The sequence below is a fragment of the Phyllostomus discolor genome, chromosome 1 (genome assembly GCF_004126475.2).
Source record: "Phyllostomus discolor isolate MPI-MPIP mPhyDis1 chromosome 1, mPhyDis1.pri.v3, whole genome shotgun sequence".
NCBI classification, from domain to species: domain Eukaryota; kingdom Metazoa; phylum Chordata; class Mammalia; order Chiroptera; family Phyllostomidae; genus Phyllostomus; species Phyllostomus discolor.
The window spans coordinates 100,876,010-101,020,188 of record NC_040903.2 but is presented as its reverse complement, the minus strand read 5'-3'; the positions used below and the strand labels follow the sequence as shown (position 1 = coordinate 101,020,188).

Below are 144,179 nucleotides of genomic sequence, written 5' to 3'. Positions count from 1 at the left end.
TCACACCGCCTCCTACTTTTATTTTCCCCTTTTTAGGTTTTTATTCTCTGAGTCCACTGTTCAGGAAACACGATGGCGACTGAATTACTCATTCAAACTTAAGGCCTGTGGCATTCTGTTAGTCACCTTTTCTATGGAATTGTAAATTTTGACAAGAACCTTTTCTTTCTCTAATTGCTCTCTTTAATAGCAGCCTTTCCTTATTTCATGGACATAGCAGGCCTTTTGAATCTATAAACATGATCATGTAATAAAAAAATTACCTTCTATTTCCCGAATTATCTGTCTCTTTTGGGTCAGTGGTTTTGTTATTTTTTGGCCTTTTTCCTTAGTTTTTTTCTCAAACATCTGGTGGACACCGATTATCCGTGTATATTTTTATTGTAGATAATAAGCATTGTTTTCTCTAAATGGGAGGATTGATTGAATATTGACACCATATACCAGAGCACCTAGACTGAAAGTTTTCCGTTGAGTGTGCGTGAACAGGTGGACAGGCTGGGACCCCTTTTCCTCAGACTTTACACTAGCGGAGCACCTTCTTTATTGAGCATAGCTGCCTTAATTTTATTTCCCTCAGTGTGAATTGTAGAGATATTAAGCATAAGTTTCTACTCTGTTCTCTAACAGCAGTATTCACAATAGAAAATGTAGTTCTTGATTTTCTTTAACCTTTGGCTTTATCCTGAGGGCAGACAAAACTTCCTAACTTTTTGTTTGTAGGGTAGAGAGCAAGGAGGACTAATTTCCATGGTTACTGTCCTACTGTCCACTTAGGACATTTGGGCCCACTTATTTCAAGCTTGAAACCTCTCAGGGTCTTCTTGTAGGAATGGCATCTCTTCTTTACCCTTTCGTGCACATTATCAAATATAACTTACTCTACTTTGGTTTGTAGTTCAGTATGTTTCCACCTACTTTCTACCTTTCTGAAATTGGTTTAAGTCTCTCAATCACTGGCGGTGTTTTATTCTCTCACTTGCTGTGGATGTTGTTAACCTTTATATATCTATCTATCCAGTGGGATTTGGGGAGGGCAGAAATAAACATCTGTGCTCTCTGAAAGTCACTAATGCTTTTTGATAGATGCCAGTAGAACAATGTAAAATTGCTTGGCAGTTATTCTTCATTTTTATAATGCTGGGAACTCTAGGTGAAGCAGGTTATATCTAAAACTAGTGACGGCTTACTGGCTTAGAAGAAAAGGCCAAAGTTAAGCAAATAAGTATGTATTGAGTAACTGGTGCATTATATTGCAAGGTGTTCTGGAAGAGGCAAAATAAATTTATTATCAAGAATTTTCCTGTTCTTTAATAATTTGGGTAAATCCAGAAAGTGATGGTTTTGCAGTTGGTTTTTGTAATTTGACTAGAAAGTTGCAAATGCCTATTTTCTAGAAGAAAAAATGATAGTACGTAAAGATATAGTGAATGCTTCCGAATTTTCCATCAGGATCTATCAGCAATATGTGGAGAATGGTGTTTATTTTATTCCTGTGAACACATGAATACATGTGTGAGCCAAAAATGAGATTGAGATAGTATAGCATAATTTTAAGATACTGGAATTTGGACCCAGCTTGCCTGGGATTGGATCCTGATTCTGCTATCAGTTTTGCAACCTTGATAAACTTAATTAACCTCTCTGGGCCTTAGTGATCTTATTTCTAAAATAAGGACAGTAGTACCTAATGTTAGAGTTGTGAGGATCAAAGGAGCTAATTTTAATGTAACATAAGAACAGTGTCTTGCACATAGCATGTACTACACACATTTAGTCATCAGTATCATTGTACATTTGCTTTATCTCAAAGCAAAAACCAGTTCCTAAAACCGTCAAACTTGAGGAAATGCAATACTGATTTGTACCACATCAGCATTGCATTTCCTCAAGTTTGACGGTTTTAGGAACTGGTTTTTGCTTTGTAATATGAACTTTATCAGCTACTAAATTCCCATTGGCATGATCAAATATGTTTATTTGTGCCGATTCAGTAATCCAATAAAGGAACGTAGGCTGTATATGTGTGTATTATATGTATTCTTGTTCTGATCCCTTTCAGTGTATCACATTTAAGCAGCAGATAAAAACAGCAGATATAACAACTTCTTAATGTGGTAAGATACATATTTTTTGAATTTTGCTCTTTTTTTGGTAAAATTAATTTTTTTTGAAAAGTAAACTATCAGGTGTGTAAGTTTATCTTGTCAGAGTGGGTAGCAGATTTGTGGAATTTCACATGCTTATTGCTAAACTACACGGAACAGAGGCTCATTCTTAAAAAAACATTTTTGGTACTTGGTTAGGATAGAGTGGAACAAGATCAGTGTTTCCTGTTGGGCATATTCATAATACCCTTGACTTTTTTCTTACCCAATTCCTAAACCATGAAAAATAACTCTAATTTTAAAATAGAATTCAGTTAGAGACTGAGTCTCCATATTTAAAATTTTGCTTTTCTGAACGTACATACCTGAAATCTATTTGCACATATACATTGCATTTATGTTCATTTTTATTGAGTATGGGTTTAGAATGCATGATGAAGAACTTATTTTGAGTGTTCATTATTTTAATTTCCAAAGCTAGGGCAACTTAGGCAAGCAAAAATCATCATAATGTGAAAACAGTGACTCTACTACTTTTAATAAAATTAGTCACATGTCATATACCATTCTCCTACCTTATACTTTGAAGAGCCCCTCTGTGGTTATTAACTTTTTTTTTTAATCTGTCAGGCTTTTCCTGATTATTGGGTGTTTGATAATACCTTACAGATGTAAATTGAGTGCCAAATGAAATAGTGGTTGTTTCAAAGTCTTTAAGTAGGATGAGAGGGAACAGCTTGAATTCCACATAAAGGTATTGAAAAACAAGAATAGGAAAGAATTAAGCCAGTTAAGAATTAGAAAAGACAGTTTGGCAGTTTCTCATAAGACTTACCATAATGATCCAGCAGTCTCCCTCTTTGGTATTTACCCAAAGAACTGAAAACTTAATGTCCACACAGAAATCTGCACACTGATGTTTATACCTGCTTTATTCATAGTTGCTAGAACTTGGAAGCAACCAAGATGTTCTTCAGTATATGTGTGGATAAATAAACTGGTATACCTGGAATATTGTTCAGCTCTAAAAAAAGAGGTATTAAGGCATGAAAAGACATGGAGGAAGCTTAGGTGCATATTACTAAATGAAAGTAACCAATCTGTAAAGGCTACATACTTATGATATCAACCATATGACATTCTGGAAAAGGCAGAATAAAGGCAATAAAAATATTCCTGGCTTCCAGGGGTTGGGAGGGCAGATCGGAATGAACTGGTGGAGCTCAGAGAATTTTTTAGGGCAGTGAAACTATGTATGATACTCTAATTAATGGCTGATACATACCCGATGTATAACACCCAGAGTAAATCTTAATGTTTACTATGGACTGTGCATGATAATGATGTGTTAATGTAGGTACATCTATTGAAACAAACATACCCCTCTGGTAGGGCATGTTGATAGTGGAGGAGGTGCTGTGTGTATTAGGGTAGGTGTTAGGGGTATATAGGAACTCTGTACTTTCCATTCAATTTGGCTGTGAACTTATATCTGTTCTAAAAAAATAGTCTTATATCTGCTCTAAAAAATAAAATCTATTTTAAAAAAAAGTACAGGTGAACCTTGGCTGCTTTTTTCAATTCACAGAGACAGGCACATGGAAAATAATAAACTATTGCTGTTGTTAAAAAAAAAGTTGACAAGGCCAAGAAAGGATAGTGTTTCAAGAATGAATGATTTGAGTGTCAAAAGATTAAGAGAGGTCTTGGAAAGATTTTGATGAAGACTTCTAATATTTTTGCCCAAATCATCCCCTATGATCTGTGAAGGGAAAAAGAAAAGTGAAGGTAGCTGGATTATGCACTTAATACAACTTTGTTGAAAACAAAATAATATTTGAGTAATTCTTTGTTCTAAGACAGTATGTGTGTGTGCATGTGTATAGTTGGTTATAACCTAGCTTATTTAACTAGTGTAACATTTATTTTTGTAATTTTAAATGTCATTTTATAAAGATTAGTTCTTTAACATTACAGACTCCTTTCCACTAATTAAAATGGAATTTTGGTCTTTACTTCACATGGCTTTTTTCTGTTACTTTGGGGGAAGGACCTCCTGTATCTATGATTTGCCAGGTATTATTATGCCAGACATAGCATATTATGTTATGTTGAACTACAATCGATACACTCCCTGTTCTGTTTGCTTAAAATCAGATGGTACCCTAATAAATGTAAAATCACAATTGTGGTAATTCCATGAAAAGTATAATAGAGCTCTGATAGCATATAGCACTTATGGGGGCACTTATTTCTCCTAGGGAGTTAGGGAGGAAGACTATCCTGAGAAAGTGAACTTTGAACTGATATGAAGGATGAGTGTAGGTGAGCTAGGTGGAGGAGGAAGTAAATAGGATGTAGGCAAAAAGAAAAGCATGTGGCTTCCCATGTTGGGAGGGAACATGGGAGTTTTTATGCACAGACAGGTTATTATGGCAAAACTACAAAGTGGTAAGAAGTATGATAGGGAGTTCTTATAGGTCAGGTTAAGAATTTTGATATTTTTTAAAGGAAATTTCTTCATGCAAATACAATTACATAAATTGACCAAATATATAAATATGATCATTCATACCTCCTTTTATTTGGTGTATGTAAGCATTTTTCTTTTTTTGCTTGCTTCCTTCTCTTCTTTTATCTGTTTCTTATCCCTTCTTCCAACCCTTTTCTCTCTCCTCCCTTTTTCTGCCATACCCCTTTCCCACCTCACTTTTGGCTTCCCTCTTCCCACTTTCTTTTCCCTCAACTTCCTTTTTCCACCTCCTTGCCTTTCTCCTCCCACTTTCTTTTCCCTCCCCCTTCTCCTTTTCCTTCTCATTCCCTTTTTCCTCACCTCTTCCCTTTTTCTTCTCTCATCTGCACTATATTCTCTAATCCATGTTTAGAACCTGATGATATAGATCGTTCTGAATTTTCCTCATGCTCATATAATAAATAGTATAGACATTTGTAGTAGGCTGAACAATGGCCTACTTTTTAGATGCCCACATTTTAATTCCTGAAACCTGTGCATATATTGCTGTACATGGCAAAAGACACTTGACAGATGTGATTATGATTAAGGATTTTGAGAAGAGGAAGGTATCCTGGATTTTTTAGGTCAGCCCAATTTAATCACAAGTCCTTAAAAATGGAGAAATGTTCCTAGCTATGGTCAGAGAGGGCTGTAACTACTGAAAAAGGGTGAGAGAAATTTGGTTGTTGCTGGCTTTGAGGATGAAGGCAGAGGAACATGAGGCACAGAATGGGGGTGGCCTCCAAAAGCTTCGAAAGGCATAGAAATGAATTCTCTAGAACCTTGGAAAGAATGCTGTCCCGTCAATATGGCATGTTGGTTTTAACCCAGTGGGACCTGTATCTGACTCCTAACCTACAGAATTATGGTAAATTTGTATTGCATTTTTATTGAGGTATAATGGACATTTATATTACTTTTAGGTATACAGCATGATTCAATATTTGTATATATTGCAAAATGATCATCACAAGTCTAGTTAACATCTGTCACCAAAGAGTTACAGAATTTTTTTTCTTGTGATAGGAACTTTTGAGAGTTACTCTATTCGCAACTTTCAAATATGCAATACAGTATTATTCACTATGGTGGCCAAGCTGTACATTATATCCCCAGGACTTACTTTATAGCTGAAAGTTTATACCTTATGACTCCTTTTACTCATTTTGCAGCCCCCCCACCCCCACCTTCAGTCTCACCTCTGGCAACTACCAATCTGTTCTCTATATGAGCTTGGGGTTTTTTCTTTGTTTTTTTTTTTTTTTTTTTTTAGATTTCACATATAAGTCAGATCACATAGTTTTTATCCTTCTCTGTCTGACTTATTTTAGCATAATGCCCTTAAAGTTTATCCATGTTATGGCAAATGGCAAGATTTCATTTTTGATGGCTGAATCATATTCCGTTGTGTATGGAATATTTTCTTTTTGCATTTATCCATTGATAGATACTTAGGTTGTTTCTATATCTTGGCTATTGTAAATAACACTGCAGGGAACATGGGATTGGGTATACCTTTTCAAATCAGTGTAAATACCTAGACATGAAATTGCTGGATCATATGGTAGTTCTATTTTCAATTTTTTGAGGAACCTCCATAGTGTTTTCCATAGCTTCTGCTCCAATTTACATTTCCACTAACAATATACAAGGATTCCCTTTTCTCCATATCCTTGCCAACACTTGTTATTTCTTGTGTTTTGATAACAGCCATTCTGACAGGTGTGAGGTGATACCTTTCTTCATTTTGATTTGCATTTCTCTAATTGGTGATGTTGAGTATCTTTCATGTATGTGTTGTCCATCTGTAGGTCTTCTTTGGAAAAATGTCATGAAATTTTCCTTGTATGTTTTCTTCTAGGAGTTATATTTTCAGGTCTCATGTTTGGATTTTTGATCCATTTTGAGTTAATGTTTGTATATGCTGTCAAGTAAGGGTCTGTCTTCAACCATTTGCTTGTGGATACCTAACTTTCTCAGCACCCTTTGTTGAGAAGACTGTCTTTCCCCATTGAATGATACTGGCATCACTGTCGAAAAGCATATGACCATATATGTTAAAATTTGTGCCTGGGCTTTCTGTTCTATTCCATTGGTCCATATATCTGTCTGTATTCTGGTACTACAATGTTCTCATTCCTGTAGCTTTGTAGTAAGTTTTAAATCAAGAATTGAGAGACCTCCAACTTTGTTTTCCTTTTTCAAGATTGTTTGAGCTATTTAGGGTCCCTTGTTCCTGATCTTAGAGGAAAAGCACAGTCTTTCATCATCAGACCAAAAAGCTGTGGACTTTTTGTATATGAGCCTTTATTATATTGAGATAGTTTCCTTTTTTTCTTAGGTTGTTGAATGTGCTTATCATGAAAAGGTGTTGAAATTTGATCAAGACTTTCTGCATCAATTCAGATGATCATTTTTTTCTTCATTCTGTTTAAGTGGTGTATTAAACTGATTGTTTTTTGTATGTTAAACTACCTTTGCACTCCAGGAATAAATCCCATTTAGTCATGGTATATAATACTTTTAATATAATGTTGAATTCACTTTGGTACTACTTTGCTGAGGATTTTTGCAGTTGATATGCATCTGGGGATATTAGACTGTAATATTCTGGTTGTGTCTCTGTCTAGTTTTGATATCAAGTTAATAATGCTGGCTGCACAGAAAGAACTTGGAAATACTTCCTCCTCTTCATTATGCAGAAAAGTTTGAGGAATGTTGATTCTCCTTTAAACATTTAATAGAATTTCCCAGTGAAACCATGTGGTCCTAAGCTTTTCTTTGTTGGAAGGAAATAAATAAGGTTTTTGTATCATTTTAAAAAATTATTTATAGAACCTTACTCAAATTTCACCACTTGTCCTGAAATTTTATTTTCCTTTATGGTTCAGGAACTGATCCAGGATCACTGATTGCATTTAGTGATATTTTCATATCTCTTTAGTCTTCATTTATATGTAAGAGCTCATCTAACTTCATCTTTCATGACCTTGCTAATTTAGAGTGAAGATTTTTATTCTATAAGATGTCCTTTACCTGGGTATGTTCTGTAGTTTCTTATGTCTAGACTCCAGTCAAATACTCTTGTAAGGAATATGTCAGAAGTGATCACCGTGTACTTCTCAATGTGTGGTATCAGGAGGCACATGATGTTGACTTCATTGTCCCATCAAGTTGCTGTTTGTCCCATTGACTGTTTGTCTCAAGAGGGGCAAGTTGGTGTTGAGAGAGCAGGGGCAGGGAACGGTCATCAGTTTGCCCTGTTCTAGGAATTCCCTTTTCTACTTTAGACGTCCTAATTTAGGGTCATTGGGAATTTTAGTCTTTATTTTAAGAGTAATGGAAAAGAGGAGACATGAAAAATTTTGTTAATGCTGTGAGATAAGGGTTAAGGCTCAGGGTTGTTTTTCTGTCTGTTACCTAATTATTTCAGATTTATGCATCTTAATTTACTCTAAAGTTTGTATATTTATCACAGCCTGATTTTACATTACTTCATATACAATATAAGACCCTTATAACAGTATATTTCTATTTTCCAGTTATTCTTCCTTTGTGCTATTTTTTCCATACATTTTACACATGTATGTTAGACTATAGAAATGTATTCCTTCATGCAGACTTAAACAGTCTTTTACATTTGTTTTTGTGGTTGAATTTTTATAACAAACTTTCCTTCCCCAGCTTTTGTGCTAATCAAAGTTAAACTACTGTTCTTTTTTCTCCAATAAAATAAATTCATTGTAGGTTCCAATTAATAAGATTTAGCAATATTTTCCAAATTTTCGTATTTGAAAATAATCTTTCACAGATGTTGGGCCTATATGTTAATATGCATCAAATTTGAATTTTCTGAATTTTAAGTCTTTGAAATGGAAAAGTATGTTTTTAGTTCTTGAATTAGGTTTTTTACTCTTTTCTTTTTTGGTACTTATTTAAATATCCTTTTTCATTTGCCTCCCAGAAACTCATTTTCATCTTGTGGATTTCATCTCAATTCCAACATCATGTCTGCTTCTAATGGTGCCAAAGGGAATTCCCACAACAAGGCTAGGACATCGCCTTACCCAGGTTCAAAAGTTCAACGCAGCCAGGTTCCTAATGAGAAAGTAGGCTGGCTTGTTGAGTGGCAAGACTATAATCCTGTGGAATACACTGCACTCTCTGTCTTGGCTGGACCTAGGTGGGCAGATCCTCAGATCAGGTGAGCAAATTAGCTGCCATTAGTTGGGTGTAAGACTTTTACAGAAAATAATGGTAAATTATTTGTAAATTATTATTTTGACACTTGAAATATTTTTATCTAGTGCTTGATTGTGTTGTAACTTAGTTTCCATATTTGCTTAAACTCTTGCCAAAGCTAGACAGTCCATGTTTTTTTTATTCTTTTTGGGGTTTTAGGGTGATTGTTCCAAATGGGTATATTTATTTTGCTATGGAGTTTCTTGTTTTTTTGAAATGACAAATGGTATCTGTCTGGGTTATCAATGGAACATCTTTTGTGGTAGTTTTCCAACATTGCTGGACTTGTATTTGAAGCACTGAAAATATTTTTTAGAAATATTTTTCAAATTACTAAGAACAGGGTGATGAAAAATTAGACCAGTGTGAAAAAATAGAAAAGGGATTGATAAAAGAGAGAAAGAGGAAAACAAAAATATCAAGCAAAAAATGCTTTGACTAAAGTCATTAAAGTGCTACATTGATTTGCACTTTATATTTATATTCCTTTTAAATACAGTGTACTACCCATGAGCTAGGCACTGTACTAAATGTTTTATAAACATTATTTTTTTTTTAAAGGAACAACAGGATATTTTCTTTTTTTTTTTAATTTTTTTTTTCAGATTTTATTTATTTATATTTAGAGAGGGAAGGGAAGGAGAAAGAGAGAGAGAGAAACATCAATGTGCAGTTGCTGGGGGCCATGGCCTGCAACCTAGGCATGTGCCCTGACTGGGAATCGAACCTGTGATACCTGGTTCACAGCCCGCGCTCAATCCACTGAGCTACGCCAGCCAGGGCTATAAACATTATTTTATTATAAGTATTCTGAAAGGCAAACAGGGTTGTTATTTCTACTTTATAGAAAAACAAAACACAAAAAATGGAAGCACTGTAAGTTTGTGCTTTGCATATGGTCACAGAGCTAGTAGATGGTATAACTTGGAGGAACTCATTCTCGCTCCAGAATTTATGATCTTAAATACTCTGCTTTTAAACTGCCTAGTTTTAGAACCATTGTGCAAGTTTCATTTAACTGGATAAATTTACTGTAAATCATATTCCTTTTAAGGCATTATTTAGTCAAAAATTTCACTAGTTGGGTAATTCCAGTATTAGTTCATTAGGTTATTGAACTTTACCATGGACTTATTCCTGTCACTTGCTTTTGACTTACAGTGTCCTTATTTTCTCTAAAGATGTATTTATAACTTAGTGATAGTACTTGGATTATTAATTAATCATGAAGTTAAACTGTGGAGAAATTATTAACTTTAAATGTTCCATTTCCCCCATTTTAGAGGATGTACATATTTATCTAAATATAAATATACATTATACACAATTAAAATCAATGACATTGGCAGGGGTGCTATATAGAGTAAATAGAGGAAGATTAAATATATTTTCTTATTTTTCATTCAATTTTTTAACATTTAAATATGTATCACCATCTAAATCAAGCTTTATTACAACATTAATGCTTTAATTATAGTTATGTTTGTGCTTTTTTATTTTAATGGTGAATTTCTGGATTCCCAAGAGCATTGTAATTCTGGTTTTATGATTTCATAACTTTAATCATTTAATTCTTTTTATTTTTGTGTTAGATGGAAGATTGGTTAGAAGTCTTAAGGGAATGTGTAGATTGTTCAAATTGGAAATTATTCCCAAAACAGAGCACAGATATTTCTATGGTTAATTTCTGGAGTTAAGGCAAGAAAAAAGTGAAACTTATGTCAGAATTATCCATGACCTATCCAGTGCTATATAGCTCTTTATTCACTGACAGTGCAGTTATATCAGTGATTTCATAGTGGTGAGGAAAGTAGTTTATTTATATATTTTAAAAATATTTTTATTGAGGTCTGACAAATACAGAAAAGTGTATATTTCTTAAGTGTGCAGCTATAGTCGAGTAAAATTTTATGTTTTTATAGCTCTGTAACTAATACCCAGATTAAGATCTAGAACATTTTTAGCAAATTATATCTATTTTAATTTACCTTATATTTATTATGAAGTTTGTGGGTTGAATTCACTGTTTTGTGGGTTTACTTTGATAAAAATTATAATCACTATACATTTGAAGAAATTAAAATTACTTTGAGATAGTAGAAACATCAAGATATCAGAAGGAATCTTACTTTTGGGGCCCAAAAATAAGAACTGATGATTGACATAATTTGTCTGCAGACAATTCCTTCTTGCTAATAATAATATAAACTTTTTGTAGTATGTGGGAGGAAGTTCAGTTCTTCTGCCTTTATTTCTTTCTGGAGGGGTTGCGTACCTATCTTTAGCATGTTTTGGTTAACAGACTTTTTTCTCAAACTGTTTTGAAGGAGTGAGATGGATGTGTAAATTAAAACTAAGCCTTAAAATGTTTAGTTTAAGGGGTACAACAGATTGACTGACATTATTAGTTGGTAGTATTGGACCATTATTTCTTATTTTTTATTGGTGTTCTCATTTCAGTGAAAGCACCTTTTCTCCCAAGTTTAATGAAAAAGATGGGCATGTTGAGAGAAAGAGCCAGAATGGCCTGTATGAGATTGAAAATGGAAGACCTAGGTAGGTACTGGGAGTGGAACATCCTATAATAATGGGTCTTCAAAAGGTAGAAAATATAATTAACACTTACTGAGTACTTGTATGTGCCAGACATTGTACAAAAGTATTTATATATGTGATGTAATTAATTAATCACAATAACTGGATGGATATTTCTAGTTCCATTTATAAAGAGAGAGGATGTAAGCAATTTGCATATATTTCATAAGTGGCAGAGGCAGGATTTGAATGCATCTTTTGGTAACCTCACCTTGAAGGTAGAAACACAATTGTTTAAGTTTACAGAGAAAGGAATGAAAATTGTATGTTAAGTATTTATTTATTAAAAGTGATAATTCTTTTAATAAGAATTATCCGAACATAAAAGCAAAACTAAAAATAACTCAGTGATATAATACCAAGAATCTTCTATACTTTTAAAAATGATTTTTCTATATAACTCCAAAAATTTCCACTTTCCTTAAGAAGATGTAAAAGTTTGGAAGAAATGTAAAAATTAGCATGCTCCAAATAAAACATAGGAAGGCCCACAGATTTGTAACCATGGTTCTTATCTTGTAAAAATATTGCACTTTATTTTCTTAGTTCCTCTGGGACAAGGAAATTGATACTACTCATCTCACTGTGATCTGGTCATTTAGTTTTGCTAAATTCTTTCTTTGTTGATAACTTATTTACCTGTCTATGTTATTGGATCTTTTTAAGTCAGACTGTCCTTGTACTTGACTTATTTCTTAGGTTCTTTTATTGGTAAAATATATTAAAAGATATGTACGAATATAAAAGAATAGGCAGCAAAGGCAAGATAACATATTGCTTTATTCCAGAGTCTTAGGGTGATAGAAACCAACTCTAGCTTGCCTAAAGCAAAAAATGAAGTTTATCTGTACTCTGAGGCTCTGGGGTCATCTCAAGGAGCCCAAAGCAGAAATTTAGCTAACTTTAGGAACGGGTGAAATTGGAAAATCATCAGGACTCTCTCTCTCATCTCTGCTTTTCTTTATATGTTGCCTTCATTTCTCCTCTGCAAACAACTGTCTCTGCTTCTGAGGTTACAGGATAGTCTGTATGTCTTTTTCAAAACCTCTCGTTTACAAGTTACAGGTGTAGACATCTCAGAAACAAACATTCCGTTTTTAAAATTTATTATTATTATTATTTTATACCCCTCACCCGAGGATATGTGGATTGATTTTTAGAGAGAAAGGATGGGGTGGGTAGAGGGTTGGGCAGAGAGAGAGATAGAGAGAGAGAGAGAGAGAGAGAAGGAGGGAGGGAGGGAGGGAAGGAGGGAGGAGAGGGGAGAGAGAGAGAGAGAGAGAGATGAAAGAGAAACATTAGTCAGTTGCCTCCTGTGTGTGCTCTGACTGGGGATTGAGTCTGTAGCCTAGGCATGTGCCCTGACTGGGAATTAAACCAGCAGCCTTTGGGTGTGTGGGATGATGCTCCAACCAACTGAGCCACCCAGCCAGGGGTGACATTCTGTCTCTTAATATTGACTTTGATTGTTTGTGTTCAGGGGTAAATTGTTACATGGAATAAAACAGTTACTGGCCACCCTGCCCCTCCTGTGAATTTCAAAAGTAGAATTATTGTCACCTGGCCAGTTATCTTGTTTTGTCTTTCTGTTTTTACCAGAAGTCTTGCTGAACTATTTCTCTCTTTTTTTTAAAATTGAATTTACTGAGGGGACATTGGCTAATAAAGTTATATAGGTTTCAGGTATACAGTTCCATAGTGCTGAAATATTTCTAAGTCTAGTACAAAACAATATAAAAATTCATTTAACTTTAATAACAGTCATATAGAAGACCAGAATAAAAAACGTCTGAAATAAAAATTTTGGCAAATTATTTACTTTTACCTACTGGGAGGACAAAAGATATAATGTTAAATAGGTAAGGCTGCAGATTGGGGCATTTTACTGACACATAATGAGGAAAGTTGAACATTTAACAAGATACTGATGGAAAGAAAAACATTCAGGTATGACTCTTGTTTACCTGCCAGACTTTTTAATATTGGATTATGGCATTAGATTAAATAGCAAGTAGACATTTTCATATAAAATTGTTTTCTTTAAAAAGTGAATACTTGAAATACTTGAAATTTTACTACTACCTCATTATATGCTACAAAATATATATTACTGATAATAAAAATTCAGAACCCCCTGATGAAAAATGGACTGGAAAATATTTTTTTAACAAAAAATATTTTGATGGGGAGGGTTGTAGGAGAATGGAGTAGAAAGAGAGGGTGATGAGAAAGTGAAGAGAAGTGTGAGAGTCTGGAATAAATCATAGCTGTTGTAGAGATGGATGATTAGGTGCAGAGCATCTTAATCTTCAAAATTTAGGAGTCCAGTAAGGCTTTAGTTTGTATTTAGGAGTACATGCAAAAACAAACAAATTCTTATATTGTAGAACAGCTTTGGAAATGAGATCCTGCTCCTAGATCAAGCCCAGAACTTAAGACACAAAAGAAAAGTTAAATAACAACAGAAGGAAAGACGTGCTTTCAGTGCTAGATATATGATAGTGCTACTGGGTTTAGGTGGAGATACTCATTTCTTTTATTAACATTACTACCTTTTATTCAGCCATATCAAGTTGCATTAGAAAAGATGAACCCATTCAGTTGATTTTTTTTTCCCCCAGAAATCCTGCAGGACGGACAGGATTAGTTGGCCGAGGGCTTTTGGGGCGATGGGGCCCAAATCATGCTGCAGATCCCATCATAACTAGGTAAGAACTAAGAAACCATTTCAGTAGCAGAGAGCTAAGTGATTGGAAAAATACAGATTATAACCATGTGTTTACATATATAAATATAGCTATAAGTATATGTACCTATGTATTATGTGTTTATACATATATATGTTTATGTGTTTGTATATACACATGTATTTATATATACATATAGAGACATCTATGTATACCTATGTATACACACAAAATCTATATGTTGAAAGGACTTTATGTGAAATTATAATGATGGGGTATGTGTGAAGTTGCAGTTTTTGTTGTATGTAGTAGTTGCCAGTAAATGTTTGTGAGTGGACAGAGCCATCATTCACCTTCTTATCCCTTCTCCCATCCAGTTAGTGTAAATATTCTGTTTCTTTGATTTAAGTAAAATAGTGTAGTAATTAAGAGTGCAGATTCTGGAACCAGATTGCCTGGATTCAAATCTTGGTTTACACAACTTATTCACTCTGCAATCTTGGGCAAGTTTCACTTCTCTGTGCCTCATTTTCCACATCTGTAAAATAAAAACAGTAATACAGTTACTAAACAGGGTTATTTTGAGGCTTAAATGGGTAAGTACTTTAAAGCACTTAATACAGTACCAGGTACATAGTAAATGCTATATAAATTGTCTTTAAAAAATGAAAGTTGCCTTGGCTGGTATGGCTTAGTGGATTGAGCTCTGGCCTGTGAACCAAAGGGTTGCTGGTTCGATTCCCAGTCAGGGCACATACCTGGGTCACAGGCCAGATCTCCAGTAGAGGGTGTGCAAGAGGCAACCACATACTGATGTTTCTCTCCCTCTTTTCTTCCCTTCCCCTCTGTTTAAAAATAAATAAATAAAATCTTTTAAAAACAAAAAAAAAATGAAAGTAAAACTTGTCCTCTTTCCATTCTCACTGTGGCTGCCTTTCGCTCTGTCCCTCATCATCTTGTATCTGGGTTGTGGCAGCAGTCTTCCAGCTCGCCTTCTTACCTCCAGTCTTCCTTCCCTCCAAAACAACCTACATACCTTTGTCAAAGGGAGTGAGCTTTATAAAATGCAAATTGCTTGTGGCTTTACCCAGCTTAAAGATATTTTCTGGCTTCCTTTCCTAATTTCTTCCGCCTCTTCCCTCATCTTTCCCTCACTGATGCTCATACTGCCAGATTTCACATACACATTCGATTTTTAACCATATTTTATTTTCTGTTTTCATTCAGTGAAAGACACTGTAAACAAATAATTTTTTAAAAGAGCAACAAACTAGGAACTCTGTATGTTGAACACATCATTTTATGTTACAACTTTGACCCTCATGATTTTTTCCATCTGGAATCCTTAAAAACAGATGTCTTTTCTTTTTAATTATGATTTTGTTGATTATGCTATTACAGTTTTCCCAATTTTTTCTCCTTTGCTCTCCTCCACCCAGCACCCCCTATTTCTTCAGGTAATCCCCACACCTTTGTTTATGTCCACAGGTCATGCGTGTAGGTTCTATGGCTACTCCATTTCCTATACTGTACTATACATCCCCATGGCTATTCTGTTACTACCAATTTGTACTTCTTAGTCCTCTCAACTCTTCACCCATCCCCCCACACCTGACAACCATCCCCCTCATATCTGGCAACCATCAAAATGCTCTTGGTATCCATGATTCTGTCTTTGATAGATATGTATTTTTTGCCATTTTATTGTTCATACTTTTGATCTTCTTTTTCTTAAGTCCATTTAACATTTCATATAATAATGGTTTGGTGATGATGAACTCCTTAGCTTTTTCTTGTCTGGGAAGCACTTTATCTGCCCTTTGATTCTAAATGATAGCTTTGCTGGGTAGGGCAATCCACTTTTCATGACTTGGAATATTTCTTGCCGCTCCCTTCTAGCCTGCAAAGTTTCTTTTGGGAAATCAGCTGACAGTCTCATGGGAACTCCCCTTTAGGTAACTAATGTCTTTTCTCTTGCTCCTTTTAAGATTCTCTCTTTATCTTTAACCTTTGACATTTTATTTTATTTTATTTTTCTGTAGGAAAGTATTTTTTTTATTGTTCAATTACAGTTGTCCCCATTTTCCCCCCATTACTGTCCCCCAGTCTACCCACCCCCACTTCCCACATTCAGTTCTCCCCCCATACTATTATCTTTGTTCATGGGTCCTTTATACATGTTCCTTGATGACCCTTCCCCTTTTTTTGTAGGAAAGTTTTAAATTATAGACTCAATTACTTTGGTAGGCATATAGGACTATTGAGATTTCCCATCTCATGTCAGTTTTGGTAAGTTTTTAGAAAACTTGCCCGTATCATTTTATTGAAATATCTAATTATAGGCTTAACTAATTTCTAATACCTGCTCATTAAATTTTTAATGTCTGTAGGTTCTAACATTATGTTCCCTTTTCAGTCTTACTATTGGTAATTTGTTTTCTTGAATAGGCAACCTTTTCAAAAAATAACCTCAGGTATTATACAGCTTTTTTCATTGATTCACGTTCCTTTATTTTCTCTGTTTATTTGGATTTGATTCATTGTTCTTTATTCTAGTTTCTTATTTTTTTAAATTATTTTATTGTTGTTCAATTATAGTTGTCTACATTTACCCCCCCACCACTATCCTCCCACCCCAGCCAAACCCACCTCCCCCCTTGCTTCCACCCCCCCTTGATTTTATCCATGTGTCCTTTATAGTTGTTCCTGAAAACCCCTTCCTTCCATTATCTCCTCCCACCTCCCCTCTGGTTACTGTCAGATTAAAAAGTTTCTGCATGGCTATAGAAAACAGCATTAAAATGAAAAGAGAACCAACTGTATGGGAAAACATATTTGCCAGTGATAACTCAGACAAGGGTTTGATCTCCAAAATGTATAGAGAACTCACACGACTCCACTCCAGGAAGACAAAAAACCCAATTAAAAAATGGGCAAAAGTCCTGGCTGGAGTAGCTCAGTGGCTTGAGCGCAGGCTGCGAACCAAAGTGTCGCAGGTTTGATTCCCAGTCAGGGTACATGCCTGGGTTGCAGGCCACAACCCCCAGCAACCGCACATTGATGTTTCTCTCTCTCTCTCTTTCTCCCTCCCTTCCCTCTCTAAAAATAAATAAATAAATCTTAAAAAAAGATTTATTAAAAAAATGGGCAAAAGACTTGAACAGATACCTCTCCAAGCAGGACATACGGAGGGCCCAGAGACATGAAAAGTTGCACAGCATCACTAGCCATCAGAGAGATGCAAATTAAAACCACAATGAGATACCACTTTACACTGGTCAGAATGGCCATCATAAACAAACCAACAAGCCAACAAGTGTTGGAGAGGATGTGGAGAAAAGGGAACCCTAGCTAGTGCACTGTTGGTGGGAATGCAGACTGGTACAGCCACTATGGAAAACAGTATGGAATTTCCTTAGAAAACTAAAAATGGAAGTGCCTTTTGACCTGGCAGTTCCGCTGCTGGGATTATATCCTAAGAACCCTGAAACACTAATTCATAAGAACCTACGCACCCCAATGTTCATAGCAGCATAATTTACAATAGCCAAGAGCTAGCACTAACCTAAGTGCCCATCAGTAAATGAGTGAATCAAACTATGATACATTTATATGATGGAATATTGTGCATATTACGCAGCAGGAAGAAAGAAGGTTTGATGGTGTCTCCAATATGGCACCCACTTGCTGGCTGTTTGTGGGAGAGTTCAGAAAAGGAACAGTGGTCTCCTCCTGCCTTTCTGTCTGGGAGAAAGCTATACTTCAGCTCTTGATTTAATTCCAGGTGCTTAAGTTCCTCCCTGTTTGCCCCTGGTACCTTTCAAGCTGATATCCTGCTGCTGGAGCTCAGAGGTAGTGAGTCTGATTAAGTCCGTGTGTGGGGTCTTTGAGTGAAACTGCTTGGGACTCCAGAAGTTTCTTCTGCTGACTTAATCCCCTCTGGTTTTTGCAGGCCGAAGTTCTGTGGACTTATCTTCCTGGCACTGGAACCCTGGGCTGGGGGGCCTGGTGTGGGGCTGGGACACCTCGCTCCCAAGATATCCCTTCCTAATTTTAATTCACCACACTTGGGTGTGGGACCAGCCCATTCAGTGTGACTACATCTGTGTCTCTCCTACCAGTCTGAATGGATGTGGTTTCTTTAATTCCATAGTTGTCGGACTTCCATTCAACTAGATTTCTGATGGTTCTGAATGATGGTTGTTCTATAGTTTAGTTGTAATTTTGATGTGGTTGTGTGAGGAGGTGAGCCGTGTTTGCCTACGACTCCATCTGACCTAAGTCCAGATGTTGTCTTCTTGTACCAATTATTCTTTCATTTCTAATTATTGTACTAAAAATCTGTCAGTGCAGCTTGTAATTATTCATTTACATGTCTAGCTCCATTGCTAGATTATAAGCTCTCCCAGGGGAGGAATTATAGGTTAGATATGGTAGTCAGCTGCTATATATAAAGAAACTTGGGAACTCATATCTAAAGTAATTTATTTTGAGTCTCCTGCAGATCAGTGATTAGATCATAGGCTTTCTTTTTTAGATTAGTATTGAAGTTTGAAAATCTTTACCTTTGCCTAAGAGAGTTATTAGAACAATACTTGAAATTTGATGGAGGGAGGTAAATGTGGTAGGAGTAGGGGAGATTTTTCAACATCTCTGGAAAAGAATATATGGTTAGAAGAAAATACATTTGGAAATTAACATCACCTTGATACTTTTTTAAAAAACCATTTGCAATTTAATTCAAAATTTAAAATTAAACTAAGGATAGAATGAGATATTTTTAATTGAAAGGGGGCATAAAAATTGAGAAATACTGCTTTTGAGAACCACTGTACCTGTATCATATAACCTGCTTTTTGATAACAAAAAGTGAACTGCTAAAAGCAAATATTACCAGATCTATTACACAGCCTTAATTCTTAAAAAGGATCAGTGGACTTAAAAACAAAACAAAAAACCTTTTGTGACCATTCTTTTAAATTCTGTTCTGCTTTTAAACTTCTTATTTGGTTTTATTTTAAAACTGTAAAAACTTTATATTTTGAATTTTCATTATGGGGACTACAATATCTTTTATGGAAAGTAGGCATATTTGTGAGACAAAACTTTTTTTTTTTGGTAAAAGAAGCTTATTTTAGGTAAATTTATATGTACCCTGTACCCTGTGATAAAAAAAAAGATACATCTTTATAACCTTGACTCAAGTTTGAGATAGAACCTTGGTCATTGTTCTAAGTTGGTTATGATCTTACATTACAGGTGGAAAAGGGATAAAAGTGGAAATAAAATCACCCACCCCATTTCTGGGAAAAACATCTTACAGTTTGTTGCAATCAAAAGGAAAGACTGTGGAGAATGGGCAATCCCAGGGGTGAGCATTAAAATTAAATCAAATTAATGTTTTGGGTTCTTTTTAGTTGCTTTATTTATCACAAGATTATTGTGTATGGGTCTTTTCTACTCCATTTATCCCCCTTTCCTTACCACTTCAATTTGTAATTCTTTTGTCTTTCATCACTGCAATGACATGCCACTATTGATAACTGTAGGATAATACAAGGCATTAGAATCTGAGTCTGAATGAATCTAAAACCCTTGGTAAAGAACATGGATTTTGGAGTTAGACTTAGGCCCATCTTTGGGTCTTTTCATTTGAACTGAGTGATAGGGAGTTCTGAACCTAATCTTTACAATAGAGATAATCATATCTGTCTCTTAGGATTACTAGAAATAGCATACAAAGCATCTGGTATAATGTAGGTACTCATTATGTTTGGTCCTGTCTCAGAAATTAGCCCCTACCCTAAGCCCAAGGTAATATTTTTATCATTTTTTTTGTTGAATTCTGATAACTTCAGACATGATAAAATAGATAACTTTTATTACTATTTCTTATAGTTTTTAAGATTCCATAATATTATCAGGAAGAGTGTACTTTTGTTAAATCATGTCAGTGGTTTAAGCCACATGTGTTTTAAGTGGCTTTTAAAAATATGTATGTGTGTAGTAGACGGTTTCATATTTAATGCCATATTGTGAAATGGAGGTAGTTTGATGAGAGGATGAATTTTTGTATACTACTATCTGCAAGAATGGTTTTTTCTTTGGTAGATAACAGTGGAATGAAATGAAAATCTCAGCTGACTGTGGTAAAGCCTAGGCTAATTATTATGAGCCAAGCAGTCAGACTTTTCATGCTGAATGTAAAATGCAATAATAACTTCATCATAGGATTTTATATTTTTATTGTCATTTGAAATTCTGATCATTCAGGGAACTCTTATCACTTGATATTTTGAGTCATTCATCTAATCAGTATATTTTGTCAACTAATAATTTAGATATTGAGGATACAATAGAGCAACATGAACAGACATCCCTGTTTCCTGGTGCCCACATTACAGATAATATAAATAAATAATTAGATGTTTAAAGGTGATAAGTATTAAAGAAGAAGACTAGGAAGTGTTCAAGAGTTTGCCATTTTAGACAGGGTTGGTTAGAGAAGGTCTCCCTGAGAAGGTAACATTTGAGTAAAGATGTGAAGTAGGTGAACAAGTGGATTTATGTAGCTATCTGGGGAAAAGCATCTTGGACAGAAGTCGTAGCAGGTTTAAAGGCCCTAAGCTGGGAGTATGTCTGGCTATTTTAGGAACATCAAGGAGGTCAGTGTGGCTGGAACAGAATGAACGATGGGGAAAGTGTCCACTTTCTGTATTCTTTCTTGCCTCCATGAGTTCCTTCCTTAGCTGGAAAGGAGTCTGATTGGTTCAGTTTACCATAGGGCTAACTGGACCAGTAACTGTGGTCATATCTGTGAGATACCTGAGAGGCTGCTTCTCAGAAATAAATGGTTTACAGAATATATGACAGAAGAATGGGGATCATGATTATGAAAAGAGAGAACAATAACTGTCCATTGCATCACTTGATAAATATTAGTTGAATGACTTAAAGCTTGTTACTTTTTTTTTTTTTTTTTAACAAAATGTGACTCTCAGGGGATGGTGGATCCCGGGGAGAAGATCAGTGCTACATTGAAAAGAGAATTTGGTGAGGAAGCTCTCAACTCCTTACAGAAATCCAGTGCTGAAAAGAGAAAATTAGAGGAACAGTTACACAAACTCTTCAGTCAGGAACATCTAGTGGTAAGAAATGATGGTTCTTACGAAGGATTTAGTTCTATACATTAGTAAGAATTACTTAAAGTTCACCTGGAAATCTGCTACATTATTCTCTCAATAAAGTGATATCGTTTATCTTTGTGATATATATTCATGAAAGCAACTTAAATTGTAAATCTTCAGTGTACATATATTTCTACTTCAAGTTTTATAACCTAACTTTAGGTCAATTATGTAATGTATTATAATACAGTTTTTTCCTCTTAGGTTTTTTTTTTGTTGTTTTTTTTTTTAGACAGGGTGTGAGCTATGTGATGCTGAGTTCACCCATCCTAAAGAAAACCTTTAAAAAGTTTTTTTTTGCATGAATTCAGCTCTTTGGGGAGAACATTTACATAAGTTATTCAGAGTTTCTCTGGTTTGTAACCATTTACATCTCATTTCTGTGTTGTCTACATACCTTTGTTAAGATTTTAAAATCGCCTTATAAGGTATATGTATTGATACACAAATAATAAGGAAAAAGACAGATTTTCTTTTCTTTTTTGTTGGCTTTTGTTTGGATTGCTTTCTTTTTTTTCATGTTTATATATTTCATTAAAAAACTTTGGGGGTTTATTTTTCCATTACCATTTATTCCCCTTATGTTCTCTTCCACCTCCACCCACCGCCCAGTCATCACACTGTTTTCATTGCTTTGTTTTCTTTCTGGAGTTAGGAGTTCTTAATTATTTATTTGTGTTATCCAGGTTTTTGGTTCACATTTGTGTTAGATGATTTGATCCAAATCTTTTCATGAATTAGCTTAAATATTAGTTTTTACTAACTTTGTTTATAGATCTCTTTTGTTTAACTACAAGAATCTATCTTGTATGTCTGACATGAGAGTCACAGAAATTATTAAAACAGAAGAATACTTAAATTATAAAGACTTCAAAAAACCACATGGCCCAAGTATTATTATTATTTATACTCCTTAAATGTACTTTTTTCAAATATAGAAATATTCAAACTAAGGAATGCATGTACAGTGTATTACATGACATGTAACCTAAAAGTTTCTAAAACCTATGAGGAAAATATGTCTAGAAGAGTCTACTTGTAGTCTTCAGTCTCCTTTTCATTGTGTAAGACTTATAGTGCAGTGTTTGAACACTCTTCGTCTTGATTCCCACTAAGCGGGACTTCTGCACACTTTCCAGCAGAGGACATAATCATTAAATGCAACCTCTTCTCACTATATAATGAATATTTGTGACCTGCAAGTACTATTATTAAATTCTGAAGTTAGAGTCTGAGGTGTTGAGGGTTTTGTGAATTTTAATGTTGTCTCAAAGGTTCTTGAGAATATTGTTCCCTGGGAAATTTAAAATAAGCATAAGGAATGCTATGTTAAAGATTTTATAGTATTTATATTTCTATTTTTATGATGGTAAAAACCACATAACATATAATTTACCATATTAACCATTTTAAATGTACAGTTAATTACATGCACATTTCTTTGGAACAAGATATTTACATTGCTGGTTCTAATGAAGATAACTTAATTCTGCTCTACCCATTCCTGTTTTACTATGTACATTTTTTCTGTCTGCCTCCTTTAAAAATAGATATATAAGGGATATGTTGATGATCCTCGAAACACTGATAATGCATGGATGGAGACAGAAGCCGTGAACTACCATGATGAAACTGGTAATTATGTTTATTTAACTGACTAGGTTAGAGAATCAATTTAAGTCAAGTAGCCTACTGGGACAAATTAAATCTGTACTACTTTAGCATCTTAAGCCAATCAACTACTGGTTATAGGACTATATTCATATGAAACCAAAATTATTGATATTAAAAGAATATATAGAAAAGAGCCTTAAAAGTGTAAGTTACAGTAACTACTTTTTTAAATCCATTGATAGCATATAAAATTAAGATTGAATTTATGTACTAAAATTTTGTCTTTAGGTTGTCAAATTGTATAGTATGAGTCCATTTCTGTAAAATAAAAACAGAAGCTCTTGAAGATTTGGGTAGAAGTGTGGCTAGAATAAAAGAAATGAAATTTATACCTGTCTTACTGTTTGAAATAATTTTAGAGCAAGTATGCACTACTAAAACACAAAACAATAACAAATAATCCAGATACTGAAAATTTTTTAAATGAATGCTTTTTCTTATCTATAGATTTAAAAATTTGGAGGGATTGGCAAAATAAAATCTGTTATTATAAAAAGAGAAGGGAAATCTATCTTAAAAATTATTATGATCTTTATACATTGAATGATCTCTTTAGGAATATTTTATTACTAAATTGGATGGCATTTTAAATATTTTATCATCTGCAGCATAATAAAATGAGGGTACCATTAAGAGAACTGAATGTTCTTCTCATGGCTCTTTTCTGAGCTGTGTAACTGTGCAAATAACTTGTTTTTTTGAACACAATTTTTTTTCCTTATAAAATTGGTTGTAACTAGAAGATCATTCACTTTTACTTTCTTTACTTTTGCTTTTTGAATTTGGGATTACTCCCAGCACCATTTCCATTATTGCTATACAACTACCCCTAACCAAAGTATTAGAAGAGTTCATTCTGGTATTGAGAACTTAGAAGAAATATTTCAGAGGGAGAAGTATGCAAATGTAACTTAGAGGCAGGCCTATATGACTTACGTACTGATAAATTTGTTAACTTTATTTTTAGAGTTAAAAACAATAATCCTTTAGAGGTTAATTATATAGTTTTAGTTGTTCAAATTACTGTCTTCACCCTTCTATTCTGTCTTTAAACTTCAAATGTTTCTGGCTTGAAAATTTCCAAATCTCGACTCTGAGTTTGATTTGGATACTTGCTTTGTCTCTTCAGGCTGTGCTTGCTTTTTTTTTTTTTTTTTTTTTTTGCCTTTTAGTATGCCTTTGTAGTGGTTTTGAAAACTTGACAGGATATATTCAGTAAACAGGTTAGGAACTGAAGCAAATAGGCCCTTTTTCTGAAGTTTTGTTTGAGTCAGGCTGTCCTTATTATTTGCTGTAGTTGTAGGTGTCAGAAACTAAAATTTCCTCCAGTGTTCTTTTTGTCTCCTCTGTTGTGTTTGGATATCCCTAAAGGCTTGTTAAATAAGGTCTGAGCTATGTTTTTCTTTCCATTGTATTCCCCTGTTGTTACACAGAAGCTCTGTTGATATGATGCAAGGTGTGGGGGAGAAGAATCAGCCTGTGCCCCTGAGCTATGACCTTCACAACTACTCCTCAGCTCTCCCTCTCTATCCTCACGCTCCTTAAGAAAGACAAAAAATCTGGTGTTGGGTTTTTCTCTACCTTCAGATTGGTTAGGCCATGGTAAATAGTTTTTCTTGAGAGTAGAATGCTTTGGGGGTATTCAAAATGATTACTTTGTTCTTCTCTGTGCTGGAAGCAAGTAGGGATTTTTCACCAGTATTTATCTTAAGGACCTGGTGGCATTTTGGGAGTTAAAACTCAAGAAAATGTGACCCCTGCTCCATTTCATGACTGGATCTCCAGGAGATTTTCTCTCTCAAGTTAGTCTAAAGATCAGTTTCCAGAAATTAATCAGTTACCTTTTAAGTGTTCTTACTACTTTGCTGGCTCCAATGGTGGGCTTCCATTCCTGGTAGCCCACCATTGTGGGCTTATATGTGATTGTATATTTCAATCTAACTTTCAGCTTCAGGTTTACTTTTTAATTCTGGTCTCCATTGATGGTTGGATATTGTAGTTGCAATGAGGCTACACAAAGAGCTGTCATTTTAGCTTTGGAATTTAGAAACTTGAGCTAAAATATTTGATATTTTTAAAGAAGTATCTTTATTATTTTATTATTATAAAGATAAAGGTAATATGAGTTTATAGTAAGTTATTTAAAAATGGATGATGTAAAGAGAAAAAACTTTTTTAAAAAACTAGTTATTTCATTTCCTAAAGATAAACAGTGTTGTGATTTTGCTTTTTCTTCCATACTTCTTATTCCTGTTTTTAAAATAAAAATGAGCTCACACTATATATTCTTTTCTGTTACTTGAATTGTGGTCATTATTTCTTCAAATGGGTTCTCCATCACTTGCTCACTCTCTTCTCCTGGTATTCCCATAATGCAGATGTTGTTACCCTTCATGTTGTCCAAAATGTTTCTTAAGCTCTCTTTGTTTTTTTTTAATTCTTTTTTCTTTTTGCTGCTTTGGGTGTTTTTTTCACCTTGTCTTCCAAATCACTGGTTTTATTGATCCTCTGTTTCATCTAACCTACTGTCTGTTCCTTCCAGTGTATTACTTTATTTCAGATACTGTATTGTTTATTTCTGACTGGTCCTTTTTTATAGTTTCTGTGTCTGTCTTCATGCTTTTAAGTATCCTTATAATCATTACTCTAAACTTTATATCTGATAAATTGCTTGTCTCCATTTCACCTAGTTCTTCGGGAGGATGTTCTTGTTCTTTAAGTCTCTTGTTCTTGTTAGGTCTATTTCTTTGTCTTCCTGTTTTGGCTGCTTTTTTGTATTTGTTTCTATGTATTAGGTAGATCTGCAAAACTCGGGTACAGACCTTTGTCAAATGCTGCTTGTGACTGGCCCTGGGCAACCTGTTTGGAGCTATCAGTGATCTGTGGCATGTGGCTCCCTCTGCTGGGCTTGTTTGTGTGCAGAAAGAACCAGGTTGCACACCAAGGCCAGCTTTTACTAGCAATGGGCCCAGGGAAGGTTCAACTAAAGTCTCAGAGCTCCAAGACATCTGCCTTAGTTGTTTAACTTAGTCAGAGATATAGCCTCAAGCTGTACTCAGCAGCCTAGCTTAAGCTCCAAAGGATGTGGCAGAGTAATTCCTGCCAGTGGGGCTACTACTTCCCCTCAGGCTGATGCCACTTGGAGCAAAGTGCTCCCCCTGAGAAAGGTGGCATGTGCAGTTTGGGGAATGACACTGCACAGGGATCCTGGTGGCTGTTGCTTCAGTTCTCTTCTCAGAGCCACCATCCCCAGATTCCCCTCATGTATCTCTGGTCCACTCCACCCTCCGTCTGCTGGGGCCAGGGTTAAGTGGCTGCAAACAGAATTTTGTGTATTAGCCCTTTAAGAGGTTCTCTGTGACCCTAGACATCTCTCCCTGGTAGACAGGTATCTTGCTCCTTTTCATAGCAGGATGTTATCTGGGTTCCTTTCCTGGCTCTGGTGCTATAGGCTGGGAAGCCCAGATTGGGGTTAAGACTGCACACTTCTTAGGGGAAACACCCCGCATATGTGGAAATACCTCTCTAGAACTTCAGTTGCTGCCCAGGGGAGCCCAGCCAGCCCTCTCACACCTCTTCTGCACTCCCTACCAGTCATGTTGTGGTGAAGTGGTTTCTTCTGTTTGTCCTTGGTTATTAGGCTTCTCTCCAGCTACTGTTCAGTTGGTTTTTCAGGATTATTTCTTTACAATGTAGTTGTGATTCCAGATTGGTCCCAGGAGAAGGTTAGTGTAGCTTCCACTTAACCTACCACCATCTTGGGTCCTTTTGGATTTCCACTTAAAAATACATGGATGCCCCTTGATTGGATTGAAAGCTGGCTACCAGACTGGCCTTGCAAGCACAGACTTCCAGAGCTTGGGTCAGCTGCCGATTTAGCATCCAGCAATGAAAGGTCATGGGGTTTCTGTCTGCCAGGGAGAGATGGAGCCCACTGGAGCCTCTTATATACATGTATACATGTATACATATGTACATACACATACGTGTGTGTATGTGTATTTTTTTTAGGGGCCAAAGAACAGGGTTTTCATTTGTAGCCACTCACCTGGGGCTTTGGTAATGGGAGGGTACTGTGAATTGGTATCACCTGAGTCTGGAGTGGAACGCATTGGAGAGAGATGTGGGTAGTATCTGCCTGGATCCCTCTGCTGGGGCATCTTCCAATATCACAAGCAGCCATTTTTTTGAGAAGAGCAAGCTCCTCCCATGAGAAAAAAATTACCCTACCCTGTGGGACACCACTCGCCCCATCTTCTAGAATCTGCTTACCCTGTCCTCTGGAATCTTGCTTGCTTCACCCTCTGGGTTTCTCTTCACCCCACCTTGCATCATTTTTCCCCCACCCTACATCTTAACCCCTGCTGAGGAGACAGCAACATAGAAAGACTCAAGGGTGTTAGAGATTAGCTTTAGGGCATGGCCATTCCATACATGTTCCTGGAAATCAGGCTGGTACTTCCTACTCATGGGAGAGCCAAAGAAATACCCTCCTGGTTTCCAGCAGACCTAAACTCTGGACTCTAGAGGCCTACCCGCTTTCCTACTAGGGGCCCAGCTCTGCTGTTTAGGGAAATAATCTGGGACAGAAACAAATGTATGGCTTGAGTGTGGGGGAATGTACCCACCATCTTCCTTGAAGTCCGAATGGCACATCCCCCCCTTCCCCCTTGGAAGATCTAGGAGTCAGTGACTAAGACTGACAGCCAGTGGGCAGTAAGAGGAAGGTGGAGGCAGATTCTGTGGTGCCTTGGGTTGTTTGCTGACCCTACCTTGGGCCCTTTGCTGATGAAAACCAGCCTTGCAGTGCAGCATGGCCCATCTAGTGTGCAGCCAGACCCCAAGGAGAGAACCATAAACTGGGAATCGTTTGTAGCTTTAAACAGGCTACTGAGAGCTAGACATGGAAAGCATCAGACATAGGCTTACACCAGCTTCAGACAATATAAGAGCTGTATTGAAACAGAGAGGCTAGCAGGCAGGCACTAAACTCTGCTGAGACAAATTCAACTTTGTTCTTTTTCATAGCATTATTATTATTATTATCCTTTTTTCTCTTCTTTATTTTTCTTTCATATCTCTTATTTATTTTCCTTTTCTTCCTCAATTTTTCCATCTGCTTCTTTTTCTTATTTTTATACTTTGCTCTTTTTTACTGTTTTCTTCTTTCTGTTCTTCACTCCTATTGTTTCTCTTCCTTCCCACATCTCATTATTTTTCTTTACTTCGGTCTTCTTGTATTTTTTGTTCTCTTTTAATATTCTATTTCTCTTTCCCTTTTTACTATTCTTTGCTCTTTTATTGTTGATTTTGCTGTTGTTGTTGGGGTTTCTTTGCTTGTGTTTATTTTCTTCTGTCAGCACCTGTATAATAGCATACAAAGCATGGTTGGGGTTGAGGCTCTCAGTCACCAGCTGGAGGGGAGATTCCACCAATGAATGGGCCAAGAACAGTCAAGACCAAATTACAAGAGAGCCCACATAAACCTACACAAGAAACATTCCTAAAGCATTCAGCTGAGGAGATCAAGGAATCTGCACACTAGGTCTCATAGGACTCTACCACATAAAGCAACACCACAAAGACAGAGAGTCAGTGCAGATCTATCAAATACAAAGAAACAAACAAAAAGAGGCATCTTAAAAAGAGACAGCCTCCAAATGAAAGAAAAGGAGGAATCCCCAAAAAAGAGCTAAATGAAATTGAGGCAAGCAATCTATCAGACCTAGAGTTCAAAGTAATGGTTATAAGAATGCTCAAGGAACATGGTGAGAGCTACAAGGAACTTAATAATAATTACATCAGCATAAAAAAGGACATAGAAACCATGAATAAGAACCAGTTGGAAATGAAGATTGCAATATCTGAAGTGAAGAATACACTAGAAGGAATTAAAATCAGACTAGATAAATCCGAGGAATGAATCAGTGAATCAGAAGACAAGGTAGGAAAAAACACACGCAATCAGAGCAACAAAAAGAAAAAGGCTATGTAGTTTATTACCACTAAACCAGCATTGCAAAATATGTTAAAGGGACTGCTTTAAGAAAAAGAAGAAATAGAGAGGAGCATAGGTATAAAGGGGAAAAATGGCAATTAATGAAAATTTATCAATAATGACCTTAAATATAAATGCATAAACTGTTGCAATCAAAAGACATAGGGCACCTGAATGGATAAGAAAACATGGCCCATATATATGCTGTCTACAAGAGACCCATCTCAGAATAAAAGATTCATACAGGCTAAGGTGAAGGGATGGGAAAAGATACTCCATGCAAATGGAAACAAAAAAAGTTGGGTGGCAAAACTGATATCCCACAAAATAGACTTCAAAAGAAAGACCGTAGTAAGAGACAAAGAAGGTCACTGCAGATGTCCCAACTATAGATGTAGTGACCTTCTTGGTCTCTTATTTTGGCCCTATAGGTCAAACAAGAAGATATAACTCTGGTGAACAATATAGGAGCGCCTAAATACCACACACACACACACACACACACACACACTCTCTCTCTCTCGATAGACTTTAAGAGCAAGATGGACAGCAATACATTCAAAGTAGAGGATTTTAACACCCCACTGACACCAATAGATAGATCTTCCAGACAAAAAAAAATTAACAAGGAAACAGTGACCTTAAGTGACACCCTAGATCAGATAGATTTAATTAATATTTACAGAACATTTCTTCCCAAAGCAGCAGAAAACATTCTTCTCAAGTGCACATGGATCATTCTCAAAGACAAACCAAGTGTTAGGAAACAAATAAGTCTTAAATTCAAGAAAATTGAAATCATACCAAACATTTTGGGATCATAATGGTATGAAACTAGAAATCAACCTCAATAAAAATTCAAAAATATTCAAATACATGGAGATTAAATAGCATGCTACTAAATAATGAATGGGTTATCAGTGAGATCAAGGAAGAAATCAAGAAGTACCTGGCAACAAATAAAAATGAACACATAACAACTCAAAACCTGTGAGTCACAGTGAAAGCAGCCCTAAGAGGGAAGTTCATAGTGATACTGGCCTACCTCAAGAAGATAGAAAATTATCAATCTAATCCTACACCTAAAAGAAGTAGAAAAACAACAATAGGAAAAGCCCAGAATAAGAGGGAGGAAATAATCAAGATCAGAATGGAAATAAATAACCTAGGCAGTAAAAAATTCAATTCAAAATATCCAAGAGCTGGTTCTTTGAAAAGATAAACCAAATTGATGAACAGTTAACCAGACTAATCAAGAAAAAGAAGACTCAAAGAAATAAAATCAGAAATGATGGTGAAGTCACAACTGATAACACAGAAATACAAAGGAATGTAAGAAAATACTATGAACAACTTATATGCCAAAAAATTGGACAACCTGGATGAAGAGGAAAAATCCCTGGAAACATAGAGTCTTCCAAAACGGAGTCAGGAAGAATCAGAAAATCTGTGTAGACTGATAACAACTAATGAAATTGAAGCAGTAATAAACTCCCAGCAAACAAAAGCCCTGGACCAGATGGTTTCTCAGGTGAATTTTACCAGTCATTCAAAGAAGAATTAACACCTATCCTCAGACTATTTGAAAAAATTCAAGAGGAGGGAAGACTTTCGAACACTTTCTATTGTACGAGGCTAGTATTAGCCTAATTCCAAAACCGGGTAAAAACACAACAAAGAAAGAAAAGTACAGGTCAGTATCCCTGATTAACAGATGCTAAAATCCTCAACAAAATATTAGCAAACTGGATCCAACAATACATGAAAATGATCATACACAATGATCAAGTGGAATTTTTCCCAGGGATTGCAAGGTTGATACAGTGTTCACAAATCACTAAGTTTGATATATTACTTAAACAAAGTGAAAGATAAAAATCACACGATCATATTAATAGATGCAGAAAAAGCATTTGATAAAATCCAGCGTCCACTTATATGATAAAAAACTCTCAGCAGGGATTAGTGGTACCTCAGCAGGGATTAGTGATACCTCAACATAATAAAGGAAATATATGTAAAACCTACAGCTAGCATCTTTCTTATTCATTGGGCAAAAACTAAAATGTTTCCGTTAAGATTAGGAACAAGACAGGGATGACCACTTGCACCTCTCTTATGCAACATAGTATTGGAAATCCTAGCCAAAGCAGTCAGACAAGAAGAAATAAAGGCATCCAAATTGGAGAGGAGGAAGTAAACTGACATTATTTGCCATCAACATGACATTGTACATAGAAAACTCAGTAGTCTACATCAAAAGACTACTAGACATAATAAATGAATCTGGCAAGGTAGCAGGGTACAAAATACCCCCCAATTGATGGCATTTTTATATACCAATAATGAACTATCAGAAAGAGAAACTAAAAACAATCCATTTTACTATTGCAACAAAAAGATAAGGTACCTAGGAATAAATTTAACCAAGAATGTAAAAGACCTATACTCAGGAAATTATAGGACACTGAAGAAAGAGATTGAGAAAGATACAAATAAGTGAATATATATAATATGTGTTCATGGATTGGAAGAACTAACATCATTAAAATGTCCATACTCAATCTATAGATTCAGTGCAATTCCTATTAAAATACCAATGGCATATTTCACAGATCTAAAACAAATATTCCAGAAATTTACATAGAACCAAAAAGACCCTGAATAGCTTCAGCAATCTTAAGAAAGAAGAACAAAATTGGAGGGATCATAGTACTTGATATTAAACTATAAGGCCATAATAATCAGAACAGACTGGTACTGGCATAAAAACAGAAACATAGATCAATGGAACAGAACAGAGATCCCAGAAATAAACCCATGCCTTTATGATCAATTAGTATTTGACAGAGGAGACAAGAGCATACAATGGACTAAAGATAGTCTCTTCAATAAATGCTGTTGTGAAAACTGGACCAGGACATCCAAAAAAATGAACTTGACCAACATATACCATACACCAGCAAAAACTCAAAATGGATGAAAGACAAATACAAGTTGTGATACCATAAAAATCCTAGAGGAAAGCATAAGCAGTAAAATTTCAGATAGCTCTCATAGCAATATTTTTCCTGATACATCTCCTAAGGAAAGGGAAATAAAGGAAAAAATAAATGGGACTACATCAAATTAAAAAGCTTCTGCACAGCTAAAGAAACCATCATCAGAATGAAAAGGCAACGAACTGTGTGGCAATGATATATTGGACAAGGGTTTAATCTCCAAAATATATAAAGAGCTCATATGACTCAACACCAGGAAGACAAATAATCCTATTAAAAATGAGCAAAGGACGTGAACAGATACTTCTCCAAGGATGACATACAGGTGGCTCATAGACATATGAAAAAAATGCTCAACATCACTAACCATCAGAGAGATGCAGATTAAAACCACAATGAGATAATTACCTCACACCTGTCTAAATGGCTATCATTAATAAATCAATAAATAATAAGTGCTGACAAGGTTGTAGACAAAAAGGAACCCTGGTTTACTGTTGATGGGAATGCATACTTGTGCAGCCACTGTGGAAAACAGTATGGAATTTCCTCAAAAATTAACAATGCAACTACCTTTTGACTCCACGATTCCACTTATGGGAATATATCCTAAAAATCCCAAAACACCAATTTCAAAGAACATATGCATTCTTATGTTTATAGCAGTATTATTTACAATAGCCAATATTTGGAAACAGCGTAAGTCCCCATCAGTAGAAGAATGGATAAAAAAAAAAAGCTGTGGTAACTTGACACAATGAAGTACTATGTAGCATTATAAAATGTAATTACATGGATGGAATTGGAAACTTATGCTAAGTGAAATAAGCCAGTTAGTGGAAAATAAATACCATATGATCTCACTTATAAGTGGAATCTAATCAAATAAAGTAACAAGCAAATTACAATCAGATACAGAAATATGGAACAGACTGACAGCTGTAAGATGGGAGGGCAGAAGATGGGGACTGGTTGAAAGAAGATGGAGGGATTAGTCAGAACACATATGAAGGACTATGGACATGGACAATGGTGTGGGGAATGCCTGTGGGGGTAGGGGGGTGGGCTTTGTGGTGGGGATCAAAGGGGGGAAATTGTGACATCTGTAATAGCATAAACAATAAAATATTTAAGAAAATAATAAAATATTTACAAAAAAACAAATAAAAAACATAAAAATGTAACTTTCCCTGTATTTGAGGTCCTCTTTCAAAAAATTAGAAATCTTTCCCTATCAATATATACAGATTGGCTTCATTTTTAATGATTATATGGGGGTCCATTGTGTAGCTGTCCCATCATTTAATCTGTGCTCTGTAGATGGAAAGTTTGTTTATGTCCATTTTCTTCTTTTTGGTTATAAATAATGTTGTCTTGAATACTTGAAAAGACTTGTCTTCTTATTTCCTTAGGATAATTCTTTGAAGTAGAAATGCTGGATGGCTTATTGTATCCTCAGTGCCTATCTGGTACACAAGAGATACTCCTATTTGTTGAATGAATGCTCACTAGAGAGAGTTTGCTTTTTAAAAGCACTCATTAAACATTGCCAGATTATCCTATAGAAATATGCCATTTACATTCCTAACACAGATTGAGAGCATTTATTTTTCCATAATTATAATTATATAAATAAGTACAGTACATGTATTCATTAATATAATTACAAATACTTTGTGATTTTTCATTTGGTGTCATACTTAGAAAAGTTCACTTATCCAACTCTAAAACAAGTCATCAGTAATTGTTTTTTTTATATTTAAATCTGTAATCTCTCTGGGATTTATTTTCATATAAGGTTTTATGCTTATTTACATGTGAAGCGTTTTTTTACAATAATATCCTTTCTTTCCAAAGAGAAATGCTTTCTCACTGGCGCCTCTACTTAAAATTTTGAAGCTTAGTTAAAATTTGGAGATTTGGAAGATTTGGATGATCCTAGTTTTTAATTAACTTGACCACCTAGGACAATGATTGTTCACTTATTTTTAGTAAGAATAGTTGAAGACAGTTATGTGGAAAAGAAATGAATAAATGAATTGCTTTTTCTTGGTTATGTTTTTTCCTTTGTTAACCAGGTGAGATCATGGATAACCTCACCCTCGAAGCTGGAGATGACGCTGGAAAAGTGAAGTGGGTGGACATCAGTGATAAACTGAAGCTCTATGCAAGTCACTCTCAGTTCATCAAACTAGTTGCAGAGAAGCGAGATGCACACTGGAGTGAGGACTCTGAAACTGACTGCCATGGGTTATAGCTCACAGCCTCCATGTAAGCCGAAGTTCAATGAAGGAGCACACACTGAGAAGAAGGCACTATCAACAGAACTGATATTGGCAAGGGGGCAGAGTTGATGACTTAGAAATAATTTTATTCACTTTTCAAACAATTTTCATTTAGGAAGTTTTACATCAGAATAAAATTAGGTAGATATGGTGAAATCCAACACGGTATTTTTGGCTTTCTAGTCAAAAGAAATATAAACGTATTTTGTATGTATTCTATTTTAAGCATGCCTTTAAACCAAATTTAAACAACTTTGATGCTCTTTGTTTTTTTGGTGGGGGGATTTAAGTTTGATTTCTTGAAAATCACTGAAATATATGTAGTCAGGAGATGCTGTGTTACACATAGGTGGTATCAATTCTGGTAGTTCTTTGTTCCTTGTTCAGTGCTAGTTCTCAGCATGAAACTTACTGTGATGCCATGATAGCAAAGGGACATGTTAGGTATACTGACTTATTTTTCAAAACCAAATTAACCCATTAGCTTCTATTGAAAGTTTGAAATTTTTTTCAGACTTTAAGTCATTTTTTTGAGTCATTGCTCAAATATAAAAAAAAATAATAACAACTACAATGGAAAAACAGGCCACGCCATTGGTACTCCAGGCCTTCCCTCACACATGAACAAGGGGCTGTGAAGGTAGAACATCAGGTGGCCCAGGTCCCAGGGGTTCCCTGGCACTGAATGATGTGTACCTTCTGTCTATATGCATGTTCGCACTCCACCTTAAATGTGGTTATCCTACACTGCCTCAGGTAGGGTGGGACTTCATATTCTTTTGAAAATAAGTTTCTGATCAGCCATAACTTCTGCTTTCCATCTGGTCCTTGTCTGTCAGTTCTTTTTGTTGTTGTTCCCCTTGCTTTTCTGTGGTCTAAAGGATGTTTCTGCCATATCAAGCTTCATTAGGAGAAGCACCACCATTGTGTAATCTGAGTTATGGTTTAATTATTCGCTTAACATTTTGTTTTGTATGATCTTGTTGAAAGTGATTTCAAAAATGGGAACTTTATGTTTTCTTGTCTTTAGAGGCTTCAGTTATGAGGAAATTTCAGCCCCCTTAGTCAATAAAGATCAATGAATAAGAGCTTATGTTCTCATTTTCAAAAATTCTGAAGTAAAAACATGTCCAGAAAATTGGTGATTTATGTTTATATATTTATTTTACTCTATTGATTGTAACTGTATATATTATAAGTGAATTAAAATAGATGTTTAAAAAGGAATTAGAATTAGACAGAGACAGAGGGAGGTCTTGGGGGGTTAGTGTTTTTGTTAGGGCATATTAAAAATTGAAATGGGCTTTTGAGGTACTCACTGTTAATATTATAATTCCCAGAGCAAAGGAATGCTCTTGGTAGCAGGGAGAAGCAAGGAAAATACAACCGCTTTTTCTCAGTGGACATGTGTCTCATATCCTGACCAAGATACCCATTGGGAAAGCACCCTGATATCAACTCCTGCTAACGTGAAGTGGGGTCTGTCTTAGTTCCATCTTCATTCCAGTTGGACAACAGATGATGCATTTGAAGAAAAGGAGGTTTAGAGAATATAGACATGGTTGTGGTTTTTCTTTGGACATTTGAAAATGGCATTAAGCTTACTGTGTAGCTAGAGGACAGAACTAGGGACAAGGTAAATCAAAAGGTTTTTTTTTTTTCTTTTTTTCCAGTTTAGTGTCAAAACTACTCCTTTGGTGGTAAAGCTGATCTGAACTGACAGGGAGCTTTTTTTGTCCTTAGTGTGACTGTCAGTTTTGCTGAGAAGTGGTAGGATGTTTCCCTTGAACTCCTCTGGAAGAATTACAAGGTTTATATGTGACATTAATTTTCTAAAATCTGTAAATTCCTGGTCTTTGGTATGTAATAAGGGACTTGTGCCTGGGAAGGATGATATGTGCCTTACATGGGGGGTAGGATGACCTTTTCCCTGCACGAAAGTCTAATTCTACTTTTACTGTTTTGCGGGAAGAAATTGCTTCTTTTTGGCACTGAATAGAATACTTTAAAATTGAAGCACCTTAGAAAAGCTCTTGAGAAAGTTTGAGCCAATGTCCTTAGGAATGACATTTACTTTTTACAATAGCTTTTCTACATTTAAACCGATATTAGTAAAGATATTAGGTTATATTTAAATTTTATTTAAAGAATTACTAAAGCACAGGGTCTATGGCTAACAAATTCTTTGTGGTACTTTGGAGTTTTCACTGGAACATTTAAATAGTGTGCAAAATGATAAAGCTGCTGCTACAAATTTATGGATAGATAATCTGATAACCATAAGTATCCAGCACCATCTAGAATAGAGAAAAAAAACATTAAAATTTCAGTTTAAGACATTTCAGTAGGCGATATTGCTTATGTATTTGCTTTTCTTAGATATATAAAGACTTTGTTTTTTAGAGATATTTAGTAAAATAAATAGTAATAATCGTTACCATTTGTTGAGTCTACATTATATCACTTAGTCCTCACAACCCTGTGAAGTCAGGCAGTGGTATTCCCACCTCAAAGGTGAAAATGGCATTTAGAAACAGTGCGCCAAGGCATACTCAGGTAGGGACAGAGCTAGGGTTTGAGTCCTGGGCTGCCTGGTTCCAAAACTTACTCTCTGTCTGCTGTATTCCCTACTAAGGTTGTGAAGCTGTCAGGATTTGTTACTTTAAGTATGCAGTTTGGAAGATTATATATTACTTAATAGTAACGTTACTCATAGTAATACATTTGTGGTTTGTGGCTTGAAATTAAAGGCCAAATTTGATTTGAGTAGTATTGTTGAAATGGTTTGCATAATTTGGCCCAAAGACAATTGATTTGATAATATCTTAACCTAAGGATAAATAATCAGTGTTTGTCTTGGTACTCTTGAGATGTGAAAGAGTTTCAAATTCAAATAGAACCATATGCTAAACCTGCATAAGAGCATAACTATCTAAAAATCTAAATATCCAGTAGCTAAAGAGGGCGCTTGAAAATTCTAACCAGTTTTAGAGGCTGAATGTTACTCTGTCTTACCGTATAAGGACTTAATGTGATTAGTATTTTCTAAAATATTTGTGAAGTTTTAATAAAACTGGTTTTAAAATACATCCTTTGAAGAAAGCATTTGTATTAATTTGGTTTTGTTCATACCTGTGTCTGTCATATTGTTAATTTATCAACATGTACACAATCTGAAACTATTAAACAAGATAAAAATATTTAAAATGTATATTAATGCTTGGAATCAGATTTTACTAACCTTGTATAACTTCTGATACAGCGCTGAGAGAATTATTTCTGCCGAAATAAATGATACAGATTATAGTTATTATATGAAGGTATTTTTCCATAATTTCTTCTCTTCCTCCACCCATACCTCCAATATTAGGGTTATTTTATTGCTGATGGATTAGTATTGGTGTAATCATGTATATTAGGAGGTGGAGAATAATGTGGTTCTGTTATACCTAAATGCTGATAAATTGAATCCTCAACTGTCTTTTCTGCAACATAGAGCTTTAATTCCTCCCACTTGACCCTTAATGGTCTAATGAGAACATTTGAAGTGGTAGGAAGCACTAAATAATCACTTGAGGGCAATGAAACTTGTCAGGAGGAAAACTTGGGTGAAATCCAGTTCCTTTTTCAATATTGGAATTAAGAGGATTTGGTTTGTTGGCTTCTCTCTAAGTAGATTAGAATAAATACATGCTCTCTATAATTTTAATTGACATTAATTAGATATTTAAAAAAGGGATATACCTTTCCTATATTTTAAATGAAAGCAAACTTGGGTGGAAATCAATATGGAAGTCTCAAAGTCTGTAGCTTTCCATCATGTGAGCTGATGTTTTGTGTTGAGATACGTTGCCTTGAGATCAGGCCATTTCTAGCTTTGGTAGTTTCATGGCAGGCTTTGCTTACTGCTCTGTGAATTGTCCATAAGACAACAATAAGTTTGAGGTGATATTTACTGTTTGAAATTCTTAACCTAATATTGCATATGTTTCTGTAAACTAAAATTTTGTTAAATACCATGAGCATTTATGAAAATACCTCTTTAGACTTGCAGAAATTCTGATCTAAAGCTCTTGGAGGAAATTGAGCTTATAATTCATAAGCTCTAGATTGGGTAGATCAGTTAAGTTCAATTCTGCCATATATTTTTATTGTTCCCAAGAATTATTCTTCTTACCTTCTCTGAGATTAAATGCCACTTTTATCAATATAATCATAGAAACGAAATCTTACCCCAAGGAGGCCCTAAAAATAAAAAAATTAATTATAACATTACCTTAAGTTTATTAATAGATTTATAGTTTATAATAGCTTAAAAATTAATGTGGACTCACCAGGAGTTGGTTCAAAATAGAAGTGATTAACTAGGAGAAGAAAAGTCAACAATCAGTGCTGTCAATGGATTTATTTTTTAACTTAGTTATGTAAGTTAAAATATTTTCTATATAAAAATCTTTGTTGTTAATGTCAGATTAATTACATATTACCACTTAGTTTTTTATTTGCATGATATAAGATTTTTATTTATTTATTTTAAAGATTTTATTTATTTATTTTTAGGCAGGGGAAGGGAGGGAGGAAGAGAGGGAGAGAAACATCAATCAGCTGCTTTTCACAGGTCCCCACCCAGGGACCTGGTCCACAACCCAGGTGTGTGCACTGACTGGGAATTGAACCAGCGACCCTTTGGTTCTTAGGCCTGGTGCTCAGTCCATTGAGCCACACTAGCCAGGGTGCATGATGTAAGATTTTTAAATGAATATACAATATATAGATTGAAATTCTCTTAATTCTGTCATTTATAATTAAAAAATGGGGAAATTGGTAAAAAAGTCACCTGTAATACCAGAGACAGTTTAATATTTCGGTTAACAGAAGGCTATTTAGTGACTTCCACATTTCATTTAATACGGTTGGTGTTAAATGATAATAAAGAAAAAACCAGCAAACAAAAGTTAAGTATTTTCCATCCAGTCTCACTGGAAAAGCATTGCTTTGTACTTTCCATATGGTCCTTCTTTAAAAGACTGGTAGTTTACTCAAGAAATTGACCTTTCTACCTAGAAAACAGATCTTTCTATTTGTAGAGCTGTCGGGTTAAACACTGTCCTGATTCTTTCTTGATCTGAGATGATGTTCTCTTAGGATGCCTTTTCCAGATCCCTGACTTAATTCGGATCACTGGGAGGAAAAAAACTTATAATCATGAAGTTACAGCAGTTCTATAAATTATTCTGTCAGGATTCTTTCTAGGATGGGCTGTGGCCAGCAGCACTTTTAAAAAGTTCAGAAAAAATAAAATATAAATAGGTATTAAGTGTTCGGATCTGGGTAATTTGAATAAGTCATGTGTATGAGGAGTCAGGATTTTCACTGGAAGGGAACTTGGTGCTAAATACATATTTTACCCAAGGTCACCCAGATAATTTAACTGTAACGACGAGATTAGAATTTGGGCTTTTCAACCACAGGCTAGTGCTCTTTTAGCCTCATTTTGATGTGAGGATGAGCTTGTTAATTTTGTAGTTACCAATCATCATTGGAGGTAGTAGTTGCCTAAAACATTTCTAGTTAGAAATATGGAGAACTTTTCCTTTTCCTTTTGGAGTTGGACTATAATGCTGATTAAATAGAACAGATCATAGGAAGAGGACATAGCTGTTTGAACTTGAAAGACTTGGGTTCTTAGGCTTGGAAGCCACTTGTTTGATCTTAAAGTTTCTGGGATGCTTCAGTATTCTTCAAGATGGTTGACTTTAAATAGTCAGTTAAAGAATCTTGAAAATTTTATCTTAGTCAGAGATGGACCAAATCTTTTAGTTGGACCAAATGATTTAGGTCCAACTTTCTGACATGTTTATGAAATACTGCATGTCCCTAAGATACCATAATTGTGTAAAGTGTACCATTTAGTTAATGATAGTAGTTTAAAGAAAAAGGAGATCTAGATTAAATGTATATATCTGTTGTGAGATGTATCTTGATTTTAGAAAATGTTTAAGTGTGAAAAGTATTTTTTAGACTGGGAAATAGAATTTTTTAATGTTACCTTTTATAATTCCATTGAAGTATTTCTCTTGTGTTTTTGTAAATTGAGACTCAATAACTTACTGTATCAATAAAAGGCCTCCTCAAAACGTTGAATGATGTGCGTGTGATTCAGTTAAAAAATTATCTGTTGGGATTTAGATGTGATAATCTTTAATGGATTATGTTTATGCCAATGCTTTGTTAGTGAAGAAATAGTCAAGTCTATTTCATCTTTCCTAAAGCAATTTATTCTGTACTCTTAAGTCTTTTGATTCTTCACTTTCACACTCAAAGAGATTGTTTTGTTGATTTATAGTATGGATGAATTGAATAAATAAATGTAGAACTGTTTGCAGGTATTGAGATTTTTTTGTCTTTAAATTTAATAGCTGTGCTTTTTTTTCTTGTTTCCAAATGAATTGGAATAATAAAGATAGTAATTTTCATAGTGAAGTGGCTAATCTTAGGTAGGGTATGGAATGTAATATTTTTATAAATTTTATAGATTGACAGTCTATAATGTATTTATTTACCTGTATAAGATCATTAGGTGTCAGAACCTAAAATAAAAGAAATAATCAAATAATCAAGGGGGTATAATTCAGCATTTCATCGATTTTATGTCATATATTTTATGTTACCTTGATTAATAAAAACATGCTTTTTAGAATTCTTAGATTTCTAAAATTACGTTGTTAAGATTCACATTCACGGGGGGATCTAAGATGGCGTCGGAGTAGGAAGGAGCAGATTCGGCTTTCCTCTGCTCAGGGGAGAAAATCCTGACCGATCTATGGAGCAGAAAGGCAAGCAACCAACATATTTAAGCATTTTTGAAAACAGAGGACCAAGGATTGTGGCAGAACTGAAAGAACAAAGAACAGATCCTAAGGGGAGTGCTGCAACAAGGTAGGGTCCCAGGACAAGCCTGTGGGCCCGGGGCTGCAGCCCCAGGCCCGGGGCTGCTGCTGGGTTTACCATAGGGTTCTTGGGAGAGAGCCAGGTCAACTGCTCCCTCCCCAGCCGAGCAAGGTCTGGGCAGCTCTGGGAGGAATCCAGGTGCTGGCAAACACACGGGGGTGGTGAGCGCCTTTGGAGGCGGTGGTGGACAGCAGAGGGGCCCAGTCGCGCAGCGGACCTGGACTCCCAGGGTCACCGGTCTGGCTGGAGCTTTGGCGCTGGGAGAAGCCAGGCCACGGTGGGAGAAGCCAGGCCACTGTGGGGAGCGGCGGGCTTGAACGGGAGGAATTTCTCAAGAGGAAGGAGTAAATAGACACAGACACTGTTTGGGGAATTCTCCTAATGTGATCAGTAGCTCCAGCCTGTCTGCATCCCAGCTGTGCGGGTGCGCCTGCAGGGAGAGCATCCCCGCACCCCAGCCCACAGCAGTAACCCTGGGGAAACACCTGATTCCCACACCCAGGGCCCAAAGCTTAGGAGCCAGTGCGAACTCCACTGACCAAGGAAGAAAAGCCAAACAAATCATCCTTCAGCCTGCCTCAACCAGCAAGAGCAGAAAAACCGGTTTGGCCACTTTGAAATCAAGAGACTTTTTAATTTGATTCTATTTTTTTTAACAATTTTTAATTTTTTAAGTTTTATTGTTTTTATTCTCTTTTGATTTCTTTTTCCTCTCTTACCTGATTTCTTGTTTTATTCCTTCCTCCTTCCTGTCCTCCAATTTTATCTCTTCTTCCTTCCTTCGTCTGCCTTTTCTATTTTTTACTTTTTTAAATTTTTTCCTAAATACCTACAAGTGAGACAAAATCCTGGATCTGTGAAAAGACCAAAGTTGAACCCAAAGAAGGGGCATCACAACAGCTGGGACAGTGAGATAAATGTCACTCTGCTATTACAGAGAACCTGCAAGTTATTGCATATTTGTATCATTATTATTTTTCCAGTGTTCCTACATCTTTTTTAACAGTATTTTTATATCCCTCTTCTTTTTGTATAGCCTGCTTTGCTAGGCTGGATATATTCTATGACCTGACAGTTTTCCCCTGATATCTCTTTCTATACTGTATTACTAATCTACTGTCCTTTAACTCATCTGTGTCCCATCAGCACACTACTCGATGTTCTGTACTCCCTATTCTTGTTACCTAGATCTCATAGACTCTGTCATATGAATGTTGCCATAATATTATTGTAAATAACTGCTGTTCCATGCAATTGTAATTACTTCACAACACCCCCCCCCCCCCCCCCCCCAGATCTTAGCCCATTTCAAAGTTTCCTCAACTCTATTACTGTAGTGGTTAACTCTATTCTCTCACACACTACACCTATTTACTATCCTTTACTCTCACCTTACCCCAGAATCTGACCGCCCACAACCTCCCTGCTTTATAGATCCAACTCACAATCCTTCCTTCCCCAACAAGAGTCTTATCTTCTTTCCATCCATTCTAAAAATCAGCTAGCTGGGTGGAAGACCACGGTTAACACTATACATAGTGAAAGGATCTCCTATATCTTCCCTACTTGCTACTACTGTAAATAGCATAGAATTCTCTGTTGCTGTCTTAAACCATTTTGCCTTCCCCCTCCAACTGATCACATAAAAGAATAGGTGGAAGAGGTGAACACCAGGATACCCACTGGAAGAGGAAGCCCAACAACAAAGGAACCACTAACAGATAACAGCAGAAGAAGGTGAAGGAGGGAGTAGTAACCACACAAACCTCAATCCAGGACTTATCTGGAAATACAACTAAACAGTAGAGACAGTACCCAATACAAGCAACTGAACAAGATTTCTTTAAACCTTGTACACACAGAAGAACCAGCTTCAACACAACCTGCCCTCACCAGCACAACAAAATACAGATGATGGTGGACAGAGTGACCCACATTTAACCAGCTGGTGGGAAGGAACCACCAAAGAAAGACTCAACAACAATCAAAATCCAAAGGCAAACACAAAGCCAACTTAAACGACAGCCCAAGACCAATGAGCTTGGGAGATCAAGGAAACAGCACCACTGAAACTCACTGCTATTCTACTAAAGAAGTTCACAACATAAACCCAGGGAGCCAGAACAGATCAATATAAGAAGCTGAGGTGAACAAGAAGAGTCTCACAAACAATGGGAAGACAAAGAAATAATCCCCAAATGAAAGGAAAGGAGGAAGCATCAAAAAGAATGCTAAATGAAACAGAGGCAATTCAACTATCAGATATTGAATTCAAAGCAGTGATTGTCAGGAAGCTCAATGAGCTCACAATGAGCTACGAGAGTCTACAGGGAAGCTACAATGAACTCAATGAAAACTACATCAGCATAAAAAAGGAAATAGAAACTCTCAACAAGGGCCAAGAGGAAATGAAGAATACAACTTCTGAACTGAAGAACACAGTAGAAGGAATGAAAAGCAGGACCAATGAAGCAGAAGATCGGATCAGTGAGCTAGAGGACAAAGTAGAAGAAAACACCCAGAAAGAGCAAGAAAAGGAAAAGAGGCTCAGAAAAAAATGAAGAGGGATTGAGAGAAATGCAAGACAATATGAAACGTCATAATATCCGTATAATAGGGATACCAGAAGGAGAAGAAGAAGAACAAGGGATAGAAAACCTAGTTGAACAAGTGATGATGGAAAACTTCTCTAATTTGATGAGACAAAAAGTCACACAAATCCAGGAAACACAGAGAGTCCCAATCAAGAGGAACCCAAAGAGGCCCACCTCAAGACACATTATAATTAAAATGGCAAAATTTCAAGACAAAGAGAGAATCCTAAAGGCAGCAAGGGAGAAACAGGAAGTAACATACAAGGGGGCCCCAATAAGGCTAACAGCTGACTTCTCAATGGAAACACTCCAAGCCAGAAGAGAATGGCAAGAAATAATCCAAGTAATGAGAACCTGAGGCCTGCAACCACTACTACTTTACCCAGCAAGGCTCTCAATTAAGATAGAAGGCCAAATAAGAAGCTTCTCAGACAAAAGAAGTCTAAAAGAATACACCTCCACGAAACCAGCTCTGCAAGAGATGCTAAAGGGACTGCTTTAAGGACAGGAAGGGAAAGAGAGAGTGAGAGAGGATCACACGTACATAAAAGGCAATGAATAAGTACCTATCAATAATAACCTTAAACGTAAATGGATTCAACGCTCCAATCAAAAGACATAGAATAGTTGATTGGATAAGAAAACATGACCCACACATATGCTGTCTACAAGACAGCATATCCTGACCCACCTCAGGATAAAAGATCTGCACAGGTTGAAAGTGAAGGGCTGGAAACAAATTTTCCAAGCAAATGGACAGGAAAAAAAAGCCGAGGTAGCAATACTCATATCTGACAAAATAGACTTCCAAAGAAGGACGATAAAGAGAGACCCAGAAGGTCATTTCATAATACTCAAGGGAAGAATTCACCAAGAAGATATAAATATTGTAAATATATATGTACCCAACATAGGAGCACCCAAATACATAAAGAAAATCTTAGAGGACTTCAAGAAAGATATGGACAGCAACACAATTATTGTGGGGGATTTCAACACCCCACTATCAAAAATGGACAGATCTTCCAAACAAAATATCAACAAAGATATTGTGGCATTGAACAATACCCTAGACGAAATGAGCTTTACTGATATTTACAGAACCCTCCATCCCAAAGAAGCTAAATACACATTTTTTTCAAATGTACATGGAACATTTTCAAAGATTGACCACATGATAGGACACAAAACAAGCCTCAACAAGTTCAAAAAAATTGAAATCATACCAAGCAATTTCTCGGATCACAAGGGACTGAAACTAGAAACCAACCCCAAGGAAAAAAACCCAAAACACTCAAATTCATGGAGATTAAACAGCATGCTATTAAACAATGAATGGGTCAAGAATGATATTAGGGAAGAAATCAAACGGTTTTTGGAAACAAATGAAAACGAACTCACAACAACCCAAAACTTATGGGACACAGCCAAGGCAGTCCTGAGAGGGAAGCTCATAGCGATACAGGCCCACCTAAAAAAGTTAGAAACATTTCAAACAAACAACCTAACCCTACGTCTACAAGAAAGAACTCGAGGAACAACAACAAAGACAGCCCAGAGCAAGCAGAAGGAAGGAAATAACCAAGATCAGAGCAGAATTAAATGACATAGAGACTAAAAGCACAATTCTAAAGATCAATGAATCCAAGAGTTGGTTCTTTGAAAAGATAAACAAAATCGACAAGCCTTTAAGCAGACTCATCAAGAAAAAAAGAGAGAAAACCCAAATAAACACAATCAGAAATGAAAGAGAAGAGATTACAACAGATACCACAGAAATACAAAAGATTGTAAGAAATTACTACAAAGAACTGTATGCCAAGAAATTTGAAAACCTAGGTGAAATGGACGAATTTCTAGAAAAATATAATCTTCCAAAACTGAATGAAGAAGAAGCAGAAAGCCTGAACATACCAGTAACAGCTGACAAAATTGAAGCAGTAATAAAAAAAACTCCCGACACACAAAATCCCTGGACCAGACAGTTTCTCAGAGAATTTTACAAAGCACTTAAGGAAGAGCTAACCCCTATCTTTCACAGATTATTCCAAAATAATACAAGAAGACAGAAGACTCCCAAACTCTTTTTATGAGGCCGACATCATCTTAATTCCAAAACCAGATAAAGACACAACAAAGAAAGAAAACTACAAGCCAATATCGCTGATGAAAATTGATGCTAAAATCCTCAACAAGATACTGGCAAACCGCATCCAACAGTACATTAAGAAGATCATACATCATGACCAAGTGGGATTTATTCCAGGTATGCAGGGATGGTACAATATTCGCAAATCAGTAAATGTAATACATCACATAAACAAAAGCAAAGACAAAAACCACATGATCATATCAATAGATGCAGATAAAGCATTTGATAAGGTACAGCACCCATTTATGATAAAAACACTCAGTAAAGTGGGAATAGAGGGAGCATTTCTCAACATAATAAAGGCCATATATGAGAAACCTACAGCCAACATTATAGTCAATGGGCAAAAATTAAAATCTTTTCCACTAAGAACAGGAACAAGACAAGGATGTCCACTTTCACCACTTCTATTCAATATAGTACTGGAAGTTCTAGCCACAGCAATCAGACAAGAAAAAGAAATAAAAGGCATTCAAATCGGAAAGGAGGAAACAAAACTGTCACTGTTCGCAGATGACATGATAGTGTACATAGAAAATCCTATAGACTCCACCAAAAAACTGCTTGACCTAATAAATGAATTTGGCAAAACAGCGGGATACAAAGTCAATATCCAGAAATCAAAGGCATTTCTGTACACCAACAATGAAACAGCAGAAGCAGAAATCAAGAAAAAAATCCCATTTGAAATAGCAAAAAGAAAAATAAAATACCTAGGAATAAACCTAACCAAAGAGGTAAAAGACCTGTATTCAGAAAACTACATAACACTGAGGAGAGAAATCAAGGAAGACACAAACAAATGGAAACATATACCGTGTTCATGGATTGGAAGAATTAATATCATCAAAATGTCCATACTACCCAAAGCAATTTACACATTCAATGCAATACCTATTAAAGTACCAATGGCATATTTCACAGACATAGAACAAACACTTCAACAATTTATATGGAACCATAAACAACCCCGAATAGCTGCTGCAATTTTGAGAAAGAAGAGTAAAGTAGGAGGGATCACAATACCTGACACTAAACTATACTACAAGGCCACTGTAATCAAAACTGCCTGGTACTGGCATAAAAACAGGCACATGGACCAATGGAACAGAACAGAGAGCCCAGAAATAAACCCAAGCCTCTACGGTCAATTAATATTTGACAAAGGATGCAGCAACATAAAATGGAATAAAAATAGCCTCTTCAACAAGTGGTGTTGGGAGAACTAGACAGCTACGTGCAAAAAAATGAAACTTGAGCACCAACTTACACCATATACAAAAATAGATTCAAGGTGGATAAAAGACTTAAATATAAAGCGTGACACCATTAAAGTCCTAGAAGAGAACGTAGGCAGGAAAATCTGAGATATTTCACGCAGAAACTTTTTTACTGACTTGTCTCCTAGAGCAAGAGACATAAAGGAAAGAATAAACAAATGGGACCTCATCAAAATTAAAAGCTTTTGCACAGCTAAAGAAAACAGTATCAAAATAAAAAGAGAACCAACTGTATGGGAAAACATATTTGCCAATGATACCTCAGACAAGGGTTTAATCTCCAAAATATATAAAGAACTTACACGGCTCCACTCTAAGAAGACAAGTAACCCAATTAAAAAATGGGCAAAGGACTTGAACAGACACTTCTCCAAGGAGGACATACAGAAAATCCAAAGATACATGAAACGATGCTCAATATCGCTAGCCATCAGAGAGATGCAGATTAAAACCACAATGAGATACCACTTCACACCAGTCAGAATGGCCATCATAAACAAAGCAACAAACAACAAGTGTTGGAGAGGCTGTGGAGAAAGGGGGTCCCTAATGCACTGTTGGTGGGACTGCAGACTGGTACAACCACTATGGGAAGCAGTTTGGAACTTCCTCAGAAAACTAAAAATGGATCTGCCTTTTACCCGGCAATTCCACTGCTGGGACTCTATCCTAAGAATACTAAAACACCAATTCAAAAGAACCTATGCATCACAATGTTCATAGCAGCACAATTTACAATAGCTAGGTGCTGGAAGCAACCTAGATGCCCACCAGTAAATGAATAGATCAAAAAACTATGGTACATTTACACAATGGAATTCTATGCAGCAGAAGGAAAGAAGGAGCTCCTACCCTTTGCAACAGCATGGATGGAGCTGGAAAGCATTATGCTAAGCGAAACAAGCCAGGCAGTGAAAGACAAATACCACATGATATCACCTTTAACAGGAATCTAAACAACAAAACAAAACAAAACAAAAACTAGCAAAATATAACCAAAGACACTGAAATAGGGGATAGTCTGACAGTGACCAGAGGGGAGAGAAGAAGGAATTTCAGGGGGGAATGGGTAGGGTTTACAGGAACAAATTCAGAGGACACATGGACAAAAACTAGGGGTGGGGGTAATGGGGGGGAAGGGCGGAGGGTTGGGTGGGTGGGCTGGAATGGGAGTAGGGGGTAGAAAACTGTACTTGAAAAATGATTAAAATAAAAAAAATAAAAAAAAAAAAGATTCACATTCACTAATCTTTTAGGTAAACCCCCTCAGCCAACTCTCCCGTTTTCTCTCATGGGCTCCAGAGAGCAGAGACCTCTGGAAAGATCAGTACACTTAGGCTTACTGGGTTGGTAAAAGGCTGGGGTCACTTCTTTGTGAAAGAAAACTTCAATGTCACTTCCTATAATTTTAGGGAAAGTTGCTGTCCTATATACAACTTATTTTTTGGTTTGTGACTGAGTCAATCTTGTTATGTGTAATTATTCCTCATTCAATAAAATTCCATCAAAAGTAAAACTTAAATAATCCTTTTATACCATGACCATAACCATAAGTCTATTTTTCAGAGGCTTCTAGAACAAATTCCATCTTAACATGAATGCATTTTCCTCCAGTCCGTTAAAGGCAAATGTAACGGCATAAAATGTAAAAGGCATAAAATGTAAGAGGTAAAATGGACTATAAATAAATAATTTTTACTATTTTATATTCAAGAAGAAAGTAAGGCTCAAAGGAGTTTGAGATTAGTCCAAAGTAGTAAATGGCAGAGCTTGCATCTTCAGGTTATTTGACTTAAAATGCCTTTTCTACTGGTCCCTTGAATTCCCTCTACATAATCAAGGAAATCTCAGGTTATTATAGGTAGTTCAGTTTTCAAGGGTATGTGAGATTTCTACATCAAAGGACTCAAATCAGGCAAAATGTCCATAACTAATGATCTCCCAAAGAGAATGATAACCATTAATTCTTGGTATCAGATTTTCTCTGATTAAATAAAAAGAATTTTCAGGTTTTGTAGTCATTTAAATACTTTTAAAAAGGGAACTTTAAGTATAATTACCTGATTTGGATCAAATGGAAAAGGAAAGGGAAGGGGAATTAAAATCTATAAAAAACAGAAAAGTGAAACTGAACAAAAAGGTGAATTGTGAATAAAATAAAATGTGAACATTTTGTTTTGGCGTGTTTTTTCATTCATCCATCTATCCATCCATCTGGTATTACGTGCTCTCAGGGCGCCCACCTTCTAGTCATGGAGGTTAGATTCTAATGGATTTTAGATAATTTTTGTCTTTCAAGAGGTATGCTTAGTTTGCTTAATCAGTCAAACCTAAAGCCCAGGAATCTTTTCTACGTGTTGGTAATTCTTGCAAATCTATCAGTTCCTCCACAGATCATTCTTTGCCGGATACTTAATGCTATTCTGCCACCTGGTGGAAGGAAGAGTTCCATTTCAAATAGTGAATTCTTTTTTCACATAGATTTACAAATTTTTTTTAAATAACAGAGATTCCTAAATTTTTTTTCATCTTCAACACACTTATTGATTTTAGAGAAAGGGTACGGGAGGAAGAGAAACATTGATCTGAGAGAGAAATGTTGATTGGTTGCCTCTTGACCAGGGACTGAATCTGCAACCTCAGCATGTACCCTGACTGGGAATCCAACTCTTCTAATTAGGAACCAAGACTCCAGGATTTTGCATTAATTTAAAAACAAATCTTACTGAATGTCAGCCCTCAAAAGAGAAATTATGCACCTAGATTTAACTAGAACCAAAATAATTATCAATTAATTAAAGTACAAGTACTTAAAAACTTAGTGGGTGATATTCAGTTAGGAGGTGAAAATATTAAGAAGAATGTTTCCTCGAGGACTAACTTCATTGTCAAATTTACAAAAGCCTACTTAAAGTTGAGAAATAAACTGCTTGAAATTAAACACAAGCAAAGGGAAGGAGTTTGTTACATTTAGATAGAAAACCAAAATTATGCAAAATCATTTATATTACTATTTAAATATTTAGGTGATAAACAAAAAGTTAAGCAAGACGCTATTTTAAAACGTGTGTAAACTTTCCAAAGCATCGTTGTTTAAATGCTGTCCAAATGTAGGATGTTTCCAACCTATGTTGCAGTCTCATTGTACTGGTCATTCCTCCCCCAAGCTGCCATGTCCTTCTTAGGTCTGTCCCAGGCATTTGTGGTTCCCTGGGCTGGGAGTGCCCCACCCACTGCCCATCCTTCAGGACCTGGCCAGATACCATCTCTGTGAATGACGTTTTTGGTCCACAGTCTAAGCCACCTTTGTATTTACATCTGGAAGCACTTATCAAATCACAGCTTTTTCTTCTGTAAATCTCTCTTCCTCATCAGACTTACCTCATACTTTTTGTATTCCCGCCCTCACTGTAGACCCTTCTATATGGTAGACACAGTAAATATTAACTGAATGAATGCTGTCTATACCAACAAAAGCATGACATATAGAACAAAGGCAATTCTATTATGTATTTAGCACAGTTCTGGCCTTTATTAAATAAAGTATTCTAAGAATCCAGGCATTAGGAAGATGGGAGAGGGTCCAATAAGAAGGGAAAACTAATGATATTGTTGACCTGTGAGAAAAACTTAACAGAGAGCTGGAAAAAATCTCTAGCCAGAAGAAAGCAACAAAGGGATTTAGAAAAAGAGACAGAATGGGTATTACAACAAGAGGTTAGTATTCTCTTCATGAAGACTGGCCACATTATAGCTAAAGTAATTCAGTATAAACACCTTTTTGAAGGCAAGTGGAGAAAGACACTGGAAGAAATCACTGAGGATTTGCAGGGAAGTTTGTGGCCCCCTTGTCATGCATCAACAGAAGCTCTATGGGGAGGGGATGTGTGCAGCTAATGCCTGGTGATCTCACAGAGCTTTGTGGTTCTGTATTAAAATTTGGAAATGTTCATGATCATCACCCAACTAATAAATTCGTTTTTCACAATTGGAGATTTCCCAAACCCATACTTACGGGGGGCAGTCGTAGGGGTGGGAGAAATGGGAACTGAGGGAAAAATGGTGGTCCTTGTGGTGGGTAAAAATAAAATATCTGCAAAAAGAAACATGATGTCAGCGATTGCAGGCAACTGCAAACTCTTAAAATGACAAACGTGTCATTTGAAAATACAACTAGAAGCTTACCTGACCACTGGAACTGCCTCCAAATTGTTCAAGCTTGTAAAACAATAACAGCAATATGGTGAAGCAACATGTAGCAGTACATTACTCATTACAAAGAGATTTTATTCTAACGAGAATAAGTAACAAGCCACTACTGAGCGTTATACCACATCAGTGGTGTAGTTTCACCTCTGAAATAAAACATGTTTGAGTACCTAATAGGGGAAAGTTGAATTAATTTTGTCCAGTGATTGGAATATTGTACCTTTTGTCTTTAAACTTTTCTCCAAAAAATGTTTTATTCATATTTCTTCGGATTAATTACATATCTGATGCCTCTTTATATTTGAATCAACAATATTCTCAGTTTAGTTCTCTGCATTTAGAATGGAAGTGTAAATTTAAATTTTGTATCCCCAAACACAAGATTTGAAAGCTCCCTAACTTCTCCCAAAGCTCCTTTGTTGCAAAAGAAAAAAAAAATGTGCAAGGGAGAGAGATTCTTGCCTACTCCGTGTCCTACATATTCAGACTGTAATAAACACAGATTAGACTCACAGATCCCATTTGTACGGATGTAGAAAGCACGGCTATAGTCAAGACAAGGCGGTTTGGAGTAGGAGCACTGTAAATAACATTCAATTCAGACTGTGTCATTAAGACCTAGGTCACTGCAGAATATTTGTTCTATGTTGCTAAGTTTACCTGAGAGTATCCTATGTTCCAGTTAGAGTTCTTCAGTGCCTTAGATGTATTTTTTATCATTCTTACAAGGTTCTGAGGTAGTTCTTATAACTCATTTTATAGACAGGGAAGCCACGGGTTAGTTCTTTTCTCAAGGTCTCATACTTAGCAAATGGTGCATGAAGCTGGGATTTGGAAAAGCAGTGCATTCCCAAGACTACAATTTCCTGGACTCCACTTTCCTCTTTTGTGAAATGAAAGCACTTTCTAGCCCAGAACACCGCCTCTAGACTGGAAGTGGAGTGCAGAGCTGACGAGGACTACTCACAGGGATGGGCAGAGCAGGGACAGTGCTCAAAAGGGCAGCCAGGATGAGAAATTTCATTCTGAAGAAAGAGTCTGGAATGGAAGGGTTAGGAGATCATTTCAAGGTTTTTCTATCTAATTCCTATTCCCATTGTAAATAGACTGTTTAGTTAGAGGTTTTGAAATAGTGGTCAGGCTAAATTCTGCCTCTAGATTCAGGTTTTGTAAGCCTAGACAGTGCTTGCTTTAAAACACTTCAAATGCATTTAGATAAAAGTAGCATTCTCTGGCTCATAACATTGCATACAATTCCTATTCTTCCTCATAATCTCGTATTCAATCTATACCTGTTTGGTCCCTGAAGTTATTTGAATTTGTGATCTCTACCCACAAATCTTCAAACACCATTGTCCTATTATCCTTAGTATTGGAAATGTACCACTACTGGCTCAAATGAGATTTCTTATGTAATATACAAATAAACCCACATTGAGCTTCTGCCGCCATGAGACTCACCAGACAGCCTCAAGGTCTGGATGCTGATACTGATAATTATAATTTCTCAAGAAGGAAATGATATGAGTTGGTAGATAATGAGTACAATATGTAGATTCCATAAAGCAAATAAATGTCATCTTTACTGGCCAGTGATTCTGAAGGCAAACTTTTTATGGTCTTCAACCAGTTATAATTCAAATGAACTTACCTTGTGAGTTTCTGAGCAAATCACTGAACTCTAGAACTGAATTTTAGAAAAAAAAAATCAACTTCATCATGTTCTTATCCCTACCATCTGAAACAAGTTATATCTCTCCATATATAAGTTGCCCATCGACTATATTATTTGTATTTGAAACTGAAATCAGATTTACCTTTGTGCTCTTTTATTGTGCCTGAATTTAGGCAACTTATCCCCCTTTCCCTCCTTTTTCATGTTTCCCCTTTACATTTTTCTTCCTTAGATTCAAACCCTTGAATTTCTTTTTATGTTTGTTAATTGCAACTATTAGAAATCATTAAATTATCCAACACAAGCACATCTTACATTCTTTTACCTAGTGCAATAGAACCAGCCCAAATATGTCCTTTTAAAATTACCTTTGCTTCAAATGGCCCTCGGAGCAAGAACTCAAGGAACAGTGTGGCCTCCTAGAATCTGACACCCATCTGGTATTTAAGCTGTGTTACTAATTAATGCCTTTATGGTTATGGGCAATATGAGTCACAAAATTCAAAGCTAAGCTGAATAACTGTTTCCAGACTAGAAACTCCAACTTACAAAGTATCTCAATTACACAGAGATAGGGTTATAGACTGATTACTGAGAAAATAACTTTATCCCCTTGGTTGGGATTAGACTAATGTCTTTATCACAACCCACAATTAAAAACCGTGCCCACCAAGAATATTAAAGTGCTTCTACAATGTATCATTTAGGGCAGCAATGCACATGGGAGCCTTAACAGAAAATTTTAAGTTTCTGTAATTCCCTATTATTAAATAATAATTTTCATTTCAAAATGAAAATTATTTTTAATTAAAACAGTTTTAGTAAATATTTAGGTAGTGTCTTTAGCATTAAATCACTTTTCACTATTCCAAAACATGTAAAAAAAACTTTAAAATGATAATTTAGGTCAAATTAATACCTCCAAATACAATTTCACTGTTCCCAGAAAATTCATAATTAGAAACTTCGTTTGTAATTAGTTAAGACCTCTTATGACATTTCTTTGGAGGTACACATAAGAAAATTCTAAAGTTATTTCCCTAGTTGGGAAAAATTATAAATAATAATTAGATTCTGATTCATCAAAGTGAACTTTATGTAGACATTATATGGTGTGTTGTGGTCTAGTTAAGAAGTGACCCATTGAGCTAAGAAAAAAGATAAAAGCAATTTTGACCTTAATCAGAGATTATTCTGATACAAAAACTTAGGGGCACACTCTCTCAGTGGTTATCATAGATGAGGCTCTTAACAACACATGTTTGTTTGTTTGAGGAAATAATCAAAGCTAATTATATTGATGTCTTTTATTTCCTGTAGGAAAATATATTTAAAAAACCATTTTATTTTATTTCAGATATTTTAAGTAGAATAAAGTGGGTGACAGGGTCTTCCAGACCTTGGAAAACACTATTATGGTGACTTTTATACTGTTGCAATCTAGCTTTTACTGTATTAATAGTTACCAAAGAAGAGATCAAATGAGAACACATTTATGATAAATTTTCTTACTTTCAACTTACAGTACTAATATTTATCTCTGACTATGTTGGCCATCAAGACTGTAGGAATCTCCACTGTCCATGTTATCTTTACTATATTTTGAGGACATGAAATGTGTGGAAATTTTTCAGGGCTACCCTCTCTCTAAACATATATGGATGCCTGAGTAAAAGCTAAAATTAGTTGCATCGAGTAGTGCGTAATCATTCACATTTTCATTGAATTTGGTAAAGACCCTCCTTTTTTTCTGTTTAAACTTATGACAAAGGACATTCATGAGCAACTACCATCTAACAACTGAATGTTTGTTTCCCATAGGAAGCATTTTTCCCAGTCACACTCACAATTTTTTTTAGTTGCAGGGTTTAAGAAGCAAAATTGTAATTAGATATGAAGTGTGAGCCCTGGGTTGGTCTTTAAATAAATGACTAGAAATAAACTTGAATAAGCATTTGGGATTCTATGGATTTTTATTAGAGTATTAAGACATTGAAAATAATATACATTAACAACAAATGAGCATTATTCCATTTCCTTGACATGCATATTGTGTAATGGACAAAATGAATCTATCTCACAAATGGATGTGGAGTGATGCATTAAGCTCCTGTTTACAAACAGCATACAGTATTTTGCATTTATTGACTTTACTTAATTTTAAAGTTTTATTTCCAAAGTTAATATTAAATGCCTGGTGCACATACAGTTATCAAGCAATTACACTCATTGTCTTCTCAAACATGCAAACATTTGCTAAATTAAATCTACAAGTGTCATGGCTGCACGTATTTCAGAAGTGGCCAGAACAGAAGATGATGCTGGGAAGTTTGAGTTCTTTCAGATCTTAATTCAAAACAGGAGATTTTCATCTATGTCTTCTGTAAAAAATGAAAACAAAACAAAGCACATTTTTAGAAACTAGACAAAAGAGTAATATGAACAAATGACAGAGCTGAAGGACTGGAACAGTAATTAATAAGGCAGCACGATGGTTCTCAGCCCTGGTAGGACATAGACATCACCTATGAAACTTTTAAAAATATATAACTTCAGGCTTCACCCTTGGCTTCCTGAATCAGAAGCCACAGGGGTGGGCCAATGGTATGTACATTTTTAGAAAGCTCTGCAGGTAGTTCTGATATAGGGCTGGGAACCACTGATAGAGGATGTTGAGGGGAAGCCCGGCCAAGAGTGCAAGTATGCTAATCTATAGGGTTGCTAAAACATAATGGAAATAAGGAGGTGTAGAGTGCCAGTTACATCAAATTTTCAATCAAATAATTGGAAAAGAACATGTTGCCACACGTGTAGAGGAAAACAGCCTCCTCTGGGGGATATAAGACCACTTACCAGTATGGCCCGGCCTCACTCAGTAATTGTTGAGCAAAAACTTAAAGCAGATTAATTGGAAGCATACTAAACTACTGCCCTGTAGGGGCACCAGGTAACTTTCCTGCCCAATATAAATCTTCCTTTTGTCCTAAGAGTGGGAAAGACTATGAGCTTTGGTATATTTCTTTTGAGCATAGGCTTCATTGTAAAATTGGGATAATAGTCTCATAGATTTACTTATAAATTTACTTATTTAGCATATAGTTGAATAGGCTTGTATTCTTGAATATATCTTGAGTACATTTATATTTTTAATCCAAATCTTATGTTTATTATTCTTTTCTCTAATGTAACTGCCCTAGTTCAAGTTCTCATCTTTTCTTGCCCGAATTTACCACAGTATCATCTCCACTGTTCTTTGGCTTCTCCACAACATAACCAAAAGACACTTTCTTAAATACAAATTCAATGAAACCACTCCCTTGTTTAAAACACTTTGGTGATATCTCAGTGCACCTAGCATAATGTCTTTAACTGGCTTGGTAGGACCTGCGTGATCTGACTTATTTACCCTATTAGTCTCATTCGGAAGGTTTTCTAAAGATTAGTGTGATATATGTCAATAAGTACACCTATGTTATGTCCTGGGTAGTGAATAAGACTCCTCCTTCTCTTAACTGAACTACTTTTATACAGGAAAATGAGACCTGCTGGGTATGAGTGGCAAGTCCTAATTCACATAGATAGTTAATGACAGAGCTGGAGTATTTGAGCACATTTAGTTCACATCAAAGGCAATTAAAATTCAGGAAAACCCTGGCTAAAATTGTCTTGTCTTCTGTTGAATTATCAGCCCCAAGGGAATAAAGGGTATACTTACAAATAGAGATTTTTTTTTTTTGCTTTCCCTAGCTGTATCCCAAAGCAGTAACATGTTTACTTGTTCTGACCAAGTGTTTCATATCTGCTTTATTGCCTCACTGTGTGATAATTTTTCCCCTTCTTCAAAATAATGTAATCACAGCCAAACCACAGTGAACAAACAAGACCATTAGGAGCTTTGCGAGTCACTGAATCTTAAGCTCTTCCTGCTCCTCCCAGACAACTGACCAGCACAGAGCCTGAGTGAGCCTACAGGCTGAAGAGCTGCTATAAGTTTACAAAGAACAGCAAAGTGTGACTTGTTTTTTTAAATAAATGGTTCAAATTCACCTTTTCAATCCAGTTCCAAATAGAAGGGCATAGGCTTCTTAAGTAAGTACGCCCTGCTCCAGCTAAGTTATTCCCTCTTCCAAATGGAGTGGAATAGGTGGGGCAGCTGTACTTGAGTATCTTTTAACATGAGAATTGGAGACATGGGACGATTTTTCTGGATATATTTGAATTTGTAAGTACTATGCTTATAGAATAGGTGTTAGAACAGAAATTGGCATTATTTGTATGAATCTGAGTCTTTTTTGTCTCTATTTACTTTTTTTATTGTTGTTTAATTATAGTTGTCCCAATTTTTCCCCCTTTGCTCCCCTGCCCTGCCCCTCCCCAGTCAGTCCCCACCATGGGTCCTTTATACATGTTCCTTGTACATCTGAGTCTTAATAACGTTATTTTTTTTATCAATGCTGACAAGGTATAAACTGTATGTGCCAGCCGGCCTCCAAGATGGCTCCAAGGATCCCCACCTCCTGTATCTCCTCCCACATTGTAGCAGGTTTGGTCTGTGTGACCCTAATATGGCAGAAGTAATATGTCACTTCTGAGATTAGGTTATGAAAGATATCAGGGCCTCAGGCTTGGATTCTCTCCCCCTGATCTTTCACTCTGGAGGAAAGCAGGTGTCAAGCTGTGAGCAGTCCTATGGGGAGGACCACGTGCTGGGGAGCTGAAGCCTCTTGACAACTGCCCTGTGAGGGAGTTTAGAGCAGATCCTCAGCCAGAACCATCTGAGTAAACTATGGCTGGGATCCTGACCCTTGGAAACTGTGAGAGGGATTTTAAATTTCTAAGCTTTGTTATTCAGCGATAGACAACTAATACCCAGAACTAGTTGCTTACAAAAATATACATTCTTTGTTCATTACAGTGCTTATTTCACAGAATAATGCTGAAGAGACAAAAACTAACCTTTTGTGTTTGTCTATTTATGAACAAATAACTAAACCATACTCTCAGCTCTGTCTCTCTAAATTTAAGGCATTATGTATATGCATAAAGAATATTTTTAAAGTGAAGGTCACATAAGTTACTTCTTTTTGGGAAATTCTGACCTTTGAGGAACTTACTTTTCTTTTACTGTTTAATTACATGTCATTCTACATGTATGTTGTGAATATATGTATAGAATTCCTGCTTTAGATATTTGATGTTCATTGTTCATTTACAATCTACAAGCAGTTTTGGTCACATGCATATTTTTTAACATCTTTCAAATCTTAGTTATTGTAAACATGCTTGCTCATAAAAACAACTCTAAGTTAGGAAAAGAAAAGGAAGTAAATTAAGACATAAGCCAGTAAAACAAATTCTAAATTTAAATACTTCCACTGTGGGGTAAAGAAAGAACCCTCTTTTCATTTTGTTCCATTATATTATATTATATTATATTTTATTTTTGTCACTGAAGATGAAGTAATTGGTCACTTTTGGATTAAAGGAATAACACTGGGACACAACGTGTGATGTAAGACCCAATTCCCACTGTGTTGGTAATGAATTCCCCAATGGCAGAGCGAGGCTAGCCATTTTACTCTTTACATATGACTTTCAAAAGTTCAGTTTAGTACCCAGGTTTAGAAAGGATATAAAATCCTTCCCTCAGAAGGCAGTCTTCTGAGTTCTGGCCAAGATGGAGGTGTAGGCAGAAACATTTCACTTTCTTGCACAACCACAAGAAGGATAATAACCAATGTAAAAACAAAGAACAACCAAACTGCCAGAAAATCAAACTGCATGGAAGTCCCAGGCCAAGAAATAAAGAAACATTCATCCAGACTGGTATGGAGGGGTGGAGATGAGCAGCCTGGGTGGAGAGGACACACAGCAAGGCAAGGCAAGGCATGGCAGCAGACCACCTGGGAGATCCCACATTTGTGCGCAGATAAGCTGGGAGGAACAACGGGGGAGTGAGACAGATCTCAAAATCCAGGTTTTAGAGCAGAAAACTAAAAACTCAAAACCCCTGGTGGTGAAACATCTGTGGGGTTTGTGGCAGTGGGAGAAACTTCCTGTCTCACACCAGAGTCCATTGGAGAGGCTCATAGGGTCCCAAAACATACACAAACACACCCATCTGTGAATCAGCTCCTGAAAGAGCACAGTCTGCTTGTGGGAAGTGAGGGAAGTGACAGACAGTGGGATGGGAGCTGAGCAAGCAGCATTGTTCCTTTTCTGACCTCTCCCCCACAGCACCACAACACTGCAAGAGGGTTGCCGTGACATGACAAATACCTAAGGCTCCACTCCTGAAACATAACAGGTGCTCCAAGACAAAGAAGTATGGCCCAAGGGAAAAAACAGATAAAAACTCCAGAAAAAGAACTAAGTGACAAGGAGACAGCCAACCTATCTGATGCAGAGTTCAAAACACAGGTAATCAGGATGCTCACAGAATTGACTGAACTCAGTTGCAAAATGAAGGAAGAAATGAAGGCTACACAAAGTGAAGTGAAAGAAAATATACAGGGAACCAACAGTGAGGGGAAGGCAGCCAGGAGTCAAATCAATTATATGAAACAAAAGAAAAAAATAAATATCCAACTGGAACAAAATAAAGAAACAAGAATTCAAAAAAAATGAGGAGAGGCTTAGGAACTCCCAGGACAACTTCAAATGCTCCAACATCTGAATTATAGGGGTGCCAGATGGATAAGAGGAAGAACAAGAAATTGAAAACTTATTTGAACAAATAATGAAGGAAAACTTCTCCAATCTGGCAAAGGAAATAGGCTTCCAGGAAGTCTGAGAAGCTCTGAGAGTCCCAAAGTAATTGGTTCCAAGAAAAGACACATCATAATTAAGTTACCCAAGATTAAAGATAAGGACAGAATCTCAAAGCAGCAAGAGGAAAGGAGAGAATTACCTACAAAGGAGTTTCCATAAAGCTATCAGCTGATTTCTCAAACCCTACAGGCAAGAAAGGGCTGGAAAGAAGTATTTGAAGTCAGGAAAGACAAGGACCTACATCCAAGATTACTCTGTCCAGCAAAGCTTTCATTTAGAATGGAAGGGCAGATAAAAGTGCTTCCAAGATAAGGTCGAGTTAAAGGAGTTCATCATCACCAAGCCCTTATTATAAGAAATGTTAAAGGCACTTATCTAAGAAAAAGAAGATAAAAAACTATGAATAGTAAAATGAGAGCAAACTCACAACTATCAACAACTGAACCTAAAAATCAGTAACAAAAACAAAGCAAGAAAAAACTAGAACAGGAAGAGAATCACAGAAATGGAGATCACATGGAGTGTCATCAGCAGGGAGAGGGAGGGGCCAGAATGGGGGGAAAAGGTAAAGGGAATAAGAAGAATAAATGGTAGGTACAAAATAGACAGGGGGAGGTTAAGAATAGTATAGTAAATAGAGAAGCAAAGAACGTATATGTATGACCCATGGACATGAACTAAGTGGAGGTGGGAATGCTGGTGGTTGGGGGGCTACAGGGTGGAGGAGGATATAGGAGAGAAAAAGATTGGGACAACTATAATAGCATAATCAATAAAATATACTTTAAAAAAAAGTACACTCTTCTGAGATTTGGCACAACTCTCTGGATTCACATCATTTTCTCAGGCTTACCAACTGCTGAGACCTCAATGTAGTTATTCCCTAAATATTCACATTTGCTACTCTTTGAAATCAGAGTATCATAAAGGGAGTAAAAATTAACCTTGCCATGACAGCGCCTACTCTTAAGGCGTCCTGTCTGCAACACCGTCACCTTGTTGTGTCTAGGTTTCAATTTGAACGCACAGTGGGACCTAGCTCTATAAGGGCTACAGGGCTCAGGGTTTGTCTGGACAATGATAATGAATTTACCTTCTTTAAGTCCAAAGCAGTGGCCCCACTCCTTCAGGGTGATGTGCTTATCTTTATTGGGGTCACACTCATTGAAGAAGCGAGTTATGCAGTGTTCCATGGGCACCAGAGAGGCTCGCAAAGGAGCAAGTTCAGAACGTGTCAAAACTCTGCAATGATACAAATGGCAGCCTATTAACTGGGTGGCTTGTGTATGAAAGTTAATACTTAAAATCACCAAGGGCATTTTTCTTCCACAAGGTTGCTGAGTATGGCAAATAAGTAGTACACTCATGAAAAGTTGCAAATGAAATAAACTATTTATGAGTAAGATACACGGCTTTTGGAGTATCGATTCACAAAGTTTCCTTCCTCACTGTCCTCTGTCTACCCTAAATTTATAGGGGTGCACCCCAGCAATCAAGCTTGTCCAATCTGGTCATGCCTGACTATTCCAGATGTAGGCACTTGACCCAAACTGGGCCAATCAAATTATCTTGGGACTTTATGATCAACAATGAGAGTTATGAGAGTCTCTATGGGAGGCTGGACCCTAACAAGTGAATTTGGGAGCTGGGATGTGGCCATAATCTGTTATTTCCAAAGCAGTTGTAGGTTTAGACACCTAACCACATTTGTTTGGCATTTCGGTGTTCTAGACTAAAAATGGGAAATTTCCTAAATCTGTTTAGAATGTTCTTTGTACAGATAACTAGACATTATATTAGGGAGATGACTTAGTTATGGGAACTTAAAGAGTTTTTACCTGTCCATAGGATTTTGGTCAAGTTCACTAAATTGCCAGTGTACAGGATACACATACATGTGGTAGTTTTTCTTAAAGTCCCTTAAGAGAAGGTCGATGGAGTGGTTCCCAGGCAAGAGCCTCTTTTCATCCAGGTAAATTTTCTTGACCTGTAATTAGGAAGCGACAAGACAGGACATCAGAGGATCAGAGAAGTGTAATCAAATGATCTCTTGCTAAACCTTACTTGAAGAGTAATAATAACATGTCAGATGAAAACAAGCCCAGGCCATTGTATGAGACTAGAAGAAACACTTTCTAATGAACGTTACAGCTTTTCTTCTTTCTACATTGAATAACAGCTAACATTTAAAAAATTTTTCAGAACAAATTTGGCTGTTTTGACTTTTTCTTTTAAATAGTGTTTACTGCATTCCTTAAAACTCTGAGAAGGTTTAGTTGAAAAGGGGTAAACTGATTTAGGCAAAACTGTTGATTAGTAAGTGGGAAGTCCTGCACTTCCCAGGTGGCATATTCCTTTCTTAATCCTCAGTGTATTGCCACCCACTGCCTGCTCAGTCTCAGTTCAGTCCTGCTGTGATACTGTCAGGCCACCCTCATTGAAATTTCTGCCTTGTTTCTAATGCTCTCAAGACTCTCTGTGATGATGTATTGAAAAAAGAGGGTGGGAACTATTTGGGGGCAATGTGTGGAAAACTCTCAGCTTGTGACATCACCCATTATTTCACCGAGTAATTAGAAGCAGTCAGATTGGAACTTCTAGCCATTCCCGTGACCACATCTATGAACTGCCCTTCTTAACACCATGCATGAAACTTCCTGTACTCTTAACCAACTGAAGCACGTCCCTCACTGATGCTCAGGAGCCCGCCCCTTATCATTTACTCAAGAAGACCCTGTGGCAGTTGGGTATCTTTCCTCCTCTACTGGGTTATTTCCAGAAGTACACAATTATCCTCTACCATCTCCCACTGGCAGAGGGGAACTCTTAAACTCACATTCCCCTACAGCTTCCACTCTATTTCCCTTTTTTCCCTTTACAGCAAAATGTCTTGAAAATACTATTTATATCTGCGGTTTCCATATTCTTCCTCTTATTCTATTTTGAACCCTGTCCAGTCAAGCTTTTCTCCTCTCTACTCTGCATTAACAGCTCTTGTCAAGGTCCAACTCCAATCACCACATTCCAGATCAGTGGCCATCTCTTAGTCCTTACCTCACAACCTGCACATAGTATTTGATACAGTTCATGCACACCCTCCTTCTTGTTTTATTTTTTCTTTCATGGCACATTTATTCCACCTGACATATTTTATAGATATTTGCCTGTATAAATATATACATATACATGTATTTAAATGCATACATATACACTTATTTGTTGAGTCTGTCTTTTTGTCTAGAATGTAAGATCATAAAGGCAGAGATTTTTATTTTGTTCATAGCTGGATCTCCAGCACATTAATCAATTCCAGGTACCTAGGATGCACTTAATAACTATCTGATGAATACATTTTTCCTGGGAATTTCTGGAATCAATATTCTGCTCAGTTTAATCTTAATATATTACTGACATTGTGAGTAACAAATTCTCCTGTATCATAAATCTATGTTTGGCTTATAAGGGCAAAAGACAATTTGATTGAAATAACATGTCTAGGCCTGAGTATATAAATGCTGAACTGAGGTTCAGTTTGCTGAACCAGAAGTTGCTCTAGGTATGAGGTGAAGAGCCCTTGCTCAGGCTTTTGCCCTTTGCATAGGAATGGGATGATTTGGTCATATCCCATACCTTGTGGCAAGAAATGTGACCACTCTTATTCTGTTTATCTGTATGTGCTAGCCAGGCTTAGGGAGGCAAAGTGAGCTTTTGCTATATGCAGAGGAACATAGTGCCCCTCCCCCATCACACCCCCTGATATCTTTTTTCCTCAGGCCTTGTAGACACACACTTAGGGAGCTGATTGTGGATAACTTACTTTATTCCTCTGCTTCTCATTTAAATATCCAGTGTGTTTAGGGTCAGACTCATAAAGCTGTATGAGGATATTCTTGAGCCAGTCTCTCATTCTTAGAGGAAACTGAGTCACTTCAAAGTCCGTACATGGAGGAATAGCTGTTTCAACCAGAAAGTAAATCAGTGTTAACCTTTGGGGCTCACTCTTGTCCTATAGGAGTCCTCAGAATAGGAAGCATGGTTACTGACAGCATCCTCATCACCAAGTCAACACAACAGTGACCCTTAACCCCAGTGGCACAGCAGAATTGCCCTGCGTGTTTAAAAAACATATCAGATGCCAGCTTCCATTCGAAGAAATTCTGATTTTATTGCTCTGGGGTGAAGCCTGGGCATCAGGATGTTTCAAAGGCTCCAGAAGTAATTTTAATGTGCAGCTATGGCTGAGAACCATTTCTCTAGAACCAGAGACTGGAGTTTAGAGGTGGAGGACACAAGAGCTATTTATTAGAGGAAAAAAAGAAAAGGTAGAAGTTAGCCTATTCTATAGTCACAAGGTAATAATTTTAAATCCTAGTGACTTAAAGGAACAAAGTTTATTTGCTTTTTAAGTTCTGTTGAGATATAATTGAAGTACAGCACTATAAATTTAAGGTATGCAGCATAATGACTTGACACACATATGCTGTGAAATGATTACCACAATACATTTGGTTAATATCCATCACCTCATATAGTTCCAAAATTTTTTTCTTTACTTGTGTTGAGAGCTTTCAGGATCTACTCTCTTAGCAAGTTTCAAATATACCAGACAGCAGTGTTAACTATAGAGATATCATGTGGTACATTACATCAAAGATTTGCTTCTTGGACCTGCTACAAGTCCAACACCAGCTGGCAGGAGGGCTCTCTGCTCATTGCAGTCTCTGTGGAGCTCAGAGTGATGCAGACTCCACCATCTCAACACTATCTCAACACAAGGAAAAGGGGGCATGGAGAACTGTGCACCAGGTCTGACATGCTGCGTCCAGAATGCACACAGAAGATTTTTGCTCAAATTTCCTTGGACAAAGAACCCACATGGCAACATCTAAAGTCAAAGGAGCTGAGGGGCTGAGAAGTTTAATACTCTCATGGGTCCATAAGGAGAAGAGAAATGAAAATATTAGAGAGCCCAGCTAATGTGGAGAATCACTTAGCTGTGAGGAGATCCAAAGACAACTGAGAATATCCTGGGAACGGAAGACAATTTAAAAAAAATTTCTGGAAGAAGATGCTGTCATTAAACTTCTTGGTGGAGGCTTAACTTGATGAGAGAAAGGGACAAATAATTTAGCAAAATTCCATCTCAGTTATTAAGTGGATAACATTATGCAGTGGTTCTGAGCCCTGGATAACATTAAAATTATCTAGGTTACTTCAAAAACCAATGAAAAGCAATGCCAAGGTTCCAACCCAGTACAACAAAATTGAAATCTCTTATAGTTAAAGCCTGCACATTCTTCTTATTTTTTAAGTCTTCCCAGTTGATTTTAATGTGCAGCCTGGGATCAGAACTACATTAGTTTTCTCCCATTTGTGTCTGAGTACATGTAAGTGTATTATTCAGATATGCAGATTCACCCCAAACTGTCTCAGCAATGGTGGTTAGCAGTAGTGACAGAGTCTTACATTTGCAGGCGCCAAAATAATCCAGCTGCAGCTGGTGCCCCTTTTTGGTCCCCTCCAGTCTGCACTTTGCAGCAAACAGATGGCAGGAGCTAGTATAGGTCTCATTGTCAGTCCCACAAACCTAGTAAAGATAAGCATGAGGAAAAGGTCATGTTTCCAGATGTTTACTGGGAAAACGCTCTGCTCCTTAAAGCTCATGGTCTGTTTGGTAGAACTGCTGTGCAACACATGTGGTCAGGTAGGTGAGGTTATTAAAATCATAACTGTCCCACTTGGCACAGAAATGTCAACTAAATTATACCAGTGGTGATGGCAATTTAGTTTTAGATGAGCCCAGTAGAATGAAAACTGAAGATGTTCCAAAGATAGAATGAATTTTAAAGTGATTTCTTATAGATCAGTGCCATTATTACCACTTTAGGGCACAGGTGAAATTCTTTGATTTTCCTGACATTTGTTCCTATTTAATATTAATTCAAATATTAGATGGTATCCTGGGCTTTTACCTTTTTTAACAAAAAATTTCAATTGCTCCTTTCATTTAAATCACTAGTTGGTGCCCCTTGGAGACCAGTTTGTAGAATACTTACTTGGTCAAGGAGCTTTGAAGGAGGGCAAGTCGCTGGATCTTGGCAAACACAGTGGGGTTTTCCCTGTTGGTCAGCCTGACACATGTGTCCTCTTTTACACTGGAAATTCATGCAAGAATCTAAGAGAAAAGTTTGAACAGGATAAGCTAAATTGAATATGTAAACTCAAATTCACCCAGATAATTAGCTCCACCTTCAATAATAAGAGAAAATTTGGGAAAATGTTAGAAACTATTTTAATAAAATTTTCAGGTGGGGCTTTATGGCATCAGACTATTTTACACAATAGCCCAGATTTTCTGTGCACTTTAGATCAGAGATTTAGAAAAAACAAATAACTCTTGGTCTGCCTGCAATGGTCATAGTCTGAAGTCTATAGTGTAATTTTGTACAAGTTGTTCAGATAAGCCATGAGAATTTTGTTGTGTTAAAATGTGAAATATTTGTGATCGGTACCTGTGTCTTAATTAAATATGGGGCCTAAATTTACTAGTAAATTATGGATTAAAGAATCAAGAAGATAAAATTACTTCTTCTCAGAAGCAAAAAGAATTTAGATAAAAAGAATTCTATCTTTTGCAGTAATATTGCAAGAAGACTTCCAGTTTGTAAACACATTTACCCATAGTTGTACAGTAGCCCCACCCCTTATCTGCAGGGAATACTTTTCAAGGCCCTTAGTGGATGCCTGAAATCATGGATGATAGTAACCACCTCATAGTATGTTATTTTTCCTATACACACATACCTAGGATAAAGTATAATTTAGAAATTAGGCATTGAGAAGTAGTGTTAAGCTACTATTGACCTTCTGACGATACGTTAAGAAGAAGATCATTGGCTTTGGGTGATCCTGGATCATCATGACGATGTTGATGGTTGGCTGTCAGGAGCAGATGATGTTGATGGTTGGGAAAATGTAGTATTTTTGGACTGCTGTTGACTGCAGATAACTGAAACTGTAGAAAGCATAGCCACAAATGGGGTAGACTACTGTGTATCAAATGTGTGCAAGAGAATGTCTACAATTTATGAGAGATTTCCTTGGGGAGAACTGGGGTGAGGAGAATTCTGTGCAGTAGTCACAATGAAGGTATAGTGATAGCCCAGTGTGGCCTATTCCGTCTCTTCCTTGACATGGTCATAAACAGCTTTCTTAGCCCATACTCACCAACATTGTACACCCTCATGCTGCCTTCACTTGAACTTTCATCTTCATTCAGTGAGCTCTCTGCTTTTTTGGCCTTTATAATAACAAAAGGAGAAGTTTGAATCTATTGGAAAGCTATATATAATAACTTATATAGTTTATGTCTTATATATAGTATAATTTATATATAATTTATGTTATATGATTTATGTTTCTACTCTGCATACCTTCACAAAGCTTTTCCTATCCAAATCTTTTCAGATACCAAAAAAAGACACCAATCCCAACTGTGGAAATAGACAGTAACCCTTTGAATACAGGAGCTATTTCTATCGTCATAAACTGGATTCAGTCCTGTATCTCTGGAGATTAGTTAATAAAAGTTGGTATTAACATCAGGAGCAAAGTTGGAGCCTCCCCTTTGGACTTGGGAGAAGAGCAGAAATATAATATCATCATGCAGTTCTGTGGTTAGAAGTCTCTGTAAAGCTGCTGGTAAATGTTTCTTACCAGTTTCTAAAGTGTAAGAAAAATTCCACATTAGAATGACAAAGAGTTCTCAGTAATTGAGGTTATCATTGACTTTGCCCACCAAAAGCTGTGTTAAAACCTCCTGGTGGGTGGCTGTCAGGGTCTTGCATGAAAGCTCCAAATGACTAAACAACCAAATAGCAATCTGCTTCTCACCCCTCTCTCTGCTGTATCCCAATTATTATTTTTGTGTGTTTTCTTAATAAGTTGTAGCTGAAGTCCTTCTTAATCTTTGTAGCTAAAGTAACAAACATTGCTGGATCTCTTATTAGAGCATTTTGCAGACCTTGCTAATTCAACTTGATTGGACAGGACGCTGACAAGGCATTGGAGCAGCAGTCATCAGTGCCTCCCGCCCCTTGTATCTGTCAGTTTACCATTCTGGTTAGCTCCAGGTACTTTCAACTGCGGCATCTGTGTCTTTGTGGCTTCAAAGCCATGTAATTCTATTTAACCTGCTCAAGTGACAGACTGCAAGTTCTAGGCAATTAACACTTCTCATCCTGGCTGGTGTAGCTCAGTGGATTGAGCATGGGCTGGGAACCAAAGTGTCCCAGGTTCAATTCCCAGCCAGGGTACATTCCTGGGTTGCAGGCCATAACCCCCAGCAACTGCACATTGATGTTTCTCTCTCTCTCTCAAAATAATAAATAAATAACATGTTAAAAAAACAAACAAACACTTCTCCTGGCAATTCTCAGCCTGTGTAAATGCCCCAGCTCTCTCACTGTCCAAATGGCTTTCATCAGGTACCTTTGATTAGCTTCTTTTCCTTCCCTGTATAACTTCCCCACTCTTCTTTGTTCCCTGAACTTCAAAAAAAAAAAAAAAAACCACCAACACTGAAATTCAGGGTCTGCTTTCTAGGGGAACACAGATAAAACAAGCACTTTTAGCCTAATAACAGATGCAGAGGAAAAGAAATAATTGTAGTGTATTTAGTAATATACTGATAGAGATAAGTACAGGAGACTGGTAGAGTGTAGAGAAAGCTCAAGGCTGTTTCTTGATAAAGCTAACTGCTTTATCAGCAAACATTGCCATAAATAATCTCACCCCTTGGGATTCTCCAGGTTCACTGGTACCTACATTCTCATTCTCATGTGCTCTTTCTCTTTGCTCCTCATGTTTGATGTGATGGTAATTGGAAGTAGCCCTTTCAGCCTCCTGGAAGGCCTCACTTGGGATGAAATAGTCTTCACTTGCACTGTGTCTGGGGCCATCATCACCATCATTAGTGGGCTCTATGAACAAAGACTCAGAAACAGTCTTTTTCTCCATCTCCTCTGTGTTACTGATAACTTCAAGGCCAACTTTTCCCTCTTGGCTCTGCCATTCAGTATCTTGATTGTGTTTATTGATTTTTGAAATAGTTTCCTCTTCCATTTCTTCATTGGAGTTACCCTGTTCTTGTTCTTGGTGAACCTGCTCAAGATCATCTTTCTGCATCTTGCTTACTTGGGTTGGTTGGTTAAACTCTTCCAAAATATCATCAGATTGGGTACTGTCTTCTTCCTGCTTGCTGTTAGAATGCTCTGGGGGAGATTCTGTCTCCCTTTCTTGGTTATCATTGTGGGTACCAACTGCACCTGGCCCTTTTTCACCTTCCTCTTCTCCATTGGGAATGTTTGGATCTTGCTGGTGGTTTTCTTGATCACTTAGGTCTTCACCATGTTCGCTACTCCTGTTCAAATGAGGATGTGAATCAATTGTAAGCTGTTCTTGTTTTTTTTCTGTTTCTGTGATGCTTTCTTGTTGGTCAGAATCTACAATGGAACTAACATTAAGAGCAAGGAAATCAATGTTCTCTACAAGTTTTTTCTTTTGAGGTTCACTCACATCTACTTTTAGGTCCAATGCACTTTCAGTTGGTGTGTACTCTGAATTCTCAAGAAAGGCACTTTCGCTTTCCTCTTGACCATGTAATCCCAGCTCTTGGCTGTGACTCTGGTCCTGATCCGCTGGCTGGTCATGGTTTTCTTCCTTCAACTTTTGTACTGAAGATTTTTCAGCCTTAAAAGAAAGAAAGTTTATTTTTAAACAAATGATAATTCAACATATATATCACATTTACAATTCATAAGCCAACATTCAATATTTATTATTCTTTTTCTTCATAAAATGTGTAAACTTGTATAATGTTCTTCACATTCTATAGCTACAAGTTTTACTTGAGTTTGAATTTTGTGAAATTAAACAATGATATAGCACCTCAGCCCAAGAAGTAAAACTCATGACTCTTCTAGTGATTGGAGGCAGTTGATATGATCACCTTTAAAGAAAGTAAACTGAGATAAGAATGAAGTGATCTCTTTGACTATGCTTTGAAATGGAAACCTTTGGAGAATTTGGAAATTATGTTAGCATAACCAACCATGTGACTTTTACCTTAATGTTGGGATGGACTTCTACAGATGCTGCAGTTTCCTTGTCATTTTCTGCATCTTCAGCCCTTAAAATGGGCACTGTAGTGCTGTCAGGTGTTACTAACACTTCATCCTGTTGTATGGAACTCAAGGAATCAGCAGTTGGCTGGGAATAGCCAGATAAGAACCTTGCATTTGTCTGGAAAATGAAAAACTGGTTTGTATGATTGTGTATATTTGTTAATACTTAAAATTTTTAGCTAGCCTTTTATTGTCAGCATTATTAGTAGCAATATACTTCATTTCTAATATTAATTAAAAGATATTCTCTAGAATTTCTGAGAATACAAACAAATTTTCAGAATATAATCTTAAGTGGAAACAGAATCTCAATCATGTTTAAGAAAAGTTATACATGCAGAGACTGGGTGGAAATAGAGCAAAAATGACTTTTGAGTTTTGGAATTATTTTCTGTGTTTTTAAAACTTTTATAAAATATTCATACTCTATAATTTTGAAAAATATTGTTTAGAAGAAAGTTGAAGTTAAATTAACCATAGAGTATAGCATTGTACACTTTTCATAGGGTATAGCAATGTGTATTTTCTTAAGTTAATTACTTACTGATAATTAGCAGAAAGATCATAAATATTTTATTCAATATTTGGTTCCTTTCTTGATGCTATCAGCCTATATACAACAAGAAATCTTTTAATAAAAACAATTTAATGTCAACTAATTAAAAAACTGTGAAACAAGGCACCAAGTCTAGTATGGAAGAGCAGCTAGGACATATTTGACTCCTATTTCTAGCAAGATTGGAGGCATGCTGGAGAAGTTGAGATAAGGCACCTCCCTTCAACTCTTGACCCTCCTGTTTACTATCTCTCTGTGGTTTTGTTCATCTTTACCTTGACTTCTCTCAAGATGAAGTGAACAGAAATATCAAGATAAGGTTATGTATCTTAAAATATTTGATAAATTTTAGAGAGTTAGTTACCTAAGTGAAAAATTACTATAGCTAGTAATAATATCATGCAGTGGAAATATGAAGTGTCTGATATCTTAGGCAGGTATTCACCATGAATCTTTATCACAGAGATGCTGTGGACACTCAGATGTCAGAGCTGGGTATAAGTATAAGACTCAATTCCATTTGGATTGACTTTAGCAGCCCCTGTGGTGCTGATAGTGTAATATAAAGAAAGGCTTGAAGTACAGGATTTATTATAGATTTGGTTCATTCTCTTGCATTTTGTTATCTTTTCAACTAAGAAGAGTGATACTCTTTTCAAATATTTCCAAAGAAATTATTTTCAAGAGAAGAAAGAATGGCAACCAGGTTGGCAACTTGTTGGCAGGGGCATCATGTCAGTCAATAGAGGGAGGAGATTTTAAGCTTATTAGTGGAGAATTGCCCCTCCTCTCTGCTTCTTTCCTTCTCAGGGTCCCCTCCTCAAAATGGAAGAAATGCACAAGAACATGATAGCTTATTTTCTTTTGGAAATATTCTGAAAATGAAATTGTTTCATCATTATGCTCACATCGATATTTACAGCAATATACCATCTGGAAATGTGCACAGAATCTTCTAGCCACATAGAATCAATCCACTGACTTTTGGAAACCTCAGGCAGGAGGGGAAAATTAAACAAGATTTCTAATAGGTAAACCTATGAGAAGGCATTTTGAGCATGTCCTGCATCTACACGATAACAAACTGTCTGAGAAAGGAAACATCTGGAATGTGTCTATATGCTGGCATGTCATTCAAACACTTCGTTTAAAGATGTGTTTGATGCCTATTTACATCGCAGCAACAGCTGCAAGGGCAAAACACATTTTCTAGAGAAAACAATGGTTCCATGGGAGCTCCTTTCTGTGCTAAACATAATTTATGCCATGCTTGTAATTTCTGAGGACAGCATATAATTTCAACTTGAACATGATTCCTAGAAGGGGTCATAAATTCTGCATCCTAAGAACTGCTTGGTCTGGGTGGCATGGCGTTCATCTTTGCTGACGCATTGGTCAACCAGAAGCTACCATCATCCATCTAAAAAGCAAGGATAGGATCTTAGACATAGAGAGTGAGAGAGGAGGGACAAAAGATAAATTGCTCTGTTTATTTAAACAAGCCTTATTCCTCCAATTGGTGAAGAAGAAGAAAAAATACACAAATCCTTTAGTTTAAGGATGGATCTTTGGGGGCCATTTAAATGATTATCTGGCCATGGTTCCATATACATATATATAAACTTTCACGTTACTTTGAGGCTGCTGACATGTCTCAAATGCTTTGATTTGTAAGGCCGATTCATTGCTGTGTGAATGGGTGGGGCTTATATCTAACCGTGAGGAAAAGAAAGTTCTAGTCCTGTCTGCTTTTATCATGTTTGCTTGGACAAATTCCCAAGGATGAGTTAAGAACTGCTTTGTGGTCACCGTACATTTCCTGTCCATAACGCATTGGCTCCTGTTTTTATTACAGACTCGGAATTTCTCATGCAGTATGTATTTGACTTGGAAGAAAAGGCTGCTGGAGAGTGGGGACCGGCACTCCAAGACTTCTCATATGAGTTCCTTAGATTTCTCATACTCATGTGATGAGCTTCCCCAGGAGAATTTATTTGTTGCTTTTATCTTTGGTATTTGGGCATATTTCCTGGCTAGTAAACTGATAATCAACACTTTCCACTACACATTTAATGTGTCTTATAGAACCTGATAGTTATGAAAGAAGTATTTTTTAAAAAGTAACTTATCTCAATTTTTTTAGTCATCCATTCCTTGCTTTGGCAAAAAAAATATTATTAAAATTTAAAAAGAAAACTTAAAATTACTATATAAGAACGTTTTCTTTTAAATGGAGGATTTCTAAGCTAAACGTCAGGAGGCAGAGATGTAATCACAAAAGAAAGACTGTTTACCGGGATTGCAGCTGCAGTTCCCAAAACATACAGGAAAAAAATCACAGTCTTCATGCTTTCAAGACCTGTGAACCAAGAAGATGATGATCAGTGATGGGTAAAGTTTCCTTATGAAAGGTTAAAATATAACGTTAGTCAATACCGAGCTTCATACTGTCCTTTGTATTTAGAAGTGATTGCTGTCTTTGTGAATTAACATGTCTGAGGGGACAGATTAATGACAGTTTTTACCAAGTCGTGCCCTGTGAGAAGGAAGCTTGGTATTTTGGCCCATCTGTGCTTGGTGGGAACTGTTTCTGTTAGTGACTGTGTGTCTTTGAATGAAAGCTCTATGCAATCTTGGGTCTTAAGACTTGCATGTTCAAAGTGATGATAAAATCACAAAGTGAACTAATAATGTGTTTTATTATTTTTTTGTCCACATGTCACTTAATTTTATTTTGCAAGCTAATAAACTGGTATTCTAGTGTTAACCTCAAAATCACTTGCCTTTTAGTTAGTATAATACATAGCATCATGACAAGTTGTAAGTGGGAGGTATGAAATACCAAATAGTCCAATTCTCTAATGTTAAAAAAGAGACAAGCAAAGCCCAGATTGTTTAAGCAACTTGTTTGAAGGAGCAGAGCTTTCCAGTATCAGAAGTAGGTCCTGACCAAGCCTAGATTCCAGTAGAGTCATCCCTCTGTCACATTACACTGAATACACTATGTACCAGAAACACAGCTAAGGAAAAAAAAAACTGACCTAAAATAAGGCAGACCAAAGTCTTGTTCCAGCTCTTCCTTTAAGCTTTAACTGTTTATGCTTTTATTATTATAAATTATAAGCATTGTAAAAGGTCTTGTACTATTAAAATATATACTATTCTAGTTAAAATTTTAAATGTCTTTAATATATAAAATTTGGAAAATGCACAAATGTATGCAAAATAATAAACATCATCTATAATTCTACCCACACAGAAAAACATGAACATTTGACATGTCTTTCCAGAACTTTTTTCTAGGCACACTCTTGTGTGTTTTGCTACCTCCCCCTTGTCCGAACAGTACCTGGCACAGAAGAGAAAAGACCTGTGTGGATTAAGAACATAGACTCAGAGCAAAACCAAGCTCTGATTGTACTGACCATGTGACCTTATGTAATTAATTAACACCTTTCCCACTCATAAGGTCAAAATAGCTCCTCCCCCATTACAAAGTTATAACAATTCAATGACATGTTTTGGAATGCTATGAATAGTGCCTGGAATATAAGTGCTAGACAAATGTTTATACAATAAGATAAATATAAGATAAATAAATAAATAGGTGCTTAATAATAGGATGTTTTAAAAAATACCTCTCTGGTGGTGAAGAAACCCATGCATTCAGTGAAGATTTTGAGGCATGACACTGCACTGCCCTATAGGGATCATCGATGTTCACCTAATTTAGAGATTTCACATTGGCAATCTGAGTTGGTGGTGGTGTGCCAATGGGTTTGGTAGGCACTGTGTATTTTATTTATTTTTAATTTTTAATTTATATATTTTAAATCTTAGTGCCTTCCATTTTTAATAGCCTGTTCTCTTTTTTTTTGCATTTTTTAATTTTAATTGTTCAAGTACAGTTTTCTTTAACTCCCATCCCAGCCCACCCCCACAGTGCTCCCCACCTTGCTCCCCTGTTTCCACCCCCCTAGTTTTTGTTCATGTGTCCTTTATACTTGTTTCTGTAAACACTTCCCCTTTTCCCCTGAAATTCCCTCCCTTCTTCCCTCTGCTCACTGTCAGCCTGTTCTCTATTTCAGTGTCTTTGGTTATATTTTGCTTGTTTGTTTTGTTGTTTAGGTTCCTGTTAAAGGTAAGGTCATATGGTATTTGTCTTTCACCCCTGGCTTATTTCACTTAGCATAACGCTCTCTAGTTCCATCCATGCTGTTGCAAAGGGTAGGGGTTCTTTCTTTCTTTCTGCTGCATAGCATTCCATTGTGTAAATGTACCACAGTTTTTTGATCCATTCATTTACTGATGGGCACCTAGGTTGCTTCCAACACTTGGCTATTGTAAATTGTGCTGCTATGAACACTGGGGTGCATAGGTTCTTTTGGGTTGGTGTTTCAGGGTTCTTAGGATATAATCCTGGTAGTGGAATTGCTGAGTCAAAAGGGAGATCCATTTTTTTAGTTTTCTTAGAAAATTCCATACTAGTTGTACCAGTCTGTAATCCCACCAATAGTGCACTAGGGTTCCCTTTTCTCCACAACCTCTCCAACACTTGTTGTTTGTTGCTTTGTTTATGATGGCCACTCTGACCAGTGTGAAGTGGTATCTCATTGTGGTTTTAATTTGCATCTCTCTGATAGCTAACAATATTGAACATCTTTTCATGTGTCTCTGGGTCCTCTGTATGTCCTCCTTGGAGAAGTGTCTGTTCAAATCCTTTGCCCATTTTTTAATTGGGTTGCTTGTCTTCTTAGCGTGGAGTCATGTATATTCTTTATATATTTTGGAGATCAAACCCTTGTCTGAGGTATCATTGGCAAATATGTTTTCCCATACAGTTGGTTCTCTTTTTATTTTAATACTGATTTTTTTAGTTGTGTAGAAACTTTTTATTTTGATGAGATCCCATTTGTTTATTCTTTCCTTTATGTCCCTTCCTCTAGGGGACATATCAGTAAAAATGGCACTGTGTATTTTAAATGAGCTGGAGATTTCATGTTAAAAATCCTTATTTGCAGTTTCTCTTGAACTATTGACCCTCTTAGCAGCAGGCTTTCACGACAACAGTTGGCTAGATCTGGGTAGAGACTATCCTGTATGAGGGATGCTGGCATTTGTACCTGGTGTGTTTCCCTTTTGTTATTTGCCTTGCAATTGAGTTTAGTTAGTTCCAAACTAACTTTTTCAGTTTAGAAATGAAACTAGTGAGGCTGAGAGGCTAAATAAATTGTACTCTCTTAAAAGGAGTGGGCCATCTACATTTTTTTACACAGTATCCTAAGCCTGACAGTCTGAACTCTAATTGAGATTAGGGATATAATTTTAGTCCTTAATAGAGATTCTATCTCTGAAGTTCCCACAAATAGTAGATAACTCTTTTAAATTACTTTCTGCAATCATAGTGTTATACATTAATGCATCCATAGAACTTTAAATTTCACTTTAACATTTATAAAGAAAGTGAGTAGTTTCTTCTGCTAGTTACCTCAATATTTCTAACTAATATGCCTAATTGGATATTTAAAAAGTATATTACATTATGCATTATTCTACTGATTTTATACTGTAACAACTAACACACACCACATGCATGCCCACACATGTACACACCAACTCTTCCTCCTTACCCTCCCCCCTTCCTAAAATAATTGTATTACAAATTTTATTTAAATCATTATTTAATGTTTGTGACAATATAAATATTCATCATACTCAGCAATTTTCTGTGATGAATTATACTTAAATTTCTTGAACAACATTTTGATTTTGTCTGGACCTAGAAATTGCCTCCCTTTTTAATGTACTTTTTCATGTACCCATCATTTATACTTCCTAAATTTTCCCCCAAAATTAAAAATTACTTTTAATAAGGTAGCAACAGCAACAATAATAAAACCACAACAATAAACTCACAAAGAAACCCCCCAAGTCCTGTTGCCCCTTGGAGATGTCCCTTCCAGAGTGTCAGTTCTCTTGCTCCATTTGACTGCTTTTCTCCTGGGATCTCTAGTCACCAGCACCCCACACCTCTAGTCACCAGCACCCAGCACCTCCACTCACCTTTTCTATCTCTTGTGTTTGAGTTCTTGCTTTCTGGCTTTTATATACATATTTTTTGGTGTTTTCCCTCATTTTCATAGAGCACATCCTCCAGAAGCTTCCTGAGAAACAGTCATATAGGAGACAAAATTTCTGATACTTTGTATATCAGAACACTTGCATGTTCTTCACTTGATGCATAGTTTGGCTGGATATAGAATTTTAGTTTGAAATTATTATTTTTCTCTGAATTTTAAAGCATGTTCCACTTTCTTCTAGTTTCCAGAGTTGTTAGTAAGAACTACAATGTCAGTTTCTCAAATTATTTATAGTGAGAATGGTTTTTATCCTTTTTTCTGAAAGATTTTGTTTTATTATTTATCCCCAGTGTTCTGAATGTTACAATCTCTGCCTTAGTTTGTATCCATTTTAATTTATTTTAGGCACTAAATTAAGCCCTTTGAATTTGGAAATTTATATATTTCAATTCTGGGAGATTTTTACCTGTTAGTTTTTTGGTAATTTTTGCTTTTATAATTTTAAAAATTTGTCTTTTACTTCTGAAATTCATGTTAGTTAAATGTCAGAATTCTTGAAAAGATTTTTTAAATTTATTTACTATATTTTCTTCCCTTTTCCATCTTGTCTCTATTATTATGGGAAACTTCCTCAATTTTATCTTTCATTTCTCCTATTGAGTTTTAAAACATTTTGCTCATATGCTTTTAATTTCTTATTTCTTTATGATCCCCTTTTAATATTATTTTCTTCTTTTTCATTAGTATAATATATATTTTTATCTTTTGGAGGATATTAATAAAATATTTGGACAACTTTCTCAGTACCCAGCATTTTCTGTTTCTGTATTATCCCTTCTTTTCTGGTTTGTTTGTTTTGGTCTTTGTTTTTCATGTTGGAAGCTTTTCTCAAGTGCCTAATGTCTTTGATTGTCCAGTAATATTTAGTAGTGAGTCACTAAAAGCCAATTAGAAGTCTCATGGGCACACTTGTCACCTTGGGGAGTTTTCATGGTAGGACTGCAGCAGAAACTTAATAGTTTTGATAGGACACACTAAATGTCATTGTTAGATATTCCTCTTGAGGAGATACTGTTTGTCTAGAGAAGATCATATCTTCTACCTTGAGCAGGTGCATATAAGCTTGGTATAAGTATTCTGTGAAATGAATGAGAGAAGACATGGGAGATCTCTTTGCATAAACTGACTCTCAGTCCTCCGGGTTGCTGGGTGGCACCACATGCCACCCTCCACTGCGCCTATCTGTCCAGAGCCAGAGAATAATTTTTTATATCCTGTTTCAGGTAAAATGCACATGAAGTACTCTGGCTATGCAGGCATAAGGTTGTATCTCATATTTATTTATCTGATAAACTTTTATTCATTCCTCCTGATTTCAACTTCTACTTTCACCTCGTTTTCCAGATTACTTAGTGCCTCCATTTTGTGAAACATTTCCAGGTTCTGAAGTGTAAACTGGCTTCTTTGTTTATGGTAACTGTCTCTAAAAATCCTTAGGTTCAAGCATTCCTTGTTCTTCCAACTACTATCTATCCTCTAAAAATTTGCTGATATATTTTATTTTTTCTGTCTTCTCTTTTTCTTTGTCACTGTGAGTTTACAATTTTTCTTTTCTTATTATTATACTGGAATTTTAGCAGGGAGTGAAAATATGTGCACATGTTTGGTGAATCCCATTTAATCGACAGAAGTTTTCATTTCTTCATCTGATTTATATTTGCCTTATTTATTATTATTATTTTTATTTTTTAGGACATACAGGCATTACTATGCATACTTGATTCTAACTTCATTAGCAAATAAAGTTTTTATTGAAGAAAAGGAGGCTGTGGGTGCTAGCACAGATATTCTTACCATGTCAGAAACAAATAAGAACTCATCCTCACCTATATCACTACTGGAACCTCACAAGGTGGGCCACCTAAACTAGGGAACAGAACAGTGCTTTGGAAAAAATGGAGAGTAACCTGCACATAAAGGGTGATTTAGGATTGAATGCGGGGGAAAAACTCAGATCATTTATAACCTTAAATAACTAATCTATCCCAGTTTTAATTAAAATAACACACACTCTACTTGAAGTTTTAAATTTAATTCTTCTAAGGGACTGCTCTAAAAATGAGTATTTATAGCAATAAAAAATTCAGAGTACTAACAGTGAAATGTGTGTTACATCATTTATACTTTTCAATAAACACTATTTAAAACTAGTAATGGTGTATAACAGACACCAAAAGTGTTTATAAAGTAATAATAAAGTTTATGTTATCAAAGTCCCTTGGGTGTACTAAACAAATTTATAAATGGGATATTATCTTATTACATCATTGTAACAACCCCATTGACAAGGCAGACAAACAGGCCTAGAAAGGCTATGACAGGACATACTCAAGGTCAAAGAGCTGTTGAAAGGTGGATTGGACTCCTGTTCTGGTATTTTCCTGGCCCCTGTTCTGGTATTTTCCCAGCTCTTTTGCAAATAAAGATCTCCATTTATCTCTTGCACAAAGATGTTGGGAAAGTTAAAAACAAACACCCCAAAACCATTATTGAAAGGATCTCAGGATTCACTTTGAGTTTTTAAATAAGGAGTTCCAAATATTTTAAGGGCTAAGGTTTTTCAAATGTTGCAAATAAATATTTCTTAAAATTGGGAGAAGCAAGACTGATTAAAGAAGATTGATTGGGTTATATGAATCAAAAATACCTTTCAATAATGCTTTTTCAGTCTAAACAAGTCAAAAGCATAGAAATTAAATTTTCAGAGTGATCCAAGATGGCAGAGAAGTAAGTGGAATCTATAGTAACCTCTTCTCAGAACCAAACTGGAATGACAACTAAATTGTAAAGATATCATCCTGAATAACCAACTGAACACTAACAGGAGAGAAGCCTAATAACCAAGGTCAGGCAGAAGAAACCACTTTACCAAAACGTTACTTAGGGAGTGCAGAGGGAGAGGGCTGGCTGGGCTCCTACAGGTGGCAGCTGAAACTCCTGAGAAATATTTCAGCAAATGGGGGTTCCCTCTGAGAAGTAGGGGGTCTAAACCCCAAATGGGTTCCCCAGCCTACAGCACCAGAGCCAGGAAAGGAACCAAGATAACATACAGCTGTGAAAAACAGCAGGTTTTCTGTCAGCCAGGGAGAGGTGGCAGGAGGTGCAGAGAGCCTCTTAAAGGGCCAACATATTCAATTCCATTTGCAGCCACTTACCCTGGACTGCTGCAGAAAAAGGGCAGAGTGGAATAGAGACACATGAGGAGAGTCTGGGGATGGTGACTCTGGGGAGACAACTGAAGAAATAGCCAACAGGGTCTGTGTGCTGAGTCTTCCCCCATACTGCAGAAGCCATCTTTATCAGAAGAGCACTCCCCTACAGGTGGCATCAGCCTGAGGAGAAGCAATAGCCCCCCAACCCACAAGAATTATTCTGCCCCACCCTGTGAAGCTTAAGTCAGGCTGCTGCTGAGTACTGCTAGATGTTAAGTCAGTGATTGAGTTTAACAACTAAAGTGGATCTCTGGGAGGTCTGAGATCATAGCTAACCATTTCCCAGGCCTGGTGCTGGTAAAAACAAGCATTGGTGTGCAGCCTGGTTCTTTCTGCCACATATGGGTTGAGTAGACGGAGCCACAAGCTGTGAACTGCTGGTAGCTCCAAACAGGTTGCCCAGGGTCAGTCACAGTCAGTGTCTGACATAGGGCTGCACCAGAATCTTTGCAGAACTACCTAATACATAGAAACAAACACAAAAACGCAGCCAAAATGGGAAGACAAAGAGAAAGAACAAGAGAATCTCCCAAAAGAAGAACTAAACGAAAGGGAGGCAAGCAATTTATTACAGAGTTTAGAGTAGTGATTATAAGGATACTCAACAGAAGGAAAAAAGAAATAGAAACTGTAAAAAAAGGACCAATCAGATGCAATATCTGAAATACATAACACACTGGACAGTAGGTTAGATGAGGCAAAGGATCAAATCAGCGATTTGGAAGACAAGGTAGAAAAAAACACCCAAGCAGAGCAGCAAAAAGAAAAAAAGAATTAGATGGAATGAGGAGAGCTTAAGACACCTTTGGGATAATATGAAGCATGATACCATCTGCATCATGGAAATACCAGAAGGAGAGGAGAGTGAACAAGTGATCAAGAATCTATTTGAAGAAATAATGACTTAAAACTTCCTTATTCTGGTGAAAGAAAAAGACATACAAGTCCAGAAAGCGCAGAAAATCCCAACCAAGATGGACCCAAAGAGGCCTACATCAAGACACATCATAGTCAAAATAGCAAACTTTAAAGACAAGAAAAAATTCTAAAGGCTGCAAGAGAAAAGCTGATAATTACCTACAAGGGAGTTCTAATAAGACTGTCATCTGATTTCTCAACAGAAATATTTCAGGTCAGAAGAGATTGGCATGATATATTCAAGATGATGAAAAGCAAGGACCTAAAACCAGGAGTACTTTACCCAGCAAAGCTATCATAAAATTGAAGGAGAAATAAAAGAGTTCCCCAGACAAGAAAAACCTAAGGGGGTTTGTTAATACCAAATCAATACTGCAACAAATGTTAAAGGACTTGTTTCAAAAGAAGAAGAAGAAGAAAAAGACAGCAGTAAATAGTTTAGAAATAAAATGGCAATATATGTGGCTATCAATAATCACCATAAGTGTAAATGTAAATGGCTATCTCCAAAAAATCAAGAAAAAGCTCAAATAAACAATCTAACTTTATACTTAAAGAAAGTAGTAAATGAACAATGTCAACAGCTACAGACAACATCAGAGCACCATCACCCTATCCCTGCACAACTAATCTTCTATAGAGGATGGAGGTTGGAGGTAAGTGGTCACAGCCAATACTGAAGGTGACTGGCCTGGGTAAATCCCTCCATTGATCTGCCAATAGCAACCAAGGCTCAACTACAAGAGGAGGGTGTACTTAGCCCACATGAAGAGCACACCTCTAGTAACAGATTGGGTGATAGGGAAGGCTGTGCCACTGGGTGCTACAGGACACCAACTACATTAGGCCATATTACCAAGACACAGAGTCAAAGCAGCTCTACCTAATACATAAAAACAAACACAGGGAGGCTGCCAAAATGAGGAGACAAAGAAAATGTCCCAAATGAAAGAACTGATCAAAACTCCAGAAAAAGAGGTAAATAGAATGGAGATAAGCTATCTATCAGCTGCAGAAGTCAAAATACTGTTTATAAGCATGCTCAAGCTTAGAGAGGATCCTAACAGCATAAAAAGTGATTCAGTGAGAAATAAGGAATATACTAATTGAAATAAAGAATAATTTACAGGGATATAGCAGTAGAGTGGATGAAGCTGAGAATCAAATCAATGATTTGGAAGATAAGGAAGAAAGAAACAAACAATTAGAACAAGAAGAAAAGAGAATTCCAAAAAACAGAGATAGTGTAAACAGGTTGTGGGTCAACTTTAAGCAATCCAATATTCTGATCATAGGGGTGCCTGAAGGAGAAGAGAAAGAGCAAACAATTGGAAATCTATTTAAAAATATAATGACAGAAAATTTCCCTAATTTGGTGAAGGAAATGACATGCAAGTCCAGGAAACACAGATAGTTCCAAACAAGATAGATGCAAAGAGGCCCACTCCAAGACACATCATAATTAAAATGCCAAAGGTTAAGGAAAATGAGATGGGAGGTGGGGTGTGGGAGAGTAGTTGAGCATTGAGGGGATTAAGAAGTACAAGGAGGTAGTTATAGAATAGTCATGGGGATATAAAGCACAGTATAAAAAAGGGAGCAACCGAGGAACTTATATGCATGTCTCATGGACATGAACAAAGGTGGAGGTGTAACAGGGTGCAGCCAAAGGGGGGGGGGCACAAATAGGGATTAGTAATGGAGTCCAGAACTCAGTGTCCAGGAAATATTAGAAAAAAATATATACATAGGATGTTCTCACACCCACAAGTCTGAGCTGGGGGATGGGATGCATGGACCAGGGCCATTGAGAGTTGTTTTGAATAGTAATAGTTTTGCAGATAACCTCTAGAATGGCTGGTTAACATATCTATAACCTTTAACTGGTTTCATGGATATGTTAAATAGCTGTGGCCATGCTTTGAGTCAGGGGGAAGGGAATGACCTCAACCCATGATGTAAATGGGAGGCAACTCCCCCTGATTACAGAGCCTGCATTACAGCTTGGAGATGATTGGCTCCATACCATAGGGCCACACCTGCCCAGACTTACTATGAGAGCCCAGTAAAGCTGGAAAAAATATGGGAATGTTGATGCCAATTGTCAGAAATGGTGTTGCATAGGAAGACTGGTGCTGGGATTTAAATCCAGGCTCTGCAGTCATGCAGTATCTTTTTGGGACCATGTGGCTTGGGCAAAGAAGAACCACGGACTTCTAGTTCTTTTTCTGAGATACAGCATCCTGGACTGTGCATTTGTGGGCATTCTAAAGGACTCTGGGATCTCAATTAAGACATTAAGTTATTACTCTTAAGTGTGTATAACTCTTTAAATAAATAATCCCTTTCCTTTTCACCAACCTCTGGCATTGAGAAACATCTTTTCCTGATGGCGGGCAAGGTGAACCTAGTATGGGGTGGGAGACCCTGGGAACAGAATGGGGGTGTCATTCAGAAATAGAACAGAATGGGGATGTCATTCAGCCTCCCCAGGTCTGTTCTGTAACAGGGATTGCCTGAAGGAATAGGGGGTGCTGGGTGGATGGGGGCAAAAAGGGAAAAACTAGGACAACTGCAATAACATAATTAATAAAAGAAAATTAAAAAATAAATAAAATAAAAACAAGAATAAAAAAGAAAATGAACAACAAACAAGGCCTAAAGTGACTAGAAAGGAGGAAATAATATAGATCAGATAGAAATAAACAAAATAGAGTCTGAAAAAATGATACAAAACATCAATGAATCCAAAAGCTGATTCTTTGAATAGAAAAACAAGACTGACAAACCTTTAACGAGACTCATCAAGAAAAAAGAGAGAATGCAAATAAATAAAATCAGAAATGAAAGATGAGAAATAACAACTGACGTCAAAGAAATACAAAGCACTGTAAGAAAATATTATAGACAACTATACGAAAACAAATTGGACAATGTGGATGAAATAGATACATTTCTAAAAACATACAATCTTCCAAAACTAAATCAGGAAGAATCAGAGAATCTCAATAGATAGATTATACCTAGTGAAACTGAAGCAGCAATAAAAAAGGCTCTCAAAAAACAAAAGCCCTGGATTGGATGCCTTCACAGGTGAATTTTACCAACACTCTGAGAAAACTAACAACTCTCCCTTCCAAACTATCTAAAAAAAATTCCAGAGGAGGGAAATCTGCCAAGCTCATTTTATGAGGCCAGTGTTACCCTAATCCAAAACCAGATAAAGACACTACAAAAAGAAAGAAAGAAAATTACAGGCCAATATCCCTGATGAACATATATGCTAAAAGCCTCAACAAAATATTATCACACTTAATACAGCAATACACCAAAAGTACATACATCATGATCAAGTGGAATTATTCTGGGAATGCAAGGTTGGTACAACACTCACAAATCAATAAATATAATTCACCACATAAACAAAATGAAGGATAAAAACCACATGGCCATTTCAATAGATGCAGAAAAAGCATTTAATAAAATCCAGTGCCCATTCATGATAAAAACTCTCAGCCCTGGCTGGCGTAGCTCAGTGGCTTGAGTGCGGGCTGGGAACCAAAGTGTCCCAGGTTTGATTCCCAGCCAGGGTACATTCCTGGGTTGCAGGCCATAACCCCCAGCAACTGCACATTGATGTTTCTTTCTCTCTCTCTCTCCCCCTCCCTCCCTCCCTCCCTCCCTTCCCTCTCCAAAAATAAATAAATAAAATCTTTAAAAAAATCACTTAAAAACTCTCAAAAAAATGCAAATAGAGGGAACAACTTAAACATAATAAAGGCCATATGTGACAAGCCCACTGTCAGCATCATACTCAACAGGCAAAAATTACAAGTGTTCTCCTTAAACTTGGAGTAAAACAGGGATGTCCACTTCCACCTCTCTTATTCAATATAGTCCTGGAAGTCCTAGCCATAGCAATCAGACAAGAAGAAGAAATAAAAGGCATCCAAATTAGAAAAAAAGAAGTAAAACTGTGTTTTTTTTGCAGATGACATGATACTGTACATAGAGAACTGCAAAGATCCCACCGAGAAACAAATAGAACTGATAAATGAATTCAGCAAAGTAGCAGGATACAAAATTAATATCCAGATATCAGTTGCATTTTTATATGCCAAAAATAAACTAACAGAAAAGGAAATAATGAAAATAATCCCATTCACAATTGCTTCATAAAAATTCTAAAATACCTAGGAATAAATCTAACCAAGGATGGAAAAGACCTGTACTCAGAAAATTATAAGGCACTGAAGAAAGAAATTGAAGAACATACAAATAAATGGAAGCATATACTGTGTTCATGGATAGGACAAATTAACATCATTAAGATGTCCACACTACCCAAAGCAATCTATAGATTCAATACAACTCTTATCAAGAGTCCAGTGTTGTATTTCACAAAACTGGAACAAATACTTCAAAAATTAAATGGAATCATAAATGGCTCCACATAGCAACAGAGATTCTGAGAAAGAAGAACAAAGTTGGAGGAATCATACTACCTAATATCAAACTATACTGTAAGGCCATAGTAATCAAAACACCATGGTACTGGCATCAAAACAGACACATAAATCAATGGAACAGAATAGAGAGCCCATAAATAACCTGTATCTTTATAGTCAATTAATATTCAACAGAAGAAGCAAGACCATACAATGATCTACAGATAGTTTATTCAATAAATTGTTTTGGTAAAATTGGGCAGATACATGCAGAAAAATTAAACTAGATCACCATTTATGCCACACACAAGAATAAATTCAAAATGGACCAGAGACTTACATATTAGACTGGAAACCATAAAAATCCTAGAAGAAAACATAGGCAGTAAAATCTTGGACATTGCTTGTAGCAATATTTATCTGATATGTCTCCCCAGGCAAGGGATACAAAAGAAAAAATAAATAAATGGGATTTTATCAAATTGAAAAGTTTTTGCTTAGCAAAGGAAAACATCAACAAAATAAAAAGACAACCTATGGAATGGGAGAACATATTTATTGATACATCTGAGGATGGTTTAATATCCAAAATTTATAAAGAACTTACAAAACTCAACACCAAAAAAACCCACCAAACCAACCAAACAAACAAAAACCTTCCCAAACAATCCAATTAAAAAATGGGCAAAGAGCCTGAATAGACACTTCTCCAAAGAGGACATACAGATGGCTATTAGACATATGAAAATATGCTCAATGTCACTAATCATCAGAGAACTGAAAATTAAAACCACAATGAGATTTAAAACCTCACGCCTGTCAGAATGGCTGTTATTAATAAATCAACAAACAACAAATGCTGGCAAGGATGTGGAGAAAAAAGAATCCTTTTTGGATTCTTTTGGGAATCTGCTGGTGGGAATGCAGATAGGTTGAACTGCTGTGGAAAGCAGTATGGAGATATCTCAAAAGTTAAAAATGGATCTGCCTTTTGACTCAGCGATCCCATTTTGGGGCATATATCTGAAGAAACCCAACATTAATTCAAAAGAACATAAGCACCCCTATGTTCATTGCAGCATTATTTACAATTGCCAAGATATGGAAGCAGCCCAAATGTCCATCAGTAGATGAGTGGATAAAACAACTATGGGACATTTACACAATAGAATACTACTTGACCATAGAAAAGAAAATTTTACCATTTGTGACATCATGGATAGACCTGGAGAACATGTTGCTAAGTGAAATAAGCCAGTCAGAGAAAGATAAATACCATATGATTTCACTTATATATGGAATCTAATGAACAAACTGAACTAACAAGCAAAATAGAGACAGATTCATAGAGAGCAGGATGACAGCTATTGGGGTGGAAGGTTAGCAGGTGGAGGGATTGAGCAAAAATGGAAAAAGACTCATGGATGTGGACAACAGCGTGGTGATTGCAGGAGGGACGGGGTGTAAGGGGATTAATGGTAATGAAAATGTAGAATAAAAAACAATTAAATTTCCCTCGATTGAAGACCATATTTAAATAAAAACTTGTAGCATGTCAGAAATGGTCTTTGGGACAGTTATGTGTGAAGGACAGACCAGAGAAAGACTTAATAGGAAGGAATTGCAATATTAAGGCATGAGGTCGTTAGAGGGTTACATTCTGGCTGTGGTTTTGGAAATGGAGAAGAGTAGAAAGGATTGAGTTTGTACTGGCTCATGAGAGCCAATTGTTAAATTCCCAGGAATTTTGTGAGCTGACTATAAATTAAGCCATTTTTTAAAATTAAATTATATACACACTTACTTAAATTAATTATATCAAATCAAAGGAAATAAATACTCAAAACTCATCACTTCATACTTATTTTACTACATTTTACTGTTACTTGCTCTCTTAGGGTTATTTATGTCTGTTGTATCTGTAGGTGGAAACACTATATAATATGTGCTAATGCGCATCTGTTCTCAGTTCTTTTCAGTGATATCTTGTTAACAGTTTGAAATTAGCCATGGTGGGAGGATTACACCATGGAAATCATTAAATGTTACCCAATTCCTCCTCATCTCTCCCCAAAGCTGGTTGTTAAATAATTACCAGCATATTGAGTTTTACCCTTAAAACCTGTATGGTTGTGTTAACCAATGTCACCCCAAAAAATGTAATAGAAAAATTTGCCAGCATGCCACTCAATAGTTCTGAGAAATATTTTAAGGCAGAACAGATAAGATTTAATGACCAGTTGGATATTGTGGGAAGGAGAGAAGGAACAGTGTTAGGTTATCACATTTCTAATTTGAGCAGATGGGTAAATGGTGGTATTAATTACTAAGATAGAGAATTATAAGAGGAGGATCTGGTTTTAGAAGAAAGGTGATGAATTAATTTTGGACTTGCTGAATTTGAGTAGGTATACGCTTGAATAAATGTATCTGCAGGTAAGCATAGAGTTTGGGGTTAAAGATAGAGTTTGGATGCTATCAGCATAAGAAGCTGTATAATGATTGCAGCAGAGGGCAGGAGCCAAAAGCCTGGTGACTGAAGACCATTAGGTCTATTTGAGAATGGGAAGAGCTAAAGACACAAAGGATGATAGAAAGGAGAGTCACATAAAAAATATAGTGTTAAATGTCACACAGAGGTAAAAGCAAAAAAAAAGGCCAGGCAATTACCCATTGCCTTTGGAAATACAGAGATTATTGGAGAGTTGAGGGAGAGTGGTTCTGGTGCCATCCTGTTGGTGGAGGTCAGTCTGTAGTGACTGGGGAGCAGACAGTAATGAAGTAAAGTGAGTGTAGATCACTCTTTTAAGATGGTTATCTATGAAAGAATGGAGAGTAAGGGGACAGTGCAATCACAGGAAAATTTTATTTGTATTAAAATGTGGTCATGCAAGTATTTGTATGTTTAGGGGAAAGTATAAATAATCCAAATGAGAAGATAGAGAAGGAGAGATGAATCATGGTACACGATGATCACCCCAGTGACCTACAACTTCTGGGCCGTGGCTTGTTTTGGTCAATGGGACATTAGATACATGATGCTAGCAGAGACTTGGCAAGCACTTGCACACTAGGATTTGTCCTCCTGTGGAAGCCATCCACCCTGCTATAAAAAAACTTGGACTAGAGACTAGCTCAGATCATTGAATGATGAGCAACCATGAGGAGAGAACCCTAGAGAATGAGAGACCATCTGAGATGGTTCAGCCTTAGCTATGCTCCCAGCTTGCTGGAGTCACATGAGTAACTCCAGACAAAATCAAAAGACCATCACCCAGTTGAGTCCAGTACAGATTTCAGAATCATGTGCAAGTAAGGGGGCTGGTTTTAAGTCCTTTCATTTGGAGGTGGATTGCTATGCAGGAATAGATACCTGAAATAGGGGGAAACAGAGAAGATGCCCCAGTCATTGTGTAGCTAATATTTCACAGCCGTTAATGACATAAGCTCTGAAACAAGATTTCCTGGGCTCCAATATTTAATTTTCATAATCCTGAGTAAATTATTTAGGTTTTTTGATCCTCAGTTCTTTATTTGTACAGTGATAATGAAGATTAAGTGAGGTGATAGAATCTTAGTAAGCCCTTGATAAATATTTGCTGGTCTAACGTTAAAGCACAGGTTGAAGTTTTAATTCTGAAGAGAAGGAGGGATTCTTTATTTTTTTTGCAGAAAAAAAGAAAGAAAAGCTTAACTATAAGGAAGTGTTTAGACAAGGCCCCAGGAATATCAATTCATTCTGTAAGCTGTGGATACATTTTTGTTACATTTACATAGCAATTCAAGTTTATAAATTTTCTTATATGCTGTCTCATTTAAGCCAATAAAGAAAGGAGAGTAGATAACATTTAACTATAAGAAACAGAAGTTTGCAGAACTGAAATTACTTGGCTCAATGTGCAAAGGTAAGAAGTGAGCAAGGACTAGAACACTGTGGACTTGGAATCCAGGGTTCTCACATGGCTCAGCAGAACAGACTGCAGATGAGGAATCAGAAGTTTTTGCTTTGGGTCCTGGTTTTGCTAAGCACTAAGTACTATTTTGAGCAAATTACTTAATCTCTCCAAACCTCATCTATAGAATGGGAGTGACCATTTCTTCCAGTGTCAAAGAGCTTCATGGTGGGGAACTCTTTGGAAACTCTGAAGTAACATAAACATATAAGTGATTTTTCCATTGCTCTGCCTGGTCCTCTCATCAATATCACTATGTATTAAGTGATAAGAGAAATGAGCCTTTAGTGTTCCTTACTTTCCCCCCCTCTCTCTTTTCACGTCTTCTTCCCCCAGAGGATTTGGAGCTGCCCAGGAGTCCTGGTTACAGAACATTTTGCAATTTACTTCACTCATTAAAAACAAACTCACTTGTCCTATATTTCAATCACTTAAATTCTAATTTTTTATATGCATCTAATGCATACTTAGAAGATAAGAATGTTCCCAAATTAATGTCCTTCTAGTCCCAGGAAAGAGGTATTTTCATCTAGACTTTACTCCAAAGGAGCTACTAGAATGCTGACAATCTTGGCATAGCTGTGGCGAGACATATAAACACATAGAATAAGTAGAGGGTTTGTCCTAGGACCTTAGGTGGCCAGTTGGGCAGGTTTTTTGAGAGTCAACCCCAACATTTCCTGCATAGTTCCTGACTGTTTTACTGTGTCCTAGGATGGAACAATTTTTTAGGGTTCTCATGTTTATTTTTATTTCCAACCAGAAATAGAAAACAAAACTTAAAGGTGGAATATGGTTGTCATTTAGAATGATCCAAATGGGAAACCACCTCAAGTTTTCAATTACAAAGCAGATGCCTGTGTTGAATTCTGAAAGATAAGACCTTATGGAACAATCCAGTAACTAGCATGTACAAGGCTCTGAGTTCCGCATTGTCCTTTAGACAAGTTGCTGAGCATTTTTATCTCCTGAGTTAATTGCATTTGCCACACATTGATCAAAATAATTTCATGGCCTTTAGCTTCTTATTTTAGGAACTGAACAAATGCGCTGGGAAAAGAGAGATATTTTGAAAACAACTGTCATGCTGAACATTACAGGGAGGCTTAATTAGCTGTTGCTTGCAAAGTACATTGAAAATGAAACCCATGACATTCTTGCTAAGTATGATGAATACCATTTATTCTTGGGTAAGTAAAAAGTCATATATTTTGAGATGTTCAAATCTGGTGTGCACTTTCTATAAACGCAGATTGTTATTTTTGCAGAAGAGCAAATTCTAGGAGAAAAATGCAAAACTTAGACACATTTTAAAATACAGAGTTATTATTTTTAAAGATTTAAATATGCACTGTTGATGTGAAATTAGATATTATTTTGTCCAAATGTGTGAGCTTATTCAAAGGCAGAATCATAACTGAAAGAACACTTAGTATTGAATTGAAAGATCCAAGTTCCAGACCTGAGCTACCTTTTGTCAGCCAAGAGACTTCGGTCAAGTGACAGGATTCTTCATCTACAAAACAGGAAATATAACAGTACCTTTCCAATTTATTTTGTATTGTTTTGATATTCAAATGTGATCATATACAGTCATTTGGTAATTTTACTAACCATAAATATGAAGTGAAAGGTAATGTTTTAGACACTCATAAGGCAGAAAATTGAGTTAACAGTCCCTATAATTACTTCTTCACAGAGACTTAATTCATCCCTTTACTTAGAGTTCTTAAGTTATTTCTTTCTTTCCTCTGTACCACCAGTTCTTTCCATGGGTCTGGAGAGGGTAAAGAAGAGAGGTGGTGGGGACTTTGAGGAGGGACTTTTCCTTCTGTTAGGAACAGAGTGTCTCATTACTAAACTTTCAGGAGAACCTCATCTGGAATTTTGAAAAATGACAGTTAAACTGACTTTTTTAGATATGGCCTTTCTCAGGAAACCCAGGATTTGGAATTTCAAATGTCGAATTCTTTCATTGGCTGGAACAATATACTATCAAAACAAATGTCCAGATGAAACGTTTGGCACAGAAACAGATCTCCCATTAAGAACCAAATATCCATGACTGTCAACTCTATTAAAGTCATGTGGGCAGCTATCTTCAGACAATTTCTAACATTTTCTTTTTAATATGTATAAACACTCTAGTATAGTAAAGATGGCTGTAATTTCTTTGCTGCTCTTCCATTGAGGTGGAGTAGTTTTCCTCCCTTTAATCTGGACCAGCCTTAGTGATTTGATCAAATCGTTGAGACAAAAGTGATGTTCTGGGATTTTGGAGGTTAGTTCACAAGAAACCTTAGAGTTTTGACCTGGATCGCTTGAAACACTCATTTTTGGGAGTCCAAAGCCACTTTTTAGAGACTGTCACACCACAGAAGACACTGTTCAATAGTCCCACAGAGCCTAGCTTTCCATCTGTCCTCACAAATACACAGAACATGTGAGCAGAGCCACCTTAGGCCCTCTAGCAGGGATGTCAGAACTTTTGGCATCTCTGAGCCACACTGGAAGAAGAGTTGCCTTGAGTCACACATTAAATACATTGCAATATGTATTCACACAAAAAAATCTCATAATGTTTTAAGTAAGTATATGATATTGTGTTGGGTTGCATTCACAGCCATCCTGATCTGCATGTGACCCTCGGGCCTTAGGTTGGGCGTTCCTGGCTTCTCAGTACATTTGACTGACTGTTGCAAACTCCTGACCCACAAAATCTTGAGATATTATGAAATAGTTGTTGTTTTAAGTCACTAAGTTTATAATCAGCAATAAAGAATTTGAATAAACATTACATATCTTGAGTGAAATAGCACTCAAGTATATTCATTAGTAGTAAAATCACTTATGTTCATAAAAGTCTTATTTTATTGAAAAAATAGATTTTACCTCTGATTGTTTAATATCATAGCTAATGTGATGACTGATAGTTCTGATATTTTATTATAAGCCAGGAACAATGACAAGCACTTCATCTATATACACCCATACGTTCCTGTCTGTCACCTGACCTCCACATCATACCCATTAATGAGAGTCGCCTGAACATCCCTCTGTGTCACTGTGCCCAGTCATGAATGAGGAGCGGGAAGCCATAGGATGTGGGAACTTCAAAAAGGGTGGCTTTCTAATAAATCTCTCTTTTTCTAGCTCAGGGAAAATTAGTACATTCTCCGTCTTCTATAATGTGTAATTGAAGGGTTACTTTAATTGTATTTAGAGGATCCTCATGACTTATCTTTGGCAAGATTGTTCAGTAGCCATATTTCCACACTTCTTCATCATTCCTTTCAGACTTCCTCATCTTATTGTCCACTCACCACTCACTGGCCTCACTGGGTCTCATTTCACAACTCCTTATGGAACAGGCCCATGGAGTTAGTGCCCGCTCTTTCCCTCAGGCATTTGCCAGCCCTTCAGAAAGTCTCCACCACACCCTGCCCCTTGGGGTAGTGGAAGGAATTATTTTGGCTGTATTTATTTTTCTTTGCTCAAATCATATTATGATATCTTTCCTCTCAGTTCCTCTTTATCTGTGAATGTGGGGTTTTCTAATATTCACATATATTTATTCCTCCCTCTCCCCTTTTTGCATATTCTTTGGGGCACAGACATTTGATTACAGCCAGAGGTGGATGTAGTATGAGGCTAAAAATCTTCAGGTCTCACTTGTACAAGCTCCGTTCCTGGTTTTGATTTTTCTATTATTGTTTAAAAGGATGCCACACATGGTGTAAGGTTCATAAATTCTGATTCCACTCTTGAGTAGGGCTCACCAGATTGCCTGTGGCATTTGTAATGTTGCATGACCTAATAATAGCTGAATGATTTGCTGCATAGTGATATAGCATGATGAATCACCTTTGGAAGCCTACCTCCCCACTGAAATGATCAGATACATTAATCCTACTCTTTTTCTGCCATTAGCTCTCCTTGCTACCCTCTAATTTATTTTACTCTCCACCTCCCTGGAATTTCTTTTCTCTGAATGCCAGGTTCTTAGTTTTCTCTTCTGACTACTCTCATTTGAATTTTCTTTATTTGTTAAAGTCTGCCAACATAATATAAAACCTCTTTGGATTCAGTGGAAATTGTTTCTCTTCTTTTGTTAATAGAGCAAGTCAGTTGTTAAGTTCTGCTAAAGCTGGGAAAGGAATTTCAAATGCTTTCAGCTCTGTGAATGTACGAAGAATTATTCACTGGAGTAGTTGTCTTCCAGGATTAAGAAAACAGCAAATCATACCTAAGAACAGTTCCAAGCAGCCTCATTCTCATGGTGTGGGGACCCATGGGGGAACAATGCAGGCTTTGACCACTAGTTCTTGTGTGAACCACTAACGAAAGCACTCAGTCCAAGCAGAAGTGTCTCCAGGATTCAGCACGTGGTCTGCACTTCTCATGTGCCTTGGCTAGGGCCAGCACATTGAAGAGGAGAAATAATTGCTTTCCCCAGTGGTGCAATGTTACTCATTACTTGCCTTCTCTGAAAGGGGTATATACAATAGACCCTCATGGATTTCATGGCTGGTGATTGAAGAGTGCTTTGAAAATAGGGTAGAAAACCTAAGCTTATTTATGCTTTCATGGGGGAAGCACTAGAAGGTTCTTTTGAGCAAGGAGAGGACACTGCTGGTCTGCAGTTGTGAACCCCGTCTCTCCCACATGGGGAAGAGATTTTATTCTCTGAATATGTAGATACTTTTCATTTGCTCCTCCAGAGTCACTCCATGTCCACTCTCCAGCTTGATCCACCTTGAGCTGCCCTGGGCCTGTGTGAATTGCATGATCGGGTTCTCATGCTTGATGGTTTCTGTTGGGTTCAGCCAATGGAAAACACTGGCAGGAGAGATTTGAGAAGTGGAGGAGAGTAAAATTAGGATATGTACTTCCTCAGCTCCCTCTCCATGACTATGGCCCTCTAGGTTCAGAAAATGCTCTCTTCCCTGGTTCCTGCAAGCTTAACTCTTATTAACCTGTTCCTACAACCCCTTGTAGCTTCTTTATACCCTGCCTACACCTTGGTAAATGTCCCTTAATTATACCCTCCTCCAATCCTCTAATTCTTTTTTTCCCCCCTTGCATCTATCATTTCCTTACTGGGACTGGGACCAATCCAATGTCTGATTCAAAGTTCAGGATTCATGGGTTTGAATATTTTCAGATCTCCTGCCAACAAAGCTACCTCCTGCTCTCCAGCACTCCCCTGTTTTAAGTCTTTCTATAGGTTGCTGTGAGGACCTGCTTGGAACCTTAGAGTTGGTACCAAGATTATTTTAAAATGAAGACATTTGAGATTCAACAGATGCAGAAGGAAGCCTTTTTGTAGCTTCCCTTATCTGACTAAAAACAGAAACTTCTGAGAAATGAGAACTGCCACGAATTTCCTCTTGGAGTGGCTTCTACTCCCAGGAGAGAGATCACAAGAGTAAACCTACTATGAATCCTTCTCCAGAGGAAACTTATGATGTAGAAGACAAAAAGACCGCTTATACCTCTATAGACAAACACCACAGACTCTTTTATCTCCGTTTGTTCTAAGCATCTATTTGTCTTTCCTAAAGAAATGTTTTTGTTTTTGCCACAGAAGCCGCTTCTCTCCACTCTATTTCTCCTACTAAGTTAGGTATATAAGCATTTATCTTTAACAGTTTAGAAAGTCAGTACTTTTGTTGGTCCCTATATGCATATGAATAAGTCATTTTCTTCTGTTAACCTATCTTGTCAGTTTAGTTTGCAGGGCCTAATTACTAAACATAAGAAAATAGAGGAAAAAGTTTTTCCTTACCTGCATTGTCTTAGTGGGTACACATTTTTTTTTAATGAAGCATAGCAGGCCTCATCTTTGGAGGAAATCAAAAGCTACAATGTATTAAAATGTGATTAGTGCTCAGTAAAGATGATTTCACTGATATAATCACAAGACTTGCAGGTGTTATGGAATCGAAGAGATTTAGAAAGAAATATGGGCAACTAGCGCTGAGAGTGTTTTGTGTTGGAACATGACAAGTTTCACTCTATGGTGCTCTTCCCCATTTCTCTTTTAATGCAGTCTCCAGACTGTTATGATATCAACATTAATCTGGAACCTTGAGAAGTAAATTAGTCTTTCTGTTCTTTTCCCTTCCCACTCCAGAGGGGACCCAATTCATTGGCTCAATCTGACTGGACATTTTTAACTTGTTCTAAAGATGGTTAGTACCAGGGCATGAAGAAATTTGCCTAATCAAAAGTAGTCTAATTAGACAATTGAAACAAAGTTGTATTTTGGGTAAATAGTACTATACAGGGGAATCTGTTATAAATTCTTTTTGTACAATGACTAAGTTTGTTTTCCTGGCACTAAAATGTCCACACCACACTTAATAACCAGGCTATTAGAGATATTAACCCTGTTATCAGGATGGTGGGAAGCTTGAGGTGAGTCAGCCACCTCCAGACATGACCACAACCTCGGACCTCACTGTGCCCATCACCCATAGAATTTGAGAAAAACAAAACAACAAAGAACCAAATGTATAATAAGCATGGGCTAGATTTTTCTAGGAAAAGAAAGAAAAGTTCACCTTCTGGGAACAAAAAGTTCATCATATTCAAACCTCAGACTACAGTAACTCCTGACATTCCCATCCAGAGTATTTTTTTTTAATTATAAGAAAACATTTGAGCCCTGGCTGGCGTAGCTCAGTGGATTGAGCGCGGGCTGTGAACCAAAGTGTCGCAGGTTCGATTCCCAGTCAGGGTACATGCCTGGGTTGCAGGCCATGACCCCCAGCAACCAACCGCACATTGATGTTTCTCTCTCTCTCTCTTTCTCCCTCCCTTCCCTCTCTAAAAATAAATAAATAAAATCTTAAAAAATAAAAGAAAACATTTGCTTTTGAAATCAATCACTTTAAATTGTTGTCAGGTTATAAGAAGAAATTAATGAGCTGTTTTTATTAGTGAGCTGATGCTGGTTCTCTGCTCTTCCCACCCCCAAGATTATTTAGGAAGCAACTGAATTCAAGATCATTGGGAATACCCAGGTTTAACCTAAAAGTTTCCCAGATTAAAACAAATCTAGTATTCCTCTACCTATACTTTAAGAAATTATGCCCCAACTGGTGTAGTTCGGTGGGTTGGGCATCGTTCCACAAACTGAAAGGTGGATGATTCGATTCCAGGCCAGAGCACATGCCTGGGTTGCAGGCCAAGTCCTCAGTTGGAGTCATGAGAGAGGCACCAGATCCTGTTTCTCTCACATATCGATGTTTCTCACCCTCTCTTTCTCCCTCCCTTCCCCTCTCTCTAAAAGTAGATTTAAAAAATCTTTTTAAAAAGCTGCTGGTTTTTAAAAAAAGAAATTAAAAGTTTTCCTGAAAAAGTTTTCCTAGAGAGAGCTTAACCTGCACCCCATTATGAGGTCCTCAAAGCCTACTTATGCACTAAAATTGGGGGTCAGGGAAGATAAAAAGAAGGAAAGAAGACACCTGGGGTTTAGTGTTTCTATTTTGTTTCTTCTGAATTCGTACAGAATGCTGTGTTGCTTTAGAGTTAGCTCTAAGTTGTTTGGTCACAATAAAAGTTTGGGGAATATTTGAACCAATGGCTTGAGCATTGCAAATAATTCCTTTGTGCTGAAAGAGTGTGAAGATCTGACCACATGGTGTCTTGAAACCAGCTACACATTTTTTCACTGACTTATAATCAAGATTCAGTTGTACTGACTTACAGATCTCAGGCCACCTTCACACTGGGACCCTATCATATTATATGGTTGATTAGGTACCTCAAGTTGAATTGACTATAGTAAAATTGCTTTGCTTTCAGAGCTATTTGAAGGTCAATGTGAATGGTGATTCTTATTCTTGTTTATTTACTCTTATTAACAATATAGATGGGCATAACACTTTCATTAAACCTAGGCTAAACTTCATCCCATTCAAAACAAAATAAAGCATTTACCACTTCTCACCACTCTTGTAATTAAAAACCTATTAGTTGACTGAACGTTTCTTCCAAAAATGTTGTCTATTTTTGGGGATAAGCTGCAAATCTGGGTTTCATTCCTATTTAGTGGATCACAGTGATTGCATAGTAGTGATAAAGATTTATTAGAAACTAGTTAGTAATTTTGTCTCAGCAATTATAGACTTATAGACTTATAGTCTATAGTCTATAGACTTATAAATACCTACTTATGCTAGGTATTTGCAAAATATGTATTTCCATAAATGACTATTTCGATAACTGTCTCCATTGATCTCAATTAAGAGTTAGAAATTTTAGGTGACACTTCTCCCAGCAGCATTGCATTTTCTCATTATCCTTCAGCAAACAGACTGGCTGAAAGGGTGGCAGAGAACACTGAAGATGTCAGAAACATTGTAGGAAGCTGCAATAACTCACACCTTTTTTACGTGCCTAACACTACATTCCAAGTTCAGTAAGAGAAGTCATTGTGATTCATCTTGCTGAATCAAAAATGGATGTGAAGAGGGCGACCGAAAATTTGTTTTACCCAACAAATGAATCCTTGAAAAATCTCCAGAAAGTCCTGGCATTAGAAAACAAAATATTTTTCTTTGTTATGGGAATAGGGGTAATAATAGATTATGACCATCGTTTCCAAGCAAAGCAAGCCAAGGTCACTGTAACCTTTCTGCATAGTTGCCTAAGAGAGAAGGCAGAACACAGGCGCATCCTCTGCTTGAACCCTCTTTGTTTTGCTTCCTTTTGTATCAAAAGAATTGGCTTTCACTGAGGGAGAGGTGGTAATTAGATTTCACCATGAAAGGAGGTTGTAATTAGATTTCTCAGCAGGTCTACAAGTTCTGTCCCTGGAAAAACAAGGAAAAGGACCTGAAAATGTTTTCCACTAGCTGGAAAGGTAGCCCAGGCAAGCCTGCAGAGATTGGTCTGAAAGGCACTAGCAGAAAGGCTATGCGTGTGTCAGCCACACCTGATCTCTGGTAGACCAATGTCAGCTCTGGCGTCCAAGATCTAGTGCCTAGACCTGCAAGTAGGGGGATGGAAAGCAGTGCATATAATAGCAAATATTGCTTGGACATTGCATTTGGTAGGAAACATAGGACATTTCTCTGAATGAAACCCTCTGACTCTTGGTCCTAAATGTCTCTTTCCTAGAGAAAGGGAGGGCACTTAAAGCTTGACACAACCTATAACATCATTCTTCATCTAGATTTAGGAATGAATTTGCACAAACAACTAGAATAGACTTTGGGTGCTCTGGTTCATTTTGAATTCTTATTTGTACTTGGTGCCATTTCGGTTTCAATAATATTTTCTAGAAGTTTAAATTAGAATAAAATTAGGTCAGAGTAGATATTTGTATTTGATTTCTTTTCAGTTCCTATAGTCTTTTAACATTAGTAGAATTAATTTACACCATTAATTTAAATTTACATTACAGTGGTAAACAGTATTTTTGAAGTCTGCATGTTGCTGTGCCACTTAAATCTACTTAACCTAACCATCTGTCTCCACTGAGCAACCTCTTGTCCCACTATACATACCTCTTCTGTCTCTGTTTTTAAAAAAATGTTTGTCTCTAGTAAATTTTAAAACAACAATCCTCTTCCAAAGACATGTTTTTCATAATTTTAGGGAGAGAAAAAAGGGATAGAGGAAGAAAGAAAGAGAGAGAGAGAAGACATCTATGTGAGAAACATCAATCAGTTGCCTCCCCAAAGTGCCTGACCAGGAATCGAACCTGCAGCCTTTTGGTGTATGGATCAACACTCCAACCAGCTTAGCCATCTGACCAGGACCCTCTTCTCTCTTTTTAATGCCCTTCCTTTTCTCTTAAGCATTTCACAAGCTGTCTGACCACCACTGAACTTGAGTGTAAACATGGTCATCCATGCCTCTAAAGGGAGGACCAGGCTTGGAGTTTATTCTTTTCCATCTCTTGTATTGGTTATAGCAATGACTTCTTGGAAATTTTAGTGCTGGTAGTTATTGCTTCAAGTCTTTCTAACTGAATTTTCCTCATTTTTCCTGAGTTCCTCCTCAGTCGTTGGCTCCTTGGTTGGCAGCTTCAGCCAAACTTACAAGTCCTCCTCCTTTCTTCCTGGACCAATAAAACCTGCTTTAGCATTTTTAGTTGCTACTTGATCTATTCATCTTACCTGGTCTCAGACCTTTGACCTGAGAAAGACATACCATATACTTTAGAAGAAGAGGTTTATATTGACTGTTTCCTTATTTATTTTTCTTCTTCTTATCGGCATATCAATTCCTAGATTATGTACCTCCACACTTCCAAATAAGTACAGGTATCTTCTGTTGAATTTGTTTATATCAGAGGAAGCCTGCAGACTGCTATTTTTAGTAATTATTATAACTATGAAAAATTTCCTTTCAGAAAAATGCAGTAAACAAAATGATTATTACAGGTACTTAATTGTCAGACTCAGACAGAACATTCTCCTTCACCCTATCTTTACATGATAACCAAAGCCTTCTTTATCAGAGAGCAAATCCTTTAGTCATATTTTGGCTAACATATACATGTTGTTACCTGATCTAGAATTAACAGTGATGCCTTAGGGTTTTTAAAGTATTAATGAGTCTCTTGGGAGAGCTTTATAGCGTGGGGTTAAAGTTATCTAAAGGATTAAAAAAATGCTCTTCTATTTCGAGTTCTCTGCTGAGTCACCATCATCTGACATCAAGCTGTTCAATCCTATGAGTGTATATAATATATTCAGACTCAAAAAGTACAGACTTTTCTGGAGCTTTGACCTTCAACTGCCTGTCATTCTTCCTAACTGAACTCACCATCATGTGCGTCTGAACTAGGAATAGACATGGTTCATGCCTATCAGAACTTTGACTCTAACTGGAATTCAATGGAGACATGAAAGATACACATTAAACAGGAATCAAGGAGAGGATAAATACCTTTAGTACTCAGGTCAGAGGACCTTGTGGCGGAGTTGCTAGGGATTTGCCTGTCCCACTGCTGTGCCTCTTGCTCAGAGGAGCTGGCCTTCTCCCTGTTTGTGGAATAGGCCACAATCCCTCCTGCTTCAGGGTCTCTGTGCAAGGTGCTTACACTCTCAGAAGCCTCTTGCCAAACATCCACTTGCCCCAACTATCACCACTCAACTCGAATGCACCCCACAGAGTTAACCTCTATTTAACCTTTGAGTCAAGGAAAGCCATCATTGACCTTGAACAGAAGGTTAAGCTTCTCACATACTTTCTTAGAACAGCAGCTTTGCCTTTGCCTTCTTAACATGTATTTCAGTGTATAAGCATATACAATGTACATCAAATATTATTTGAAATTTTTACCGGCTAACATTATGCTATAAAAAGAGTATTTAACTTATATTCCAGTAATTCTGAGGTCTCTCATATTAAAGGCCATTTTCTCAATTATTTAATTTTGAACAACACAGTACCATTTCAAGAAAAGAGCCTAAGATTATCTCAAACAATGTTTACTTTTGTTTCTAAGTTCACCTTGACAATGAAAAAGAAGATAAAGATATTAAAAGCAGATTTGGTAATTATTCTTGAGGTGTGACTTCATTGCAAATGCTGGAGTTGAACAATTTTAGAAGGCCACAATTCATAGACTAAAGTGGTTTCAAATAAGCCATTTAAAGAGCATTGGTAAAAGCAGTATAGTAAGTAATTAACATGTAGAGCTCGTCACCACAGAATGAGAATTCCTGCCTGGGACCAAGTGTGCAGCATCAGCAGATTTCTCAGCAGCGCTCTGTGAACAGTGTTCAGAGGACTGATGACACCCTCTGCATTAGATAATTCCAGAGCAGATGCAGTGAACACAGACACTGAATTTAAAGATGCATACAGAAAGTTTCAATAAAGTTGTTTCATGAAATATGGGGATGGAAGAACCCATTTTTATAAGTAAAAAATATTTAAAATAAAATGAGATTTTGAAATATGTATGTGTAACAACAGAGTAAATATCTTAAGAGTACATATTATAATCTATTGTCCATGTATGCATTTAGGTTGATTAAAGACTTTGGCTGAGAATTTTTCATTACAAAAATGAAGATGGCTTTGTAAGGAGGTCACATTATGTTAGAGCGTATGAACTTTTTATTAATGAGACGATGTGATTAATGACTTTCTCCCTAGCTACATGGTAAGCTCCACAAGAGCACAGCCCCTCTCTATTTCTGCTCCATTTAGTGTCTCTGGCATTTTGTATAAGATAGAATATTGAATACATTAGTTGTCTGATACATAAGATTAAAATACTACTTATTTACATAATTGCATGACCTGGAAAACACAGGAGAAAATAAAACAGAAACTTTAATAATTAAAAAAAACATTTTAGTGAAAGATAAGATGTGTTAATACCTTTTGCCCTAGTGTTAATCAAGATGAGAAGAATCTTCTTCATTCCTTATAAATATAAAAATCTTAGTTCTTTTCTTTTTTTCTGTTTAGGAAATCAGTGGTTCATGTTTATGCAATAATACTTCATTCATTACTGGGAGATTCCAAGTTGAAAACAGCCATTCTTATTAGAGTTAGACCTTATAACCTTGTTAAACAAGTTAGACCTTGTTTATGATGAAAAACACTAGAAGAAATGCTACTTATTGAGCACTTATAGTCATTATTTCAGTTAGTCGTACAACCATCTCATGCATTTGCTGTTATCTTTATTTAACAGCGAGGGGGGACTGACACTTGTCGAGCTTAACAACTGACCATTACCACTGGTCAGAGATGTAATAAGATCCTTACATTCAGTATCTCATTCAATTCCCGACTATTTTATGACTATTATCATCTCTATTTCACATATTAGAAGATGGAGGCAAAGAGTGGATAAAAAAAAACTAGAAAGTTTGAGTGTTAGGATTGGAGCCCAGGCTGCCTGGCCCAGAATCTGCCTTGATAACCACTATACACCATCTATTCCACATCCTGAGGTTGGGAGGAGACAACAAGAACTTGCAAAACAGATTTATTTGGGGTGTGAAGTATGTGCTATGAAGTGAGGTCATTTTTACTATTTTTTCCTTGCCTTCCCAGTTGTTTTTCCCCTGCACTGCACAATAAGCTGGTCACCATTTTAGTAATTTCCCTGTTCATTTTCTGAACATCTATTCATTGAATCTTTAAAGAAAACATTTAGTTACTGCAATTGGTATACGTAAGTTGGTTGCATAATAGGAAGGAAACAAGCCAGCACTAAAGATTTCATTTCTAAAGAAGGATTTTAAACCAGATTAGGAGTTATTTCACAGAGTGGGTCATGAAACTCGAGTCTCTCTATACCCTTTCATTGCTATGACGACAGGCTGCTCCTGCTACATGTAGCCAGAAAAAGCAGCTGACATTTCAATGACAGGAACATAGGGGAGAGGTCTGCAAAAACAAAAAACCAAAAAACAAATCCTCTCATTTGAATTTCAGTTAGAGAGGAAAAATACCCGCTAGAGCAAGTCAAAACCCCTATTCTTTCCTTTAGAAAATGTAAGAAAGGAGAACTGCTGGGGGCCTTCTCCCCTGTCCCAGTAGTCCGATGAAAGAGAATTGACTGCAAAGCAGCGTTTCTTCTCATTTTCCTCAATGACAATCTGAAACAGAAAGTTCTCTAGCTTCATCTGACTTGGCAACTAATTGACAAAGCATATTCACAGTAATAAATACTTTATGTTGAGGCTCCCAGGGGAACACAGCAATGTTAGATTTATTTTTCCAGTTCTTTGGATAAAAAAAGATAATTAATTTAAAGAATATTTCCTTCCTGATGCCCAATTTTACTACCAAAAAAATCATTCTGAGTGCATAACCAAATGTTTTCTCACTGTGTGTTTAGTACTCTGCCAGGTGCTATACTTAGCATTAAAGAAAAACAAACTCATTTAATTTCTACAACAACCCCATTTGTGGGTAATATTGTCATTATTTGCTTAACAAATGGGTGAGTTGGAGTCCTGGAGGTGTGACATAATGGCCCTAGCTCACACAATCTGTAAGAGGCAGGGTCAGGATTCAAATCCAAGAGTGTTAGACTCTGAAACCCAGGCTCTGTCCACTCTGCTGTGCTGACTCTGAGGCAGAGACCTGGCATTGACATTTATTATACAGCAAAGGTGTAAGTATAAAGAAGAAACCCTGAGGGAAAACCTGGAGTACATTCCCTTCTACAGAGTTCCAATCAGGACATATAGGTAGACTGGTGCTTTAACATTAGCTACGATCGATTGATTGTTTCGTATACCAGGCATAGCTGTTTTTTCCACTTAATTTTCACAACACCTCTCTGCAGTAGCAGCTAATTTTATGATTCCTATTTCCAACAAATGAGGAAACTGAGGCTCAAAGAGTCATTTTCCAGAGCCTGTGAAGCCCAGATGTAAACCAGGTCTCTATGCTTCCAGAGCCCACGATCTTACTCACTTTATTGCACCATTTTCCTGCGGTCGCTCTGTTCTCCAGAATTCTGTGCACCTTTTGATGCCCAGAACAAAAACCACACTAGCCCCAGGTGGACCACCACTGCAGGCTCAGCTCTCGGGGTAAGATGGCCTGTAGGCCCTGCATGAACCAGACCCTGGGCTAGCTGGCCATCTCTTGAGCAGCCAGGTCTACTGGAGAAATTCCCCTGGGTTTATGGGACTCCTGTCTCCTTCACTAAATGTTATTGCAGAATGATGTGTGAAGAAAAAGGGCACCTGAAGATTTTTAACAACAGTTGTTTGTGTCCTTGGTGGAAAAAGATCAACAACATGTTCTGGACGTCTTACTGAACTTTACTAAAACAGCAGTGTTTGAATACTCTTAAAAATCAACTGAATAAAAACAACAAGCAGTCAAGAGGAGAATAAAATAAATAATGTTTGGAGTTGTCCAGATATATCACTATTCATTTTATTTTGTCATCACCTTTTATTATCTTTACTTAGTTGATATGTGAAACTGTACATGAGAAACTATTGGGGTTAAATCCCAAAGGACCTGGAAGAGAAACTCAGTGCTCTAATTACTAAATGGCTGCACAGAATTTCCTGAAAGAAAAAAGGCAATATTTGTTAATGACATGTACATATTCTTTTCCAAAATGTGGAAAGCAGCATTAGTTGATTGGATGATAAGCAGCTGACACAGATGGCTTGGCTTTGCTAGATCTTGTTGAATGAACAGAAATATGTACTTAAATCCTTCCTAAGATGGGTGTCCTATTTTTGTAAATAGTCATAGTTAGCAATGGTCATAAACCTCAAGGTTTAGCTGAATTAGCTGTGAGCCGAAAAAAAAACTGGTGTCTGTGAGAAATGGGCAATTTTTTAAAAAGGATTTCTGCTGAGTGGGACGTACTGAACATTTCTACTCAGTATACTTAGGCCCTGGGCCAGGCGAGAGCTCAGATGCAGTGCCAAGGTGACACATTTAACCTCCTGGCAGATTAAAGGCTGTATAGAAAAGATACCCTTTCTGCAGCACCTCCTGGCTATAGTATCAACAGTATCGAGCGGCAGTAGAAACCATGGTTTCTCTTGCACGGTGACCTCTAACACCTGGAGGGATGAATAGGCATGACTTGCATTATTTATTTTATTTTATTTTAGAAGATAGAGCCACAAATGATAGCACCTTACAGTATGAGTTATCATAATCTCTTTAGATCTTCGAGTGTCCTCCCTCTTTTCCCCCTTCCTAAATAAGACATCATTGGGAATTAGGAATTTTACATATGTGTATGAACATCTTAAAAATGGTAGGAGGCAAGAGACAGTCATAAAACTATAAAAGGGAACCAGTAAAGGAATAATAGTCACAAGAACTAAAGAATAATCGAAGAAGAATATAATATTAGGGATTTTTCTACCTTTTGTAAAAGCAAAGTTTTTCTGTATCACTGTTATGTACAAACTGGGACAATGATGGTAACTGAATAATTTCACGTGATTTAGGCATGGAAAACACAAATGACCTTGACTTGAAAGTTTTTAAAACTGCTTTCGTTACAATTTATTTAATATAATCAGTAAGTATTTTTACAAAACGTAGTTCAGGATTTAGACTTAGCCAAGATCTGAATGCAGTTGTAGCTGACAATAGTTCTACATTTGTGTTCTTTCTCTACATTGAACCCATCATTTACTAGTAAGTACCATTTAATTTTAGAGAAGAAAAGGAAACATGAATAGAAGAGTTAAAATTCCCTGTTAAGTATCTTTTCTAAAAATCATACAAAAGGATTTAAAAAAATAAATGAATGGCTTTGTATTAGGCAAAAATCTTAGATACCTTCATCGGATCATGCACATCAGTTAAGCAAATGCAATTAGATGATACAGTAAACTTATTAAAACTTACCTTCTGGTATGTGGCTGGACCCAGAGCCTTGGCAGAAAATGGAAGTTGAATCCCCTCTTTACACACAACCAGGGAATAAAAGTTCGATAAAGCCCAATACTCTAAATCCCTTCCCTTGTTAGCTTTGCTTCTTTGCCCAAAAACATTCGAGCCTATCGGAGTTGAAATTCTGCTGCTCTGTCACCTAGTTAGGGTCTGAGGTGACAGACCAGTTTGGAAGTTGGCACTGGGGCGTATTTCAGACTGTCATCGTTTTTGTTGCAGATTCCTGCAGTTCTCTGGCAGGCTGGCCTCTCGCAGAGCAGAGGGCGCGATGAGCTTTGCGAGCAGAGCCGACCAACAGGGAAAGAGTTAACAGTCTTCCCCTCAAGCTCTTGTTCTCGGGAAGCTCATAACTTGGCCAGAATATGAGCGCTTGGCTCCTTATGCACTTTTTCCCCTAAACAACTCTAAAAGGTTTTATAAGCCAGATCCCTTTTTAGGGGATTTTTATTTTAAGACTTTGAAAAAAAAAAAGAAAAAAACTACATGCAGTTCTTTCTTCCTAAAGGAAATTGAGAGGTGGGAGTAAAGGAAGGGGAAAAGAATTGTAGTGGATGCATTTTCACATTGCTTAATTGGAAACTGTTCTCACGAAGACATTCTGAATTTTAATAATAGCAGGGTCCTTCAGATACTTAACCTTTCTGTAAATGACCTTCCGAACTGTACCTATGTATGAAGCATCACTCCTTCAAATTATAGGTCACTGTATCCGATTCTCAAATATTGCAGTTCACAGACTATTCTTCCCCCAACACAGCCTCCTACTGTAACCCCCTGTATAATGATTGGTCTGCAAGAAGGAGTTTGTCCATGAAATCTGTTGGAGGCAGGCGTTTATTTTTGACTTGACATTCTGGTGATTTACATATGTGTCTGATCTCTTCTGCTACTTCTATTTTTACTGAACATTCATTATACTGCATGCACCATGTTAACACTTTTTATGCATTATTTTAGTTGGTCCTTACAAGTCTACATGAGGTGAGTATTACTACGATCCCATTTGAGGGAAGTGTAGTGTAGTGGTAAAGTCTGCACACTTTGAGGCCAGGCAACTAGGGTTTGCATCCTGGCTTAACCACTTACTAACTGTATGACCTTGGACAAGTTATATAACCTTCCTAAGCTTCAGCAACAGTACCTATAACATGTAGAATACAAGCACAGGGACAATAATAGCATCTATCTCAGGTGGTTGTTCTGAGTTTTGTGTAAACTTCAGTGTATAGAATACCTCCTGCCACCCAGCAGACACACATGTTAACTATTGTAATTTGCATGAGGAAACTGATGCTTGGTAAAGCTGAGTAATTTTTCCAGGGTCTCTAGCTGGTCAGCGGTAAAGTGGGATTTAAACCCAGCTACCTTGCAATGACTATGTTGTGGTATTCAACCTTTATGCTATAATACATCTTTCTGAGTGAGCTATGAGCTCATTGAGGGTGGAAACTTGACCCCTCTGTATTCTCCATGTGCCTAGCACAGTGCTTGCATATCGTAAATGTTCCATCACATGAGATGAATGGTTGTAATGTAATTTAATTTAGATTTTCCATGTTTATGGTAATGTCAGGCCAAAAGCAAACCAATAAAAACAAAAATAAATGAAACTCCATCTCTAGTTCTGGACAAATCTGCCCTCAGACAATTGTCTCCAATGACTATATTATATGCATTGGCTCTGTGTATCTTTCAGAACACCACAAGAGAAAGGTAACAGGAATTACTTCTTTTGCAGCTGGGGAAATTTGGGCACAGAGGAAACTGGGCAATTTGCCTAGGAGCAGAAAACAAGTCATGGCGCAGCTGGGAATTGTCTCAGGTCTTTAGAATCAGGACGACTTGTTTCAAACTGCCTTTCCAGGCACAGGATGGAATGACGTGATGTCCTTTTGCCTCAGACAATGGGATGTTTTTCCTCAGCCAAGGTCTAGGGTGTGGACAGTCTCCTCAGAGGACAGATCAAAGGGGTAGGCTGTGTTTGACTTTGCTTCTCCTCTGCCTCTGTGCACATGTGGGTCTGAGCAGTGTGGGAGCCCAGGCACTGCTTCTCCACCAGCTGCTGAGGGCCCCGGGGGGGGGGGCAGTGGCTACTGTAGGCTAAGCAGGACATGTGTTTCTCAAGACTTGCCCAGTTAGCTAAGGGAAATTTCCTCTGGGACCCCAAATGTTAACTTCTTATTCTAACAGCATTCCCCATCTACTTAAAATAATTTTATGAGATTTATTTCAGGTGACTACATCAATTCAATGAGAGTGTAGAGAAAATTTTAGCTGGAGGGTGATGGAGGAAAGATTTGACCACCAAAAATATTTTTTCTGATACTGAAGTTGGTATTTTATGTTTCTATAAAATGATCAAAATGAAATTTCTTACAGAAATCCATGTTAACATAAAAATAATTTGTTTAAAGTAAACTGGACTTATTTCTTAAGTATAAATACGTACCCAGAGGGTTCATTTGCAGGTGGCAAAGCTTGAGAATTTTGACTCTTATAATGGATGTTTTCTCTAGGTCTTATTAATCTATGACATGAGTAAAATGTCATAGATTTCTTTTCTTTTTTCTTTTTATACATTTCTTTTCTTTTCCTATATTATAAATAGAAAATAGAGGATTTTTGAAAAAAATAAAATGACCTTGAATCCACAATGTCTTTTAAGTATGGCTTTATTTTGGGAATGTTTGTGGGCAAATATCCAAACTCTTATTGTTTCTGAAGCTGCCATTTATAAAATACAGCTCATGTAGCTGAGGACAACAAACCTACAGCAATTATCCACTTAACAGATGGAGCTGTAGCTCAGATTTAGAAGTTTATCCGGTGTCTAAATGTGATGGGAGAACTTTGGCTAATAAAGAGCTTATTGCATGAATATAAACTGACCTGCATAACATGAGCAGTGGCAGGAGGAAGGGTTTAACAAAAGCTAGTGTCAAAGCTTAAGTGTTTTTTAACCTTCTCAGTACTAGGTGTCTCTTTGAGAGTTTTATGAAAGCTGTGGACAAGCTCTTAAAGTCCATCTATGAACTCCTGCACTCGGGTTCTGTAAAGTTAAGAACTTCTGATTCAAATGAAGGTTTAGAGAACTTATAAATCAATCCTTAAGCATTGGATGAGCCTTTTTTAATACACAGCACAAGTCTCTGGGTGGTATGGAAGTAGTATCATTGTTCCCACCAATTGGAGTCTAAGGGGCATGACATACACTCATTGTCAGAAGCGGGCATGGTTCTCTTGGAACAGTGGAAGTGAGTACGGATGAAGGAAAGCTGCGTGAAAATAGGGTTGATAGTTATCTTGGCTAGGACCTGGCCCGGAGGGCTCTCCTCCTCACTTACACCATGTGTTCATTTGCTAGGGCTACCATAACACAATACCACACACTGGGCGACTTACATAATGAATTTATTTTCCAGTAATAATTCTAGAGGCTAGAAGTCCAAGATCAAGTAGCTCCCCTTGGCTTGCAGATGGCTGTCTACTCACACTGTGTCTTCACATGGCCTTTGCTCTGGGCTCACGCACCTCTGGCGTCTCTTCCGCTTCCTATAAGAATACAAATCCTATCGGATTAGGGCTCCATCCCATGGCCTAATTTAACCTTAATTATGTTTTAAAAGGTTCTCTCTCCAAATTCAGTCACAATGGGAGTTAAGACTTTAACATACGGACTTTGTGGGGGGACACAATTCAGGTCATAACACCTGTAGGATCCTCCTCCTTCCTTACACCGTGTGTTCATTTGCTAGGGCTGCCATAAAATACCACAGATTGGATGCCTTAAGCAACAGGAATTTTTCTCACATTTCTGGAGGTTAGAAGTCCAACATCAAGATGTTGGCAGAGTTGGTTTCTTCTGAGGCCTCTCTCCTTGGTTTGCAAATGATTGTCTTCTCCATGTGTTCACATGGTCTTTCTTCAGTGTAGGTCTGTGTCCTAAGCTCCTCTAAGAATATCAATTACATTTGATGACTTCATTTGACCTTAATTACTTTAAAGGTCCTGTCTTCAAATATGGTCATATTCTGAGATACTGAGGGTTAGGTCTTTAACATATGAATTTTTGGGGAACACAATTCAGCCCACAATAGGAATCATTCTTTCTTTTCCTGGAAGAATAACACATATTTGTAATCATATAAAATTTTGGAAGTCTGATGGCCTCTATTTCAATTCTGTCTTTCCCCTTTTCAGTTCAGTGTAGAAGTATTTCTGCTGATATAACCTCAAGAAACTTTTGGCTCTCCTGTGTACTCTATGAGGGTCTAAATCATCAGACAAGAAGATCCTCCACAGCTGTTTCCTGGATAAATTCACCTGTATTCCTGGCATCACTGAGAAGGTTGATTGTATCCATGGGTCACATTCACGTGACTAATCTCTGTAGCAATACCCTTGATGTTCCTTCCAGAATGCGCTCTCCATTTTTTGCTATTTGGAGCCTGAGAATTTTCAAAATTATTAAGTTCTGGTTCCTTTTTTGCTTAGTAGTTTCTTCCTCCAATTATCTCTTTCCTGTCATATTTTACTATAAGAAGCAAAAGGAAACCAAACTCTGCCTTCCATATTTTGTTTGGAAATCTTCTCAGCTCAATATTCAAGTTCATCACATACAAGTTCTGCTTTCCACCCAACAATAGAAGATAATTTAGCAAAGTTCCTGCCACTTTATAAAAGGGTTGCCTTTTCTCTAGTGTCCAATAATATTTATAATTTCCTCTGAGACCTCACCAGAACTACCTTTAACATTTATATTTCTACCAACTTTCTGTTCATGATTACATAGGTATTCTCTAAGATGATAGGTTTCTCTACAGTATTTACTTCTTTCTAAGTCCTTACCAGAATCTCTTTAATGTCCATATTTCTACCAATAATCTCTTTAAGGCAGTCTATTGTCTTTTCTATTACATGCCTCAAAATTCTTCCAACTATGACCCATTATCCAATTCCAAAGCCACATCTACATTTTTGGGAATTTGGTATAGTAGTGCCAGTTATCAGTAGCAAAACTTCTATTAGTTTCCAACAGTGGCCATAACACATCACCCAAAATTGAGTGGCTTAAAACAATAGAAATTTATTTTCTCAAACTTCTGGAGGCTAGAGATCTGAAATCAGCAGTCACAGGCTCCTTAAGAAAGCTTTAGATAAGGAACCTTGCCTCTTTCTAGCTTCTGGTGGCTTCCAACAATCTCTGGCATTACTTGGCTTGTAGCGATATCATTCTAATCTCTCCATCATCTTCACATGGTCTTCTTCCCTCTGTGTGTCATCTCTGAATTTCTGTGTCCTTCTTTCTTACAAGGACACTAGTAATTGGAGCTAAGGTCTATCCTAATCCAGTATGACTTTATCTTCATTTAATTATATCTGCAAAGACCCTATTTCCACATGAAGTTCCATTCATAGCTCCCAGGGGTTTGAGACTTGAATGTACTTTTTTGAGGGACACAATCAACCCACTACAAGGCAAGTTGCAGATTTGACTCTAAACTTCTGGCTGACCAAAGGAATGAGGAAAATATGATTAGTGGTAGAATTCATAATGTAAAAAATTCCAGAAAAACATGTAATACACTATGTAAAGCAGCAAATGGTACCCTTCTAACATCCTTGCCAATATCATGTTTCTTTTAGTGGTTTCCTACAACATACCTTTGTGGATAGGTCATGGGAAAGGGTTGAAGTCCAATTAAGCAAAGAAATTTCATGACACACTAACAAACTGTGATGTTTTATTCTTCAGTGTTGATATCAGCACAACTCAAAAAAAGGTGATTGCTATTTGTGAATAAATTCTGATCTCTGGTCTGTGGGTTCAGTTGGAACCTAGTTTTATACACTACTGATTAAATTTGGACATGTCTGAGGAATGAGTAGGGTGGGTCCAGGAGGAGCCAAGGACATCTTGGGAAAGGTTCACTCTAAAGGAACAGGAAGCTAGGCAGACAAGATTAGCTCAATAATATAACCAGTAGCGTGGTGGAATAGTTTATATCCCTTAGATTTGACCCTAGCCCAGCCCTCAATGGACTCAAGCACATTTTCGGGAGAAAGGAATTCTGGGTTTAACTGAAACAAGTAATTTAATTGAAACGCTTGAAAACCTGGGGCATAAGCAGCCCTACCTTCATACCCAGTTGACTCAGTATAATGAAAAGCACAGCACTGTTTGGTGTGTCGATGACTCCAGAACACACAAAGCTACTTTGTGATCTCAGAGGCTTTAACTACAGGCAACAACGCACAGTGTAGCCCCCTTGGGGTGGTGGCAGCCAGTGGCGTTGACTGGCAGTGACAGTGCTCAGCAGCGGCAGAGTGCCTGGTGAGACTGGTGGCAGTGACAGCGCTGCCCACTAGAGGGAGCTCGGTCTACCAACCACAGTGCAGCTCAACAAGAGGGGGTGGCCGCACGCAGTTTCCCAGGTTGTGGATAATCCCAGAGGAGCCTTGACAAGAGATTACGAAATGGGAGTTATCATGTGAAAATTTGGATCCTAGGAACATGAGAAATCTTTGAGGACATCAGGAAAATAATGATTGAGCATAACTTTGAGATGGATGGCTGAATTTAAAGAATGAAGTTGAAAGCCATAGAAGTAAAGTCGCAGAGGCCTGAGGAACAAAACAGATTTTTTAACATGTATTTTCTTTTTCCTGGAATTTTTAAAGATCATTGTTAGTTTAATCAAAATTTACAGCTGTTTTTATGTGGTCAAGTTCGCGATGATATTTTTGTATCTGTGTGTGAGCACATTTTCATTTCGTAGTCAAGAGCTGTCTCCTTTTCCGTATCCCTAAAGTCCTTCTTCCCAATAGCAAGAAATCTTTTATTTTTGTTGTCCTCTGAGAAGGTTTAGTCACCTATGAAAGATTCCGAAAGAACCCAGTCTGATGGTATTGGGATTATGAACATGGACTATCAAATCCATTAGTAATGTACTAGACACATGTATCTGAGTTCCAGCCCCAAAAGTTATACGTAGGCACATATATCCTGCATTTTGACTCGGAACTAGTTAATTTTAAATTGAAGGACATTAAGAGTTTGATGCTTTCCATTTTCTAGTACTTTCAATCATCTGTGCCTACCTCCTTATCAGGTGCCAGATTAATGAACGATGTTCAGAAGGCCTAATAAGATCTTGCTAATGATTGATGCCATTGTATACAAGCATAGATAAATTATACTACCTCTTAATTTAAATTATGCTGAATAAGCTCTTAGAGCATAGAATACATTAAAAATTCTTCCTCTGTCTGGAAGACATATAGTAGAGAATTGATGAGTCAGACAGACCTGAATTCAAGTCATAGTTCTGAGACTTTCTAGCTGTGTGACCTTGGGTAAATTACTTAATCTCTCTGTGTCTCCATGCCTTTATCTGTCAAATGAGGATGATAATAATACCTACCTCAGAGGGTAATTTCAAGGAAAAGGGATGATGTTTGCACAGAGCTTTGTCAAATGCATGGCTGCCCTAAGGCTTAATTAATAATTAATAATAATAATAAAAGATGATGATGCAGGCCACTAATATGGAAGCCAGATGTTGCTGGAGATTGTCATGGAGCTTTCTGTAATAGAAATTAGAATGCCTTCTCTTTCCATAAAAACTGCTGATATACTCTGTAAGGGATGATGACTTTCAGGCAGAAGGATGAAAAACATCCTTTAAATCAAGCTCTGTAAAAACAGCAGCTGCTCACATCAGTCCCTGGAGTCCTATGCCACTGACTTTTCTCAGACAGAACAGAACCCTCATTGAGTTTGGGAAAATTGAGGTGGACTACACACTAGTAATGTGAGCTGTGTAGCTATTCTCTTGTTCTGACCTCACCTTGGGATTAACACAGAGCCCAATCTATCAAATCGCCTGGTGTGCGGATCTCTTGTCCAAGTGAGATGCAGCTGGACTTCTTAATATTTCTGCGTGTTTGACTTGCAGGATGTGTCTTGTTCAACAAGACTGAAGATTATACTGAGGCCATCTCATGGATGAGGTCACTCTGCTGTTGCTAGCCAAAAGCTTCCCCATTCCAAATCTGTCTGATGTTTTTTTGGCTCTAGTGTTAAGTTTCCAGAGTAAGATGCTTTAGACTAAGAAGTACTGTTTGTGTAATGAAGCGATCCTGTTCTGGAAATTTGTTTCAGTGATTGTGATTTCTTCTTGTTTTGAGCAACGGCATTTGTATTTTTGTCAGTATTTCGGATGTGAAAGAGCACACTGGGTGTGTTGTGGAGACTCCACGTGGTCTGGTTGTACACATGAGTGTTGGTGGCACTACACTGAGGGTCAAGCTCTAGCAAATGGTAAGAGAACCAGATTAGGACTGGCTAGAGTGTACACTAGTATTAACTGGCTGGCCACTCAAACGGAGACAAAATGAACAATTTGTGCCATGTCTGTCCTCTCTAGTTTAGTATTTCTGAAAAATTTCTTTTCATGATCACTTTCCCAAGGGGTTTTTGAATATTTTTTCCTGTGTCTCCACCCTCACCCTGCTCAGTGAAATTGTAATACCACAGACATACTGTGGTATTTATGTACTATGTCTATAGCTGTATTTTATACATATTAAAAATAATCGGAATTTTTGCCCCTCCCAAGAACTGATTTTGCCCCCTTGACTAGTGAGCCTCACCAACTGACTGAAACACAAATGTATAAAAATATGCAATTTTTGCTCTGCTGTAATCAATTACTGTGTGTGGAGAAACTGAGTCATTCATGTTTTCCTATTGAACTTTATAAAATGCTTATATCAGTATTCATTACCCTAAAAAGTTCATAAAGGAACAAGTTGGAATAACTTTTGGAAAACATTATAGTTGCTTTTCAGAGGAAATGCAAAATTTTCATAATTCTAATATTTTACATCTTGTTAGCACTTCTCACATGGTATGCTAACAGTTGGTTGAGATTTAGCAAAAATAGTACAATGAATATCTCTTCCATGTGCTTTCACTACTTCCTCACTGCCTACCAAGTCAGTTCTGAACTTATGAACCAAGCATTTAAAGAGATCTGCCACTTTATGTATTCTCTTCCCTCCACTCACTTTTCCTTGCTTCTACCTTGATGCTTTGTCTAGGTAGTTTCCTCTGCTTGAAACCTTCATGCTTAAATCCTACCAATCCTTCAAAGTCCAATGTAGATGCGTCCTTTCCAAAAAGCCTTCTTTGCTACCTTTAATTGGAAGTTATTCTTTCTCTGAATTTCAGTAGCATATTTTTTTGAATGCCAAAGATCTACTTGGCTTTATTGTACAATTTATGAGCTGGTAGCATCCCATTAAGCAAGTATCGGGTTGGCCAAAAAGTCCATTTAATTTTTTCAGTAAAATGAAAGACACATTTTTCATTTTCACCAATAACTTTATTGACTTGTATATTTTGAGTAAACTGGCTATCTCTCACATAGTATAACATTGATCATTCTCAATTATTGTCTTGATTTAATTGCTATGAACTTCATCCCATCTACCCACTTGTGGAGTATTGTCCGGTGAGAAGTCTCCAGCATGAAACTTCACAAACCACTTTTGCCATGTTCGATCAGTCACAGCACCTTCTCCATACACTGCACAAATCTTTTCTTTTGCATTTCAGTTGCATTTTTGCCTTTCTTGAAATAATAAAGTATAGTATGCCAAAAATGTTGCATACTTTCTTTCATCTTTAGTATTAAAATAGCTATACAAAATTCACCAGTTTTAATAAGCTTTTTTAAATGCACGCTGATAAGACAGCTGTTACAGTACAATCTAATAAAAAATATGAATGAAGTTCAAGACAACTAAGTGCTACTACAGCCATCATAGGGAAAAAAACAAAATGAATTTTTTGGCCAAACCAAGATCCAACTAAGAATCTTCAAAGAGCTACAGAAAAGGAAAGTTTTTTAAAGGCATAGAAGGAGTGGAACAAGGAAGTCATATACTAAAAAAATGGATTATTTCTGGAAAGGTCACCTCAGGTGGGGAGACAATAGGGTGTACTAGGCAGATTATCTCACTGATGCTGACCAGAAAATTCCAGATTATCCAGTTTAGGTGACCTTCCTGGGCAAGGCCAAAACTGAAATCAAGTTAGGTATTAAGTCTTTGTTTCAACAGCATATTTTTAAAAATAATTTTATTGTGGTAAAATACATATGAGGTAAAATGTACCCCCTTATCCACTTTAAGCATTCAGTTTAGTGATAATGTTGTGCAACCCTCAGCACTGTCTAGCTCCATAACTCTTTTCATCTGGTAAACCTGAAACTGTACCCATGAGACAGTATCCCCCACTCCCTCCCACCCCTCTGAGTCCTGGCAGTAACGTTTCTATTCTTATCTCTATGATCCTGTCATGAAGTGCCTCACAGGAGTGGAATCATGCAGTATTTGTCTTTGGTTTATTTTACTTAGCATAATATCATCTGTGTTGTAACCCATGTCAGAATTTCCTTCCTTTTTAAGGCTGAGTAATATCCCATTGTATGTATATACCACCTTTTGCTTATTGACCCTCTGTCAGTGCACATTTGTATTGCTTGTACATTTTAGCTGTTGTAAATCATGCTGCTGTGAACGTGGGTGTGCAAATAACTCTTTGAGACTGGCTTTCAATTCTCTTGGGTACACACCCAGGGAGGAAATTGTTGGACCATATGGTAACCTTATTTTAAGTTTTTTGAAGAATGGTTATGTTATTTTCCACAGTAGCTGTAGCATTTTACATTCCCAACAACAGCATGCAAGGGTCCAAATTTCTCCTTATCCTTGCCAACACTTGTTATTTTCTGAGTGTTTTTAAAAAATGATTTCCTTTCTAATGCATGCTACGGGAGCTGAGCAGAACTGTTGAGGACAAAACACTGTGGACACCACTCATTTATAGGGTCACCAGGAGTTGGAGCTGACTCAGGGGCACGTAACAGACACACACACACACACACACACACACACCCTCATGGGTCTGAGGTGAATAGCATAATTTTTGATAAAGTTTTTAGAGTAAGTACTGTTTCTATATTTGTCCTGCACTAGAATGTATCGACTGAGAGGAAGCAGCTCATCATCTGCCCTCTTTACTTCCCATCTCTGGCTATGTCCTTTATCATAGAAAAATAGCACATTAATTTAATTTGGGGGGTATGTATCACTTTCATCAGGTAATACAAGTATATGTATACATGTCACCTTTCCTTATTAGATGATATTTTAAAACTGGGATTTTTTCTTATATAACCTTGCTTTCCTACAGTGGTAATTGTTCAATAAATATGTGTAAAATGAATATTTGGTGACTCTACTGATTGCTTAATTCACCAGATCATTCCTTCCCACACTCTCCAAAACTCCCAAACCCATGGTGTGCTAGCTAAATGGAGCAGATTGAGAGAAGGCCCATATAATTAAGGAAGGGTCCTGTGCAATAGATGATCAGGCCTCGCATGTTTTTGCATCAAACCTTCCACCAGCTTTAGCTCAAATGTTGAGATTTTTAAACATTGATCATTGCAAATTAAGTACATCTATTGATCCTTGTTTTAAGATGCAGTTAAACATGCCAGTTTTCCAAAAATTGGTCTGGCATTCTAGAGAAGTTAAGAATAAATGAATAAGTGATTCTCAGGTCACCTGACTTGAATGAAGAAGCCTGATTGCTCATTTGCTTTACTCTGCTCCTGTGTGGAAGCCAGTATATTTACTTGAAAGTGGCCACAAGAGGGGAGTGTGAACCATGCTCTTCTTTCAAAAATGAATGGAACCCATGAGTCAATTCTTTCTCCAACTGAATGCATGTTCTACTCTGAACAAGTCAATTGAATAATCACCCTTCTTCTAGCTAATTGTCAAAGTGAATGTGGGTTTGCGCTTTATGTGTTCACAGAGAATATAACCAGTTCTCAGCTGTCTCATCAGGCCATAGTCCTGACTGTAAGAAACATGTATGGGGGAGGGCCCAAAGGACGTGCATCCTTCTCCCTCTGTTTCACTAATGTTATTTTACCTTTGCACCAGAACCCTGAGAAAACTGTGCTCGGATCACCTAGCATTGTTTCTATTGAACGCTGACTTGGTGTGTTGACTCGGGACTGCACTGAGTGACGATGTAAGAAACAGCTGTTTGCAAATGTGTTCCTTGTATCAGTATAAGGATGTTGTTAACAAACTCACACAATGTTATGTTTGTGAGGACCCATCGGAGAAATTTTGCTCAAAATGTAGGAAAAGCTGTTTGCTTTTACTTGCTGACTTTGTAAATATTTTAACTTACCATGTTTATCTCTTTCCTTTGATTGCTGGAAGGCTTCTGTTATTTAACTAATATTTGTACAGTGACCATTATACATCAGACACTGGTGGAGATATGATGGGGAACACAAGAAGAGGATTGCGGTCCTCATGAAGCCTCCGTCTTAGTGGGAGAGGCTGATAGATATTCATTAATCACTCAGATGAATATGTAAACTACAAGCTAAAAAGTGCTATGGAGGAAAGAACGCTTCATACCATGAGAGTTAAAAGCAGGAGGACTTGACTTAATTTGAAAAAGTGCCCTTTGAACCCAAAGGTGAGTAGGAGTTACCTGAGTGACAGAGGTGGGGCATTAGCATTCCCAGCCAGAAGGGGACAGCACTGCCATGCATTCTGGCAGCTGAAAGAATTCCAGGGGGGCTGAAGTACAGAGAAAGGTGGAGAAGGCATGGGACAGGGCTGAGAGGACAGTGAGGTGTTGGCAGCCTGTGTATGTGTTTTGGCTTGCTAATCTTACCCAGGCTTTTTGTTTTTACCCTCTATTCTTGTCTGTATTATCCTTTCATAAAAACAATACTTTTGTGGAACAAGATGGGATATAATTTAAAAGTTATTATTCCAAGTTACCCTATAAGCTGACTTTATCAGACATTTCATGAAAAGCAATTTTACCCACTCATGTCCCCACCCCCCAACACCAAGCTGGGTCAGCACACCTCAGTGGCAGACACAGGTGTGCTGGCTCACTCTGAGTGAGCCTGTGGACTTGAGAAAACTCATTCGCTTTTCTCTGGAGGCTCATGTTATTCTTCCTCTCCAGCACATCAGGATCCTGGAGTCAGATAATTCTTTTTAAAAGGTGGCTTTGTTGACAATTTAGAAATAGCCTGTCTCCTGATTCTGTAAAAACATCATGGTCAGCTGCCTCTTAAAAGAACTCCATGAACAAAACAGTCAGGTGAATAAAAAGGCAGTATTTTTAGTTTCTTTTTTTTATTATAAACTTTCATTCTGCCAGCCCTGCTGAGGATTAGGGTGTGTTAGTTAAAGATTCCTCGTGGAAAGCTTGGTAGTTAGATGTTCTTCCCTTCATCTGTTGCCCCTGTTCTTGATATAGAGTTAAACCAAGGCTTCAACAGGAACAAAATAAAACATATCAATGTTGGCTTACCTTTCCTAGTCAGGAAAAGGTCTAGTTCTGAGCCCTTACTCAGTATAGTAAAACATGTTTCATTCATCAGAAAGGGGAAGAAAGGAAGAAAGAGAAAATGAATTGGAGATACCAGCTGAAGTGGTTACAAACATGGTTACCCACATTCTCTCTTAGCTAGACTGAGCTACTTCCTAAGCTTCAAAGCACACCAGACACATCACTGCCATGGGACTTTAGGACTGGCTGCCCCCTCTATCTGGAATTCTCTTCCTCTCTGGAGCCACAAGTCTCACTTGCTCACCTACTTCTAGTTTTTGATTGATTGTTACCTTCTCAATGAGACTCACAATGATCATCCTATTTACAATTGATGACACATTTGAACTCCTGATTCCTTTTACCCTATTTCAGAAGTTGACAAACTATGACCCCTCATTTTTGCAAATAAAATTTTATTGGAACACAAGCATATTCATTTGTTAAGGTCTTGACTATGGCTGATTTTGCTCTACAACAGCAGAGTTGAGAGACACTAGACTGCTAAGCGCATGGCAGATATTCAATAAGTATTTGCTGAATGAATAAATGAATGAATGAATAAATGAATATAAAGTATTCTGCAGAAATTAGGCAGTTAGTTATGACCATTATCATTATTTCAATATACACAAAACTTTTCTAAAGAGGAGTAGGATATGCATTTTACCAGCATATATTCTCAACCTACCACATAGAAAGTTGTGAGTATCACAAGACTTTTTCAGCTACTGTGGAAAGTGTGCTCTTATAGGTTTGTCTCTGAGCCTTATATATCTGCTTACCTCTACTAGAACACCTACACAATTCAAAAATAAAAGCTAGAGGAAAAGACTTTTTTAATGAAAGTAAACATCTTTTGCAGCTCTAAGACATTGGGCTGTTGTCGGGAAGTGCTATTTTCATGTTCAGACAGAGGAATGGCTATTTTTACATTACAGCCAGACAAGACTTAACTTTTGAGCTAAATAGGTAGGTGCATTTTCAAACTGTGTCTTTATTTTACTTAAAAGAAGAAAGGAATAGCTAGGCTCACCTTTTGACCAAGGAAATAAAAGCTTCAGCCTTCTAGTTCCTCAGCAATTGATAACATTTTTTTATACGGGTTACATTTCTTGATAACATCAACAAACACTAATTTATGTAAAGTAGTTTCTTGTCTATTCATGCAAAATATCCACATAGTCACTGCAAAAACACTAAGGTTGGATTGCATCTAACCCAAATTCTGAAATTTATTTTTTATTTCTGTCCACATTTAATCTCCACTTCAGTGGTATTTTTTCAAAAGTACAGAGATATCAACTTCCTGATCATTTTTGGATAGTTTTGGAAAGTGAACGTGAGCTAAGAGTTATGAATGGCCCAACAGGGTCATTCCATGACAGCCAGGGTCAACCGGGGGCAACTGCATTGGGCACAGTCTGCAGACATTTTTGATGGCCATGACTGGGAAGGTGCTACTGGTGTCTTAATGCTACTTAGTATCACCAGGAATACTGGTGAACATTCTGCAATTAAGTCCCCTCACCCCTTCCTTATGTTTTCACAAAGATTTTTTTTGTCTAGAATGCTAGTAGTGCCAAGGTTGAGAAGACTTGCCCTGTGATATAGTTAACATTTCCCCTTTTCCTTTCTAAGCCATTTGCTTTCTTGTTGCCTTGGTGATGTCATCTCGTGCAATCTAGGGTTAATAATAAGTGCCCATTTCCTTCTTCACCAGGAAGAGATAATGACCGTAGGTGCTCTAAAGCATTCGAGCATTAAAAATTCCTAAGGGAAAAATCATTACTATTTATTAAAATAGAGTTATATGTCTGCAGATTTCATGTCTATATTGTCTCAGGGCTGCTTTTTAAAAGTTTAAATAGTTTAAGATCACTAAAGACCTATATGTTAGCGTCCCTTTGTGGGGTTGGAGAGAAAAGGCCACAGAACACAAGTTGCAGAAATCCAGGTAAAAAATCCACAGCTGGCATGTTTGCTCTTCTTTGTCCCTTTGTGGTCATCCCGTTCCACAGTGCTTCTCCTTTCCCTGCCCTTGTCCCTGGCCTGCTTGTCTCCTTTCTTCTCCTGAAGGGTAGCTTTGCTCCAGCCTCTCATTCCTTCCCCTTAATTCACTGGTATTTCATCAGTTTTCTTTTGTTACTCACACATTCCTCTGAGGTCTCACCTGTCACCAAATAGCTTATCGGCATTTTTTTCTGAATAAATACAGTGCCCTTACGAGTTGAATAAAATTTTCTTCTAAATACAAATATAAATATTTCCCCTTAAATGTTTAATAAGTTTATGCCACCTAGCCCTTCTCAATTAAGTAATGGATAAATTGTAATTAGTACAAAATGAAAACCAGAGAAAAGAATCACTTCATCGAATTATTTATTTGGGGCTGAAAAGAGAAACTTGTGGCTTTAAATTAGTTTCTTAATGTCTAAGACACCTAAATCCTCAAACTGTTGTTTAATTTTATAGAAGTCTGGGTTATGGGGACATAAGGCTGGCATGGTTGGAGTAAGCTTTAAGGGTTGGAACCTCCTATCTTCAACATACAGATAATCTTCTCACAAAAGTTTATGCAAACTAAAAGAATATATCTTAAAATAGGATTATGTGCACGTCTGCATAAGAGTCTGAGGCTAGTGATCAGTATAAAGCACAAGGCTCTCTACTCAGCAGGCTGGAAACACTTTAGATGTAGAAGACAGAGTTGGATAGGTCATTGGTCCTCCCCATTATGTTCTTTCTTAAGATTTTTTATATATTTTCTTAAAAGAGGTTAGCCTGTCTTTATCAATTAAACTCAAGAGGAAATGTAATTTACTTTCCATTTACACCCACTCTAACAGCCCACATCCTTGCTTGCACTGGCCTACAAGGTCTAAAGCTATGGCTACCATGATCTCGCTGACCCCACTTCCTACTCCTCTCCATTCCCTTGCTGTGTTCCACAGCTCTGGCCTCCTTGCTGCTCCTCCAACCTTTCTGACACACTCTGCCCTGGGGCTTTTGTACTTGCTTTTTCTTATGCCCCAAATGTTCTTTCCTAATTTATCTACTTGGCTCACCCTCTCCCAACCTTAATGTCTTTGCTCCAGTTTCTCCTCAGTGAGACCTCTTCTGACCGTGTTATTTAACATTGCAAACTATGCCTTTGCTTCTCCCTTCAGCTCTATTGATCTTTCTTCCCAGCTCAACAGTTTTTCTTTTTTATATAATAATAATGATTTAACAATCTAAGTTATTTACTCATTTATAATGCATTGTGTTTGTTTTCTACCTTTTCCTGCTAGAATGCAAGCTTCTGATTGGTAGGACATTTAATTGTTTTTCTCACTAATGTATCTCAAGAGTCTAGAATAGTACCTGGCTCATAGTAACCATTCTGGACATATCTGTTGAATAAATGAATGAATTGGTTCAGCACAGACAGGGACAGAGGGCTGTAGTTAGAGCAGCAGCTTTTATGAGAAATTTGCAACGCTCAAGAGGGCACCTTGATGACACCAAAAGACAAAAACAGAAAGAAGACAAACAGAGAAGGAGTAAAGGAGATTTTATGTATTGCACTTTACAGTTTTCCTAGGGTTGACCTTGCTGTCAGGCATCTGGAGTCTAGGAAAATGCTTGGATATAGGTGCTCCTACACAGCTGTCTCCAGTGTGTTTTAAGACTGTGTGTGTGTGTGTGAGAGAGAGAGAGAGAGAGGGAGAAAGAGAAACAGAGAGAGAGAGGGAGAGAGAGAAGAGAGATGGGAAGGCATTGCAGTGGTGTTGCTAAGAAATTTCCCATCACTCACTTGATCTCTCAGACCTCCCACCCCTGTACTCAATCTTTGTGCTCCTACCTACAGCATGCCATCTGGTTTTATTTTTATAGCCAGACAAAGATGACAAACTCAAGATATCTCTGGGTATAACCAGGGCCACAGTGAGACAAAACAACTTCATTTTTACGAGACGCAGGACAAAGATGAGTCATCAGACAAAACAAATGTACTTTTCCAAACCCACCTGTTCCCCCTTGGGAAGTTGTTTTAACTTGATATTCCAGTAGCTCTGGCTGAATTAGAAGGCAGAATGAAAAGGTTATTAGGAGACAATACAGTCATATCAGTTTATGCTCCCTTGCCCAGTATGAGGGTGCTCCTAGTGAGCATGGCTCTGAGCCTGAGATCTGTATTAGTTTGGAGGATAAGTATCAGACTGCCTGGGTTTAAATCCTGGCTCCATTAGTGGATAGGTATGTGGCTTAAGAAGAGTTATCTAATCATTTTAACCCTCCATTTCCCCATCTGTAAATAGTACCATGATACTACTGTGAAGGTAAAATGAGCTAATATACATATAAAGCATATTGCCTTCGTAAAGTGGAGCTCTTAGGCATGACCTATGACAGGAAGGGCTGCCTAAATGAAAATGCTGGCTTTACTACTTACTTTCCATGCAACTTATAGCAAGATACTTTACCTCCCTTTGTTTCAGCTTCACTTTCAAGAGGAAATTATTTATCTCTAAGGATTATTATGAGGACCCAATAAAATAGTTTAGTCAAGTAACTTAGGAAAGACCTGACACACAGCAAGTGAGCAAAAACAGGCAACTTGTATTCCTCTTATTTACCACTACAATTTCTATGACTTACTATTACTATGAGAAGGTTGCAAAGAAAAAATAACCCTTAAACTTTACTCTCAGAGAGACTTCTGTCTACAATTTTTAGAAACACTTTCCCTCACCCTTCTATCCATATCCCTTTGTGTATCAATCAAGTATAATCACTTATCAGTAGAAATTGGTGAATGGTATCAAGAAACCAGAGTACAGGGGTGCCCTTCACATTCTTAACTCTATAAGCACTCAGGAAGTTTCTTGGATTTTAATTTAAACCATGTGTTTGAGTGCAAAAGATCTTGTTTTTCCAGTTCATGTCACTTATACTTGGACTTGGTGATATACGGAAAATAATGGAAGAGATAAGAAGCTGGATATAATTGAGGAATAACTAACCGGTCACTGTGGGAGAGATTATGAATTGTCTACCTAAACCTATTTGTCCTTCTTTCTGTAACAGTAAAATAGCTGGGTCATAGTGGGGCACTCTGCTTTTCAGCTGGGGACTCTATTTCCCAGATGCTTGTAGCTACTTATACTTTTGTGACTCATTTCTTGACAGTAGAGTGGCAAACGAAGTGATATGTGCCTCTTCCAGGTTATACCCTTAAAGAAATGGGTAATGCATAGTTCTTTTCCTTTTTTCTTACTCTTTGGGATGTAGATATGATGGGTGTGGAGCAGCTGTTTGAGACCCAGAGGTGGAAGGCTCATAAAGGGAAAGGCAGAGATGATAATCTCTGGATCTTTATATGTGAGACAACAATCAACTTTTATCTTGTATTAGCCACTAGACTTTGAAATCTTTTAGCCTGTAACAAACACAGCCAAATTAACTCAATAAAAATAATATTTGACTCAACCACAATCACAAAGGAAGATAATTTCAAACAGTTTGAATGTAATAAAGACATTTTCAAAAAGGAAATATGTTAGCCTTTGAGAAAGATCAATTTAAACTCAAGGAACCAAATAAAGTCTTGAACTTTAAAGCAGTTTCCAGTCTTTTTCCCATACTCTGTACCACGATGAAGAGCCAGCTACAGTGATTAGAATAACTCAGTTATATTTGGAATGTTGGCAATTACCAGAGCTCTTTTGGATTTGTGGTAAATACCATTTTCTACAGTTAGAATTCAAACAAGTATCAATGAGATTATCTAAATAATTTATATTCAGTCCACTGATAGAGTGACATAAATACCAAAGTAAATAGTGATGAGGCAGTGTTCATGGTGTTGTGGATGAGATGAGACAAATTCACATGGACCTCCAAAGTCCTGTGGAGGAAAAGGGATGGCATGGCCACTCTCTCAAGGGGAGAGCACCCTGACCCTTGCCTTGACAAGCTTTCTAATAGTATACATCAAAGAAGGTTCTCATTCATTATGCTCAGGTTTGCCTCAGGTAATTACTTTTTACAGATAACAAAGGAAAGGATGTTACTGATTACTTCTTATGGATTAACAAGGAAAAAATATTGCAAATGTAAGGGAATGATAAGAGTAATTGTTCTGGTTATACTCTGTCCTTGGGAGAATTAGTACAAACTTCAGGAAGTTACTTTAAAAATATGCAGTAAGCGTTTGCTGCTTCAACTCAGGGTAGGGGAATTTTAGCAAGAGTAAGTCACAAAGCAGCCTATGTACAATGCAGGCCTGGTTTCCCACGGGAGAGACAATTCATGGGTTTGGTGTCCTGTGTGCTGTCACATACCTATGGGCTTTCCAATAGGTCCAGGCTACATTTGCCATTTCGAGTGGATAGGTTTCCTATAAATAGATCTTAAAATTTAGGATAAAAGGTAAGTATGTTAAAGTGTCAGCAAGAGGTCAATGCCGTCACATTGGGAATGACATGCTCAAGACTTGCAAGTCTGAATTATTTATTGTGGACCTGTACTGTTTTTACATGCCCTGGCTGGCATAGCTTAGTGGATTGAGCACGAGCTGTGAACCAAAGTGTCGCAGGTTGGATTCCCAGTCAGGCCACATACCTGGGTTGCAGGGCATGGCCCCCAGCAACTGCACATTGATGTTTCTCTCTCTCTCTCTTTCTCCCTCCCTTCCCTCTCTAAAAATATATAAATAAAATCTTAAATATATATATATATATATTTAAAAAATTACATGCTAAGGTTGCAACTGACTGCTTATAAGTTTAGAATTAATCTACGACTTAGAGGTAGTTTACTGCTCCGTAAGAGTAAGCCTAAACTTACTCTTAGGAAGTCAGCTTGTCAAAATACACTAAAACTGGTCACACATTTGGGAATTAACATGTTAATGGAAGTTGAAAGAAGCAGGTTTATGTTGCAATGTTAAGTCTAAAGTAAAGAGAGCCTTCTCTCAGGCTGCAGGGTGTTGCAAAATTGCCTGCAATAATGGCCATGTGCTGTGCTCTCCTTCAGTAAATGTTTGCTCTGAGATTTGGGCTCTTGAGTAGACCCACCATAGATAATACCCTCTCTGTGAGCCAGGTTTGTCTGAGATTATTATACCTGACATTCTAGGTTGCAGACAAGTCTCTTAGGAGTTTGTTCGGTATGATCCAACACCTGTGTATCCTTTTATATGTAGGTCAATGAATAAAATAAAGTTTCTGAATATTTAGAGCTGAGACCAGATCACTGAACTCAGTAAACGCCATCCATTGAGATTTCATCTGCAATAGCTATTCTCAGGTTCATGTAATCATTTGTGTTTTTATGATAATTTTATGTTTGGGAAGCACTCTTTTATTATTTAAACAGTGCTCAATTTAAATTGGACATATAAAGAAAGGAAGGTAATACTGATCTTGAAAATAAATGATTACTCCACTACACACCAATTAACCTGGGGGAAAATATTAATAATACTAAATGCTCACAAGAATGCAGAGGAATTGGATCACTTGGATATTCCTGGTGAAAATGCAAATGGGGCAGTTACTCTGAAAAAGAGTTTGGCAGTTTCTTATACTTACCATACAACCTAGCAGGTGCACAATTGGGCATTTATCCTGGAGAAATGAAAGCTTATGCTCACAGAAAACTTGTACACAAATATTCTCAACAGTTTTATTTACAATAGGCCTAGTTGGAAACAACATAAATGTCCTTTCAAAGGTGAAATAATAAACGAACTGAGGGAAATCTATACAATGGAATACTACTCTGAAATACAAAGGAATCAATTATCAATATATACACCAGTTTGGAGAGGTCTCAGGGCATTATGGTAAGTTAAAAGAAAAAAGTCAGTCTCAAAATTACACACTGTATAGGTTCACATGTATAACATTATTTTTTAAAAAATATTTTAAATTGGCCCCCAGCCGCCACACCACCACCTCCTAGCAAAGCATCCCAGGCCCCACCCGGGATGGCAGCCGCACCAAGTCCATCTCACTCATGTTTTTCCATCAGCTCCACCTGTCCCAGCACTGTCCTGCTCCTTTACTCAAAGGAGCTCAAGAAGCGGGATGAGTTTGAAGATATTTTAGAGGAAAGGAGGCATGTCAGTGACTTGAAGTTTGTGATGAAGTGCGACACCCCTCTTCTGTATAAGAGAATCATTCCGCGCAAGCCCAGTGGTATATTAATGTAGTGTCCTCAATTCTACAGAGGTGTTCTATGTCAATAAACAGTTTTCCAAGGAATTCCTCTGGTCCGTGGACACCCTCTGAGAGGAAGCCTCTCAGATATTGGATGAAATGAACCACAAGCTGTGTCTGGAAGCCATCTGGTTTTTTGCCCTTGCACTGAGCAAACTATTTAAACAAATTTTCTCAAAAGTGTGTGAATGAAGAAGGTATTCAGAAATGACAATGAGCCATCCAGGAGCACCCAGTCGTCCTGCTGCCCCGTTATCAGAGTTACATCAATGTTCTGATGTTGTCCTTCTTTTTATACAACTGTGACTTACCTGTACCTGTCATAGCAGCAGGAATGGGCTTCCTAAGCATGAAAATGGTTGGGGAGCTGCTGTGGATGTTGGGCACCTTCTTCATGTGGCGCACCTTCAGCAGGGACAGACTCTACTGGGCTGTGTTCTCTGAATATGTGAAGACCCTGTTATGGAATGGTTATGCTCCTGTTGAATTTTTCCTCCAAGTGGCAAGAAGGTGCTCCGCCAAGACATTCACCCCTAAATTTGGTCTTCTGAATATTGTGATGGAACCATTTTTCAAAACAGAAGTTTTTGATACCTACCTTGTTCCAGTTAGCATCAGTTATGATAAGATATTGGAAGAAACTCTGTGTATAGGCTTCTCGGGTCTCCTAAGCCAAAAGAGTCTACAACTGGATTACTGAAAACCAGGAAGATTCTCTCTGGAAATTTTGGCAACATCCACATGTACTTCAGACAGCCTTTGTCCCTGTGATCCCTGGCAACTGGGAGGATGAGCTGAAGCCCATATAACTTGGTTCCCAGGTACATTCCTCAGAAACAATGGAGGACATGCCTTCATCACTGAGGTTGCCTATAAAGTGCAGCTTGAGCAGATCGAGAACCTGGTGCTAAGACTGTGGGTCCTTGTCATTGCTGTCCTGCTCCAGAACTAGCCACCCATGGGTTTCAACACTCTGGTGGAAAGGACTCTGTGACTGAAAGGCTTAACCCAGACCTTTGAGAGGTTTCTTACTTTCCGGGAAATGAAACTGTAGATGAGGTGATCCAGTCCAGCATTCTGCTGCATGCCAATGTCCCCAGCCTTCTCAAAGACTAGGTGGCTCTGAAACTGGATGCCAGAGACTCAGAAGTGGTCAATGGCCTCATCTACCAGCATATCACCCCCTTCACATGCTCAACTTACAGGAACCCGTTGCTCAACATCTTTGTTCCTCCCTCTTTAGCAGCTCTGGCATTGCAGATGGCACCTGGGTGCAGGAAAGAGGATATCTACAGTTACTTTTGCTTTCTATACAATTTTTGTTGGAGGAGTTCATCTTCCTTCCAGGAAATGAGCTACAGGACTTTGAAGAAGCTTGTCACCTGCTTTGTAAAAGTGAGACCATTTGGGTGACAACAAGGGACATCCTATTTACAGAGACAAGAAAAACTGCTAGAATTTTTAATAGGACCCTTTAAAATAGGACCTTTTATGGAATGTTATCAGATCATTTGCAAATACCTCTTGAAGAAAGAAGAAGACCACTTCACTGAGAAACAGTACTTGGCTAGAGTTAGGACGTTCACCAGTCAGCTTCTTGATCAAAGTGCCTCACAGTGCTATGATGTATTATCTTCTTTTTTAAAACATATTTTATTGATTATGTTATTATAGTTGTCTCATTCCCCCCTTTATTACCCTCTGCCCTGCACACCCCCTCCCACCCACATTCCACCCCTTTAGTTCATGTCCATATGTCATACTTGTAAGTTCTTTGGCATCTGCATTTCCCATATTATTCTTAACCCCCCCCCCTATTTTCTACCTACCATCTATGCTACTTTTTCTCTGTACCTTTCCCCCTCTATCCCCCTCCCACTTCCCTGTTGATAACCCTCCATGTGATCTCCATTTCTGTGGTTCTGTTCCTGCTCTAGTTGTTTGCTTAGTTTGTTTTTGTTTTTGTTTTAGGTGTGGTTGTTAACTGTGAGTTTGCTGTCATTTTGCTGTTCATATTTTTTATTTTATTTTTCTTAGATAAGTCCCTTTAATGTTTCATGTAATAAGGGCTTGGTGATGATGAACTACTTTAACTTGACCTTATCTGAGAAGCACTTTATCTGCCCTTCCATTCTAAATGAAAGCTTTGCTGGATAGAGCAATCTTGGATGTAGGTCCTTGTCTTTCATGACTTGGAATACTTCTTTCCAGCCCCTTCTTGCCTGTAAGGTCTCTTTTGAGAAATCAGCTGACAGCCTGATGGGAACTCCTTTGTAGGTAAATTTCCCCTTATCTCTTGCTGCTTCTAGGATTCTCTCCTTCATTTTACCTTGGCTAATGTAATTATGATGTGCCTTGGTGTGTTTCTTCTTGGGTCCAGCCTCTTTGGGACTCTCTGAGCTTCCTAGACTTCCTAGAAATCTATTTCCTTTGCCAGAATGGGGAAGTTCTCCTTCATTATTTTTTCAAATAAGTTTTCAATTCCTTGCTCTTTCTTTTCTCCTTCTGGCACCCCTATAATTCAGATATTGGAACATTTAAAGATATCCTGGAGGTTCCTAAGCCTCTCCTTACTTTTCTGAATTCTTGTTTCTTCATTCTTTTCTGGTTGAATGTTTCTTTCTTCCTTCTGGTCCACTCCATTGATAAGAATCCCAGTTTCCTTCCTGTCACTGTTGGTTCCCTGTACATTTTCCTTTATTTCACTTAGCATTGCCTTCATTTTTTCATCTAATTTGTGACCACATTCAACCAATCCTGTGAGCATCCTGATTACTAGTGTTTTGAACTGTACATGTGATAGGTTGGCTATCTCCTCATCACTTAGTTGTATTTTTTTTCTGGAGATTTGATCTGTTCTTCCATTTGGCCCATGTTGGTTTTTTTTTTTGTCTTGGTGCACCTGCTACATATAAGGAGCAGAGCCTTAGGTGTTCACCAGGGCAGGGCAACCCATGTCGCTGCTTTGTGACCCTGTATGTGAGGAAGGGGTCAAGAGGGAACAATGGCACTTACTCTGCTTTTTGCCAGATTTGAGTTACTGGCCCTGCTACCCACAAGAAATTTGGGCCCTTCTGGTGCTGACTCCCAGGAGGGTGAGCTTGTGTATGTTCTAGGACCCTGGGAGCTCTAGGAGAGGACCTGTGGGTCTCTCCAACAAACACTCCTGTGAGGGTGGGAGTTTCTCCTCCTGCTGTCTCAACCCCCACAGGTGTTTTCAATAGGTGGTTTGAGGCTTTATTTCCCTGTGCTGGACCCCAGGTTGTGAGGACTGTCTCGCTCCCCAGGTGTTCCTCCCGGTTTATCAGCACATGAATGTGGGACAGCCCACTCCACCAGCCACCGCCTTGCCCACCCCAGTCCTCTGCTGCCACTTTGCCATGAGTCCTCTCTGTCCCACTGCCCATCTCCACCCCTCCTACTAGTCTGGATGGATGTTTCTTCTTTAACTCCTTGGTTGTCAGACTTCTATACAGTTCAATTTCTGTCAGTTGTAGTTGTTTTTGTTTTTAAATTGTTGTTGTCCTTCTTTTGGTTGTGTGAGGTGGCACTATGTGTCTACCTATGTCTCCATCTTGGCTGGAAGTTCTATTATCTTCTGATGTACAGAAAAATGCCTTAGCAGTTTTGGTGAGGCTAAGTGGGGTGGAGAAGAAGAAGGTAAATAATAACTGTATATTTAATGTAAATGAACCTGCCATGACAAAATTAGAAGAAATGCTTGGTTGTAAGATACCAGTAGGAAAACCAGCAACTGCAGCAACTCCAAAACTTTAATAATTGCCAAATGGTTATGGAAATTTCAGTCATAAAATCTCCAAGGACTCTTATTACAGCAAATAGGGGTGTAAAGGGATAGATCCTTCTTTCTTCCAAGACTTTGAGACTCAGAGCTCGGGGAGAAGAAGGCGTGATCTGTTAGAGCAATCGGTGTGATCGTTTCCACCACTGTGATCCAGAAGGCATTTGTGTCCAACCCTGTGTGTTTTAAAATAAAATAATCTTTTGGAAACAGGTATGCTCTAGGACCCTGGGAAAAGCAAAAAGAATATTTTAAATTATTTTTAGTCATTTTATTGTGTTTTTCCCATTACCATTAAGCCCCCTTATATGCCTCTTCCCCTGCAATTTTGACCCTGTTGTCCATGTTCATGAGTCCTTTTCTTTTTGCTCAGTCCCTCCATCCCCTACTCTCCCCTTACCTTAGCTGTCATCCTGCTCTCTATCTATGAGTCTGTTCCCATTTTCATTGTTAGTTCAGTTTGTTCATTAGATTCTACATATGAGTGAAATTATATAGTATTTATCTTTCTCTGACTGGCTTATTTCACTTAGCATAATGTTCTCTAGCTCCATCCATGCTGTTGCAGAGGGTAACATTTTCTTCTTTTTATAGCTTAGTAGTATTCCAAAATGCAAATGTCCCATAGTTGTTTTATCCACTCATCTACTGATGAACACTTGGGCTGCTTCCATATCTTGGCAATTGTAAATAATCCTGCAATGAATATAGGGGTACTTATGTTCTTTCCAATTAATTTTTTGAGTTTCTTCAGATATATGCACTGAAGTGGGATCACTGGGTCAAAGGGTAGATTCATTTTTAATTTTTTGAGGTATCTCCATATTGCTTTCCATAGTGGTGGCACCAATCTTCATTCCCACAAACAATACAAAAGTGTTCCCCTTTCTCCAGATCCTCATCAACCCTTGGTATTTTTTTTTTTTTTTTTGGTTTATTGATGATAGCCATTCTGACAAATGTGAGATTGTATCTCATTGAGGTTTTTATTTGAATTTCTCTGATGATTAGTGATGTTGAGCATCTTTTTCTATCTGTATTGGCCATCTGTCTGTCTTCTTTGGAGAAGTGTCTATTCAGGTCATTTGCCCATTTTTTAAATTGGGTTGTTTGTTTTTTTGGTGTAAGTTCTATAAGTTCTTTATAAATTTTGGATATTAATCCCTTATCAGATGTATCAGCAAATGCATTCTACCATTGCATGGGCTGTCTTTTTATTTTGATAATGATTTCCTTTGTTGTGCAAAAACTTTTTAGTTTGATGTAGTCCCATTTGTTTATTTTTTCTTTTGTTTCCCTTGCCTAGGGAGATATAGCTGATAAAATATTGTTATGAGCCATGTCTGAGATTTTGCTGCCTATGTTTTCTTCTAGGATTTTTATGGTTTTTGTTTAACATTTTAGTCTTTAATCACTTTTGATTGTATTCTCATGTGTGGTGTAAGAAGATGGTCTAAGTTTCATTTTTCTGCATGTATCCATCCAATTTTCCCAACACCATTTATTGAATAAATTATTTTTAACTCATTGTACATGCTTGCTTCCTCTGTCAATATTAATTAACTATAAAGTTCTGGGATTATTTCTGGACTCTCTATTCTGTTCCATTGATCTATGTGTCTGTTTTTATGCCAGTACTAGGCTGTTTTGATTATTATGGCCTTATAGTATAGTTTGATAATAGGTGGCATGATTCCTCCAACTTTGTTCTTCTTTCTCAGGATTGCTGTTGTTATAAGGGGCCTTTGGTGCTTCTGTATAATTTTTTGAAATATTTGTTCTAGTTTCTGTGAAATATGTCATTGGAATCTTGATAGGAATTGTGTGGAAGCTATAGATTGCTTTGGGTAGTATGGACATTTTAATAATGTTAATCCTTCCTATCCATGAATACAGTATGTGCTTCCACTTACTTGTATCTTCTTCAGTTTCTTTCTTCAATGTCTTATAATTTTCTGAGTACAGGTCTTTTACACTCTTAGGCTTATTGGTAGGTATTTTATTCTTTTTGAGGCAATTGTAAATGGGATTGTTTTCTTTTTTTCTTTTCTTTTTTTAAAAGATTTTATGTATTTATTTTTAGAGAGGGAAGGGAGGGAGAAAAAGAGAGAGAGAAATATCAATGTGCGGTTGCTGGGGGCCGTAGCCTGCAACCCAGGCATGTGCCTTGACTGGGAATTGAACCTGAGACACTTTGGTTTGCAGCCTGCGCTCAATCCACTGAGCTATGCTAGCCAGGGTGGGATTGTTTTCTTAATTTCCATTTCTGTTAGTTTATTATTGGCATATACAAATGCAACTGATTTCTGGTATTAGTTTTGTATCCTGCTACTCTGCCAAATTCATTTGTCAGTCTTAGTAGTTTCTTGTTGGAATCTTTGGGATTCTCTACGTACAGTACCATGTCATCTGGGAATGAGACAGTTTTACTTCCTCCTTTCCAATTTGAATGCCTTTAATAACATTCTTGAAATAGGAAAATTATATGGATCAGATTAGCAGAGAACAGATCAATAGTTGCTAGAAGGTAGTGATGGGGGTGAAAGAAAAGTGTGATTATAGAGGATATCATCAAGGTGTTCCTTTGTCATCATGGAATAAATACAAGTGATAAAATTTCATAGAACTATATGAGACAATGAGTGTACGTAAAAACAAGTGGGATTTGAATAAAGTGTATGGTCTACTTCAGTGATTTTCAACCAGTGTGCCACAAGAATTTTTAATACATGCAATACCTGACTATTTAGTCAGTGGCATATACCCCTTTTCCCTTAGATTGTCAACTAAAAAAATAACAACAGGCAACACAACAATAGCCACCAAGTGTGAATGGATCAAATTATACATAGCTTTTATGAGACCAGCAAAAAATATATGTTGTTGTGTTGCATAATTTTAGTAATTAGTTTATGTGTGCCATGAGAGAGAAAAGGTTGAAAATCCCTGGTCTAATTAATAGTATTTCTGGTTTTGATAATGCACTACAGTTATGTAAGATGTTACTTTTGGGGGAAGCTGGGTGAAGGGTTCATAGGACTTTTCTGTACTATTTTTGCAACTTCCTGTGAATCTATAATTATTTAAATATAAAAATTTTAAAAATAACGATTACATTAGCTTACCAGCTATGGAAGTTTCTTTTTTGTCTTTTTATTTTATGGGGGTAATGAAGCAAGAAGGGGGGATCATGCCAAATTGCTTTAATCAGAACAGTCCTGCGTTTATCTGTTTATCCATTGGGGAAGAGTTCTGATGAATGGAGAATTTCTGGGATAAAGTTTGAAAAGAACTTCTGAAAAGTTACAGAAAATTTTTCAGATAATTAAAATCAAGTCATGTGCAATAATTTAGGAAAAGTAAGTGTGGTGTGCTTTACAAGGCAGTGTGATTATTGTAACAAAGGGTTATAGCTTTCAAGGGAAGTGATTATAAGTAACCAGATATTTTAGATATGGTATCAGAATTGGTTTGTTATGAAATTATAGCTGCTGATGTTAACCATAGCTAATATACTGTTTGTTGCAGTACAGGCAAATGAAATTGTTGATGGACTCTTCCTAGAAGTTATTTAAAACAAGCAGCTAGTGGTGCAGTGATTTTTTTCAATCTGAGAGCCTGTGAGGCAAGACAAGACAGCTACAAAACTACTTAGCTTAACTACCACAGGATTTGTTGCCAATATAAACCACATCTCAAAACATTAAAAAAATTGTATTTGCTTCCCCATGAAATTTTGTCCTCCTTCAGAGATTTTAGACAGCAGACAGCCTGAGGTGGTTGTCAACCACCTCATGTGAAGGGTTTCTTGTAGCATCTGTGGAGGCAAAGCTTTCCTGGTTGGACCTGACCAGATGTGGTTTGACCCTTCAATCTCCATCCCCAACATATCTACTCAGAGCCCCAATAAGTTTCTTCTTCCGGTGACTGGTGGCTGATTACTGCTGTGGTACTGAGATGGGTCCTCTGAGTAATTACAGAGTTAGCCTTGTGGTTGTCTTCCAGGAAATGGCAAGTACCACTTGCCCTAGTGTGTCCCTGCAGATTTCACTCGAGGACAACAGGAAACAAATGCCATATAAGGACATCCTGTAGCACTGCTGCTTTTCTGTGGACAACTGAGTAGTAGATATGTTCTCAGTCACCATCTCCGTTTCTCCTTCCTAAAGCAATCTGAGGCTTATCATTGAGAAGTGTACACACAGTGATCTTCAAAAGGACTTACGTGAAGTTTTACACCAGAATTTTGAATTCTTGGTTTTGACCTTCCTCTACTTACAATGATTCTGAGAATGCTTTTGCAGCTAACTTTTTAAACACTGTTATCTTATTGCCAAGTCTCCTGGAAAGTTCTTCAAAGAGTTTCTCTGTTTTCATCATTTATTTGAGAGAACAGTAGCTTTATTAGCTTATGGCCAAAAATGAATTTTAAAAATATAACAGCTCTCAGAATTAAACTTAGTTGCAGAAATTTAACTTTTCTCTGAACTGTTAAATTTGGATGTGTAATGTGAAATTGGAGTAGGACAACAGGAAGCCTGTTGTTTGTGGGGAGACAAGCCAGACAGGATCTTCTCAGGTGTCCTCACCGTCTATTGCTCTTGGCTACTTGTCCCATTTTCCTACCACAAAAGGAAATGTGAGGGAGTTGTAATGTGAAAGGAGGCCATAGGAGGAAAAGCTTTGGAATGTCCTGGAATATTATGAGGCCATTAAAAATAATGAATTAAAGGTAATCCAAATAATTTTCAAGAATTTCCACAAATTATTGTTGAGAAAGGAAAACAAGATGCAAAATAGTGTGATGCTTTATGGAGCACTCAGCATTGGTCTCCCTTGCTTGTAGGTTGTGCATTAGGCAGGGGCAGTTGGTAAATCAGCATTGGTAAATAGGAGTGTAGGCTGGACACATACATAGCCTCTCTCCCTGACTCAAAGCAACTTCATCCACTTGCCCATTGTGCTCGCAGTGGCTGGCTGATGGCAGAGGATGGCTGATGTTGACTGGCTGAGTCATTTTTGTGTACCTGATTATTTTGTGCCCTTCCATGTTGGTGCTCCCTTGTGAGTGTTCACATTGTTTACACGTATTATGAAACTCCTAAGACCTCATGGTTGATCTCTAATGTTTCATTATGTGTCTGTTTCCCAGTGTCCCTTTTTCCTGATATTCCAGGTTTTCTCCTTTTAGGCTTCTGTAATGAGTTGAACAATGTCTCTCCAAAATTCGTGTCTACTTAGAACCTCAAAATGTAACTTTACTTGGAAATATTGTCTTTATAGATGTAATTAGTTGAACATCTTGAGACAAAATATTCTGGGTTTAGAGTGGGCCTTAAGTCCAATGTCTGGTGCTCCTGTAGAAGAGGAGAGGACACTGAGAGATCCAGGGAGAAGGCAGTATGAAAACAGAGGCCAGGATCAGCATGATGAGTCTGTAAACCAGGGAATGTCAAGGATTGGGGACAATCACCAGAAGCTAGAATCAAGGCTTTGGATGGTTTCTTCCTCAGAGCCTCCAGAAGAACCAACTGTTCTGACACCTTGATTTCAGACTTCTGGCACCCTTGAACTATGAGGAAATAAAATTAAGTCAATCAATTCATGACAATTTGAATGGCAGCTCTAGGAAATCAGCACTGTATCTAACCGGCCAGCCAAGCATTTGTCACTGTCTTTGAGTCCATGTGTATTCTAAACTTAGGCTAATTTTATCTTCACAAAAAGTGGATGATAAGACTTCCATAACTGGAAGCTTCACCTATTGAGGGGATTTCCCTTATTATTTTCTTTCAAGGCTACTACCCTTTGGACATCTCTCACACAATAAAACTGACATATTAAGTGAAAAAATTCTGTATATTGAAAGACATCTTTAAGAAAGTGGAAAAATAGCCCTGGCTGGCATAGCTCAGTGGATTGAGTGTGGACTGGGAACCAGTGTCCCAGGTTTGATTCTCAGCCAGGGTACATGCCTGGGTTGCAGGCCATAACCCCCAGCAACTGCACATTGATGTTTCTCTCTCTCTCTATCTCCCTCCCTTCCCCTCTAAAAATAAACAAATAAAATCTTTAAAAAAAAGAAAGTGGAAAAATAAAGTGAGATAAAATATTTACAAAGATAAAATATGGCAAATAATTAATAGCAAGAACATAAAAGATATCTACAAGCTAATAAGAAGACCACAATGAGATATCTTTTTAAAACCCAATCAATTGGCAAAATGAAGAATTCTAATACCATTAGATATTGAGATAATGGAGAGGATGTGGATCCATATACTAGTGTATACTTCACTGGTAGGAGTATAAATTGATTCAACTATTTTGGAAAATAATTTGGCATTATGTTGGCATTAAAGTTGGAGGCTCATATAACCTATGCTAAATAATTCCACTCTTAGATATATGTTTTCTTACAAGGAAAAATATTTTGCTATATAACTTGAGTAAAAATTAAGCCTCCAAAGATTAGATACACCCCCTTTTTAATAAAAATTTATATTACCTATACACTTCTTAAAAAATCTATTTATTTTTAGAGAGAGGGGCAACAAGGGAAAAGGAGAGGGAGAGAAGTATCAATGTGAGAGAGAGACATCCATCAGTTGCCTCTCACTTATACCCCAACCAGGGGCCAAACCCAAAACCCAGGCACATGCCCTGAATGGGAATTGAATTGGTAACCCTTCATCTCTCACAATGACGCCCAACCAATGGAGCCATATCGGTCAGGGGCCCAATATACTTTCAAGAAATATTCATATTGTGGTAAAGTGATAGTTCTAAAAGGCAAAAGGAATAATAGTAGAAGTTGTAGAATAGAGGTTACTTCTAATGGAGAGAGACAGGGTACAAGATAGGGAAGAGAATGTAGATAGCTGTTTGAAATGATAAATATTGTATTTTTATTCTAGACAGTGCACACATAGGTATTTATTGGTCAACATACAAATATGCATGTAACTGTGTAAGTATATAAGTAAGTAAATGTCATACCTGGGTCAAGAATGAGACTGTGCCATAGACCAAGAGTTATGATTAGTTAAGTCAAGTTGTGATTAGTCAAGTCTTAGGCACCTAGTATTGGAAACACACCTGGACTTTTCACTGTACAAAGATGTTCCTGGTTGAATCAACATTGGGATCAAGAAGAGCCCTGGACCTGGGACAGAAGGAGAGACAGGATGGGTTTGAGAGGGAGGGGAAAACAGATCCAGGAAAGTCACAACATGGCCTAGGGAGGAAAGCTTGTCAGAAATTCCCTGTGAGAGATGGTCCAGGAGCTTGGAAAACAGATGCTTAAGCATTCATTTTAAGCTCTGATATAAGTAACCTCCCTTATCCATAGCCCACAATAAAAGTCAGCTATAGAGATAAGATAAATAATAATTTTAAAAAGTCTTCATTCAATCACTTGTTCATTACACACGTTTGTTGAGGTCCTATTGTGGGGGGTACAGCACTAACATTGTAGCAACACAACCAGACAGGCCAATCTCTGTCCTCATGGGGCCAATATATAATTTTCCAGAAGACATTAAATGCTAGTGCAAAAAACCAAAGCAGCAGAAAGGAGAAGGAGAGCCAGGAGTGAAGGTGCTTTATACTGGTGGTGTTTAGAGTGAGTGAAGAGAAAGCAAGCACAGAGATGATTACTCGTACAGTGGGTGAGAACAAAGGAATGAAGACAGTGAACAGGGATTTAGGATTCAGGATTCTGCAGAAGCAGGAACTTGCAATTACAAATGTCTAGGAGGACATAAGTCTCTTTTACAGAAAATCATAGAAATATTGGAGAAGGCTCTGGATTGTTCATCATATGTGGAATGGTATTTGCATCACTTAGTTTATAAATTAAAAGAAAAGTTAATTCCAGGGGTTGAAGAACTTGGGACCACTGCCCCTATACTGCCAACACATCAACTATGAAGCTGTTTGTTTCTCCACCTTCTTCTGCATCACTGGTTCTTAACGTTGAGGAGCAGTAGAGAACACGGGCATCTGTACTCTGAGAAAGTTTTCCAAGTAATTCTGCCTCAGGAGACCGCTCCCCCAGTCCCATCCATCTCCATCAGTGAATGTTTTTATATACTAGTGATTCCTTGTTTGGTCATTCTTGGATAGTTCAAATGATCCCAGGTTATAAACTGTTAACAAAGTAGTAAATGAAATTATTGATAACATATTTAATTTAAAAAACTAAACAGATAATTGTTTAAAAAATAGTATATTTTGCCCTGGGCAGTATAGCTCAGGTGGTTGGGGCATAGAACTGTAACCAGAAGGTCGAGGGTTTGACTCCCAGTGGGGGCACATGCCTAGCTTGAGTGTTCCATCCCTGGTCTGGGTGCATACAGGAGGCAACCAGTTGATGCTTCTCTCTCACCAGTCTATGTTTGTCCCTCTCCCTTCCTCTTTCTCCAAAAAGCAATAAAACAATGTCCTCTGATGAGAATAAAATAATAAAATAAAATAAATTAAAATAAAATAAAATAGTAGTATTGTTAAAAAAAATGCCAAGATCCTCAATGTCTCAACTTGAGAATATTTGTGTTAGAGTCTGTTTTAAAAATAATGTTTGATCCTCTTTAATAATAGTTCCATTTTGCTGACATTGTTTCCAATATAGTGAAATTGAAACTGGATAAAAAAGTGTTAGAAGAATGTTGAATTTAAATAAAAGTCTTTTTGATCTTTCTGTGTGTGTTTTTTAAGTTTTTATTCAATTTTTCAATTCATTTAATGCTGTCTATATGCCAAGAACTATTTTAAGCATGTTGTATATATCATTCACTTAATGTTCACAGAATTCCCATGAGTTATATTCATTCATATCACCACTTACAAATAGGAACACTAAGGCACGGGTTCATCCAGCTAATAAATAAATACAGTGCTGGATTGTCACCAAAGTAGTCTGACTCCTGAGCTTGGTGCTTTAGTTCATTTGCAGAACTGTCTTCAGTAAAATACTCACGTAATTAATAGGTAATGTCCTAATATTGCCCAAGTAAAAAAACTAGAACACAGAAAACACTTTTTCTCACAGAAGAGTGAAGTTCTTCTTGACTCATATTTTAAAGTTTCTTGTTAAACTGTTTCAAAAAACTTGCTGCCTTGAATTTTCAAGGTCTTCCAAGTTCATGATTATCAGCTCATAAATGCTAGGAGAAAAGATGATTCATTGCTGCCTAAATTAAAGTGCAGCAGGTCCTCAGCAAAAACAGTCCAGGGTTAGGAGATGACTAAACCTAAATGCCACATAGAATGTCTTTTATTTTTAGGGGCTTCAGGAAGCGAAGATATCCAGGTACAAACACATTACTGACTCAGTGGGATTTGTCAGAGACTAACTTAAACATTTTCTTTTGAGTATAAAGAACTTGGTCTTTTTGCCTTACAAATGCCACACTACTTGCTTTCATACCATGTTCTTTCATCTGTGTTTACTACTTCCTTCTAAAGTACATGGAGAGAAATTTTTGCTTGTGTGAAGGGAAGCTTTTCAAAATTCCTATTTCTTCACCACATTCCATAGTAAAACAATAATTTTAAAAAAAATCTCAAGTTGCCTTTCTTCTTTCTACAGCTATTTTAGTATTTCCAGGACTTGAAAACACACCCACACATCCCCCACAAACACCATCTCTGAATAAAAAGTCTTGTGAGCTTATAATGTCTCTATTCTGAAGTATGTTTCCCTCAAGTACTGTAACCAAGTTACTTTTAAGGACATAAAGTGAGATAGGTCCTTTATGGTTAGTCAAACTCCGGGTCATTCTTTTTTTATTTAAACAGTTTCTTGTTTCCCCAGGACAAATGTTATAGATTTTCTTTTGTTTTGAAACAAAATAAAAGTTTAACAAAAACCACTAATCTTGTGATACATGCTAACCTATTCCATCCCACTGAGAAAATGTGGGTACCCACTAAAATGATTTCACAACCCATAATTAGGGATGACCCACTCTTTGTAAAGTAAGTATCCTCAAATGTGACATCCCTAGCATATCAGGATGGTAGTTTTCAACCTGGGCTATATATCTGAAATACATGTGGAACTTTTCCAAAGTACCAATGCCTGGGTTACAGATAGGATCTAAATCAGAATACCAAGGGAGTCATGAGGAAAGTTCCTGAAACTTTTCACTTGACAGGTTTGGGAGTACAGTTGGGTTGGGGGACGGGTTCATTTGTCACTGAGAAGTGAGATAAGTGAAGTGAAGGGGTGGGTCCAGGTTTTGTGAAGCCTGAAGCTTGTATAATTTTGGAATTCCTTTTAAGAAAAATAATACAAAATTTGGTCAGAAAATAACTGTTTTTTGTAGCTTGAGATAATAAAACACAAAAATTATAAATTTTAAAAAGCTTACAAATTTCAGAAACATAAAAAATTCCATGAAAGTATTTTTAAAAAAGATTTTATATATTTATTTTTAGAGTAAGGGGAAAGGAAAGAGAAAGAGAAGGAGAGAAATATCAATGTGTAGTTGCCTCTCACGTGCCCCCAACTGGGGGTCTAGCCCACAACCCAGGCATGTGCTCTGACTGGTAATCGAACCAGTGACCAGTTCGACTGCCTGGTGCTCAATCCACTGCGTCACAACAGCCAGGGTGATATTTGTATTACTTAATGCCTTACTTGGCTCTTTAATACTTTTCATTTTATATTTATTAGATTCATACTATGTTTAGAGAGAATAGAATAACTTTGCAGCCTTTCATTTAGCATAGTTGATTAAAGATTTTTAAATTGATGATAGTTGAGAAAACTTTCTTTTTTTAACCCTGTGAAAATTATTTTTATTTATTTTTTATTTTTTAAAATATATTTTATTGATTATGCTGTTACAGTTGTCCCATTTCCCCCTTTCACTCCCCTCGACCCTGTAAATCCTCTCCCACCCACATTCTCCCCCTTTAATTCATGTCAACGTGTCATACTTACAAGTTCTCTAGCTTCTACATTTTTCATATTATTCTTATCCTCCCACTGTCTATTTTCTACCTACCATCTATGCTACTTTTTCTCTGTACCTTTCCCCCTCTCTCCTCCTCCCACTCCCCTGTTGATAACCCTCCATGTGATCTCCATTTCTGTGGCTCTGTTCCTGCTCTAGTTTTTTGCTTAGTTTGTTTTTGTTTTTGCTTTAGGTGTGGTTGTTAATAATTGTGAGTTTGCTGTCATTTTACTATACATGTTTTTTTTTAATCTTCTTTTCTCAGATAAGTCCCTTTAACATTTCATGTAATAAGGGCTTGGTGATGATGAACTCTTTTAACTTGACCTTATCTGAGAAGCACTTTATCTGCCCTTCCATTCTAAATGAAAGCTTTGCTGGATAGAGCAATCTTGGATGTAGGTCCTTGTCTTTCATGACTTGGAATACTTCTTTCCAGCCCCTTCTTGCCTGTAAGGTCTCTTTTGAGAAATCAGCTGACAATCTGATGGGAACTCCTTTGTAGACAACTGTCCCCTTATCTCTTGCTGCTTCTAGGATTCTCTCCTTTATTTTTACCTTGGCTAGTGTAATTATGATGTGCCTTGGTGTGTTTCTTCTTGGGTCCAACTTCTTTGGGACTCTCTGAGCTTCCTGGACTTCCTAGAAGTCTATTTCCTTTGCCAGAATGGGGAAGTTCTCCTTTATTAGTTGTTCAAATAAGTTTTCAATCTGTTGCTCTTCCTCTTCTCCTTCTGGTACCCCTATAATTTGTATGTTGGAACCTTTAAATGTATCCTGGAGGTTCCTAAGCTTCTCTTCATTTTTTTGAATTTTTATTTCTCCATTCTTTCCTGTTTGGTTGTTTCTTTCTTCCTCTGGTCCACTCTATTGTTTTGAGTCCCAGTGTCCTTCCCATCACTATTGGTTCCCTGTGCATTTTCCTTCATTTCTCTTATTGTAATCTGCATTTTTTCATCTAATTTGCAGCCAAAATCAACCAATTCTGTGAGCTTCCTGATCACCAGTGTTTTGAACTGTGCATCTGATAGGTTGGCTCTCCCTCGGTCGCTTAAAAGGATGAGTTCTGGGGTATTGATTTTTTCTTCTGTTTGAGCCATCTCTCTCTCTGTCTCTCTCTCTCTCTCTTTTTTTTTTTTTTTTTGGTCTGGTCATGCCTGTTATGGTGAGGGGAGGAGCCTTAGGTGTTCACCAGGGCTGGGCACCCCAGTTGCTAGATTGTGATGTTGTATGTGGGGGCGGGGTCAAGAGGGGATGGCGGTAACTCTGTTCTCCATGGGACCTCAGTCCCTTCTCTGGGATCCTGGGTTGCTTGCACTGCCTTGCTTTACAATTGCTACCTCACTGGGTCTGCCAGCTGCCACTTTCGTACTCAGGGTCTACCCGCTGCGATCTTGTGCACCCCAGATGCCTTACATGCCCTGGGTGCCTTATGCTCCCAACTCTTTCTGCTCTCCACACTGCAACCCACGCCTGGCTGCTTGTCTCTGCCCCAACTACCGGTCTGGATGAATGGGTCTATTTCAACTTCTTGGCTGTCCAACTTCCATTCAGATAAATTTTCTGTCAGTTCTGGATGTTATTCTGCCTCTAAATTGTTGTTGTTTCAACCTCGGTTGTGCGTGGAGGTATGGTGCATTCACCTATGCCTCCATCTTGGCCAGAAGTGAGAAAATTTTCTTACAGCTTCACAACTTGTTACTGAAATACCATGTAAAATTTTCTGTCTATATTAGTTTGCGAGGGCTGCCATAACAAAATACCACAGACTATATGGCTTAAATAACAAATATTTGTTTTGTTACAGTTCTGAAGGCTGAAAGTTCAAGATCGAGATGGAGATGCTCCTGAAGCCTCTCTTCCTGGCTCATAGATGTCCACAGTCTTGCTGTGCCCTCATATGTTTGCACCTCTGTCTTTGTCGCCTTTGTCGCCTTTGTCCCAATGTCCTTTATTATTAAGAATTAAGATTCACACCAATGATCCCATTTTAACTCAATTACTTCTTTAAAGGTTCTCTCTACAAATACAGTCATATTC

The 144,179-nt window shown here is 37.3% G+C and overlaps 2 protein-coding genes and 1 pseudogene across 5 annotated transcripts in view; 2 read left to right on the top strand and 1 right to left on the bottom strand.

The window, feature by feature from the left end:
- Positions 1-40,426, top strand: part of NUDT9 (nudix hydrolase 9) — a 41,328-nt gene extending 902 nt beyond the window's left edge. For 2 of the 3 annotated variants that reach the window (XM_036026777.1, XM_028507037.2), the window contains exons 2-8: positions 8,588-8,827; positions 11,326-11,421; positions 14,082-14,168; positions 19,407-19,518; positions 21,149-21,295; positions 22,885-22,969; positions 34,087-40,426. In XM_036026777.1, the coding sequence (XP_035882670.1) occupies positions 8,631-8,827; positions 11,326-11,421; positions 14,082-14,168; positions 19,407-19,518; positions 21,149-21,295; positions 22,885-22,969; positions 34,087-34,265 (903 nt within the window). In that variant the 5' untranslated portion in view covers positions 8,588-8,630 and the 3' untranslated portion in view covers positions 34,266-40,426. The remainder of the gene's footprint in view (positions 1-8,587; positions 8,828-11,325; positions 11,422-14,081; positions 14,169-19,406; positions 19,519-21,148; positions 21,296-22,884; positions 22,970-34,086) is intronic. The other variant, XM_028507038.2, reaches the window with a different exon arrangement.
- Positions 40,427-55,102: 14,676 nt separating this feature from the next.
- Positions 55,103-106,496, bottom strand: SPARCL1 (SPARC like 1). 2 transcript variants are annotated; one of them, XM_028507374.2, is made up of 11 exons: positions 105,669-106,496; positions 72,960-73,024; positions 70,051-70,227; positions 68,752-69,675; positions 67,153-67,225; positions 65,982-66,100; positions 65,392-65,512; positions 63,743-63,879; positions 61,764-61,912; positions 61,019-61,167; positions 55,103-55,535 (listed from the first exon to the last, which is right to left on the bottom strand). In XM_028507374.2, the coding sequence occupies exons 2-11, from the start codon at positions 73,011-73,013 to the stop codon at positions 55,507-55,509; spliced, it is 1,932 nt and encodes a 643-aa protein (XP_028363175.1). In that variant the 5' UTR covers positions 73,014-73,024; positions 105,669-106,496; the 3' UTR covers positions 55,103-55,506. The 2 variants fall into 2 exon arrangements, with proteins under 2 accessions (XP_028363175.1, XP_028363173.1); XM_028507372.2 differs by having other exon boundaries at positions 68,719-69,675; positions 105,669-106,066.
- A 20,630-nt stretch (positions 106,497-127,126) lies between these two features.
- LOC114491992 lies at positions 127,127-131,206 on the top strand (annotated as a pseudogene).
- Positions 131,207-144,179: the final 12,973 nt, after the last annotated feature.

Coding starts and splice junctions, on each gene's coding strand:
- SPARCL1 (XM_028507372.2), bottom strand. CDS start 73,013: ATGAAGACTGTGATTTTTTTCCTGTATGTTTTGGGAACTGCAGCTGCA. Junction 63,880..65,391: donor TTATTTTGGCGCCTGCAAAT/GTAAGACTCTGT, acceptor TGGTTGAAACAG/CTATTCCTCCATGTACGGAC. Junction 61,913..63,742: donor ATGAGAAGCAGAGGAATAAA/GTAAGTTATCCA, acceptor TCCTAATTACAG/GTCAAGAAAATTTACCTGGA.